At 45.9% G+C, this 122,889-nt stretch overlaps 5 protein-coding genes across 15 annotated transcripts in view; 1 reads left to right on the forward strand and 4 right to left on the reverse strand.

Moving 5' to 3' along the window:
- COG7 (component of oligomeric golgi complex 7) overlaps positions 1–11,619 on the reverse strand; it is an 83,680-nt gene extending 72,061 nt beyond the window's left edge. Inside the window, exons 1-4 of one of the 2 annotated variants that reach the window (XM_046666398.1) lie at positions 11,259–11,619; positions 6,881–7,029; positions 6,455–6,571; positions 2,578–2,746 (exon numbers count right to left, since the gene is read on the reverse strand). In XM_046666398.1, coding sequence (XP_046522354.1) covers positions 2,578–2,746; positions 6,455–6,571; positions 6,881–7,029; positions 11,259–11,427 — 604 coding nt within the window. In that variant the 5' untranslated portion in view covers positions 11,428–11,619. The remainder of the gene's footprint in view (positions 1–2,577; positions 2,747–6,454; positions 6,572–6,880; positions 7,030–11,258) is intronic. The other variant, XM_046666399.1, reaches the window with a different exon arrangement.
- Positions 11,620–26,993: 15,374 nt separating this feature from the next.
- On the reverse strand, positions 26,994–58,434 carry GGA2 (golgi associated, gamma adaptin ear containing, ARF binding protein 2). Of its 2 annotated transcripts, none has more exons than XM_046666685.1 (17): positions 58,291–58,434; positions 50,420–50,504; positions 49,247–49,322; positions 48,242–48,340; positions 46,182–46,305; positions 44,383–44,486; positions 42,876–42,956; positions 42,220–42,357; positions 38,579–38,660; positions 36,515–36,640; positions 35,641–35,763; positions 35,317–35,345; positions 34,763–34,896; positions 33,181–33,338; positions 30,296–30,465; positions 29,207–29,317; positions 26,994–28,687 (listed from the first exon to the last, which is right to left on the reverse strand). In XM_046666685.1, the coding sequence occupies exons 1-17, from the start codon at positions 58,391–58,393 to the stop codon at positions 28,577–28,579; spliced, it is 1,854 nt and encodes a 617-aa protein (XP_046522641.1). In that variant the 5' UTR covers positions 58,394–58,434; the 3' UTR covers positions 26,994–28,576. The 2 variants fall into 2 exon arrangements, with proteins under 2 accessions (XP_046522641.1, XP_046522642.1); XM_046666686.1 differs by lacking the exon at positions 58,291–58,434 and adding an exon at positions 56,889–56,937.
- Positions 58,435–60,470: 2,036 nt separating this feature from the next.
- On the reverse strand, positions 60,471–87,880 carry EARS2 (glutamyl-tRNA synthetase 2, mitochondrial). Of its 6 annotated transcripts, none has more exons than XR_006889435.1 (10): positions 87,633–87,880; positions 84,828–84,983; positions 81,035–81,224; positions 78,118–78,590; positions 76,819–76,927; positions 74,094–74,247; positions 73,859–73,989; positions 67,903–68,038; positions 66,502–67,442; positions 60,471–61,710 (listed from the first exon to the last, which is right to left on the reverse strand). XR_006889435.1 is itself a non-coding variant. In XM_046667377.1 (9 exons), the coding sequence occupies exons 1-9, from the start codon at positions 87,769–87,771 to the stop codon at positions 67,359–67,361; spliced, it is 1,572 nt and encodes a 523-aa protein (XP_046523333.1). In that variant the 5' UTR covers positions 87,772–87,880; the 3' UTR covers positions 65,815–67,358. The 6 variants fall into 6 exon arrangements, 4 of the variants coding, with proteins under 4 accessions (XP_046523333.1, XP_046523335.1, XP_046523336.1 ...); XR_006889434.1 differs by lacking the exon at positions 60,471–61,710 and adding an exon at positions 65,815–66,409; XM_046667377.1 differs by lacking the exon at positions 60,471–61,710 and having other exon boundaries at positions 65,815–67,442.
- A 164-nt stretch (positions 87,881–88,044) lies between these two features.
- Positions 88,045–99,854, forward strand: UBFD1 (ubiquitin family domain containing 1). 4 transcript variants are annotated; one of them, XR_006889436.1, is made up of 8 exons: positions 88,045–88,211; positions 88,396–88,725; positions 89,650–89,858; positions 92,698–92,763; positions 92,917–93,022; positions 94,304–94,354; positions 96,932–97,014; positions 99,474–99,595. XR_006889436.1 is itself a non-coding variant. In XM_046667382.1 (8 exons), the coding sequence occupies exons 1-7, from the start codon at positions 88,187–88,189 to the stop codon at positions 97,010–97,012; spliced, it is 888 nt and encodes a 295-aa protein (XP_046523338.1). In that variant the 5' UTR covers positions 88,045–88,186; the 3' UTR covers positions 97,013–97,014; positions 99,474–99,854. The 4 variants fall into 4 exon arrangements, 3 of the variants coding, with proteins under 3 accessions (XP_046523338.1, XP_046523337.1, XP_046523339.1); XM_046667382.1 differs by having other exon boundaries at positions 94,304–94,374; positions 99,474–99,854; XM_046667381.1 differs by lacking the exon at positions 94,304–94,354 and having other exon boundaries at positions 99,474–99,854.
- A 10,894-nt stretch (positions 99,855–110,748) lies between these two features.
- NDUFAB1 (NADH:ubiquinone oxidoreductase subunit AB1) lies at positions 110,749–120,717 on the reverse strand. Its single transcript, XM_046668334.1, has 5 exons — positions 120,513–120,717; positions 114,511–114,633; positions 112,785–112,872; positions 111,693–111,792; positions 110,749–110,912 (listed from the first exon to the last, which is right to left on the reverse strand). The coding sequence occupies exons 1-4, from the start codon at positions 120,678–120,680 to the stop codon at positions 111,701–111,703; spliced, it is 471 nt and encodes a 156-aa protein (XP_046524290.1). The 5' UTR covers positions 120,681–120,717; the 3' UTR covers positions 110,749–110,912; positions 111,693–111,700.
- Positions 120,718–122,889: the final 2,172 nt, after the last annotated feature.

A 122,889-nucleotide genomic window follows, 5' to 3' on the forward strand; every position in this document is an offset into this window, starting at 1 on the left:
GTTAATAATTTGATAGTATATCGTGACAAAAATTCTGGACTATGCAATATTCTAGAATGTGGCGTGGGGGGGAAGGGTGGGAGGCAGGAAGAGGAGTGTGAATGCACTAATCAGAGGGAGTCAGATATTGTTTCATCTATGAGGTTGATAAACTGAGAAAGAAGCTTAGTTTATTATTTGAAGTCACAAATCACTAATAAACTACAATCAAGTTACGTCTTTTAAATTATCTGTGAGAAAAAAACACAAAGAAAACATATATAGCAAAATACAAAGATCAAAAGAAACAGAAACATAAAGCAGAAAATATACAAATAGAAAGATACAAAACTGAAAATTTCCGTTAAAAAAAAACCTAAATGGGATAAAGTCACTTATTAAAAAAGAAATACATGGATTAGATCAAAAGCAAAATTCAACTATATGCCATCTCCAGTAGAGAAGTCTACAATAAAACATCTCAGAAAGTTTGAAGGCAGAAAGAAAATGGGCAAAAACACACTAAAGCAAATACAAACAAAAAGGAAGGCAGAGGTTGTAATAGTCACACCCAAGGTGAACTGCAGACAGCAAGCACTCAGCGGGGCCATGGCTGTCTTTGATAAAAATGCTACTTAAATCCTAATAGAGGAGAAAGAAAGAAAGAAAACTGCCCAACCGTTTTTATGAAGCCAAAACAATCGTGACACTAAAACCTGATAAAGATATTCACTTACAGGATCTCAAAGAAAAAATTCTAAATAAAATATCAACAAATATCCAGCAGTACATTAACATACATACACACACACACCCATGAACAAGTAGGATTTGTTCTTGAGTTGCAAGAATAATATTAGGAACGCTATTAATATGATGGGCCATATTAGTAGATCAGAGGAAATAAAAGTAATACATTCAATCTTGATAGACACTAAAGGGCATTTAATAAAATTTGACAATAATATTTGTCTTTTTTAAATTACCTAACATGATAGTATCGAGTGCTGACTGAGATCTGTTCCCGCCTCTGGAGTTACCGAACAGCTCAGAGATTACAGTAGAGACGATGCTGCTGGGAGCAGAGGTCCACGGCTCTCCAGGGCTGAGTTCCAACGGGGCCCCATTTTGGTGTGGCTTCACCATCAGGGCAAGGGAGGCCAAACCTTTGCAGGCCTTGATTATGGAGAGAACTGGAGTGGGGAGAAATCATCTTTGGAGGGAGAATAGTGTTACTGTGTTTGGCATGAGGAAGTTAAGCTGCTCTCACCCACACTGAAAACTCTACTATCCAGAGGGTCATTCTGTGAGGGTTCCGTACTAACGGGTACAGGAGTGACTATCTGTACCAGCTGGCCCAGGACAGTCTTGGTTTACACTCATTCCAGCTTCATTAGTAAAAGCACTCTCTTTTCCTCTCAAAAGTGTCCTAGTTTAATAATAAATGGTACGGTCACACTCAGTATACTGAAAGTTTATAATGTTTATACATGTGGTAAGAGTTTACATGCACACAAGAGTTTACATGTTTATATGTCTGCATAGTCGTATATACAATTATCTAGCTTTGATTTCCAAAAAAAAACTATTAAAGCCTGGCCTCAGCACACTCACCCATCCTAAAACAAATTAAAACATCAAACAGAACTCTTTATATATCAGAACTTCTTATGATTTCATTTCATCGTCAGAAATTTACATCATATAAACAAAAGTGCTGCTACATTTCAGGAGCCAAAGGAAGAAAGCATTCCCAGAAAGGACGGAGTAAAAACATCGTGAACTGTTGTTGACAATGAGAAATAGAACAGTATAAACCGGTATCAGGACTTCAAGTGTGGTGATGACACGCTGTTGGAGCCCTTCAACAGAACAGGTTCAGGAGAATATAAACCCAGAGTAGACGGGCTTGCATAACATACAAGCAGGAGTGGAGGAAGCAGGAGCAGTGGAGACAGACTCTACTCTGTCCAATATAAACAGCTGTGAAGGTAAGAAAACAGGTGCACAGCTGCCTCTTCCTATTTAACCAATGGTTTTGTGATGAAAGGCAAAGGGAGAGTTAGATAAACGTATCTATTGGAAAATCACCGGAAAATAACATAGCACCATCACGTTCTTGATAAGGGTCAAAACGCATCAAATAGTATACTTAAGAGTTTCATATCTCTCTAAACGTAAATTTTACCTCAAAAAAGGAAAAATCATAAATCACTACTGAACTCTAGTTATGGACATGAATACTAAAGTGTTCGGGAGTGAAGTGTACTGATGTCTGCATTAGTTTGAAATGCATCAAAAAAGTAAGATGGATGGACAGAGAGATGAGTAAATGGGCAGATAGGTGATAAAGTAAATGTGGCAAAATGCTAACACCAGGATCTAGATGGTGTGTTCACTGGACAACTATTTCCACTTTTCTGTATTTTGAAGAATATCATATAAACTGTCAATAAAAAGGCAACTACCGTAAAGTTACAGACTTACTTCCAATCTATATACTTTAATCAACATTAAGACATTCTAAAGATTGAAGACTCAGAAAGCCCTATCTTTGTAAAGAGGTTGACGCAGAGATGAGAAATGACCATCACTCACCTACAGACTGGGAGCTGAACACTGCTACAATCTGGGGGCTGGCCAAGGCCTCTAGCCTGTTCTTCAGTGCCTCCAAGTGCACACACTTCTCTGAGTAGTCTGGTGTATCAACAAGCATCATTAAGCTGTTCTGCATACCTGTTAGCTTGGCAGAAATCACAGCTATGTCCTATAAAAAGACCAGAATAGAGGATATTTATTTTAAAAGACCCCACTCCTTCAATTAAGAATGGACAAAATAATTTGGACAAAGAGAACAGATTAGTGGCTACCAGAGGAAAGGTGGGGTCGGGGGTGGGCACAAAGGGTGAAGGGTTGCACCTACAACATGACTGACAGACAATAATGTACAACTGAAATTTCACAAGATTGTAACCTATCATTAACTCAATACAAAAAAAGTGGAGGAAAAAAAAGAATGGACAAAATACATGAAAAAGCAATTCTTAAGAAAATGGCCCATAAACATATTATGTTCAATATTAGTGGTATTCAAATAACGGTAAATTAAAACAAGGAAGTGCCATTTTCCTCCTAACAAATTGGAAAAACTTTTCAAAAACGGTAATAGCGATTCTTGCTGAGGGTGCAAAGAAAAAGTCTATTGGTACCATAAATTTATACTGTCTTTCTGGAAGGCAATTTAGCAATATGCATCAAGATCCTTAAAAATATTCACATTTTTTGACCTGGTATTTCCTCTTCAAGAAATTTGTCCTAAGGAAATAATCAGAGGGACAGAGAGATATTAATGTATTATAATTAATTAACATGACTTTAGTGTTATAATAACAAAAACCTGAAAGCAACCTAAATGTTCCATAATAAAAAATAAAATATGAATTATGGGTCACTCATAATGCCAAGTGGAATATTCTGCACCCACAAAAAATGATGTTTTTAAAAATACTTACAACTTACTATTAAGTGAAATAAACTAGATAAAAAAGCATACAGACGCTAGAATATATATAAATGTATGCATACCAGTAACATATGCATATATCCAAAACACATACATACAAATATATACAAATACATAGAAAAATACCTAACAGACATTAAAAACACATTACTAGGGATTAGGAATGAGGATCATTTTCTTTCCTTCCTTGTATTTTTCTGAATTTTCCAAATCTTCTAAGACATGTAAATTATGTTTATAATTAGAAAAATAAATGCTACTTTTAAAAAAGAATTGAGTGTAATAACTATTTCATTTCAGCATTCAACAGGTGTCTGCGATGTGTCACACACTGTATTAAATGTGTGAGACACAGAGAGGAGGAAGATCACAACGCAGCGCTTGAGTTTACAACGTATCGGGACAGAAAGACCACGTACATTTTAAGAAGTATGGCTCAAGTGTTACAGGAGCACAGGTGAGGGAGCAATTAATTTTGCCTGAGAGGCAAGGAGCCAGCAGGGAGCGCTATGAAAGGAGGTGACACTTTAGCTGGACCTTGAGGGATGAGTGTACTATACTATAAAGGAGAGGAAGGATGGTTCCGGAAGAGAACTAAGACGTGAAAGGGGATGGTGTGTTAACAGTCTGGAGCAGTCACAAAGTGGAAATCACATGGAGGGAGTGGCCAGAGAAAAAGCTGAAAAGGCAGGCCACATACAACCCTGTTGTGAATGACAGGCTATGGCTATGCTTTGTGAGCAGGCTTAGAATTTATCCGGCAGAAAATGGGGAATCAGTCAAGGTTAAAATGGGAGGGCGAGGGGCCAGCCCCGTGGCCACGTGGTTAAGTTCAGGTGCTCTGCTTCAGCGGCCCAGGGTTTCGCCAGTTCAGATCCTCGGTGTGGACTTGCACCGCTCATCAAGCCATGCTGAGATGGTGTCCCACATAACACAACCAGAGGGACCTGAACTAGAATACACAACTGTGTACCAGGGGGCTTTTAGGAGAAGGAGAAGAAGAAGAAGAAAAAGGAGATTGGCAACAGATGTTAGCTCAGGTGCCAATCTTTAAAAAAAAAAAAGTAGGGCGAGGGACAGGGAAATGCCATTTGCCAATCTATGCTTTAGAAGATCCCCCTGGTCTCATGTGCAGGATAAACCAGAGTGTGGGAGGGACTCAGCGGCAAGAAGACCAATGGACAGCTGTTGCAATGGTCTAGCAGTAAAAGGACTGGAAAGCATGACTAGAGTGGTGGCAGAAGGATACAAAGAACAGATAACTGAAGAGATAGATGGCAGAGATGGGGAAGAGCAAGCAGTTAAGGACTGCTGAGATTTCTAGCCTAGATAGAGCGTGGAAAATGACATCACCAACCAAGAGAGGGAGGCCAAAAGAAAGAGCAAATGGGGAGTGGCTTTGGACAGAAATAAGGAGTTCAGTGTCTGAAGTGCCTAGAGGGAGTCCACTGGATGCGTGTGGTCTTGTGGGCAGTTAATTCTGAATATCAGGATAGCTGGGAGGACAAAATCAAGATGAATAACTTCTAGCTAACTAACATTAGTAGCTTACTCCTGTTAACATCAGAGACCATATTTAAATCCAATCTCTCATACACACGTGCCAGGAATTCAATAAAATTTACAGCTTCCGTCTAGGAAGCCTGGATCAATTAAACTTGTCAGGTGCCCTGAGGGGCTCTGAAATGGAATGGGAAGGAGTATGGCTCTATCGTACTTAAGGATAACAATAACTGATATATAATAATAGATGGATTGTTGAGTGAAAAGTCAAAGGTCAAAGCAGTGTTTACAATGTGCCACCATTTGTGGAATAAAAGGGGCAGGGAACATATACCTGATATAGGCGTGTATACATCTGGAAGGACAGGCTTAAAGATGACAAAAGGGTTGGCATGCAGAAGGGAATTTAGGGGATTGGGAGGGTCAGGGTTACAAGAAAGATTTATTTTTCACTACTTATTCTTCTTTCTTAAAATTTTTCCTAGGGGCCGGCCCCGTGGCCTAGTGGTTAAGTTCATACGCTCTGCTTCAGCGGCCCAGGGTTTCACAGGTTCGAATCCTGGGCACGGACATGGCACAGCTCATCCAGCCATACTGAAGCAGCGTCCCACATGCCACAACTAGAAGGACCCACAACTAAAAATACAACTATGTGCCGGGGGCTTTGGGGAGAAAAAGGAAAAATAAAATCTTAACATTTTTCCCATGTGCATTTATAACTTTTGTTTGTCTGTTTCCTTCCTTTTTCTCCCAAAGCCCCCTGGTACATAGCTGTGTATTTTTAGTTGTAGGTCCTTCTAGTTGTGGCATGTGAGATGCCACCTCAGGATGGCTTGATGAGTGGTGCCATGTCCGCACCGAGGATTCCCGCCTACAAAACCCCGGGCCACCAAAGCGGAGCACGAGAACCCAACGACTCAGCCACAGGGCCAGCCGCCATTTATAAATGTTTTAAAAACTTTTAAAAGTTTTTAAAAATAGCAAAAAAGATGATAATTCATTTTGCTTTACAATTGAAAAGGAGTTTTTCATAAGACATCATCTCATTTCCTTCTTATAACTGGTTATCTAAAGGATTACTCCCTTCCCCACTTTGCAGCCCTTGGAGGGGTTAAGTAACTTGCCAAGGTGCCAGTGCGAGTCAGGCCCCTCTGCCCATGTTCCACACTCTCACTGACTGTTTTCTCTGCCTTTTTATCGAGGCTTCTCCTGAACTCACTTTCCGTGGCTAAAAGGCTTCGGTCAAGCAGAAGGTACAAACTGAAGAGGGTGCAAATACTCAGAGCAGCCTCAGCTCTTCCTTATCCCAAGTCTGAATGTTTCCATACGCACCTATTTACTACCCCTTATGATTTTGAGTGGAATAGCTCTCTCAATTGTTTCTCCAAAACTCAAGTTCCTGCTGAAATTCCTGGTTAAGATTTCACGTCCCTTAAACAAGACACCTACTTGAGTCTTAAATGTCTCCTCAATATCAGCACTCAACGTGCTCCACTTGTCTGCTTCTTGAAGTGATTCTGCGGCCAGCTGCATTCTGGACTTGACCTGGTCGATTTCTACCAATACCTAAGAAAAACATGAGAGGTGAAAAATGAAGGAAGTGGCAGTTCCATTTTCTCTACCTTCCACCCGTGACTTGACACCTAAGTATTATGGCATGTTCCTGACTTCAGGGAGCCTCTGTACCCCTTACAACACCAATCACAGAGCCACATTTGTTCAGCGAGTGCTGAAGACAGATGAACAAGCTGAGAGAACTAAGTGAAAGCATCATTTGAGTGCTTGGCCAGATTGTGAGTTAAGGCTGGCCTCCCACTATGTGAGTGAAAATCTTCCAGAAACAGGAATTGACATTTAGGCTGGGGGCCAAAATACCTGCATCGACTGAGACGTGTCTTGTTCAAATTTTTTAATGTCCTCCTTGACAAGAATCATTTGTTCTTTCAGAAAAGACGCCTCCTGTTTAAGGGCTTCCACATCACGGAGCACCTTGGGCATGTTCTGAAGGGCCTGGTGACTTGTTTCTGTAGCAAGAACCCAAGAAGAGCAACATGGACCAAACGTGAAAATCAGACCAGTCACCAGGGGACAGTATGAATAAATCAGACAGGAAGGAAATTCTCCCCAAAGCACTACAACCACACGGTTTTCCAAGCCTGTGAAAAATGGGAGGTGGGAGGGGAGAGGAGTGGGGAGGTGGCCTCTGCCAGGACCATGTCCTCCCCAGAGTGACAGTGATGGTCCTGTGATTTAACAAGGAATGAACCATCAACCTGACCCAACATCAACCATTTTCCACCACTGAGTTAAACTGAACTCCTTTTTCGAGGAAGGAGAATGAAGGAATCTGACAGTGGGTGAATGCCGGCTATGTGCCAGGTGCTTTACGTACATTATATCACTTCATGTCCATGGCAATCGCTAGCAGCCACCTCTTACAGATAAGAAAACTAAGGCTCAGAGAGGTTAAGTAACTTGCCCAAGATTTCACAGAACTGAAATCAAGTCTTACATGTGCCTGGACCCAAAGTCTGCTTTTCATGGTCTTTTTAAAATGTGGTCCATAGACCACCAACACCAGGTGGAGTGCAGTTAAAATGCAGGTTCCTAGGCCACCTGCCAGAGATTCTTATTTAGCAAGTCTGGTGGGAGATCAAGCAAGATCAAGGAATCTGCATTTTTTTTAACAGACTTTCCAAGTGTAGGATAAAATTTGAAAATCTTTGCAGACCAGGATGTGTTATCTGGAATTGGGGGGGTTAACAGCATAACCCTTTAAAGAGCAATTCACTGGGGAATAGACCAAAGAAGCCCAGAGTCTTCTGCGCCACCTGCGTGCTGAATGGAACCTTAACATCTTGAAGATGTGCTTCAGGAACCTGTTCGTCCAGCTCTACATAAAATAACACTGTTTCCAGCACTGACTCCAGGTAAGGTTCTCAGATTAAGAAAACAAAGGCAGAACACACAAAGATTTCTTCAGTGCGCAGACTTCACCGCCTTTACACAGTGCTGCTATGGCCCCAGCCTGGTCTCTCGCCTGCTAAACCACAGAGTCACTCTCTTTTTTTTTTGTCAGGAAGACTGGACCTGAGCTAACACTGTTGCCAATCTTCCTCTTTTTTTTTCTTCTCCCCAAATCCCCAGTACACAGTTGTATATCCTAGCTGTAAGTCCTTCTAGTTCTTCTATGTGGGATGCTGCCACAGCACGGCTTGATAAGCCCTGTGTAGGTCTGCGGTCAGGATCCAAACTGGTAAACCCTGGGTGGCTGAAGCGGAGCATGTGAACCTAACTGTGACACCACCAGGCTGGCCCCCCAGAGTCACTCTTCAGGCCTGGCTGGTTCCCTGTGTACCTCTTTTCCCTTCTCCACAGCCCCCAAAATTTAGTCCACTCCTGCATCCATTTTAAAACTATCACTTGCAGTGGTTGCCTCTGGGAGGGTAAGGGCCAGATTGCACTGCAAAGGGGCATGGAGGCACTTTCTTAGGTGATGGTAGAATTCTATACCTTGACAGAGGTCTGAGTTTATACTAGCTGTATACATTTGTCAAAACTCATCAAACTTATCAGATAAGATCTATGCACTTCACCTCATGCAGATTTTATCTAGTAAAAAAAGAGCTGTAAACAAGTATTGAACTCTATAATGTTCAGGGTTCTAACAAATGTTTAGGGGGGAAGCATACTGATGTCTGCAACTTATTTTGAAATACATCAAAAAATAAGAAGGAGGGATGGACAAATGAATAGATTTGTGATAAAGCCAGAGATTGTTAACTGTAAAATCTAAGTGGTGGGTATATGGATGTTCACTACAAATTTTCTCAACATTACTGTATGTTTGGCAGCTCCATCCACAGTTGCTCAGTTCAAGAATTTGCCATCAGTCTTGACTTTCTCCCCCTCTCATCCTTCATTCCAATTCATCAGCAAGTTCTCCCCTTTCCTCCTCCTAAAATTATCCTTTTTCGTTTTTTTTTTTTTTTTGATGAGGAAGATTGTCCTTGAGGTAACATCTGTGCCGATCTTCCTCTATTTTGTATATGGGATGCTGCCACAGCGTGGCTTGATGAGCGGTAGGGATCTGAACCCATGAACCCCAGGCCGCCAAGGCAGAACATGCGAACACATCCATGACACCACCAGACCGGCCCCTAAAGATATCTTAAGTCTACCCATTTATCACCAACTCCACTGCCATGACCCAGGTTGAAGCTGCTATCATCTCCCTTATGGACTACAGCAACAGCCTGCTGAATGGGGACATACTGAATTATATCACTTCCCTACTTAAAAATCCTCTAGTGCCTGGGGCCGGCCCCATGGCCAAGTGGTTAAAGTTCTGTATTCTGCTTAGGTGGTAGGGGATCACAGGTTCAGATCCCCGGCGGAGAGCTACTCCACTCATCAGCCATGCTGTGGAGGCATCCCACATACAAAACAGAGGAAGACTGGCACAGATGTTGGCTCAGGGCTAATCTTTCTTGAGAAAAGAAAAAAAAGAGGAGGCAGACTGGCAAGGATGTTAGCTCAGAGCAAATCCGCCTCAGCAAAAAAAAATCCTCCAGTGCCTTCCCATTACACTTGTTTTCAATCAAGTCCAAATTCTTTAATGTGACGTTAAAATCCCTGCATGATGTGGCCCCTGCTGACCTGTCTAACCTAAGACTGGGTCTTGTTCAACACTGTCTCTCTGCACGCTGGAGAATAGTTTGTGCCCAATAAATATTTGCTGAGTGACTGACTGAACAAATCAGTCCTCTAATTTGCGGCCCTCAACATCTCTTGCCTGAACCTCTGCAATAACTTCTTTTCACTGCAGACTTGGGCCCTTGTCTCATCTTCCATAAAAATAAAGCTTTAAACCTCCAAAGGCTTCTCACTGCCTGTGGGATGGAATCCAGACTCCTCAGGATGGCCAAAAAGGCCTTTCACAGTGTGATCCCAGTCTGCTTTTCTGCCTTATCTCCAGCAGAAGTTTCCCCCCATGAAAGTGTGATCCTCCCATAGTAATAATACCAATGATTAATAGTTATTGATGCTACTGATGAAGGTCTGTTTGAGCTCACCTCCCTCTGGACTGACTAGGCCTTTTTATAACCACATGCCTCTGCGTGTGTTGTTCCCTCTCCCTTTAATACTATGTTAATACTTGAATATAATAAAGTATAACGGATGAGAACCTGGGCTCTGAAACCAATTGTGTGGGTTCAAATCCAGGCTCTCCCTTTCATTAGCAATGTGATGTTGGCAAGTCACTTCCCTCAGCCGCAGTTTCTACAGCTATAACGTGGGAATAATAACTGTACCTACCTCTACGGATGGTCAGGTTTAAATTAGATAATCATGCCAAACAGGAGGCACTATTAACATTTGGGCCAGGACATTTCTTCACTGTGCAGCTGTGCTGAGTATGGCAGGACACTAAGCATCACTGGGTCCTTCCACTAAATGTCCATCACTGTGACATTCCCCACCATTGCAACAACTTAAAAAACTCCCACCAACTTCCAAATATTCGGGAGGAGGAGAGGCAGCATTACCACCCTTGGTTGAGAACTACTTAGCTAATACATATAAAGCACTTAAAACAGGGCCTGACACGTACCAACACCCCACCACCACCACCACCTTTCCTTAAACCCTGGACACCTCTATGAAACAAAGTTCCATTTACTGGACCAGAAGCTTCCAGTATGCAGTCTGTCTGACCCGTCTTTCCCACAGAGCCTAGCAGAGAGACTGGTGTGCAGAACGTACTGAATAAACATACAGTGAATAAAAATCAAGTCGAGGAGTTAATGAAATGGTTGCTGGCGTGCATTATTTTTTATAATTAACTGTCCTTAAAAGACGGTTAAAGTCTCCGTTCAGACCAGCCCACCTTCCTCCCCGACATGAAAATCCACTTAAACAATGTTTCCCAGATTTGTGTCATTCTCATATACCTTCAATATGCTTCTGCCAAATGTAAGGATCAATCGACTATTATTTATTTGTTCTTAAAATTCACTCTTTTAGCTTAGGTTTATAAAAGGAAACTTGATGGCACCGCCAGAGGTGGAAAAGCGAGATCCCGAATCAGCGAGCGTTGCAGACCGCCAAGCAGCAGACTAGCCCTGCTCGGCGCGTCCCCAGGACTGAGGAGACGCGGCCCGCGGCTCCCCTGACCCCCGGAAGCGTGACACTGACCGCCCACTCCGTGCGCCCCCGGCCCCGTCGGGGCGCTCGGCCCCGCTCAGCTCACCCTCCACGGCGTGGTTCACCTCCTGGATGAACAGCTGCAGCTTCATCACCAGGGTGGCCGCGTGGCCGTCCGCCTTCCCGGCCGCCGCCTCCTTGGGGCCAGCCCTGAAGGCCGCGTTGATCCACTCCTTCACGTCGAAGTCTTCGGCCAAGAACTTGGAGAAGTCCATGGCCGCCCCGCTTCAGCCTCGGCGTCCAGGCCTTCAAGGCTGTCTCCGGGCGGCAACGAGACTGCAGATTCCGGAGGCCCTGCAAGAGCACCGGGGCTGGCCTGGGAGGGCGCACACCCGAGTCCACAGCACCAGCAACTGGCCCCTCCGTCAACTCGCTGAAGCATACGGCTGGGAATGACCCTCGCTGCGCGCCGTACTTCTCCCGGAAGTAGGTGGCCGTTACCGAGGCGACCGCCGGCGTTCCGGGCGCCCTGGGGAGCAAGCTTCTAGAGAAACGCCCCGGGCTGGGAGCGGCAGGCCGGTACTAGCGTCCCGCTTCTTATGCTAACCTTGGTGCTTGTTGAGCGCTTAAATATGTGCTTATTCCCAAGGCCTTACGCACATTAGCTCACTTAGTCCTCACAGTCCTCTGAGTACTATTGTTCTCCCCAGCGTAAAGATGAAGAACTGAGGTCAAGAAGAACTGGTTCAAAGTCACATAGCGAGAAAGTGGCTCTGTGGGGATCTGAACGCAGGCAAGCCTGCCGCTGGAACCTGACTCTTTCTGATACTTGCCCTGCTACAGGGGGCAGAGGAATCTACGTGATCTGGCCTCTGCCCCCTGCTCTTCCTGCTCCTGTCTCAAAGCTCTGGCCACACTGGCCTCCTGTCCCTTCCCGAAACGCGCCACGCTGGCAATCTCCAGTCTGCACTTACTGCTTCCCCTAGATTAAGACAGCGTGACACCTCAGAAAAGAGAGGCTACCTGGGAGGGCCTCCTTTGTCATAGGAGCCAAAATTTAGAAAAACGAAAACAGGGGCCGGCTTGTGGCCGAGTGGGTCAAGTTCCCTAGCTCTGCCTGCCAGCCTGGGTCCACAGGTTCAGATCGCGGACGCAGACCTACTCCACTCAGCAGCTGTGCTCTGGAGGCATCCCTCATACAAGTAGAAGGTTGGCATAGATGTTAGCTCAGGGCTGATCTTCCTCAAGCAAGAAAAGAGGAAGATAGGGAACGGATGTTAGCTCAGGGCTAGTCTTCCTCACCAAAACAAAAACAAAAAAATTCTTTGTGTAGAGTCGTGAATAATTCTGTCATTCTTTCTTACCCTAGGCATACTCTGACTCAATGCATATGGTAATTCTTGAAGACAATATATATGTAAGAACTTAAATCCACAAATTAGGAAAGCTAGTATACTAGCCTTGGTAGGAGCAAACTGATTAGGTCCTGTGGCATGCTTCAAAGCCTTAAGTGCCCCTATGACATGCCCTGCCCCTCCCCAACTAGCTGACACTTTTTTTTTTTTAAGATTGGCACCTGAGCTAACTGTTGCCAATCTTTTCTTCTTCTTCTTCTTTTCCCCAAACTCCTCCAGTACATAGTTGTATCTTCTAGTTGTGAGTGCTCTGGTTGTGCTTATGTGGGATGCCGCCTCAGCATGGCCTGACCAGCAGTGCCATGTCCACGCCCAGGATCCGAACCAGCGAAACCCTGGGCCACCAAAGTGGAGCACACGAACTTAACCACTCAGCCATGGGGCCGGCCCCAGCTGACACTTTTTAAAAACAGCTTTATTGATTATTAATTGATAGGACATAAAATTCACCCCTTGTAAGCATACAAGTCAATGTTTTTTAGTAAATTTGGAGAGTTGTGCTATCTCCACAAGCACATTTCCATCAGCCAAAAAAGCTCCTTCCTGTCTATTTGCATTTGATCTCTGCTTCCACCCCCAGCCCTAGGAAACCACTAATCTGCTGTTTCTATAAATTTACCTTTTCTGGACAGTTCAGATACATGGAATCATACACTATGTAGTCTTTTGCATCTGGCTTCTTTCCTTGAGCACAATGTTTTGGAGGCCCATCCATGTTGTACCATGTTATCAGTAGTTTGCTGCTTGAATAGCATTCCCTTGCGAGGATATGACACATTTTGTTTACGCATTCACCAGCTGAGGCACATTTATGCTGTTTCTAGTTTAAGGCTATTCTGAATAATGCTGCTATGTCTTTGTGTGGACCCATGTTTTCATTACTTTTGAATAGACTTCTACAAGTGGAATTGCTAAGTTGTAAGATAAATTTATGTTTAAATTTTTAAGAAACTACCAAACTCCTCTGGAGTGCCTATTACCATTTTACACTACCATCAATAACGTATGAGGGTTCCACTTTCTCTATAGCCTCACCAATATTTGATATGTAGTGATAAGTCATTGTTGCTTTCTCATTTTCTTAATAACCAATGAAATTGAACATCTTTTCATGTGCGTACTAGCCATTCTTACATCTTCTTTGGTGAAATGTCTATTCAAATCTTTTTCCCATTTTCAAATGGGCTTTCCTGTCTTCATATTATTGAGCTGTCAAAATTCTTTACAGATTCTACATATAATTTCTTTATTAGAGATATGGCTTGCAAATATTTTCTCCAAATCTGTAGCTAATATTTTCATTTTCTTAATGGTGTCTTTGAGGTGCGAAAGTTTTTAATTTCAATAAAGTGCATTATCACTTTTTCTCTTTTACGGATCATACTTTTGGTGTTGTATCTAAGAAATCTTTGCCTAATAAAAGATCACGAATTTTTCTTAAATTTTCTTCTAGATGTTTTAAAGTTTTAGCTCTTACATTTAGGTCTGTGATCCAGTTTGAGTTCATTTTTGGTGTATGGTGTGAGGTAAAGATCTATGTTTTTTTGTTTTTTGCATGCAGATATACAATTATCCCAGGACCATTTGTTGAAAAGACTTTCCTTTCTCCACTGAATTGCCTTTAGATCTTTGTCAAAAATCCAATGATATAAATGGAAGGGTTTCTGGCCTCTTAATTCTCTTCCATTACCCATGTGCCTCTTCTTGTACTAATCCCAAACCGCCCTGATCACTGTAGTTGATCGTCAGTTTTGACATCTGGTAGCGTTAATTCCTCTCACTTTGTTCTTTTAAAAAATTGTTGTTACTCCAGACCCTTTGCATTTCCATATACATCTTAAGACCAGCTTAACAATTTCTACAAAAAGAAAACATTGCTGGGATGGGAATTATGTTGAATTTATAGATCAGTTTGAGAATTGGCATCTTGACAATACTGAGTCTTCCAATCTATGAACATGAAATGCCTCTCCATTTATTTAGATCTGGATTTTCAACCTTGGTGCTATTGACATTTGGGGCTGGAAAATTTTTTGCTGTGGGGGCTGTCCTATGTTATGCATCGTACGATGTTTAGCTGCATCCCTGGCCTCTACCCACTAGATGCCAATAACATCTCCTCCCCCAAGTTGTGACAACCAAAAATGTCTCCACACATTGCCAAATGTCCCCTAGTGGGAACAATCACCCCTGGTTGAGAACTTCTAATTTAGATCTTGTCTAATTTCTCTCAGCAATATCTTGGAGTTGTACATGTACATTGTAAATGCCTTGTGCTTCTTTTGTTAAATTCATTCCAAAGTATTGTATTCACTTTAATGCTATTGTGAATGGAATTGTCTTGATTTTCATAGTTTCTTGTTATAGAAATACAATTGATTTTTGTGTATTTATCTTGTGAACATTTAAATTTATTAGTTCTAATATTTATGTGTGCGTTATGTATTCCTTGGGATTTGTACACATACAGGATCATGACATTTGTGAAACAGACCCTTTTCCTTTTTCCTCTCCAATTTGGATGCCTTTCTTTCTCCCCTCTACCAGCTGCACTACTTAGAATCTTCAGTAGGATGTTGAATAGAGGTGGCAAAAGCAGACATCCTTGCCTTCTTCCAGATCATAAGCATCTGTCTTTAGCATTTAGTCTTTAAGTTCAATGCTAGCTGTAGATTTTTCATAAATGCCCTTTTTCAGTTGAGGAAGTTCCCTTCTATTCCTAGTTTGAGTTTGTTAAAATGTTGGGTTTTATAAATGTTCTTTTCTGTGCTTATTGAGATAATCATGTGTTTTTCATCCTTTATTCTATTCATATATATTATATAGTAATGGATCTTTGGATGGTAAGCCAATCTTGCGTTCCTGGGATAAATTCTACTTGGTCATGGTGTATAATGATTTTATACTGGATTTGCTTTACTAATATTTTGTTGAGGATTTTTGGTCTATTCAAAGGGGAAATTGGTTTGTAATATTCTTTATTGGTGATCTTTCTCTAATTTTAAGGGTAATAATACTGGTCTCATAGAATGAGTTGGGAAGTGATCCTTCCTTCTCTATTTTCTGAATTTGTGAAGGATTGGTAATGCCTCTTCTTTAAATGTTAGACAGAATTCGAAGTGAAGCCATCTGGGCCATGAAATTTCTTTGTGGGAACATTTTAAATTACTAAATCAACTTCTTTACTTGTTATAGATCTATGCGGATTTTCTACATCTTCTTAAACCAGTTGGTGATTTAGGCCTTTCTAGAAATGTGTCCATTTCATCTGGGTTGTGAAATTTGTTGGCACAAAATTGTTCACAATATTCCCTTATCATCTCTAATTTCTGTAGAATCAGTAGTGAAATTCCATCTTTCTTTCCTGACTTTGGTAATTTGTCTTTTTGTTGTTGTTGGTCAGTCTAGCTAAAGTTTGTTAATTTTGATTTTTTTTCAAAGAACCAACTTTTGACTTGATTTCTTTTCTATTTTTTTTGTTTGTTTGTTTTCTATCACTGATTCCTCCACTAATCAGTTTCCTTTCTTCTGCTTGCTTGGAATTTACTTTGCTTTTCTGTATTTAGCATATTAAAGTCGAATCTTTGGTTATTCATTTAAAACCATTCTTCTTTTATACTGCAGGCATTTAAAACTATATATTCCCCCTAAGCACTGCTTTACCTGAATCCCATAAATTCTGATGTTTTAATTCAAAATGTTTTCCAATTTCGCTTGTGATTTCTTCTATAACACAGGGGTTATTTAGAAATGTCTTAGAGTATTTCCAAGATTTCCTGTTGTTGATTTCTAACTTAATTCCATGTAGTTGGAAAATGTATTTGGTATGATTTAAATCCTGTTAAATTTATTGAGACTTCTTTTATAGGCTAGCATTGGTCTATCCTGGAGAATGTTCCAGATGCACTTGGGAATAATATGTACCTGCAGTCACTGGGTGGAGAGTTCTGTGTATGTTAGGTTGGTTGACAGTGTTTAAGTCTTCCATATCTTTCATTTCCGTGTAGTTGTTCTACCAATTATTTCAAGTGAGGTACTGAAATCTCCAGCTATCATTGTGGAACTGTCCACTTTTCTGTTCAACTGTGTTAATTGTTGCTTCAGGTATTTGGGGCTCTGATGGTAGGTGCATACATAATTGTTATGTCTTAATATATTTCCCCTTTTATCATTAAACCTTCCTCTTAACCTATTAAAGTCTATTTTGGCTAATGTTAATATATAGCCACCCCAGCTTTCCTATGGTTACTGTTTGCATGGCCTATCATTTTCATTCTCTTTTTTTTTTTTTTTTAAGATTTTATTTTTTCCTTTTTCTCCCCAAAGCCCCCCGGTACATAGTTGTGTATTCTTCGTTGTGGGTTCCTCTAGTTGTGGCATGTGGGACGCTGCCTCAGTTTTCATTCTCTTTTTAACTGAAGAAGATTCACCCTAGTGAGCTAACATCTGTGCCAATCTTCCTCTATTATTTAGTATGTGGGATGCCAGAACAGCACAGCTGCTAACAGAGCAGTGTCAGTCCACACCCAGGAACTGAACCCAGGCCACCAAAGCAGAGCGCATTAAACTCAACCACTAGGCCACCAGGGCTGGCTCCCTTTTTTCATTCTTTTATTGCCCAATGTATTTGTGTCTTTGGATTTAAGGGGGTCTTTTGTGGACAGCATATGTCTGGACGTTGTTGCTTTTAATCCAGTCTGACAATGTCTGCCTTTTGATTGGGGTATTTAGATCACTCAAATTTAATATAATTATTCATACAGTTAGATGTGCATTTTGCTATGTTTTCTATGTGCCCTTTAGTCCATTCTTCCTTTACTGCCTTGAGTTAAATATTTTTAAATGTATGGTTTTTTATTCCTTTATTGATTTCTTGTTTACACTATAGTTTTTATTTTCTTAGTTGCTAATCTAGAGATTACAATATGCATAATAACGTAATTCCAGTAAAATATGAAATTTTTGCTCCAATATAGCTCCATTCTCACTTTTGTGCTTTTATCATATATATAATAAACCCCAAAATACAATGTTATAATTATTGCTTTACACAATCTTATATATTTGAATCTTTTATATTACCGTACATATTTATCATTTCTGATACTCTTCCATTTCTGCTTGTGGATTTGAGTACCACTTGGTATCAACTCCTTGCTTCAGTATATAGCTCTATTCCCTCCCCTGTTATTGTTGTATATATTATTTTTTTGCTATAAACACAAGATTTTAATTGTTTTATGCTATTCTTTTAAATTAAAAAGAAAATTCTATTTATATTATGATTGCCTTCACCAGTACTTATTTCTTCATGTAGACATCATTCAGCTCCTTTCAGCCTGAAGAACTTCCTTTAATATTTCTCATAAGACAGATTAGCTAGCATCGAATTATGTCTTTAGTTGGGAATGTCTTTATTTTGCCTTCATTTTTGAAGGACACTTCTGCTGGATATAGAATTCTTCTCATTTTCAGATCATTGAATATTCCTCCCACTGCCTTCTGGCCTCCAATGTTTCTAATAAGAAATCAGCTATTAATCTTATTATGAGCCTCCTGTACATAATGAGTCACTTTTCTCTGGAAGCTTTCAAGATTTTAAGTTTGGCTTTGGCTTTTAAGTTTGGCTATAACACGTCCAGGTGTGAGTTTCTTTGTATTTATCCTACTTGAAGTTTGTTGAGCTTTATGGATGTGTAGGTTAATGTTTTTGAGCAAATCTGGGAAGTTTTCAGACATTATTTCTTCAGATAATTTCCCTGCCCTTCCTCTCACACGTCCCTCTGGGACTAGCACTGTGTGTATGTTGGTGTACATATTGCCAGCACACACCTGATGGTGTCTCACAGGTCTCTGCAGCTCTGTTTTTCTTCTTCATCACCATTCTTCAAATTGGATAATTTCCATTGATGCATCTTCAAGTTCACTGACTTTTCCTTCTGCCAACCCAAATCTGCCACTGGGTGGCTCTACTGAACTTATTTCAATTTATTGTACTTTTCAACTCCAGTATTTCCTTTTTTTCCCTATACTGTCTTGCTATTGAGAATCACTATTTGTTGCCTACTTTCCTATAATTCTTTAAACATGGTTTACTTTAGTTCTTTGAACATATAATAGCTACTTTGAAGGCTGTGCACTAAATCCATCATCTGGAAATAATCACTTTATATTTACTGCCTTTTCCCCTCAGTATGGATCATTCTTTCCTGTTTCTTTGCATGTCTCATAATTTTTTGTTGAAACCTAGATATTTTAGTTAATACACTGTAGCACCTCTAGATTCTGAACCTCCTCAAGGTTGTTCCTGTTTTTGTAGCTTGCCTGGGCTACATTTATAGAATCTCCCTCCTTTATGGTGTGTAGCTAATGTCTCCGATTTTTATTCATTTTTATTTTAAAACCTGACTTCCTGTGTCTGCATAGCTTAGTGGCAGTTAATGATCAAACTAAAGTTGTGCTACAAATTTTGAGCCAGTAAATCTTGTCAATGGATGTGTGTGTGGGTAAGGGAGCACATTCAAAATTCTGGCCAAGTCTGTCCCAGTTTTTCCTTCCCACTGTGCCCTTTTGTATCTCCTCAGCATGTGAATACAGCCTCAGCATCAGCTAGGATTGTGTGGTTAGCCTCTCCCTGGTCCCCAGTGTACAATGTATACAGCCTCACCCAGGAATGTTTTCTCTAACAATGACCACAACATCAAACTAGTAGAACTGTTGGCCCTTCTCCACTTGGCGACCGCTGCAAATGTCACTTCCACTAACATCATGACAAAGAAGTTGCCACCTACAGAGTTGGGGCAAGGGAGAGGCTGGGATCAGCCCAGGGAAGAACGACAGAGACTGCAAATGTTCTTACCCAAACATCAGTGGCTTTTCAGATTGTCATCTGCCTTTGTTTGACTTCCAGGGCACTGAAATGGTTATTTTTGTCAAATTTGTTGATATTTATAGCTGCTTTTTGGAGAGAGGATTTGCCAATCTCTTTATTGGGCCATAGCCAAAAGTTCTGCCCCGAGCCCACACTTTTTGAGACATGCCAAAAGTGAGTTACCCTTCCTTACACAGGCCTAATGCATGTCCAGATCACCCAGATTGGCTTCATGTGGGACAGTTTTCCTTCTTACCACACCTGTCCATGAGGAACTTTTTTTTTTTTGAGGAAGATTAGCCCTGAGCTAACTGCTGCCAATCCTCCTCTTTTCGCTGAGGAAGACTGGCCCTGAGCTAACATCCATGCCCATCTTCCTCTACTTTATATGTGGGACGCCTATCACAGCATGGCTTGCCAACTGGTGCCATGTCCATACCCGGGATCCGAACTGGCGAACCCTGGGCCACTGAAGTGGAACATGCGCACTTAACCGCTGCGCCACCAGGCTGACTCCCATGAGGAACTCTTATGGACACGTAGGAATGGCTTTTGGGAGTGGAAGGAGAGGACACAAATATCTGGGACTGTCATACCAGCCCTAGTCTCACTATCTCTGGGGTTCTTGAATTCAGTTAATTCATTTCCTTGCTATCCCATGTACGAAGAGGTGTGCCAGCACATCATAACATGGCACAAACCACGAAAGCCACTGCCAGAGGTATAATACTATTGTCTAATAGGTGTTTCTGTCCCATGAGCAGAGCACAGGAACTTGACAGAAGGAAACAGCTGAAAACTGACAAGATCTGATGAAAATGCCCAGTGATCAGACTCAAGTTGCAGCTGCATGTCTCGGTCATGGGCATAAACCAGGTTTGCTAGAAGAGACAGTGGCTTCCTCTTCAGAGCTAAGCTGTGTGGAAGCCCTCTTCATTTCTATTAGACAGATTCACAGGTCAGGGAAGAGTCCAGACTGGCTAGTGCATAGGGCCCAATGACGTGAAGGAATAGAGCACTAGATTCTTCATCTGTTTACAGACTTGTACAGATTAAAACTTGCTTTCTCTTACACCTCCATTTTAATCCTCACAGCCTTTGGAGCTAAGGCAGGTATTATTTCTCTTTTCAAAAAAGGAAACTGAGGTTCAGATGAGACTATACTTTGGAGAACCCTGAATGCTAGGGAAATTGGCTTTACTTAATCAAAAAAGGTAGTAGAAATGATCAAAAAGTTGTGATTAGAGTACTAGGGTCAGAATTGTACTGCAGGGAGATTAGTAGAGTAGGGAAGAAGGTTGAGGACAAAACCTTTACAAATGCCCATATTTGGAATTTTAGAGGAAAAAGAGAACTGGGGAGGAACCAGAAGAGTGTCAAAAAATCATGGAGAAGAAAGCACCAGAAGTGTTGGCAGACACAGCTAGTTATCTCCTGATTTCTGTTCTCCCCAGTGGGTCCACAGCCTCAATTTCCCAGTCTTCTTTAGTTAAGTGTGTCTGTGTGACTTAAGTTCTGGCCATGGGGATGTGAGCAGAACTTTCATGTGGGACTTCAAGGAGGTTTTCTTAAAAGGATGGGGTATACCCTGCCACTCTTCTTCTTTCCTGATGGACGCAAGGTGGACGTGATGGCTGGAATTACAACTGCCATTTTTGACCCATGAAGTGTTCTTAGGAATGGAAGTCACTCATGGCAGAGCAACAAGATCGAAGGTATCTAGGTGCCTGACATCATGGACAGCATACCAGTCCTAATCTCACTACCTCTACTATCTTGGATTGAGTTATGGGATGAATCATGTCCCTCCAAAAAAAGATATGAAGTCCTAACCTCCTGACCCCCAGAATGTGACCTTATTTGGCAATAGCATCATTGCAGATGTAACTAGTTAAGATGAGGTCATACTGAAGTAGGGTGGGCCCTTACTCCAGTATAATCAGTTTCCTTATAAGAAGATGGTCATGTGAAGACACACACAGGGAGCACGCCACGTGACAATGAAGGCAGAGACTGGAGTTCCACAGCTGCGAGTCAGAGAACGCCAAAGACTGCTGCAAATCATCAAGATTCTCCTGCAGGTTTCAGAGTGAGAATGGCCTTGATTTCAGACTTCTAGCCTCCAGAACCGCAAGACAATAAATCTGTTGTTTTAAGGCACCCACCTTGTGGTACTTTGATACAGTAGTCCCAGGAAACTAACACAAAAACATAAATATCTTTGGTTTAAGCCACTGTTACTTTGGGTGTTTTTCCACTTCTTGCAGCTGATCCTAACCTTAACAAACACAGAGGATGGTCTAATTTTACCAAAAGCATTGACCTTTGTGCTGCCTCTGCAAATATTAGGTTATTAGTATCCTTAGTAAAATTTTATTGGTTTCCATAACAACAGGAGAGGTTGTGAAATGAACAAAGTGACGAAAGAGAAGTCACCACAGTTAAGGTGGTAAATAAAAAAGGAGAAATCTCAGATGAGGCGACTTGAGAAATAACAGCACCTATAATTATAGAGTATCAATTGTGTCTGGTATTTTGTTGATCTCATTAAATCCTCACCAAAACCTATGCTGTATATATATATATTTTTTAACACTTTCACCATTTAAGAACATAAAAACAGAGTTAAGTAACTTGCCCAAGATACTACAGGTGGCAAAAAACTAGACACTGAACCTGACTCCAAAGCCCATCCTTGTTTCACTCTACCATGCAGGGCTGCCAGGAACAAGGCAGGAGGCAGGGGAGGGTTGCTAGGGAGGATGCCAACATTCTTGGGCCATGGGAATGGAGCCACGGGAGGCAGAGGCTGGAGATAGACGGAAACTATCAGAAAGTTCATGTGCCAGAGCTTTACTACAGAGCACTTTCAACATAGAAATGATGGACGGATACCATCTGCTATCAGGAGAGGACAGCAGGGGCTATATTTTTTTCTGTGAAGAAATTCAGGGCCGGCCCCATGGCCGAGTGGTTAAGTTTGCACACTCTGCTTCAGTGGCCCAGGGTTTTGCGGGTTGGATCCTGGGCGTGGACATGGCATCACTCGTCAGGCCATGCTGAGGCAGCATCCCACATGCCACAACTAGAAGGACCCACAACTAAAATATACAACTATGTACTGGGGGTATTTCGGGAGAAAAAGCAATAAAAAAAATTCATACCGATAATGGCATTATCTCCAAGCTATCTATATTACTACATGAAAAAAATATCAAAGTACAGAACAGTTCATTTGCTTGAACAAGCCTGGAATATCTCCAAGGACAGATGAGGCACTAGTAACATTGTCTCCTAGAAGGGTAATTGGGTGAGTTGAAAGAATTTCCACCTTTTTGTATTTTAATTTTGAAAAACTAACATTGAGCATAAAAAATGAAGTTTTTTCAGCTTAGAATTTTTAGAAAATGAAGATAAAACTTAAAGAAAACTCATCTGTAATTCTATGACCCAAAGATTACCACTGTTACATATGCATACAAATATCCGGGTTGTTTGGTTTTAAAACTGGACTCATATGAAAATTTAAAAGCATGGTTTTTTCATTTAGCCATAGTTCAAGGGCAGCTTTCTTCCCTAAGAGACTGCCATAGTATCTTATGGTAGACAGCTAATTTACAAGAGCCAGTCTCCCCTTTTTCTTCAGTACCCAAAGCCCAGCTTCCTGTGGTACAGCATTGTATGCAAAAATGACAATTTCTCAGCCTTCTTTGCACCTAGGTGTGGCCATGTTACTAAACAGTCTGTAAGATATGAATGGACTTATCATGTGAAACCTCCAGGAAACCTTAAGAATGTTCAGTTTTCCTTTATTCCTTCCTCCTCTCCCTTCCTGTGGCTTAGGATGTCAGCAGCTAAATCCACTGTCTTGTAACATGACACTGAGGAGCACATCCTCAGTGATTTAAGGCTGATCGGAGCCTGGGTCCCAAATAACTTCGTGATGCTTCTACTAGAAATGGTTCTGGAATATTTCTGGCCTTCTTTTAAATGAGAAAACAAACCTTTGTGTTTAGGCCACTATAGTATTTCCTTATTAAACAGCATGCCAGTTATTTGATTTTACTAGGAATAAACAACGAGGTAAAATGCCTCTTCTACATCTATTAAGATGATCAAATAGTTCATTTGAGTTATTACTGTGGTTAACTGCATTCCTACAAAATGCTCTGTATGGTGTATTTTTTCAATACGCTACTAGGTTTTTTTTTTGTTTTTTTTTTTTGAGGAAAATTAGCCCCGAGCTAACATCTGTGCCCATCTTCCTCTACTTTATATGTGAGACGCCTACCACGGCATAGCTTTGCCAAGCGGTGCCATGTCGCAGCTGGGATCTGAACCGGCAAACCCCAAGCTGCTGAAGTGGAATGTGCGCACCCAACCGCTGTGCCACTGGGCCGGCCCCTGCTACCGGCTTTAAAGCTAATGCTTTGTCTTTGCATTCAAAAACAATAATAAAGGGTGACGTCTCAGATTTTGGTGTCAGGGTTATGCCTTTTAGAATGTATAGCTTTGTTTATAAAATAAACTGAATTTTTTTTTCCTGTTGGTGGTGGTGAGGGTTTGCCAATCTTCCTCCTTTTTTGCTTGAAGAAGATTAGCCCTGAGCTAACACCTGTGCCAGTTTTCCTCTACTTTGTGTGTGGGATGCCGCCATAGCATAGCTGACAAGATTAGGTCCACACCCTGGATCTAAACCTGTGAGCCCAACTGCTGAAGCAGAGTGCACAGAACTTTAACCACTCGGCCACCGGGCTGGCCCCCTAACTGAACGTTTTATAGGAAGTGTGTTCATTCTTAGTTTCTAAGTGTTCTGTTATGGATTTCTGCTTTTGACTAGATTCAGGAATGTAATTTCAAAATGGCTAGAATTTTTTATTAGTGACTAGATTTAGGAGTGTCATTTCTAATTACTCTAATTTTTTGTTATCATTCTATCTTTGATGCTTATTATGTCTCAGTATTAATCCGAACCTCACCAAAATTTTAAATATTTGCTTTTGTTTATGAGGTAAACTTTAAATAGTTATGGACAAGTCAAGACTGTTCATGTCCTAGAAGCCAGGTGGACAGGCTAATAGCAAGCAGTAAGTGAAACTGAGTCTTAGCTAAGTGCCATGCAGTCTTGTAGTCACTTTACATATATTAACTCTCAGAACAATCCTACTCTCCACTGGGGGAGGAGTCTGAAGAGGACAGTGACCTGCCCTAGGCCACATGGCTACTTAGAGGCAGCAGGGAAGCTAAGGAACAGAGTGACAACCAAGGCTGATTTAGTAACTCCAAACTGTTAGGCTTCAGAAGAGCTCAGACTTTAAAGCCTATGGATCTGGGCCTGTAAGACTGTAGTATTTTTCTTCAATTTCAACTTTTACAATCAGAGTACTCCTCTAGAAGTGGGATGAAGTGTTCAAGAACAGCAGTCAAAGGCGCAGAATGTTTGCACATTTTAAAAGGCAAGCTTTCTCAGAATGAACATGGTATAACTGGGAATGCACTGGAGGAGGAAGGCAAAAGCCCAGACGTTTTCCTTCCAGCTCACATGAAACATGAGAACTTGGGGGCCTTAACTGCACAATGAGAGGTCTGGCTGTCTGATCTAAGGACTCTTCCTGCTTTCTCTTACTTGGCTCCACCTCTTTCCAGATGAAAAATGTCAGGTTGTACCTTTAAAAAAACAAAACCAACCATGGCTAGCATTCCAGACCACTCTGCTACGATTTTCTTAGTTAAAAAAAAAGCACTAGTTGATAGAATTTTATATTTTGGGGCTGAATAAGCACTTTCTATACTGGATATATTTAAAGAATTTATTACTTGTAAACATTGTAGTCGTCAAGCACTACTGTATTTCAGAACATCGCCTTTGCTTTCTATCTTTAATATTTGATCTCTCAATTTACATTATTTCACTTTTAATGGGTAACATTCATGTTCGTTTGGCCATTAAGTCATTTATCCTGTCTTCAACATTTACCATCTCTATAGCCCATTTACACTCAAAGAATGGCTCACAGATAAAGCAGCATTTTAGCCCAGTCTTAAATTCATTGAAGAGATGAAGGGCGAGGGGCTAACTGCAGGTATAATCAAACGGATATGAAAAATCATGGTATTATCAAAAGGTGAAAGGACTTTCTTATGGCTCTGGCAAAGTGTGTTCTATTCTTGGCAGATGATGCCAGAAGGGTAGGGAGCATACAAAGTTACAGAAGGGCATTGAATGCCAGTGTAAGCAACTTGAATTTGACTCCATAGGCTTTTAGGGGCATTAGGAAGCCATTCTGAACTTCAGCAGGGGATCAAGTCCTGCTTGATCACATCGAGGGGAAAGATGTGGTAGTATTTAGAAATAAGTTAGACGAGACAAAAGTAGAGTGGATATAGGTGGAGCAGGAATCAAGAATCCATCAAGGCTCAGAAAGATTCTTTCAAATATAAAGAATGTAGGGGGAAAGAGCGGGAGGAGGCTGAGTTCCATTCTAAGCGTCTGGAGTTTGAGCCACAGTGGAACCTCTTGAAACAGCTTGAAAATACGGATCTAACATCAGCAAAGAGATGGAAGCCTCAGACAGAGATCTAGGACCCATCTAGTGGTTAATTGCACAGATGTGCTTAGAAAAATCCAAAAGGCTAATGCCTGGGAAGACACATTTAAGGGACAGAGGAAAAACAGTCACAGAGGTAAGTCAAAAAATAGAGGTGAGCAGGGTCCAGGAAGAGGAGTTCAGGATAGGGGAAAATACTGATCATCAGTGCCAAATCTCCACCAGACATATGATGGATTTCTCTCTCCCAACCAGGACAGGAGATCCATGAGGGCAGGGACTTTTCGTCACTGCTATCCACAGTGCCCACAGTGGTGCCTGGCTCACAGGAGCTGGTCAACTACTATTGTGGAGTGAATAAAAGGATAAGGGTTGGGCCTTAAGTGGTCACTGAATGTGATAATTAGAAGGCACTGATAACAAACGAGGGCCACTCTCGGGACAGCCGCCCTGCTCTCCCCTTATCCTGTCCAGCTCCACATAAGCAGAGCGCTGCTGGGAGTCTGTCTCCCAGACAGGAGAATGTCCAGACACACGAGTTCACCTTTGAACTAGGGGTAAAAGTCTTTCCATGTGTTAAGTCACGTTCACCCATTTTTTTGTTTGTTTGTTTGAGGAAGATTAGCCCTGAGCTAACTGCTGCCAATCCTCCTTTTTTTGCTGAGGAAGACTGGCCCTGAGCTAACGTCCGTGCCCATCTTCCTCTACTTTATATGCGGGACGCCTGCCACAGCATGGCGTGCCAAGCAGTGCCATGTCCACACCCAGGATCTGAACCTGAGAACCCCAGGCCGCCGAAGCAGAATGTGCACACTTAACCGCTGCGCCACCGGGCCGGCCCCTCACATTCACCCATTTTGATAGAAGTTCTTCACAGGCAGACATTGTCAGTATGAAGGGTACCTCTTAAAGACTGTGAAATAGGTGGAACCTATAAAAGCTATACAGAACATTTGAACATAAGAGTAATTTTAGATTAAAATGAATCTTATGTGAGTTATGCCAAATGAAGAAATCACCTCATTTATCTGTTTTATGATTTTTCACATTTGCTCAAAAATTAGCATAACTTGATGATCTTTTACAGCTCCCATCCCCACAAATTAGCATTGGTGGATTTCCAACTTTATGTAGAAAGCGAAGGATCAGACTGTAAAGTACCACATTTTGTGACAAAGAGCCCCAAACAGAGCCTTGCAGCTTCTGAGGCAGAATTCTGCCCAGACAGGTGGGCTGCTCGGATTTCACAGTCCTTCATCAGGCCATCTCAGCCAGGCTCAGCTTCCTTCTCCAACCAATCAGGCCACGCACAACTTGCAAAACCTGTACAAAGTATCTGGCACACAGTAGGTGCTAAGTATTAATTGATTATAAACCTGAATTTTCCCTTCAAACCACAAATGTAACAGAAATCCAGCTCTCTTCCGGCTTCGCTCAGATCCTCAGGGCTTCTCTCTTCACTGAGGCTCCTGTCTTCCACAGCCTTCATGAAGTCTTCCCTACTTCCTCAATCGACAACAGTTCCCTTTAGGCCGTCATCTCTAATGCAAGGGGCTTTGCATCTCCTACTTACTCAAAACTCCACAAAGAATATTTGCTACATGGGTATTTATTCAATGACTTTCTATATTTAATCACCACTGAAATCACTGCTAAGCTCTTTTCATATCTCTTTACATCACAGTTCTTCATCTGGGATTGTGAAGTCAACAGGCAAGGGAGAACCTGTTCATTATGATTTACAATGACTGGCACGGTGTCACAATCAAAGAACTCCGAGTAAACAATTGTGGAAAAAGAGGATGAGGATGGAGATGAGGGTCCTGAGTAAGGCCCAGACAGGCTGCCCAACCCATGAAACCTGAGGCCTGAATAAGGCCTGGGATCTGCCTTCCCTCTGCCCTGGAGGGTCCATATATGGGTGATTCTAAGGCACAGTGGTGAAGGACATGATTGGCCCACCAGTTGTGGTCCTCTGGTCTAGCGGCAGCCCGTCGCCTGGAAAACAGTGCAACAAGCATTCCATTTAGAAGATCTTCCTGAACACACGCAAGCAGCATTCTCTAATGGAAATGGAGACAAGGTCTTTCTTGGAAGAGAGTGCCCCAGAAGACACTCTCTGCCCCAAGACCAACCAGGTCCCTTTTAAGGTCCCTGAGAACAGCAGCCTGGGAGCAACCAAGACTTTCAAAGGCTGACAAGGCACAGAGTGGATGAATGAAAAGATAACAAGAGATGAAAAAAAACAACAACAACTTTGGCTTATAAAACCAACCTGAGGCAGGGACATCAGCGTCCACCAACATGCAGAAACAGATACGATTGTAGCAGATGGTTATCAGAAATGCTTTAGCATTTCCCACACTGCCCACATCCCAAGCCCTGCTCTACCCTCCCTTCAACACCCCCCGCCCCCACAACACACACACACACAAACAGTATCTGCAGAATAAGTCAGAGGTTGGCATCCAGAGCCTGATGTCAGGATAAACTCTTGGCACTCTGCACTAAGTTACCGTGATTAGACCTATCTAGACAGCAAAAGTAACGTTGGCCTAAGCTTGAATGGCAGGGTCTGTCTTATGAAAAGTTAGGCTGCACCCAAGACTGCTAGGTCTGGAAAGTCTTTCACTTCTCCTACTTCGCTGAAAGGCTGTCCGCCCTGGTTGAATGTCAGCTTATACCGTAACCGGATGGGCTCCTGGGCAAAGATATAAGACGTTAAATTAGTGGGGAGCAACACAGAGACCAGCCCAGAGTAAAAGCCTTTACCCACCCAGGAGTCACCCAGTAACAGTGTATTAACTCCGCCCAAGTGAGGGCTTCAAACAACTGTATGACAGGACAGACAACTGTGTGCCTAGACCCTTTGGCACACACAAGGGTAGCCAGACCTACAGCAGTGGAGTCCTCCCACACTTTCAGTCCTGAGGTGGACGGAACACAGACCAGCGAAGGTAGAGAGACAGGCCTCGCCCTTTCAGAGGACTCTATGGTATTAGGGAGCATTTACGTCACTCCCTTGGTTCCCAGCTATGACAATCCAGTCAGAGATCTTTCAACAAGCCCCGAAGGAAAACAGACTCCAGACAGGGTTAGTCCACCACCCCCTCAACCAACCGGAGAGATGAGAGCAAGACCTATACCTCTCCACCTACCAAGCTGCCTCCCTCGAGTTCAGGGGCCCCATTTCCCTGCTGCCGAAGATACCAGAACATACTTTGTGTGGATTGTCAAGCAGGAGCATCTGAGAGATCACGGCTGGAGGCATCAAAGGACTGAAGGCAGGAAGCTTGGAGCTGGATGCCGGCTGCAGCTTCACTCTCATTGACTAGTGGGGGAGAAGGAGTCAACGTGTAACTCATTCCTCACAAACGACAGCTTCAATGAGGGAGGTCAGGTGAACAAGAGAGCTTGACCTCCACCCCACCAACTGATGAAAGCATCCAAAAGACCCTGCCTTCCACACACGGAATGTACCTGAAGCTGTGTGGCCAATGGCTGGCTTCTGAGAGGCAGCATGAAGAGCGAGGGCACAGCCGGACTTGAATTCTAACTCTGCCCCGTACCAGGTCTCTGATCTTGGGCAAAATATTTAACCATCCTGAGCCTTGGACTGATTCATAAAATAGAAGGAATAGTACGTGCCCCCCAAGATTACCATGAGGATTAGAGAATTTATATCTTTATTTTTGTCTGCCTTGAATCTTCCCTTTCAGGAAGCGTGCCCCTTCCCCATTTCTTGTGATTCTGGTATGGCTGTAATCAATGGCCCCCCTACTTCCCTTGAAAAGGGGTGAACACAATACCCAAATTGGCCAGAGTTCCTCATATCCCTGAACTCAAGTTACTGGTCTAAGGTATGCAAGTAACACCAACAAGACCAATCCTAGCCCTTTCCTGGGTAATCGCTGTGCATGCCTCATGCCAGGAAAGAGCTCCTTTATGAGATAAAAAGGGCGAAGGACCGTGTAACTCTGGAGCTGTGGGCAGTCCCTTTCCTGCGGTGTGGAGAGAGTCTGTTAGAGAATATGCTCCAAAGAGGGAAAAGCAAAGTCAAGAGAGGGAAAGAGACAGATTCTTAAGGAATAATTTAAGAACCTACCTGGATCCAGCCATATCTGAAGTCAGACATTCAGGAATCCCAGTTAAATGAGCCAATAAAACTCTCATTTTATCTTAAAATACTTTGAGTGAAGATTCTGTCCCTTGCACCTAATTAACAGATAACGTCCAGCAAAGGACCTGGTGCTAAAAAATGATAGCCTTTTTTGAAAGATTCAAAGGATCTGGCCAGCAGGTGACTCACCTTTGGCACAGCCACCTGAAACATGATGTCCCATACAGGCTGGGTGGCAGTGCTCATCATGGTCAACAGCAACACCTGCACCTCTGGGTGGCCAGGGGCCGCAGTCTTGGAAAAGTGGAGCAGAATTCTAAATCCATTCCGGTCATACACGATGATAGGAGGCAGGCTGCCTGGTAGAGAAGGACCCAGCCAAAAGGGTTAGCACTAGTAGAAACAACACTGACAGTCAGGCCTGAAAGAAATGCGCACATGACCACCGAATGCTGCTGTTTCTTCAGGGCGAACAGCTCGAGGACTTAAACCTTCACACCACCCTTAGTCCAAGTGCAGTTCCTCATGGCTTCAGCCGGACTCCTCTGACCTCCAAAGTGATCTTTCCCCAGCAGCCAACCATTCTAAGCATATTACCAGTTTTTTAAAAAAATAACATTCTTTGGGGCCAGCCCCGTGGCCAAGTAGTTAAGTTCACGCGCTCTGCTTCGGCAGCCCAGGGTTTCGCCGGTTCAGATCCTGGGCGTGGACATGGCACCGCTCATCAGGCCACAGTGAGGCAGCACCCCACATGCCACAACTAGAAGGACCTGCAACTAAGATATACAACTATTTATGGGGGGGGCCGTTTGGGGAGATAAAGCAGAAAAGGAGCAAATTGGCAACAGTTGTTAGCTCAGGTGCCAATCTTTAAAAATAAATAAATAAATAAATAACATTCTTTTGAGGCAGATATAACTACGATTAAAATAATGTATGAACATTATAGAAAATACCGGATATCATAAAGAATGGAATAAAAATACCCTTAGTTCTACCCAGAAATAAGCACTGCTAACATTTGAGCTTCTTTCTTTTTTTTTTTTTTTTCCTTTTTCTCCCCAAAGCCCCCCAGTACATAGTTGTGTATTTTTAGCTGTGGGTCCTTCTAGTTGTGGCATGTGGGATGCCGCCTCAGCATGGCTTGATGAGCAGTGCCATGTCCATGCCCAGGATTCAAACTGGCAAAACCCTGGACCGCTAAAGCAGAGCGCGCAAACTAACCACTCGGCCACGGGGCCAGCCCCGTGAGGTTGTTTTTTCTGGTCTCTTTTGTATGACCACAGACACACAACACCTCTTATATTTAGTTTTGCAAAACTGTAAAGACAGTAGATCTCTTCAAATTAATAGGTTTAATGACGTTCCGATGGAAATCTTAAAGGGATTGTTTTAATTTAGCTACAAGATGATTCTAAGGTTAATTTAGGGAAAAAAAATACAAGAGACTGACCACTAAAAAAGAGGGAGGTAGCACTATTTGCATTAAGAAATACTCGAACACGTACAAAATTGCAATTCAAGCAAAGTGATATAAAACAGAGCATACAAAACACACCCAAATATAAGAATTTAACACATTAGGAACATATATTTCAAAATCAGTGGCTGATTCAATAAATGGCAGACAACTGACTAACCAACTGGAAAAAAATTTAATGAAGATCTTTATCTCATGCCAAACATCACTTATCAAAATGCACATGAAAAAAATATAGTTTAACAATGAAACTGTCAAAGCTTTAGAAGACTGAAAACACCCATGAGGTAGGTGGTGAGGATACGGGAGAAGACGCGACCTTTCTGGAAGGGAACTTGGTAACGCAGATCAAAATTTTAAATGTCTATGCTCAACAGTTCCACTTTTAAGAATATATCCTAATGAAATACTCAGGAAAGTTTTAAAAAAATGGGTTTCCAAAGATGTTCACTGTAGCATTGTTTTTAACAAGCAAAAAACTAGAAACAAATTATCCTCCAGAAAGAAACTGAATAAATGACAGTACATCTACTTAGTGGTAAAATGTACAGATTCATCAAAAATAAAATCAAGGTATTGAAGAAAAATTAAGAGCATAAAAATGCTATGGCTTATAGTAAATAAAGCAGAATATAAAACAGTCTATATATACAACAGTGCCAATTTATTAAAAAACGTATGTACAGACGTATACGACAAGAAAATCCATTAAGACTAACAGAACTTCCATCTGTGGGTGTTAAGGGTAAAGACGATTTTAATTTTCTGGTCGATCTTTTCTAAAACTTCTACATTGAACATGTATTTATTTGCTTTTAATTTTCTTTACTTTGTTTTGTAATAATTTCAGTTTTGTAACTTTTTATAAATCTATCAGGAAGAATTCCCACAGACCCTTCACCCAGCTTCCTCAAATGTTAACATTTTGTATAACCACTGTATAATTATTGAAACCAGGAAATTAACATTGAACATATATTAAGTCAAAATTAATAAAGTGTGCCAAGGGTTCCCACTCTTACTGATTGTTTAAATTCCTCTGCCTGGTTCCGGGGCCCTCTGCAATCTGACCTCAGCACACCAGGCCCTAGATCTGAAGACCCTGCTGCTTCCTGCTCACACACTAGTGTGCTGACCGCAGGCAGTCACCTTACTGAGCTGGGCCTTCAGTTTCCTTTCCCTTGTAAGGGAATGATATCTACTCTCCTGCTTTAACGAGGATCCCTAGAGGAAGAGGATCACCAGCCTGATTCTTCTTTTCCTTCTAATTCCATCACTTCTGAGTTATCTGAGGCCACACTGAACATTCCCTTCTTGAATTCCAAATGAATGAACATCATGTCCCTAAGTAGACTCAATACACCTAATTAAATTCTGCTTGTCAATGGCGTTCAGTGTCAACCTCAAGAGAAAACTTTAAGAAAAATATTAGTTAAGAGACCATGAAGCCACCTGTTTATCCTCTGCCCCCAGGCAAAATCTCCACCACTCATTTTCCCCAGTTTAAGAGCCACTCCTACCAATCCTGAGTGGATAAAACTGAGCATCTAATAGAGAGAAAGAAAGAAAAAAAAAAAGGTGAAACTCTACTTACTGGGCTTAACAGACTCCAAAGGGACAAAGACTTGAGCCAGAGGTGTATTCTGGGAAGACGGGGAAGGAGCCAGTGGGCCAGCCTCCCAGGACCAACCTGGAGAGGACTTAGTACCTGGTGGCACTTCCTTGGGGATACTTTTCTGTGGAATATAATTCCTGCAAAGAAATAAAAATATCAAAACTAATAAAAATTGTAGAGAATTCCAGGAATCTGATTAGGCTTTCTGAAGAACAAGGAAGAGGAAAAAAAAGAAAGATATATGTGCATGTGTATGAGTGTGTATTTTAGAGGAATATATGACTTTAAACAAGTAATCTAATCTACGCCTCAGTTTTCTCACCTGTAAAATGGGAATAATCTAGTATGTACCTCATAGGGTTGTTATAAGAATTACATGGGAAAATGTATGAGAAGCACTTAGCAGAGTGTGTACACATAGTTAGGACCCAATAAACTAGAGCTATTATTATTAAGGTAACATCATGGTTGTCAGGCAGTCTCTGACAAGTAGCTCAGTCAGGCTGTTTCCCATACATGATCACCAGAGTAAGGTAAGCTAGGAAGATAACAAAAATTACACCAACCCCTTCAATCACACTTCCTTATGATTTTGTCCATCTGAAATACAAATTGAAAACATTTTTGGAAAACTAAAGTCCATCAGAACTAACCCACCAAAATTACATTACTGGCCCCTGTCAAGTGGTTACAAAAAGTGCCCCCTATGGGTGCAAACAGGAATGACCTCCCAACACATGTCCATTTCTGCCAGAGCCCTGTGGTCTCCACTAGGGACATGGACCCTCTCAGGCTAGTGGGGGAAGGCAAACTGCTCCAACCTTTCCAGAAGTAAAGACACAGGATTGATGAAAATGTATTTACACTCATACTTGAAAGCACTTCTACCATTAGGAATCTGTGCTATATAAACACTCCCCCAGGTGCCTCCAAACTGGAAGCCATGTAAATATCTACAAGAGGGAAATGATTAAATCTATGTATATTATATGTATATGAAGTGTACAACTAATAGAAAGAATGAGGCAAATTTATATAAACTAATAGGAAAATGTGTCAAAGATATGTGACATGAAGAAAACCACATTGGAGTAGAGTTTATAAATTATGATCCTGTTTGTGCAAAAACAAGCCAGAGTAACACATTACTACACGTACAGAAAAAACAGCAAAGAAGGAACATTTAACATTGTCTTTAGGGAGTGATATTTGGGATTTTCTATACTACATATTTCTCTAGTGATCAAATTTTGCTTAACTTCAAATTACACTGTAATCAGGGAAAAAAAACAACCTATAAACACCAAAAACATCCTCTTCCTCTCTGCTGCTGCTCCTTAAACAAACCCCTTTTCAGAGGTCCTGACTGAGGATGGGGAGGAAAAGGAGAAGAGGGGAAGCACACACTGAACTTCTGGTAGGGAGGAAGAAGGTCAGTGGGGAGGGAGGCGTCTGGCCGTCTTAGAGAGGCATCGCTGGGCCCTTCCGCCTGGCCCTCATGCACCGGGCATTGACGGCACACAGGAGTCACCCTTCTACTCCCCTTGCCCACGAGACTCACAGAGGACCTGGAGATGGCTGTGGGGAGAGGAGATCCAACAAGTTCCTCTCTGCGGAAGGGCTCTGAGCACCACCACCTGGCAGCGTGCTGGCGGCAGGGTTCTTCTTTTCCTCGCAGCAGTTCTGACCGGCAACCTGTTAAACCAGATGTGGCTAAAATAAGGCCAGGGTATGAATGCCATGAGCCATGGTGACACCATGGCACAGCTCTCCTGAGCCCGCTAAAGCCACTGCTCCCAGGCTTACTACATTTCCTGGGGCAGGAGGAGAAAGAAAGGGCAGGAGAACCCATGACCCCTGAACAGACCTTTAATGGAGCCTGGATGTCCCTGAAGACAGTAAGGATATGAGGAGAGGAAAAAGATGTCTCCCTCTGAGGGTTCTCGACAGTGGAGGTGAGGAACAGGCTTTAGACCTTCCACTCCACAAGTGCCACCAGGCTGTGCTGTAGTCCCACCCTCCTTGCGCCTCCCCTCTCAAGCAGCGCTGCCCTCATGAAGGTATGTTTGAGGGACCTCCCCTCCCCTCTCTGGCCCCTAGGAAGAGCTTCCTTACCTTGGTGGTAACTGGAACATCACTGAGTCCTGTAAGGAAGGAACAGAGTGAGAAGCACACCAGTAACTCTACTTGATATGAGCTGGAGATCAAAACCATGCCCACCCTTTCTAGAACATTTAGAGAGCCTACACAAAGTAAATTACCCAGAGTCATTCAACTCATCCATGCAACTCTGAGACTAAGCACAAAGAGGACCTCTGAACTTCCCGGTATACCTAGTTCCCTCTGAAAACAGGCATATTCTCCCCGAAGGAAACCAGCTTACTCACTCTCCCTGGGAGTCAGGATCATTCTGTGCTCCCCCCAAACACCCACCCTTACCTAAGGATGCCAGGTCCTGATGAAGTAAAGATGGTGCCACAGTCCCAGCTTGCTCAGATCCATTGTCCAACTCCAAGTCAATTAGGGGACAGTTCTTCATGCAGCCTGTTGGATTCTGAAAGACTAGGAAACAGGAAAATCAGTCAGTCAGAATGAGAGGAAAGCCTCCTTAAAGCCTGTCAGCTCCCTAGGGCCTCCTCCCAAAAGACATCACATGGCCCCACCCTCAACACACCCCCACAAGAACCCCGATGCACAGCCTGAGCTGGCATCTGGAGTATGGGAGACCAGAGGACTGTCTTCCCACCCCAGCAATCACAGAGTCCTCCTCTAAAGGTCCATTTGACCTGGAAAGTGGCGAGCTGACTTCTCTAGCTCAGAGGCCTTTTGAGGTTTCTGACCACAGTTAATCAGAATCACCTAGAGTGCTTGATAAAAATGCAGATCCCCAGGCCTAGCTCCAAGCACTCTTGATTCAGAAAGTCCAAGTCAGGGACCTAAGAATCTGCATTTTAACCAGTATTCCAGATGATTGTGCCATAGCTAGCCTGGCACTAGGAATCACTGAAGAAACCAGTTTTTTTTTGGTCTCCAGCTTCCTTAGGCACTCATGAGAGGAGGAACCCAAACCTGGGCACAAAATAGCTGTCTGCTTCTGTTTATAGCCAAAGCTAGGGTCCAGCCTGGCAGTCAATTCATAACAACATATATGGCAGAGGCCGCGTATATAAAACCAGTTTTCACAGGAAAGGGAAAACAGGACAAATTCTCTCATTTCTATACCATAACCCAGAATATTCTGAGGATCCATTTCTTTTCTGGGATTTGCAGGTGGCCCCAAGGCAGAGGACATGGAGAGTTTCTTGGCACATACCTCTGGAGACAGGTATGTCTCCCAGTGAGCTGGTCATGGTGTTCCCAAAGATGACACGGCCCTCCATCACCTGTTTGTACAGCAGAACTCCCTGGGTAAGGAGGTCATTTGCCTGGAGAATCTCCGCTGAAGAATGAGAGAAAAACCAGAAGCCCCTGGTTTAGCTACCAACAATCTCAGTCTTGAAGCCACTGCACAAAGCAGCTGTCAGCTGACTCTACCAGGTTCAGTACATCCACGCCTCCTGCCCCAGATCATGTGATCAGGCCCCTCTCGGACCTGGGCACTCAATCCTTGAACTTCAGCACTTCCAGTTCTCAGAGTGTAGGAGGAACCAAATTCTCCCACCTTCTATGTACTGTCCAACATGATAGCCAACACTTGAAATACGGCTCTTTCAACTCAAGTAAAACTTTAATTTAAAATTAAAACTGAAAGCTGTTTTGTCAATGTGGATGTGGATATTAAAAGAATTTTTTGGTACTTAATTCAGTTATCAGAAAGCTTTTAACTGCGTAGGGAAGAAGTTGGTAGACGAACCTACTTTTTTCACCCATAAATTTTATAAAATCTAAATACAGATCACTAAGTATTCCTGATGAAAATCTGGCATCCAAATCGAAATGTCCCATAAATATAAAATATGCACTGGATTTCAAAAACTTCATGAGCATCTCACGGTCTGGTGAGCCTGCAAAAAAATCTCTCCCAAGAGAGAAAAAGAACAGCAATAGGACCAGGGGCCACGCAGAACAGCGCAGGCCAAGGTGCCGGGCAACTTCAAGGGTGACCAACTCTTTATCTCCTGCCCGTATTTTAACTGTGGATGGAGGTTGCAAACTGATAATATGGGGGTGAAATCACCAGGCAGTGTTTTACTTGGCATGTGCACATTGCTTAAAAATTTAAATTTGATTACCTTTGACCTCATTGCAACCAGAGAAAATAATGCGTTCAGACAAAAATAACATCACAAAACAAGCAGATACTCTGGGACTCCTGAATGCCACCTATGAAGTATTCTTGCTCCCTTGCCTCCATCCCAATTGAACCTGAATCTGATCAAGACCCCTGATACAATTTATAAGAAAATCAGGAATTTATAAGAAATACTAGGAACAGAGAAACACGTGAAATACCATACGGGATGCCACCAGAAAATTTAGACCAAGGGAAACTCTGCAAGTCAAAGGACATATTTTCCATGTAAGAAATAAAAAAGAAAGATGAAGAATGGGGGATTCTTAAGAAATATCAACCAATTACAAAGTATGGCTTTTGTTTTTGAGTCTGATTTAGAAGACACTGTTTAAAAAAAAGGGAGGGATGGTTAGCAGGAGATGGTTAGAGAGAGAAATATCCAGGGAAATCTGAATACTGAATGACTATTTGATTACTCTGAAATGTTTACAGTTTGCTTCAAAATAGAATGAGATGAGCAGCACAGATAAATAAGATCAAAAGATTGGCAACAAGTTGGTAATTCTTAACAACAGGTGAAGAGTACATGGGATTTATTCTACTACTGCTCTTTATGTGTTTTGATATAAACACATAAAATATATGTGTTTCTATAATAAAAAGTTTAAAATACTGTAATATCTGTATACAAGTATTAAAATTCTCCACTGTTCCTGCCATTGTCCCTTCCACCCCTCAGCCTGCCTCATTTAGTCACCCACCCAGCCCCTGAAGGCATCTAAGTTGGTGAAACCTTGGAAATGCACCACTGACAGCTGTTTTTTGGAATTCTGTGGATGTTTAGCCTTTCTTCAAGCCTTCAGTGGTATCTTCTCTTTCTTCTGTCTCCCTCACATCCAATTTACATGGTAAATTTCCACTCCTTTCTATGCTTTCAGATCTGCTGCTGATTTCTTGCTCAAGCCTAGATTCTTCTGGAAATCAGCTCTAAGTCAACACAGGCCATGCCTTTCCCAAGCCCCAGTCATCATAAAACCTAAAGTAGATTCTGTCTTGTTCTGGCACCACAGTAACCCAACAGGAAGTACCAGGTCCGTTTTGCACTCAGGGGTGCTTCTATGCCTAGGGAAATGAAACTGTTACCAAGAGCATCGTCGTCGTCAGTGGTGTCACTCGCCAGCCGGAAGAGGGTGGGCCGAAGCTTTTCACACCTTTCATACACAACCTGGGAAAACAGAGCTTGGTTTCACGACACACACCCAGGACCCACAGCAAGGCACCAGGTGCCTCCAAAAAGCACGCAGACCCAGGACCCACAGCAAGGCACCAGGTGCCTCCAAAAAGCACGCAGCAGAGTCTGGGGCTTCAGTTCTCAGTCTGCCCCAAATTCAAGACTGCAGGTTCTCTGAAGTAAGACAGCAGGTATAGTTTCAGAAAAAGTCTAGGCAACAATTATGTCTTTTTAAAATAGTTAAAAAGGTGACAAAAGACCTTAGCTCAGAGAAGAACCTACCAGCTCAGTGCGCTCAGCATTCTCTCTTCTTCAAGCTCCTTTCCCCTGATGCTCTAGAACAGCTTTAACAATGGGATGACCCCCATGGAGGCCTGCAGGGACTACCCTGCTTTAAAACTAACACCCAGGGGCTGGCCTGGTGGCACAGGGGTTAAGTGCACACGTTTCGCTTCTCGGCGGCCTGGGGTTCACTGGTTCAGATCCCGGATGCGGACATGGCACCGCTTGGCATGCCATGCTGTGGTAGGCGTCCCACATATAAAGTAGAGGAAGATGGGCAAGGATGTTAGCTCAGGGCCAGTCTTCCTCAGCAAAAAGAGGAGGATTGGCAGTACATGTCAGCTCAGGGCTAATCTTCCTCAAAAAAAAAACAAAACTAACACCCAAACTTCCCATCCAACTGTTGTCTGATGCCAGTATTCCTTTTTCAACACTCCCACGATTCCGCCACAGCTTCTCCCAGAACTAAACCTCAGGCCCCGCAACATCATCTGGGACATCTCATTTTCCTCGTCCCAGGGAGAGTGCTCTAGACAATTTTACTCTCCATATGCTGTTAAGGAAGATGGACAGCTCCTGTACACCTTAGGCTTCCTTCCTTGCAAAGCCGCTCAATTAACTAATTTAATACTCCAGGCCTCCCTCTGACAGTATAGCCTCTCCTTTCTCCCCAGACCGTAGGCTGGGGAAATGACATATCTTGATTGTCATTGGTGAGTCTGCGAGAGGAAGCAGGAAGGAGCCCCTTCCTCCCGCCTTGCTTTGAGAGTCCCTGCCTATGGGGAAGCTTGCATTCAGCTGTGCTCCCACCTGCTGTAAGTTTTAAAGAAGGAAGCCCCCAGTGGGGAACCAGTGGTGTGCCAGAACCGTCTGAGGTGGAAGGTAAACCTGCCGATTCTAGGGTTCAGTATTAGGAAACCACTTGCCAGGACTTAACTGCCACATTTTCCCAAGTCAGCTTTATTCATTATAAAGATGAAGTTTCGTTTCCTGCAGCATGTCTCTTGTCCCGTGGCTGGCTTTCATCTTGAGTGGGGAAGCTCTGGCGCAACCTCAGCACGCGGTATCAGCTTTGGAGTGCTGCCTGGCCCGAGCCCACCAATGCTTCTGAGTACTGTCCCATCCGGCCACAGAAGCAGCTCGGGATGATCTTCTCTACAACTCTACCCAACCGCAGTCATAGCTGACCAACCTGGGGTGATACATGAGCCAAGCTGCCCAAACGGATTTCTCTCTCAGGAATCTGGAATTGGGAAAGGCACCAGTTCGTTTCTACCACCCTTGTGAAATGGAAGGACAGGTAAACCAAGGAGCTATGCGAAGGCCGTCTCTCCTATGCAGACAAGCATAAAAAGCTGGAATGCAGAGAGAGAAGATGGATGTAGCCTACAGAAGGAGGCAGAGAGTAGAGCGCCAAAGAGAGACTAAGAATGTCTGCCTCAGACAGCATTTCAGTACCACTACCATCTGTCTGCACTAGGTCATGGTATCTTAGACATAACACCAAAAGCACCAGCAACGAAAGAAAAAAATAGATCAAGAGAACTTCAAAATTAAAAACTCACTTCAAAAGATATTGTCAAGACAGTGAAAAAACAACCCGCAGAATGGGAGAAAACTGTCTGATAAGGGACCTGTATCCAGGATATATGAAGAACTCTTACAACTCAAAAATAGAAAGACAACCCAATTAAAAATGGGCAATGGATTTGAACAGACATTTCTCCAAAGATGATATATAAGTGGCCAATAGAAACATGAAAGAAAGCTCAACGTAAGCCACCAGGGGAATACATATCAAAACCACAATCAGATACGACTTCACACTGACGAGGATGGCTATTATCAAAAAGACAGACAATAACAAGTGTTGGCAAGATGTGGAAAACTGGAACCCTCATACATTGCTGGTGAGATTGTAAAATGGTGCAACAATTTGGCAAACAGTTTGGAAGTTGCTCAGAAAGTTAAACAGTTACCAAATGACCCAACAATTCTACTCTAGGCATATACCCAAGAGAATTAAAAGCTAACATTCACACAAAAACTTGTACATAAATGTTCATAGCATTATTCATAATAGTCCAAAAGTAGAAACAACCCAAACGCCCAACTGGTGAATGGATAAACACGACGTGATGCAGCATGATGCAGTTTGCACAGAAGCCAAAACATAATAATGTATACCTGAGATTTATACAACGTTATAAAGCAACATGACCTCAGTAAAAAAATAAATAAAACTACCCAAAAAACCACAAAAGTGATGTCACCACACAATGGAATGTTATTCAGCCATAAAAAGGAAGGAAGTATTGATACATGCTACTAGATGGATGAACTTTGCAAACATTATGCTAAGTGAAAGAAGCCAGACTCAAAAGATCACATATTGTATAACTCTATGCAACGTCCAAAGAGGCAAATCCACAGACACAGAAAGGAGATTAGTGGTTACCAGGAGCTGGGGGAGGAGGGTGAGGGTGGAGGGGGCTGCTAATGGGCATAGGATTTCTTTCAGGGATGATTAACGTGTTCTAGTTAGATAGTGACGGTTGCTTTTATGTTGTGTGAATTCTCAAAAAAGGTGTTATTAAAAAAATCAAGGTGTGGAGGAACTAGAATTCTCATACACTGCTGTTAGGAACATAAAATAACACAACTACTTTGGAAAACAACTTGGCAATTTCTTTAGAAGTTAACTACACACAGCATATGACCTAGCAACCCCACAACTAGGCATTTACCCGAGAGAAAGGACGATGGTCACACAAAGTCCTGTATATAATCACCCAAAGCTGGAAAAACTCACATAGCCATCAACAGATGAATGGATATACATATTGTGGTCCATGCATACAACAGAACACCACTCAGCAATAAAGAGGAATAAACTCCTGATACACACAACATGAAAGGATCTCAATTATGCCGAGGGGGAGAAGCCAGACACTCCACCCCCTAAAAATGAGAGGGCACATACTGCATCATTCCATTTATACAAAAGTCCAGGAAACAGAAACTAATCAGAGCCAGACAGCAAATCCATGGCTGCCCAGGGATAGGGAGGAGGGAGGGATGACCGAGGGGCACGAGGAAATTTTGCGGGGTGAGGGACATGTTTACTATCTTGATTGAGGGGATGATGGCTTCATGCGCGTAAACATGTCAAAACATCATACATGCTTTAAATATGTGCAATTTCTAGCACGTGAGTTATACTCAGTATATTATACTTGAATTTGTTTATTTTATTTTTTAAAAAGAGTACCTGCAAGGCCTCCTGGTCGGGTGGGGCCTGCCCCGGCCGGCGGTACATGCTCAGCATATCCTGCAGCACCTTCACATGGCTCCGTACTTCCTCCACAGCGCTGACTCTCTTGGACACCTTGTCTGATTTTTCTTGTTCCTTTTGAAAGAAATCAGAGGATGGAAGTGAGGGAGCAGAAGCCCTAGATACAGCCTGAACAAGGGACGGGAAAGGGGCACTGCACTGTGGAGAGCTCAGGGAAGGCACCAGAACACTGAATGAATGGGAGTGCACACCCAGTGAGAGAAGGAAGTGCTCAAAGCCCAGAACTCCCAGCAAACCCAGTGCAGTCTGGGGACCTAGTGATCTACTCCTTTGTACCACCAGCCTGAATCCCTCTGAAAAACAGACTCCCAAACACGGCGACACTAATACCCGTCACTGGGACAGAAATGAGTGCCTCTGAAATGCTTCGAGCTCCTAGACAAGAGTACTTGGGAAGTTCACAGCATGGTTTCTACTTTTAGTCACCGTCTTGCTGCCCTTCAGGGGCCCACGGCTGTTACCCAGTTCAGGGCTAGGAGGCCATCCCTTCTCCCAGCCAACTGTGCACATACACATATATATCCAGCCCTGTCAAATGCTGCTTCTGCAGAACCCATTGGGAAAACGCCCACCTCCTTGACCAAATTCTTGATCAGCCGGTTTGCAGCCTGAAGATCCTCAGGGTGGTTGCTCTTCAGAAGCCTTGTCAGAAGCTGAAGAATGAACAAGAGTAGGTACAACTAATTCCCTCTGTGTGAGATGACCCAGAGTAGTAGCATCAGCAAGAGAAGAATTAACATGAATAGGAAGAGCTTGCACATTTGATATGCATTATCTTATCAAATCCTTGGAGTGACTCAAAGATGTAGACATGATGACTATCCCCACAGGTCACCAGTTTTCAATGGGGGAGGGAGGTGGATATAATCCCCCCAGGGGACATCTGGCTAAGTCTGGAGACATTTTTGGTTGTCATAACTGGGGATGTTACTGGCATCTAGTGAGCAAAGGTGAGGGATATTGTAAATATCCTACAGTGCACAGGACAGCCCCAAACAAGAAAATTACCTGCCCCAAAATATCAATAGTGCTGAGGTTGTTCTGGACCATGTACTCTGATATGACAGACTTGGCCATCTTGTTCACTTCATTCCCAATGCCTGTCAGAACGCCTGGCACATAGGAGTCAATCTTTGTTGGATGGATGGCAGGAAAGTTGGGGATACTGAGCCCCAGAGAGTATTAGTAGCTTGCCCAAGGTTGACAGAGGATTCTATCTTTCTCCAAAGTCTATGCCATACCTCCTCCCTAGCTCCTCCACCCTCTGCAATTGTAGGCACCAGTAGGAGAGGAGCCAGAGAGAAAGGAAGCCCAGAACCTAGTACAGCCCTGCTCATTCTGCCCACAGTGAGCCACTGAGCATCAAGATCCAAGGGAAGGGTACAGCTGAGAAGCGCAGTTGGAAGGCAGAAGGTATCAAAGAGTGATGTATACAAGGCCTGGAGCTTTCCCAGTACTACACTTACCAGACCCTGTGAGTGACCAAGAACAGTAAAGACCCAAAGCACTGCCACCACTAGTGCTCAAGGACCCTTCCCCCATTCAGAGGCACTCGAAAGTCACCCCTGGGTGTTGGCCTAGGTTTTTACCACCTTCCTTTTCCCTTCCCTCTCCTTTCTGATGTCTGAGGAGCAACAATTCTGGGAGGCAGTAGTGGAAGGGAAATAGTGGGATCAGGTTTATTGGCACTAAAAAAGATCTCAGCCAACATGCAACCAATTCTTTCCTCTCCAGCATCCCCCATCACACATACACTGGATATGACGGACCATCCGCACGACTCACTTCGGTTATCCTTCTGAACCTTCTTTCCCTCAGAAACACTTGTATAGATAAGGTGGCAGGTACAGAGACCACAGCATTTATTATTTGGCCCGTTCACAAACAAAACATCCAGACCTTATGTTACCTCACTTGTAAGAAGCTGCTCCAGAGGGAATTCACTAAGCTGCCTCCCCACATTGTCCCATACTTTGGTTCAGGGATCAGAGGACATTCCAGGGGACATTTCCAGAGAGTCCTTAAAAGAAGGGGTCTGGTCAGACTCCAGGGAGGCCAAGGTCAGAAGGAGTTCCTTACCTTTGACTTTTCTTCATCAGCATCAAAGATGGAGCTCTTGGGCCAGGGAGAAGGCGGGGGCAAGATTTTATCCACTGGTAGTTTAGGGTCTTGCTTTATTATTCCTAAAACATGCAATTTGTGAAGTTAAGATACTGATAAGGGTACCCATTGACTTGAGCAGGATCCAGTATAAAGTCCAGAAACCCATGGGTCCTGATGTCCCACTAGGAAAACACTGTCAGCAACCTTAAAGGGATACACCCAGGGTATGATCAAGGTTCCACATCCTCTCTTAGGAGAATCCAAGGAACCACTACAAAGACAGGGACATCACAGCCAACTAAGAGCAGAACCACACCCTAAGGCTAGCGGTCTAGGGGCCTTCTGCTGTAAAAATATTGATGACGTTATGTAGGTACGTAACCTCCCAGGGCTCAGAAATTACTGCAGGATCCCTGACACTCCTAAGAACAGTAAATGAGTGCACATGACAGGAAAAAATAGTCCATTCTGAACACTAGTTCCTTCCACAGAGCCCAAGAGAAAAGGAACATGGAATCCCAGCTTCCACACAGGACATAGTAAGGCACGGACTCTATCACTCCAACCCTGACAACAACACAACACTGGACAACCCACAAATTCACAGCTTTGCCTGAATCCACCAGAGAGCTGAGATCGCAGGGCAATAACAACTCACCTGAAATCTAAGGAAAAACTGCTTCCAAGGAGAGATGGGAGGCAACAATAACACAAATAATTCAGCTAAAAGCTTTTAAAAGTTGCTTACAGGCCGGTGAGCTAGCAAGAGAATACAGAACCTCTGCGGTCTGCAACACAAGAGGAATAGGCTCTTCTCCAGGTGCTCACAAAGAGAGAATGGGAAAGGCCTCAAGTCCCACCTAAATCCTTCCACCTCTCCAGAACAAAAGCCTTAAACCGCTGGGGGACAGACAAGCCCCGTGATCCTTACAGCAGAGGTAAAAACCTGCTGTAGCTGGAGAAAAAGAACAGAAAACCTTGTGCACTCGGGAAGGGGCGGGAAGGTATCCTGGGCCCAGACCTGCATTGGGGTGGGGCAGGGTCACAAGAGGTCCTCCCAAGACCAGGGACACAGTGCCTGCCTAAGACTGAGGCTTCATCAGAACAGAGAATGACAACGACCACCACCAGGCTAACCAGCATCAGTAGCAAGTGCTAACAGTCTACTGTTAGGAACGAAAATGGAATAAGACTTTCTCTGAGGTGCGGAACAAAAGGAAAACCTAAAGCTGAGAGTGAAGCAGATATTGCTAAAGACTCCAGCAAATCAGCGCGCACTCTAAACATAGGCAAATCCTAGAGAAATCTGAAATCTGGCACAGTGAGGGTACCTATAGCAACACTCTCAAACCCAGCTCAGTTCCAGCCCACCAGAAGGAAAGGCCTGCCCATTTCCAGAGATTAACAATTTCCTCAGTCTCTACCATCCTAAACAAGAAGCCCAGCTTTCACCAAAAAATTACAAAGCATGCAAAAAAGCAAAAAGGAACAGGGGCTGGCCCCGTGGCCGAGTGGTTAAGTTCGCGCGCTCCGCTGCAGGCGGCCCAGTGTTTCGTTAGTTCGAATCCTGGGCGCGGACATGGCACTGCTCATCAGACCACGCTGAGGCAGCGTCCCACATGCCACAACTAGAAGGACCCACAACGAAATATACAACTATGTACCGGGGGGCTTTGGGGAGAAAAATAAAATCTTTAAAAAAAAAAAAAAAAAAAAAAGCAAAAAGGAACAACTGCTGTGAAAAGGGAAGGCAATGTAAGTAATGGAAGTCAGACCTTGTTTCTTCAGCATCTGATAGGCATCTCGGATCTTGATGTCTTCTGGAAACCAAACTGTCCAACTAAAGAGTATTTCAATGACTCTTCCTTTAACTTTTTCTGTAGTCCAGGACCCTAGGTACTGAAAATTAAAAGGAAAGAGAATTATCGAGCTGGAAGGGACTTAGTGGCCCACACGACCCTAACGCGATGGCTGCTGAGGCCCAGAGCAGTGCGCTGCCCAAGGCTGGCTGAGAGCTGAGCACAGCTGGAGGCCGATTACCTGGCACCCAGCCCCAGGGCTCCTTCTGGGTTTCAAGGGGTCGACCTTCAAAACTGCTAAAATTAAAGCCCATCACATACTGGCCTAGGATAGAGCCACCGGGGATAATGGTTTTTTGACTGAGGCAAGCGTGGAATAATAAAAGAATATATTTGGTCTTTGTCCCCATTTCTTTTTTTTTTTTTAAAGATTTTATTTTATTTTATTTGTTTCCTTTTTCTCCCCAAAGCCCCCCGGTACATAGCTGTATATTCTTCGTTGTGGGTCCTTCTAGTTGTGGCATGTGGGAGGCTGCCTCAGCGTGGTTTGATGAGCAGTGCCATGTCCACGCCCAGGATTCGAACTGACGAAACACTGGGCCACCTGCAGCGGAGCGCGCGAACTTAACCACTCGGCCACGGGGCCAACCCCTGTCCCCATTTCTTGACACAGTTTCAAAAGCCCTTGGAATTTCCTGAGCGAAAGGAGTATCTTTTGTTATTCACAATGAGCCCCCCTGGACTACACCTGAGTTTACGATAACCACTCAGAGTGGGCACTTACTGTCAAGGGAGGAGCTGACCACTCCAGAAAGACCAACTCCATGATTAGAGGGTTGGAACTTTCAAGCCTATGCCAACCCCCCAGGAGGGGACAGGGGCTAGAGACTGAGTTCAATCATATGGCCAATGATTTAATCAATCATGCCTACACAACTTCAGATAAAAACTCTGAGACAAGGAGGTTCAGAGAGTTTCCTGGTGGAACACATGGATGTACTGGGAGGGTGGTATGGTCAGGTTCCACAAGAAGAGGGCATGGAAGCTCTGCTCCCTGTTGCCCCTCAAGACCTTGGCCTATATATCTCCTCCATCTATATCCTCTAATAATAAAAGGACAAAAGTATAGTGCTTTCCTGTGTTCTGTGAGTCTCCCTACTGAATTATGGAAACTGAGGGGGTGGGGATCATGGGAACCTCTGAAGTTGTATCAGTCGGGCAGAAGTGCAAGTAGCTTGGGGATACCCCAGACTCATGGCTGGTGTCTAAAGTGGGCACAGTCCAGGTAGGACTGAGCCCTCAATGTGTAGGGTCTGTACTAACTCTGGGTAGTGTCAGAACTGAGTTGAATTAAATTGTAAGACACACAGCTGGTATGAGAGAATTACTAGGAAGCAGCAAAGGAAGGCTCCATCAATGTTAGTTATCTGAGAATGGTGTTGCTAAGATAGGTACCAGGAGGAAAGGTACAGAGGACAAGGCAAGAATGATATGAAACTTAAAGACACACCTGCTATCTCTACCAGGAAACCCGTGCCTATAAGCTCGAGTTCCTCACCTCCTCTAGGCCACCCATCTACAAGACCTTTTTATTTTTCTGGTGAGGAGTGGCCCTGAGCTAACATCTGTGCCAATTCTCCTCTTTTTGTACGTGGGACGCTGCCACAGCACAGCTGATGAGCAGTGCTAGGTCCATGCCCAGGATCCAAACCTGCGAACCTCAGGCCACCGAAGTGGAGCACACAAACTTAACCACCACACCACAGGGCTGGCCCATACAAGGCCATTTTTAAAGGGAGACATTGAAAATGCTAACAAAGGGCAGGGATCAGCTGATGAACGTGACCGTCATCCTAGACGTTGGAGAGGAAAGCTCTCACACGCAAGACCTTCTCTCTCAGCTCTCTCACAAACCTGAGACAGGCTGGCAGGTTCTGTCTACGAGTAGGCCTGCCCCGGGACTAAGAAAGGTGACAGGAATTTGAAGGTGGGGGGTGGGTGCAGCACAGTGAGCAAGGCAAGCCCAGGGTTCTCACCTTTGGAGACAACACTTTAATCAGCTCATTCAAGAAGCGGAACTTGGCCACCTCGCTGTGGAACTTCTCTCCACAGTGGTTCACACACGTCTCCAGCACCTGCACAGGCAGAGGATCCCCATGAAAAGAGGAAAACCACTGGCTCCAGGGCTCATCTCAAGTCTGATGAGCATTTGCTAGAACCATGGCTAGTGTTGCCTCAAGACTAGGAAGACATTAACGTTTTGAAAAAAATCTAACATTTTCAGATTAAGAAAAAATGCCACCTGTTTGATTTTGCTGCAGCTGCCAGGTCTGTGCCCAGGACACAGCTCAGTGGGGTGTGTTACTGCTAAGTAACCTACATCCCACCTTTGAAGGAGACCCTTTGGGCAGGTGAAACTAGTCAGAGAATCACTTCCTCCTCAGCGGTAGAAAGCTGATACGTAATGCCCAAGAACAGCTGAACCAGAGGTTACCTGCCGACTTTCAAGTGGCAAGTTGGGCCTACACACGGTTTCTTTCGTCCACACTATTGTTTAACATTTCAAATTAGTCACCAACATTGAAAAATTCAGAGAATTCATACAAAAACGTGGATTTCTGATTTCTCTTGAAAAACAGGACATTCTGGTAACACTGGGCCCAAACTCCTGCCTGGAACAGCCCACTGGTCCTGTGCTGCAGCTGCGCTCTTTAGACGGGGTTTTTGGTTGTCAGCCTGTGGCTTACTCACGTATGTTACCAGTCTGGCTGGCCCTGTGGGCACTTGAACTTGACAGCCCTGGTCTAGGGCAGAGAAAAGGAAATAAAACCTTTTCCTTCTCCCAAAGCAGGCTCAATGCTGCTCTCTAGCAACAGATCTAGGAGGGGGCACTCTGAGCCCAGAACTCTCTACAGCCTGCTTTCTCACGGCTGGAGAAGATGAACCTCTTGGATGCTCTCCACCACACTGAAATGGGACTGGGGCCCAGCTCTCTAGCACCAGGACAGGAAAGCTTAGGCTAAGGGGCAAGCCAAACTCACCGTCAAGGCATAAAGAGCTTCTTTCTCTTGTGGAGACTGGATCTTGTGGGCAAGTAGCCAGGGCGCATGGGTTGGGCTAAGGGAAAACAAACAGACCTGGACTCTGGGTGGAGAGGAAAACACTCACCAATTTGGCTGATGTGCTTGGTAAAGTCATCTCTGTTCCAGGAGCTCAGGCCCCAAAGCAGAGGTGGAATGTGACTGGCACACAGCCCATGCACAAGCCCAGGAGACCACCTCCCACCCACCCTTCTTAAAGCTACAGCACCCAAGGCCCTCTTTCCCTCCAGGGCACAGGATCTTCCCCGGAGCCAACCCACCCCTAAAACTCCAAGCTGAGCAGTCAGGGCCCAGACCTATGTGTAACCAGGTCATGAACGGCACAGACTCTGCCTGTCATATGATAAATGCTCAGTAAACACTAGAGTAGAAAGCATGATCAAACTTGTCACTCATTTCAAAATTCTGAATATTCAGCAACATTTAGATTAAACATCTGGATGACTGACTTGATTCTTCGGTTCTTCTCCAGATGCTTTGGAAACACAATTCAACAAAATCTTACCCTTCTTCCTACTTTTTCTGATGAAAGATTACATTTAAGTTATGGAGGACATATTGGTCCCTTTGACACTGCTAAGTAACCTACATTCTATCCGTACTATTCTGAGGTCTCCTCAGCATTAGTGTTTCATAACACTATTTAAAACTTTTTTTAATAATTGCCAGTTACAAACTGACTATTGTACTTAAAAAAAACCACATGTGGGGCTGGCCCAGTGGCACAGCAGTTAAGTGTACACGTTCCGCTTCAGCGGCCCGGGGTTCACCCGTTCGGATCCCGGGTGCAGACATGGCACCGCTTGACAAGCCATGCTGTGGTAGGTGTCCCACATACAAAAAAATGTGGAGGAAGATGGGCACAGATGTTAGCTCAGGGCCAGCCTTCCTCAGCAAAAAGAGGAGGACTGGCGGCAGATGCTAGCTCAGGGCTAATCTTCCTCAAAAAAAAACAGCACATGAATTTGCTATTTCTAGAAAAATAATGTCCTCAGTAGATTGTGGAGGAATAAAAAAGAAGGAAAGCCTAGCTGCCACTTTGTCCTGAGAGACAAAGGTGTGGACTTAGTCTGAGCTGCCTCCAGGGTCAAGCGTGTGTGAAGGTCACCTTACCCATTGGGATCCGTGTTCACCTGGTCGCAGAAATTCTGGATAGCTGGCCAATCCTGTTCTGACATGCTTGGGTCTGTGGCTTTATCTGTGAAGAAAATAAAAAATGAAATTAAAGCATAACACAAAGAAACAAGATACGACAGCCAAGGGCTGGGGCATCACACCCATGGGCAGACAGCTGAAAGGGACAGGACCATGCCTGTGCTGTTCACCACTGTCGGGCACAAGTGTCTAGCACATGATATGGCTCAACCAATATCTGCTTACGGAATGAACAAGCAAATTCGTTAACAAGCTATTGTCCTGAAAAGGGTTGCATTTCCAGGGCAGGCGTTGGGCTACGTGTACCTTCTTCGTGCCCCTTGTCAGGACTCCCCACTTTGGCCCTGCAATGAGGATGGACATGGGCCAGCATCTGGGAGGCTACTTGTAAATTTCTTAGCTATGTGACAGGAAGACCAGAACATATCATGAGGCCCTAGGCAGCTCTACCTGGTCATCCCACCACATCCTCAAAAGTACCACCCCTTAGTTTAAGCCTCAGCGTGATAAAATCCTCTCTGACCATCCTACGTAAGAAGCTTCTCCACATGTCGGCAGCTTGTCCTGTCTGACAAGAGGACCTCCTCGCCTTAATCCCTCCAAATGCTGCTCCCCTCTGCAACCATGCACATTCCCAGGGAACCCAGATAAAATCATGTGAGGGTCTCGCCCTCTGGAACAGTCATACTTGGATGAAATCTGAGGACAATGAACATCAAAAGACATCAGGGCACAGCCTAGGGGAGGAGATACCTGGCGAAAGGGGGATTCTAAGAAGCCTAGCATGAGACCATGATCCACTGAGGGGAGGGGCAATCCTCAACTCCTGGAATACGAGGTTGTATGTATCTTTCCTGGTGCTAGATGGTAGCAGCTCCTTCCTCTCCTCCCACTGCTGCCGCGTAGAATCCCTGTCCAGCAATCCAACAAGGATGCCCATTCTACACGCCCCCACCTCCACACTGAACCAGGCCACATTCTCTCACAAAGGAGCTGCTGAGATTGTCTTCACCCTGTGCTTTCATAACACCTCCCCTTCTCCCCGCTGTCCAGCCTGTCCTGGCCTACTTGCCTCTCCAATAAAATATCTTACTGGTCCTGACAGAGAAGCTCTTTCAAGCTCTGCAAACAGGCTAATCCTCAGGGTCATATTTCTGATGCTATTATTCCTCTTGCCTGAATGTTCACTCCTCTCTTCTCAAAATCCTATTCGTTCTTCAAGGACCATCTGAACTTCCATCTCCTCCCCAAACCCTATTCCCCCACTGTTCCAGCCCCTACTAATTCTCCGCTCTTCTGATTACTTAAGACTCCACAGTCAACTAGAGTTTAACCTTTCCTGACTGCATCACATTCATGTCACGTGGAAGTCATGTGTCTCCCAGGTCAACAGTGAGACTCAAAAGATCCATCTTCCCACCCACTGACTCCATTCTAAGTGAAAAAAAGGTGACAAAGGAGAGCGAAGGAATCAGATGATCAATTCCCATATATCCCTCACCCTTTTCCTCCTCAAAGCTCTTTCCCTATGTTCCATCTCTCAAAATCCTATCCACCCTTCTAGCCCCAAGTCAAACGCCCATTCTTCATAAAGCCTTCTTTGATCTCATCATCTCCCATCCCCACAAAACAGAAGCCATCCCCTCCTCCTCAGATCACCCACACTCTACCTGCCCCTTCTTACCATGGAGAGCTCCAGCTCCACCCCTTATTAGTTACATGTCCTTGGGCTCTCTGAACCTCAGTGTCCTCAACTATAAAACAAGAGAAATGGTACCTTCCTCATGGGATAGTCATGAGATTTAAAAGACATAGTGTCTAAAGTGCTCAGTACAGCAACAAATATTAAGTAATCAATAAAAGATAGCTAATCTTATTTTTATAATACACGGTATTGCACATATTATAATACAGAGCCTTTTACTTTAAAAATATGTATACATGCCTTATGACACCTAAAGGGAATAAAATTCTTGAAGGCAGAAGCCATATATTCCCAACAGTGCTTAGTACAATGCCTTCCCCATAGGTACAAAATAACGACTCAAGAAATAACTTAGTCATGCGCCACATAATTACGTCTTGGTCAGCGGCAGACCACATCTACGATGGTGCTCCCATAAGCCTAGGTCCCATATAGCCTAGGTGTGTAGCAGGCTACCCCATACAGGCATGTGTAGGTGCACTCTATGATGTTCACACAACAAGGACATCACCTAACGACACATTTCTCAGAATGTACCTCTGTTGTTAAGCGACTCAGAAGTGTGTTTAAAGCAGTGATTCTCAGGGATTCTGAGGAAGGGGGTCTGACTCATCTGAAATAATTCTACGCCATTTAAGGTTCACAAAGTTTCAGTTCACAAGGTAAAGGCTGATACCTCGAAGGCATTCAGAACTCAATAGGTGACTGGACCTAGAGGCAGAGAGCAGGCAGGGCCCCAGTTCCCCACAAAAAATCCAGCTCGCCCCCTCATCCCCTGCCACCAAGTAAAGAGCACCACCAGGCACCAGCTTTTCCAAAGAAAGGAAGGAAAAACCTCTATGAGGTTAAGTCATGTTCCAAACCCTTAACCAATGCAAAGTAGCAAGATCTATACAGTGTAAGAGTTTTTTTTATTTGTATCATGAAGATGTGCTCAAGGTTTATTATAGCCCCAAAATAATAGCAATAGTAGTAATGGCTGCCTTTTTTTTTTTTTTTTTTTTGAGGAAGATGAGCCCTGAGCTAACATCTGCTGCCAATCCTCTTTTTTGCTGAGGAAGGCTGGCCCTGACCTAACATCCATGCCCATCTTTCTCTACTTTATACGTGGGACACTTACCACAGCATGGCTTTTGCCAAGCGGTGCCATGTCCGCACCCAGGATCCGAACCGGCAAACCCTGGGCAGCCGAGAAGTGGAACATGACACTTAACTGCTATGCCACCGGGCCGGCCCCTGTCTGCCTTTTTAAAGAACTTACTGTGGGCTAGTCACCATGCTGAATGTTTTCCAAGCATCCCTTCCCTTTAATCCTCAGATCAACTGAGGTTGGTACTATTATCTCACCATTTTGCAAGTGAAGAAACCTGCCCAGCCACAAAGCTAGAAAATGACAGAAACACAAACTCAGCCCCACGTCTGCCTCACTCCAGGGCCCAAACGTTTCTCACGGTTAAGTCTTCAGTTCCTTGACAAAGACAGGGCCTCCTTTGGGAACTAGTTTCTCTGCCTTTCTTGCCACTAAAGTTATTAGCTCCCTGAGGCAGGAGGGTCTGTCTCATTCACCTTCACATGCTCCAGCACCTAGAACAGTTGTTGGCACAGATATTTACTAAACGAATGAATGAATGATTCATCTTTTGCTACACAAAATTTGGCCAGCTGGCTGGACATATTGCTGACTCCAGGAGATAGCTATTCCAGTTCTGAAATAACTGAGTCTCCGAACACACAGTCCCAGCCTGCCAAACTATTTCAGAAGCCTTGAATAGCTGCAGAGAAAACCACCCCCGAGGACAAGCAGCTGGGTCCGACCAAGCCATTGCAACGCCCAGCTCTGCTTGACACCAATCTGCCCCAAGGAGTAGCTAGAGGTCAGACAGGGCATGGCCAGGGAGAAACTCAAAAACCCCTTCTCTGCTTCTCATGACCATCTCACCCCATCAGGGCGCTGAGAATGGCTATCCTTGGCACTTGGACAGGACAAATAACACCACTGCCATATATTTGCTTAATAAAAGCAATGCTTGTATGTGTTTCAAGTCGGCTACAGGGGGAGAGACATTAAGGAAACAGCTGAGACCTCCAGCTGTGAGTGAAATGGCTACTTCAGAAGCAAAATCATTTCACACCAGCTGCCAACTGACCACCAGGGTCACGACTCAAGATAGGAGCAGCATGTGCTACTAAGGGGAGCCCTGAGGCTGAGGGAAGCAGTCACCTCGCAGTTTTGAGGAACATTCAGAATTCAATCCTTCAGCAGTATTCACTGCATGGGGGAATCCTACTGGAGGTACACACTGACCCCTACAGTCCAGCAGTCATTCGATTAAGCCAGACCCACCACAGGAATGTTCTATGCTGGGCTCCAAGATAAAGAATGAGCTCAGCCCTTGAGAAGCTCAGAATATAAACAGATTGTAATTAAGGGCGCTCTCATCACCAAGGGAAGCATAAAAGTAGGGCTGGAAGGCAGACAGGACACATCACCTGGGAGCAGGTCCAGGTGGAAGAAGAAAGGGATTTACTAAGCACCTGACTTGAAGCTACTGCCTCCCGGCAGCACCGCCAGAGCTGGAATGCCAAAGACCAAGAGGACCCAGAGCTGCTTTTAACAACAAAAGACTAGAAACCACCTAAGATGTCCACTAACAGGGAACTGGTTAAATAAATTACAGCACACCCAGACAACGGGAAATATGAGGCTTTTCATTAACAAGAATGAGGCAGTTTTACAAGCAGTCATGTGGAACAACCACCAAAACAAAGTGTGGGGAAAAAAGCTCTAGAATGCACAGAAGCTGCTATTTGTATTTTTAAAGCATGAGCTTCTGGTAACAGCTTCCTCATGTTCCTTTGGGGAACTACTCCTCCCCAATTCTGGGTTCAATGTTTTTCCTTTTTTTCCCCTTGGTAAGCCAATATGAGTTAGTTTTCTGCCACTCACAACTAAAAAGACTAGTGATAATAATAGCTAACATTTATACGTGCCAGGCGCTAGTCTAAATGCTTCACATGTGTTAACTTCTTTGATCCTCGAGACCCCAGAGGGACTTATTTTTACTATTCCCATCTTAGAGACACAGCTGCCTTGCTTGCTGAGGCAAGATCCGTCAGTGACCCGAGCTCAACGGTCCTCAGACCCCACCCTAAAGTGACTTCCCTCTCCGTCCAGCCTAGACTCATGGTGCATTCCTTCAATACTCCTGTCCCGGCCATACCAATCCCCCAACCCCTAACCCCCTGTCCTTCCCCTGTAGCACCTGCACTGTGCCCCACCCCCACCTCCCAGCAGATCGGTTTAAACCACAGTTCCCTTTTCTGCTCCTACTAGAGGGGAAGGGGCTGGGGGAATCACACAACCATGAAGACTACAAGACACGTTTCTGACCTGCATCAACACTCGGAAGTCCAAATTCAGAGGATGTCAGCTGTAGGGGGCGGGGGGGGGGGGGGGGGGGGGGGGGGGGTGATCCTGCCCCCTCCCCCAGGGGATGTTTCGAGAGGTTTTTGGTTGTCATGACTGGGAAGAGGGTGTGTGCTATTGGTATCTCGTGGGCTGAGGCCAGGGATTCCACTAAACATCCTATAACGCACAGGACGGGCCCCCACAACAGAGTCAGGCCCAAAATGTCAACAGTGCCAAGGTTGAGAAACCCTGTTCTCAAGTGTCCAGGTGGGCTCCCTTTTGTTTCTCTTACCAGCCATTCCCAAACTTCCCCACCTTCCTCAAGCCCCCTCTTCCCCACAACAGTTCAGGCCCCAACAGTCAGCCCGGTGGTGGTGGTGGCGGTGGTGATACCGACAAACTTATTTGCACGTGCAATCATGTTCATCTCCTCCCCCAGAAAGTCAGAAAAACAAAAGGTGCCCTTTAGGCCAAGTCACCCCTTTCTGCTCTGGCTCTCACCTCCTTTATGCCCTTCTCCAAGGGCTTGAACACTGGAGCTAGAATTGAGGACGGACAGTTCCCCAGGGGAAGACTGGCACAGAGGGGCTCACAGGCGCCTCTCACCATTGAAGACCTCCTTTACATCTGAATTCCCTCTGGCTGCTCTCGCTCCTTTATTTTACATTCAAGCACCATTTAAAAAAAAAAAAGACTAATGGCCAGGGGCTACACCCTCCCTACAGATTGTCTAGCCTGCACCAGACAAACTTTATATTTCAAAGTAGTTGCCAAGTTTTAAAAACTCAAGAGATTTCACATAAAAATACAGGTTCTAGCCTTACCTGAAAAACTGGAAGATCTAGCAACTTTGGGACTGCGTGGACCTAAAACAGCTAGAGCTGAAGGATCCACCTCCTTGGGTCAGCTGCTAGCTGTCCTCTAACCTAACCCACTCAATTTTTTTTTCAACTCTCGTCTAAGCCTACTGTTCTCTATTGCCTTCTGTCCGCACCATTTAACCCAAAGATATCTCATTAATAACCTTTTAGTTGCCAAATTCAAAGTTCCCCCTTCTCCTCCCTCACCCCACTCTATCTTTCAGCAGCAAAATTACTTAGCAACTACATCCCTCCTTTGAGTCGGTGGCCCCCTACTCTCCCAGCTTTCCCGCTGCCTGTGTCCGCTCTGACTTCCGCCTTTAGACTGCTTTCCCCATCTGCTTCTTAAATGTTAAGGTTCTCCATGCCCCATCTGCAAAACTCCGGTCTTCTTAATGTACCTCCTCCCTGGACAAGGTCACTGTCAGTGAACTAAGACTCCCAAGCACTTACCCTCCTTGGAGCCAACTGACTGCGCAGAGAGCATCTCTGGGACTGTGCCATAAGCACCTCAAAGTCCACAACCTGACTCTCTCCTCCTTCCTAAACCAGCTCCTCCTCCCAGGTGAGGCATCTGTAACCAACCAGTTACCGAAGCCTAACCTGGATGCATCCCACACTCCTCTTGCTCTCTTGCGTCCTTTCTAATGCATCAAGGCGCTGACTGTGCCTGCTAATTATTTCTACTCTCCGTCCCAATGCCTCTGTCCTGCTTCAGCCCCTAAACACTACCAAGAGAGCTTTTTATCTACTTCCTGCCTGAAGTCTCACCCTCCCTAACCAATTCAGCTCCCCGGGGCTGCAGGTGATGTTTTTAACAGCTGTACCTGATCACAGATTCTCTGGCTAAAAACTCCAACACCCCCGCCCCCATCACGGGATAAAATATAAACTCCTTTCTGCAGCATACGGGCCCCTTGAAGATCCTGCCCCGCTTAGTGGTGCAGCCTCTTTTCCAGATTCTTGGGGCTTTGCTCCCCCACAGTACCGACCTACTTGTTCCCAGAATGCTCCACACTCTCCTGTCCCCCAGCTTTTGCACAAGCACTTTCCTGTGTTGTCGCCTCCATTGTCCACTCAGATGCTATGTCTGCTGAGACAATCCCCAGGGGAACAAACCAACTCCCACCACCAAACATTAAACAAACGCACCCCTCCAATAACAAGGTGGTTATGGGCGCCTCAGGCCTCCGAGGGCCGTGTGTTACGCATAGCAGCATCCCCAGCACCCAGCAGAGCCCAATACAAGAGAATAAAGGTTTGTCCTCTGAATCTCAATTCCTCATCGGTAACACGGACAATAACCCCTACCCCCAGGACTGTCGTGGAGCTTACAGGAAACACACGTAAGTCCAGCCAGAATAAACATACACAAAGGAAAAAGGGCTCGTCTTGACATTAAAGACGGCAGCCAGATAGAGAACTTTCTCAGCCCCAAAGAGACGGTAAGAGGCTGCGCATCTCGAACGACTGAATCTCCTTAGGTCTACCCGTTCCTATGTCTAACCGGGGTGAACGGCAGCTCTCTCTTGGGGTCGGAAGGAGGATTAACAATGGCTGAAATGCTTTTACCGTGCTTGGCAGGAAAGAAAAGCGTAACAAACGTTAGCCATTACATCGTTAATGATGTTCCTGTACTAGGACCAGGGAGGAGGGGGGCAGTGGGCGGAGCAGGCGCCCCGGCTCGGGGCCGCAGCGCCGGCGGATTCCCGGGCCCCTCTCAGGCGACCCTCCCCCGCCGCCGGCCTCCCCGCGGCCATCTGCCCGCCGCCGGCCGCAGAAGAAAGGCCCAGGGAGGGGAGGCGAGGCCTCACGTGCGGCGCGGAGCCCGCCGAGCGGCGGCCCGGCTACTCACTGAGCCACAGCTCCAGCGCCGCCGCCGGCGCCCGGGGCCCCTCGGCCGACTCGGCCCCCGCCGCGGGCCCGCCGCCCGCCGCCACCGCCGTCGCCGCCGCCATGGGCCCAACCCCGCTGCTGAGCCCGCGGCCGCCGCTGCCCTCTAGCCGCCGCCGCCCGGCGCGCTCCGGGGATGCCGACGCGGCAGGCGCGGGTCGGCACGTGACGGGGCGGGGCCCGGCGAGGCCACGCCCACGAGGCCCGCCTCCGCGCTGCCCCGCCGAGAGCCAAGCGCCCGGCTGGAGGGTCCCGACCTCGCCTGGTTTTCTTCCTTCCACATTCAGGCAAAGCCCGTGAAGCCAACCTCACAAGGCCTGCGCCCTCTCATCCCTCAGAAGAAGATTAGCCAGATAAAATACAGGGTGCCCGGTGAAATTGGAATTTCAGATAACGAAAACTTCTTTTAGCTTTTTATCCATGAGGGTCTTCCCCGACCACTTCCTCTAAAATGACATGCCCCGCTTCCCTCCATACTCTGTTTTCTCTCTAACACGCTACACCATTGACGTACCAGATATTTACTTATTTTGTTAAAGGGCAAAATCCCCGCGAAAAAAGACATGATTCACATACATTATGAAATGAACAACGTGTTAAATATTTTTTTAATTCGTTAAATGAGGAAACCATGCAGGCGTTATAATTCGTTCGAAAGAAGTCCAAAAAAGGGCAAATTTATACAGAATAAAGGAATGTCGGAACAGATGGTGCAGATGGACTCAAAACTAGCTTGCTACCAGCGGGAGGGTGTTCCATCCTGCAGAGAGCATTAACCTGCATGTCTAGAGGCACGAATTCTTTGTATTGCTATCAGTTATCTACAACTAACAGAGTTGTAAGACATCTCTGAGAATGAAAGCTAGGAAGTGGAAAGGTGTGCCCCTGTCTAGACAATGCGTAATTTTCTTTTGAAGCACAAATTCTTCTCTATGCTCCATTACTGTTTTACCCCACTAATATAAGCAGGGACTTCGCTTTGTACACTTCTCTACCCCCAGTACCTAGAATAGTGCCTGGCACACCAGTGCCAATCAATATTTGTTGAATGGCCCAATCAACAGTGCAAGCAACAAGAGGTAGCTACGGGACTTAAGGTCCCATCCCTACGGCAAATACACAAAGTTAAAAAGTACTTTTACAGTACTAGCTCAGCTCCAAAATAGGTCCACACACATTTCCATCTGACAAATTGCTGCCACAGCTCCCTTCTACATGGAAATGATGATGAAACTGCCCTAGCTCCCCTCAGCTTTCCATTTCCTTCCTTATGTCATGCGGATGGCCCATGGTCTGTTTCCCCTTTCTGGACAATGAGCTTTCCTAGGCAGGGGCCATGTTTAATTCAACCTTCTGACACTTAATAGGCACAAAATGATCATTGGTGGAACTGGAGTTCTCTGGCACCTCCTACCAAGCTTTAAGCACCAGACGGGAGCTGGAATGCCTTCTTTCCCCATTGCTTACCTTTGCATGTTCTGTTCCCTCAGCCAGGAATGTCCTCCCTCTGTTGTCTGTCAAACTACCTCAGAGTTGGGCTGCCAAGTTTGGTCAATAAAAATACAGAAAGCCCAGTTAAATCTGAACTTCAGACAAACAATAATTTTTTAGCACAAGTATGTCGCAAATATTGCCTGGGACATACTTATACTCAAAAATTACTTGCTGTTTATCTGAAATTAAAATTAAAAAGAAACAACCCAAATCCTCCTCAAGAAAGTGTTCCCCAACTGGCTTCCCCCTACCCCAGGATAGCCACCTCCCTGTATCATTTCGCCTGCCCCTCCACCCCCCTCCACACTTGCATAATTATACTTGTTAGTCTCCCATGAGACTGTGATCCCTTTGAGGCAGGAGCCTTATCTTTTGTTCACTTGTTGTTTGTTTTTTGGTTTTTTTCAGGAAGGTTAGCCCTGAGCTAACATCTGCTCCCAATCCTCCTCTTTTTGCTGAGGAAGACTGGCCCTGAGCTAACATCCATGCCCATCTTTCTCTACTTTATATGTGGGACGCCTACCACAGCATGGCTTGCCAAGTGGTGCCATGTCCGCACCCAGGATCCGAACTGGCGAACCCCAGGCCGCCGAAGCGGAATGTGAGAACTTAACTGCTGCGCCACCAGGCCAGCCCCTTGTTTGTTTATTTTTAAAAGCTTAACAAATACAGTAAGTAAATAGGGGTGACAAACATTTGTGGACTGAGCACTCACACTTAATGAGGCTTTGTCTTATTCCTCTCTGCACCCCCAGGCCTAACAGGGCCTGGCACACAGTAGGTGTTTGTCAAATGAATGAATGAAGACAGGATTGAATGGACTCCTGCAAGATGGGTTTTCAAGATAGAGAAGGCCTTCCTTCAGCAGCTGGGCTGTGCTGCTGCAGTTAGGATGGGGGTGACCGGGTAGGCAGCAGAGCCGAGGGGACTCTGGCCTGGAGGGAAAGGCTGTGACCCTAACATTTTGCCAAGCTCTGAAGGATAAGGTGGACATGCCCGGGGCATCATGAGCATGAGTGCCAAGCCACATTTATACTGCCTTCTAAATTAAAAAACATTCCTATCCTGTGATCCACTAATGAAAATAGTAACAACAAATGATGTGAAGGTCCTGAACGCTGCAAAGCAGTATCTTAACTAAACACAGGGACTTTGGCAAAGCCAGCACCTGTGCACTTGACTGCTCACCCTGACCATCCAATTCAATCAGTTGTGCGTCTGGTCTTTCATGCAACAATATTTATTGAGCACCTACTATGTGAACAGGCACCGTTCCGAGTACTGGTGGTACAGCAGTGAACCAGACAGATGAGGTCCGTGTTCTCATGGACTTTACAATCTGACAGTAACAAATAGCTGCAGAACTAATTACCCACACCGTTATTTACACAATCAACTCCAGTTGGGTGCTATGGAAAAGAATAGGATGCTGATGATTAATCACAGAGGAAGGAGATCTTCTGGGAGGAAGCTACAGACTCCCCTGAGCTGAGAGTGGAGCTGAGATCTGAAGGCTAAGAAAAAAGTGACTACGCAAAGGGGGAGAAAAGCGGGTGCACGAGAGTATTCCAGATAGAGAAAGCAATGCAAAGGCAGGAAGGAACCCAATGTGCCCAGAGACCTAAGGAAGGCTTATGTGGCTGGAGACCAGAGAAGGCATGTATATGGCAGGAATGGGTGAAGCTCAGCTGGAAAGGTAGACTAGAGTCAGGCCATGGTGAGGAAACAAGGCTTATCATGACAACAGCCCTCCTTCATGCCTCATTTTTCAATCATCTCTTCCCAGGGCTCCTTGCTTCTGAGCTGGCCCTGTTCAAATCTCTCTTCAGCATAATGTTGGAGACGATGAAATTCCCCTCTTCACCACTCTTGAGTTCTTATGGCTGGGCTAATAATAAAATTGACACAAGACCAGGTTAACAAGATAAAAACCAATTTAATACATGTGCATGAGAGATCATAGAAAGATGATGCTCAGAGAGTGAAAAATGCAGGCAGTTTACATACCTTTGTGTACAAAGAAACAATAAATTTGGGAGGAATTGATAGGACAAAGAAACTTAGGTTTGGGGTACGTAATTAGCGAGGAATTTACACAGAGTTTAGGCTTGAGTAGCAAATTAGTAAAAGTAACAAGATTTGTTTATAAAGGCTTCTAGGCCCTGAATTCCCCAGCTCTGGTGATAAGAATGCGGGGAGAGGAGCCAGCCCGGTGGCTTAGTAGTTAAGTTTGCATGCTCCACTTCAGCAGCCCAGGGTTTACAGGTTCAAATCCTGGGCATGGACCTACACACTGCTCATTAAGCCAAGCCATGGCAGTGTCCCACATACAAAATAGAGGAAGATGGCACAGATGTTAGCCCAGGGCCAATCTTCCTCACAAAAAGAAAAGAAAACAAAGAATGCAGGGAGAGCATCTTTCACATGGGAAATTTATTTCCTGCATTCAGAGAGACAAAGGAGGGTCAAAGTGCCCTTCTTGTACTGGCTGCTTCTCAAGTGACTTTAATTCAAAATAATCAATATGCCATTGTGGAATATTTTAGGGCAGCCTGTCATGAGCCCCAATAATAGCTGCCAGGATGATCTTTAATAAAAACACAAATCTGATGTCACTTCCCTGCTTAAAACTTTCCACTTTGTGAAGACCCAACTCACGTCTTCACTAACCGAACCCCCATTTTTCTCAGGTACCCACCACTCCCCAGTCCAGCCATGCACCTCAGGGAAGAGCTGGTCCTGCCCCCAGCTCTGAGTCTGACTGATCTATGGGGACTCCCCTCCCACTTCCCAGTAGTGATGGGTTCAAGAATGCGGAAGTCAAGTGGAGGAGGGTGCTGGAGAAAAGTGTCCTTGCTTTTAGGGAAAGAGCCACAGAAAGCCACCCTCTTTCAAACCAGACATGAAGGAGGAAGTGCAGAGAGCCCAATTGCTTTAGGCAGCCAGTTGTGAGCAGAGGGAACCAACCCAAGGCTGTTGCAGACGCTGGGGCCGGTGGAGCAGAGCAATGGAAAGACCCTGAGTCCTCGCGGCTGTCACTGAATGCTCAACTAACCAACCCTAGAGCCTGCCCTTCCCCTGAACTTCCTGTTATGCAGGAGACTGAATCTTCTTGTTTAAGCTGGATTGAATCTGGAGTTTTCGTTATTTTCCATCAGACAGCAGCCTGATACCCTTAACCTGGCAAAGAAGGGCCAGTGGGATCTCCCCTCTGCTGGTTTCTCAGCCACTTCTCTCACTCCCTCAACTCCCATCCTTGGTTCCAATCATGCCAAACTTTGTGAAGTTCCCTTTTCTTCTCTCTGCTTGAAATATTCTTCCAAACGCCCCCCAGACCTGGGAAACTCCTATTCATCCCTCAGAGTCCAGTTCAAAGTCATTTCATCTGTAAAGCCCTCTGAAACTAATGAACAGATTAAAAGCTTCCCTCTCTGGTCCCTGCTACCACCCGGAGGATCCTCATTTTCTAAGTATTCATTATCATGGTCCCAGGAAGGTAGGAATTCTGTCATAAGACAAAAATATTAACTGATGAATAGGTAACTTCTAACTTTAGTCCCCACTAAACATCCCTGTATAATGTACTATTCCATCTGTCCCCATCCTTCATTCCAAAGTCTTTGTCAAATGTCAGTCTCTCAGATAGCTGGATTCAATGCAAATTACAGGCAAAGGACCAGCCTGCAAACTACAATTGCAAATCTTGCAAGAGAGACAAGATTTCCCAGAGACAATGAAAGTGAAACTGGGAAACTGCTGGAATCTGGCAGAGTTAGACCAGCGGATGATCGCCACTTCTGAAAAAAGTGATCCGACTGATGAGGCCCTCAAACATTTTTTTCATCGCGAGATCTTTACTTGATTCCCCACTATGTGTCAGGCAATATCCCAGCTGCTGTAGTTATAACCAAGAATAAGAAAAACTTCCTGCCTGTCTTAATCTGATCTTCTTTAGAGTAAGATGGACCATAAACATGCACAAAGACACTATATAATTTCAGAGAGTAATAAATACTATGAAAAAAAACCCAAGTAGGATAAAGGTAATAGGAATGAGATTCCAAATTTGGCTATAGAAAAATGGTAATTTTCTGGAACGGATACTCTCTAAATAAAATTGAAAGAGAACCTGCTCAGAAGGAACTGCTCTCCCCACTCACTAGAGTGGGTCCCCTGCAGCCACGATCCTATTACATGACTTTGTCCCACTGGCCACAGTTGATTGGAACGGGGGTCGACAGCTGACCCAACCTAGGTCAATGAGATTCTCCCTTGGGAATTTGGACACGGACTACTAGTTACTTAACTGGTAGCGTAGAAGAAAGATGATTCAGTTGTTGGCTAAGTGAGGAGATAAAACAGAAAGCCAGCCTGCAGAGGGAAGATGACGTGAGCGGACACACAGAAGGACAAATGTTAGAACTGTGTGGTCTGGCAGGAACAACAGTAGCTGCCTTGGGTCCTAATGGGTTTCCAGGTACAGATTCTAGTCTCTTATGAGGTTCCAGCTGCAAGTCCTGCTCTTCGGATCTGTGAGAGTCCTAATTCCTCCAATAAATTCCTTTCATGGTTTAAATCAATCTGAGTATGTTTCTATGCTTTGCAACCAAGATCACCATCTCTAAGAATAAAAATAATGGTAATGATCATGACGGTAATAGCTAACATTTGTTAAGTGCCAGGCACTGTTTCAAGAGCTTTACATATGTCATCTATTTCAATCCTTACAACTCTGTGAGACAGGTACAATTGTTATCCCCATTTTACAGAAGAGGAAACTGAGGTACAGAAGTCACACAGTAAATGGCAGAAACGGGTTTGAGTCCAGACAATCTGCCTCCATGGCCTTTACCACTTCACTATACTCTCAAAAACACTGGGGGATGGACTTGAGGTTATTTTACGTGGGCATCCCTTCATACTCTCCCACTGGTCCTGAGCAAAAACCCCCAATCCAAAAGATACGGGCTGCTTCTTAGCTCACTCCAACTGAGGAAGCGGCAGCGACTTTATCAACTCAGCATTTCGATTACTCATTTGCTTAAAACATTCACATTCCCTGATGAGCCAGTTTCTTGTAACCAGCCTTAATGTCCTAGAAGCAGATGCCACTCAGTAGTTGAGAGTTGAGCCTGGACTCTAGATTGCCGTAAGGCTGAGTCTGAATCCTCCCTTTGCCTCATACTATAACCGCAGAAGAGTTCATTAACTTTTTTGAGCCTCGGTTTCCCTATCTATAACACAGAAACAATAATAATACCACCTCTCGTGGGGTTGTAAAGATTTAATGAGATGATGGGCTGAAGTGTGTACCAACGTAATCTGAGACCCAGGAGTGGTTGAGGCTCATGTAACTGTGCAATAGATTGCAAGTATTGTTATTCTGTGTCCTTTTCTGTGGTCAACACCTCGTTTCTGCCATTACCCCTTCTTCTAGAAAAAGCTCCCTAATTTTCCGTGGGAACACTCCATTGGAATATAATCCCTGAGGGACTACCTATTCCTGGCCAAGGAAGGGCAACATGACCTCAGTTGGCCCAACCAGACACTCTCTTCTTAGAATCTGAATCTTCAGCTGAGTCATCCAAAACTGAAGGGGAAACACAAACAGAGAACCAAACAACAAAAGCAGTTGGAGCCCACGTCCCTACTGAAGAATGCAGGCAAGACTGGCCATTAGCTCCTGCTGCCTGCATAACCAGAGCTTCCCCAGTTCTGTCTTTTCCGAGACCTGGTTCTTTGGCTTTCTCATAGATTCACCGACTCTGCCATGAACTTAAACTCGCCATAAACTTATAGTCTCCAATAAACTTAAGCTGGGCAGAGTTGGTTCCTATTGCTTGCAATCAAAGAACTTTATCTGATGTCCCATTCAAGCAAGGACTAGGACTCTATGAGGCTCAACAAACTCTTAATCCACTTTCCCTTCTCCCCTTGGCAAGGAAAGTGTGTTAGCTATCTATTGCTGGGTAACAAATTATCCCCAAAGTGGTTTTAAACAATAAACATTTATTATCTCATAATCTGTGTGTATCTGAAATTCAGGAGCAGCTTTGCTGAGTGGTTCTGGCTCAGGATCTTTCATGAAGGTCGTAGTCAAGATGTCAGCCAAAGTTGCAGTCATCTGAATACTTGACTGGGGCTGGAAGATCAGCTTCCAAAATGGCTTGCTTGTCTCACGTGGTAGGAGGCCTCAGTTCCTTGTCACATGGACCTCTCCATAGAGCTGCTTGAGCATCCTCATAATGTGGTAGCTGGCTTCCCACAAAGTAAGGGATTCAAGAGAACAAGATGGAAGCCATGATGCATCACTAGTCAGCCCTATTCAATGTGAATACCAGGAGATAGGGATGACTGGGGGCCGTCCTAGAGGCCGGCTGCCGCACGGGGCCTAGGAGCCTTGCAAAGGGTTTCTGTAGCCAGCTACCTTTTGCTTTAGTTATTCCTACTCACCCCAAGAACATCATCTCATTCAGAAACCTGCAGACAATGACTTACAAATAATGGGCAGAAGGACATGAATAAGAAGAAAAAGATGCAGAATAGGCAGGGTGAAGGTCTCCAGCCCAAGCACCAGCTGTGGAAAACTGAAAAAGAGGAAGAGACAACCTTTAGAGAAGGGAGACACAGGCTGCCCCAAGTCGAAGGACAAAGTGTACTACAAAACATAAGCGCTCACCAGCGGCAGATGAGTAACTTCTCCCCTCACAATCCCAAAGAAAGTCTGACGTCCAGTTCAGCCTTGCCTGTGTCAACCATCCTTTATTGCTCCAAATCCACCCTGGGCCTGAGAACTGGCATCCATGAGCCCAGGTTGCTGCCAAGCTCTTACAGGCTGAATTGTGTCCCCTCAAAACTCCCATGTTGAAGCCATAACCCCTGGACCTCAGAATGTGACTGCATTTGTAGACAGGGCCTTTAAAGAGGTGGTCGAGTTAAAACGAGGCTGTCATGGTGGGCCCTAATCCAATCTGACTGGAGTCCTTTTAAGAAGAGGACATTTGGACACCTAGAGATACCAAGGGCACGCATAGAGGAAAGACCATGTGAGGACACAGCAAGAGGGCCACCATCTGTAAGCCAAGGAGAGAGACCTCAGGAGAAATGAAAACTGCCAACACCTCATCTTGAACTTCCAGCTTCCAGGACTGTTAAGAGAACAATTTTCTGTTGTTGAAGCCACCAGTCTGTGGTCTCTTGTTATGGCAGCACAAGCTGACTAAAACACAAGGCCTCTGGACTATTCTGTGACCCAGCTCCCAACCTCTGCTGTGTCATGTGGTGTCAGAACCAGACATGCGGCCTTCCCTTCCAGAGTCAAGGAGGTGAGACGGAGCTGGGCTTCCCTGGCCAACTGACGAGGACGGGCCTGTTGTGGAGCCATAAATGCACTTGTACACCCAGAGACTCTGGCTCCACTCTGGGATCCTTCCACAAGCTTCCTGATGGTCCCAGGCCTCCTTCTCCTCCCCTCTGAAGGCAGTTTCCGAGTTACAGGTTCCAAGGGCCACCTCCACTGTCCTGCACATATTCTCTCTAGCTGGAAAGCATCTTCTGTATTCGTTCCCGCACTTCCTTTGGTCCCAAGGACACCATCATTTCAGCTACAGGGGGTCCTTGCTAAGAACAAAGAGAAAAGATCACCTTATTTCCTTCAACTGCCTAAGGAACTAATGCCCAGCCTCAGTCTGCAGAAGTTATGCCCCAGGCCAGCCCCAACACTGCTGCCTACATCCCAAGGAGCAGAGATAACATTTCATTTCCTTTAATTACTGCAGGTGAGCATGGGTCCCCGAAGCCTGTCTTTCCTGTGTGGATATGTCTGTTATCCCCAACCCATTGCCAGCTCCACGCAGGGAGGGGGCGTGAGCGTTTCAGTCACTACTGTATCCACTGCGCCTCGCAGGGTACTTTCATACAGCAGATACTCAATAAATACTCTGTTGAATGATGAATGAGGGGAGTGATCATGTTTCATTCTTTGAAACCCCAAAACTGAGCTTAGTGCTTGCGTTTAATGTTATTTGAATGGCTAAATGAGGGGTTCCGGGGAACAGTCCAGCCCATCTGCCCGCCTCACCAGCTGTCCACTGAGAGCCACTCGGAGGAGCTTCATCACGTTACTGTGTTTGGTACCTTCCAGACCTTCTGACAGCTTCTTCAGTTCTCCATTCAGCACGTCCTGAGTTAAGCTCGTACCAGGTCCTTCTAAAAGTCTAGAAGAGGGCCAGTGCATAAGGCCTGCACAGGCCAATGGCAAGTGGGTAGGAGGGAGGTTATCAGTCAACTACAACAAAAGCGGCACAACCAGCGTTCAAGCCTGCGGGGAAGGGGAGGGAGGGGATATCTACTCCCCTCATCCCCATCTGAGATGGGGAAGAAAAAAACCCGCCAAGGGACCTTATACACATAATCCGAGCAAGTGGGTGTAACACAGGGAAACTGAGAGGGTACTGTAATAAGAGGATTTATTAATTGCTACTTCTGTGTCATGTAATCTCTATGCTTCAGTTTTCTCACCTGTAAAGTGGGGATGATAATAGTGTCTGTACCTCACAGGGCTATCATGGGGCTTGGTTAAAACTTGCAAAGCACTAAGTACACTGCCTGGACAGTAAGTACTCAAAAGTATTAGATTTAACATTTCTATAAAAAGTTAAATATTAGCTAATATTTATTATATCCAAGAGCTCGGAGAGATTGCTCCAAACTCTAAAAGAAACTTAGGAATATATTAGACATAGGATGGAAGAATGAAGCCCTCTAGGAAATTATCTGAAACACAGCTTCAAGATTGGTGCGAGAGGGACTTCTGGAGACGTGGCACAGAAGAGCAGAAAGAAGTCAGGACACCCCAGCTCCAGCTCCACTAATGGTCCTGCTACCAACTTGCTCCAATCATTATTTGCCCACAAATTGAAGCATTTAAGCATCTAAAACTCAATGGGCCAGCAACCGTTCCCCACTTTCCCGGCAGTCCGGCTGAGATCCTCTCCCCAAAGCATGTTTGAGTTTCAAGAGAAAGTCTCCATTCAGTTAGAGCTGGACTTGCAAACATTTTGTCCCAGCCCTGACTCTGAGTTAGACCAAGAGGTTGGGGGCGGGGGAGTCTATTCCACAGCCCCTTCCCAGTTCCCCTAAGTTATAGTGGAGACTCCATATCGGACACTGAAGAGGGATTGAGGCTGGAGAGCTTCACTGGTGCAGATGATCCATGATGCCAACTCTGACAACACCTGCTCACACGGGGTCCAGACATCTCCATTCCAAAGGTCAGCTTAGTGTGGAGCCCTACCAGCTCAGGGAATTGAGCTCAGAAATAATTTGAAGAAACAGACGTTTAGTGCAGATTTCCTTACTAACAGCCAGTATTTGAGCAACTGAGTTTCAACCTGAGATAAAAGTTAACTTCTCATTGCATCATTAACTAGGCCCGTGATCACTGTTATTCACAAAATGGAGATGAAATACTGAAAATACAAAATGTAAGGTGGGAAAAAAGAGACACTCTCCTCAATGTCACTGTGGGGAAACAGGCTGCCAAGGAGCTGGGGAAAGAATGACAGGCCCCAGGCGGCCAACAATGGCAGCTCAGGACACGTCAGAGTTGGCCCAGAGCTCGGCACGGGCACAGGAGGGAATTCTAGAGATCTGGCAGCTTTGGAACATTTGGGCATCAGTTTTCCTGCCTTCAGTGGGAGCCCCAGAGTGTCTCTGAAACCTAAGCCCATGGCAGGGATGGGGAGGCAAGACATGAGTCTCAGGGAATTAGAACTAATAGCCCCTATTGTGGAATGTCCTAAATTAAGGAAGTATTATTATTAGTCACAGTAGCTCTTAGGAATTTATCCTGATGACATACTTGCAAACATGCTTAAAGATGTCTATTCAAGGTTATTCATTGCAGCACTGTTTATAACAGCAAAATTTGGAAGCAATCCAAATGTCTATTAATAGGAGACAAGTTAAATTATGGTAAGGTGGTATAATAATGGAATAGGTGTAGTGGCAGAAAAGAACGAGGCTGCTCTCTAGGCACTGGACAGATGCAAAGATATATTGTTAAGGGAAAAAAATAACCCAAAAGGACACACAACAGTGTTACTGTCTTGTACGTTTTGTTTAAAAAGGGAGAAAACAAGAAGGATCATTTCGATATAATTAGAAATAGTAACATACAGAGGGTACTGGAACTGGGCAGATGGGAGACAAGGATTAAAAACAGGACTCCCCCATATATACTTTTTAAAATAATTTCTAGGTTTTAAACCCAAGTTTAAGAGGTTTAATAATCAAGATATTAAATTTAAAATTTGAAAAATTATAAAAATGGCGTTATACGTACATATCCTTGAATACGCAGACATTTCATAAAACTGCTAAGTGTGGCTGCCTTTTTGTTCGGGGCTGGCACAGGAGGGAAGACTGACTTGTTGCTACAAAGCCTCTCGTACCATTTGTATTTTTCGCCACATGCATGTATTCTTACCTCTTCAAAATGTGTATTCTAATAAAATGCTGAAGGTCGCTAGGTATCAGCCCTGTCCAAGCACTTCACATGAAGGAGAAGCAACAGAGAACATGACCAGACAGATGGGCTCCAGACCCAGCCTGCCCGAGTCTGAATCCTCGCTCCTTCAACTTACTAGCGGTATCATTTTAGACAAGTTACTTAGCCTCTCTGTGCCTCAGTTTTCTGATCTGTAGAATGGGGATAGCCAGCCCTGATGGTCTAGTGGTTAAGATTCGGTGCTCTCACCACTGCAGTAGGTTCATTTCCCAGTCAGAGAACTATACCACCTGTCCCCCTTTTGTCATACTGTGGCGGCTGTTGTCACTGTGATGCTGAAAGCTATGCCATCACTATTTCAAATATCAGCAGGGTCACCCATGGTGGACAGGTTTCAGCAGAGCTTCCAGACTAAGACACAGGAGGGAGAAGGACCTGGCCACCCACTTCTGAAAAAATTGGCTATGAAAGAAGCCCTATGAACAGCAGTGGAGCATTGTTTGACACAGTGCTGGAAGGTGAGAGGACGGTGCAAAAAAGACTGATCAGGGTTCTCCTCTGCTGTACACAGCATCGCCAGGAGTCAGAAGCAACCTGACAGTGCTAAGAACAAAAAAAATGGGGATAAACCGACCAAAGGGGAGAAAATATTTGCACATCATGTATCTGACAAGGGGTTAATCTCTATAATGTATAAAGAACTTGTACAACAGAACTACAAAAAAAAAACCCAACCCAATCAAAAAGTGGGCAGAGGATACAATCACTTTTCCAAAGAAGATATACACATGGCCAATAGGTACATGAAAAGATGTTCAACATCACTAATCATCAGGGAAATGCAAATCAAACTATACTAAGATACTACTTTACACCCGTTAGAAGAGCTGTAATAGCTGAGACAAAAAAAATGTTGGAAAGGTTGTGGAGAAAAGGGAACCCTCACACACTGCTGGTGGGAATGCAAACTGGTGCAGCTACTATGGAAAACCACATAGAGATTTCTCAAAAAATTTAAAACAGAAATACCATACGACCCAGCTATCTCACTACTGGGCATTTATCCAAAGAACTTGAAATCAACAATTCAAAGAAACTTATGCACCCCTATGTTCACTGCAGCATTATTCACAGTAGCCAAGACGTGGAAGCAACCTAAATGCCCATCAACTGATGAATGGATAAAGAAGATGTGGTGCATATATACATCGGACTACTACTCAGCCATAAAAAAGGACAAAATCGTCCCATTTGCAACAACATGGATGGATCCTGAGGGTATTATGTTAAGCGAAATACGCCAGACAAAGACAAATACCATATGATTTCACTCATTTGTGGAAGATAAACTTACAGACAAAGAGAACAGTTTAGTGGTTACCAGGGGGAACGGGGATGGGGGGACACACGGGGTGGAGGGGCACACCTCATATAGTGTCTGACAAATAATGATGTACAACAGAACTTTCACAATGTTATAAACTATTATGACCTCAATTAAAAAACAACTAAAAAAGAAAATGAGGATGGTAACAATACCCACTGTAGGGTCTCACTTGCTCAGCCATCGCCTGCATGCCCTAATGTAACCACGTGTCTTCCCGGCCTCCTTCAGGGTGCGATGCCAACCATCTGGTACTATAAGGATCCAGGGCCTGGCCAACCCAGATCGGCTGTCTCAAAGAACAGCACATCCTGAAGGAACACAGGGCCCTTCCATGTGAGCTACTGGTCCTTGGAATGCTGGCCATGTGATGACAGTCCCTCCCAGCAAGCATGTGGCCTTTGTTCCCCTGCCTATGTAAGCAACCCTGTCTCTGTTAGTGGTAGCAGTGAGCAATTCAGTCCAGCCGGCTGCTCCTGGACTCCCTGTATGTAAGTTCCCAAAACGCTTATGTCTTGTTCGGCGCCTCTGGGTCTTCCTTCCGTCTCTCTGCTACCTACCCTTCGCTGCTCACACAGTTGGGTGTGCAGCCAGACACCTACTTTATTAGGCTGCTGTGAATTTAAGTGTATATACATGCCCCCCCCCCCACATATATGTATACATATATAATGTATATAACAGCATATTGCAAGCATGTATGTAAGCAAACACACACATAAGTATTTGCTATTATCTAATTTAATCTTCGCAACAAAGCTGGGAGGTGAGTAAATGGACATTTGTAGGTTTTGCTGTTCAGCATCCATCCCCCTTTCTCCTGACACCAGTGCCCTAAATCTCCCTTGGGAATTACCCACTGCCCATTCTCAGTCCAGAGGTTGGGGGTCCATGCAGGGCCCCCATATGACCTAACCTAAGCTGATCAGCACATCCCATTCCCCAGACATTAGTGACTGGTTCAGGGACAAGAAAACCAGGTCAATCAGGCCCCAGCAGAGTTAAACTCAAGACACGGCTGGAGCTGTAGGCTGAGGTTTGAGGTCGGGGTGGGGGTGGGGGGGCGCTGCTGAGCTGTCTTACAACCACAGTGAAGACTGGGAGAGAGGCTGCTAATGACCCCCAGTATCCTTTCTCCCTTTTGTATGTAGTAATGAAATTTTTAGCCAGTCACACAGCTGCCAAGTTAAAAAGCTATGTTTTCCAGACTCCCTTGTAGCTTGGCATGGCAATAAGACAGGCACTCTAGCCAGAGGGATCCACGCAATAAGGCAGCTGCTCTAGCCAGAGGGATCCAGGTGGAAATGAATGTCTAACTTTTAAGTCTGGTTCTTGAAGGGAAGGAGAGTGCTGTCCCCCTCCCTTTTTCCTCCTCCCTCCTCTGGCTGAATTGAGGACGGTCCATGAACCACCATGGACCATGTGGACAAGAGCAAAACCTAAGGATGGCAGGATCCTGGAGACATGGAGAAAAGCTGGTCAGCCCTTCACTCTCTGCTCGGACTGCTAGGAAAGGGGGAAGACTTCTGTCTGGAAGAGGATTCCACTCCCCATCCATGTGATACAGAGCCTCTGCAGAAACAGCAGCCAGCATGAAGGAGCGTGGGGCAGAAAGTCAAGAGGACAGAGAGAGAAATTAGGTCTTGGTGACATATTTTTGTCCCTTGCATTAAGATGGGCCTCAAGTCAGCCCTTCTTCCAGCCTCTGGAATTACACAGACCAATCATCCCCATCTTGCTTAAGCCAGCTTTGGTTATGTTTCCTGCCCTGTTACTGTTATAGTAAGGACTAGTATCATCTCCACCTTATCGATGAGGAAATGGAAGCTCAGAGATGCAGTAACTTAGCCAAAATGAAGCCCCCTGGGGAGGAGAAATAGCTGGCTAAGTGGTGGAGCTGGGATGGAACCCAGCTGGGTCCAACAGCACAGCCTGAAGGTACTGCTGCTTCCGGGAGAGCCTGGGCTCCTCTGGGTAAGCCCTCCTACCACGAGAGCCAGAGCATATCGTCTCGCCAAGAACCTCTTCACCAGCCACAGGGTTGTGCTGCAGGCCCGACAGCCAGGCCCTGGAGTAAAGGGCGCCCTGGGAGGGAGAAGGGAGGAGGGTGCATAGCCTTGAGCTCGGCCTGTGGGAACTCACCCCAGCACGCGCTTGGCAATCACATCCACCTGCTCCGAGATGGCGCCCAGCTGTGCTCGATCCACAGCTGGGCGAGTCCACAGGTAGGAGTGTGCTGGGGAGACCAAATCCTGCAGGCGGCAAATGTGACCCTGGGGGAAGAGGCAGTTACCGACAGCACTAGGGACCAGGCTCTGACACACCAGAAGGGGGAGCCACCCACTCCCTCAGTCTCCCAGAGCACCAGACCCCACACCTGTCTCAGCAGGATGATTCTCTCTACATAGGCTTGGTCCAGCACGTCCCTGTCTTGCAGCTGGTTCCCAAACGCCTCCTGCACGAGAGTCTGTAGCTTCCCCACCAGCTGGCGCCGCTGGGTCTCACTGCTCACCAGCCGACGGAGATGCAGCCTGGAGCAGAAGCTCAGGGACTCAGGGATTGTCCTGCTGCTGGCATCTCCAGCCTACTCAAACCCTCTCCCTCCAGGGAAGCGGGCAGAATTTGAAGAGTGACACATTTTGTGGGCTGTCCCTCCCACAGCCTTGAAGCAGGATTCCCTTCACACTTATAGAAGGAAAGGGAGCTGGCCGAGGTCTGAAACATGCAGCCTGAGAGCCCCAAGCAGTCCAGAGCCACGCTGTCTTCACTGCTCTTTAAAACAGTCACTCACCTTTAAATCAGCAGGAGATCACATAAAAACAGAGATTTCTGGCTTCTGTGGGGAAATCAGAAGATCCGCCTGCAAAGGGCCCTCATTCCCCACACTTCAACTGGCTGGAGCAGAGGGAGGCTGCCCAGCTTAGGCTGCCACAGTGCTCCAGTCTGCCAGTCCTTCCACTCCCCGGGGTCTCTCACCCGGCCGGCCTCTACAGGCACTTGTGTTTACAAAGCAGAATCTCGGAGTGTCTGCCTCCTCACATGTCTTAAAAGCGTGGGGCTCTGACACAAAGGGGCAGAGGTCAAGAATATGGATTTCTAGGATTTAGAGCCATGGGACAGTCTAGAGGGCAGAGTTGTCTGAATTCAGGGCTTACAGTTAAAAACTTCAGGTTTTCTTGTCAGCTCAAATTTTCACCTTTACAGAATTCTTCTAACTGCCTTGTTCCTTCCTTCAGAAGCAGCAAAGCCTTTAAGATTTCAACCCTCCAAACAGCCCTGTCAGTCCTTGGTCCCCAGCAGGGGTAGAAGAACTTGAGAGCGAGAGCATGAGAGAGAATGTGAGTGGCACAGGGCTGAGGCCCATTTAGTAGGCATGTGGCCCCTTGTCCCTGGCATAGAAGAAAGACAGGCAGCAAGGGGTGGGTGCACATCTCATGGGCTCTGCAGTTGGACAGGCCCACGAGTGAAGTCAGCCCTGCCAGGTGTTTGCAGCAAGTTACATAACCATTCGGAGCCTCAGGATGCTCATCTGTAAGGCAGGGACAAGAGGGCTTCCCTCAAAGGGAGCTGTGCAGATTAGATGAGGGACCATCTGTAAAGTCCTGAGCAAAGGCCGGAATTGCCCCCATACCTGGGAGCTGGCGACGGGCAGGGGTCTGAAGAGAGGCTTCAGCATGTCACAGAATGGAAGGATGAGACCCTCCAGGAAGCCATCTGGAGCACAGACTGCCCAAAAAAATAATGATTTTTCTTAACTCCTTTAAGAAAAATCATGTGAAATTGGTACTGAAACTGTTCCTAGGACTCTTTAGTAGCTAGATGAGATAGCAGGAAAAAAGAAATCAAGAGACCCAGTGGCCATGCTGGAGATGTAAGGAAGGTCCAGGGCCTGGGACACAGTAAGTGCTAAATAAATGTCAATTACTATTACAACGTCCACCACACCACTAGTACCACTGCTGCCATGATACTACCGTCACTATCTTTACCACTGTAACCGAAATCATCACAAGAGGGGCTTGACGACAGAAACATCTAACTAAGGACAAGAGCTTTAGCTGCTTGAAAGCTGTGGGCATCAGTCCTAGCACTGCTCCTCTCTCTGATCCACACTAAGCAAAAGCCCACGCCCATCTTCCTCTGGCCACCCCACGTGCTTCAGGGAGCACTGGAAAGGGCCACGAAGTATCTCCCCTGTCCTGACCCCCTTCCCCGAGAAATCGCTTTCCATATAATAAGAAAGGCAGAGTACAAGTCGATCTGCGGTGCATGTTGCATTCGCTCTCGAATGCCCCATTCAAGAGATGCCTGCCGTCTGCTCTGTGACTGGGGCTATTAACTTCTCTACATCTTGGTTTCCTCTCATGTAAAATAGGGCAAAATTATACAACTGACCTCACAGGTCTGATGGGGGAAGTAAATGAAGTAACATCCTTAAAACACCCGCAGTCGATGTGAATTCCCAGGACCCACGCAAGTAAAGGACGGAAAAGAGCCTGTCCCCAAACCAGCATTCAGGAGAAGGCATCAACCAGTCCCTTGCCCCCCAAGCACAAACCTGTCCACAGCCTTTACCACCAATGCCCTCTGACCGAGACATGTCGACAGTGATGAGAACTGTAACTGCATTTGGGGGTTTGAGTGAAGAACTACTTGAAATACAAACTAGACGCCATGAGACAGTGCTCACTCACTGTGGTGGCTGGGTAGGGGGAGCAGCCGATTCTGAAATGAAGTGGCTCCTCCCCAGGCTTTGGCTGTTAACAGAATCCATGCAAGTCACAGTAGTGATAAAAACAATAGCTACCATTTACCGAGCACTTTCCATGTGCCAGGGACTGTGGCAAATACTTTGAGGCAACATTTAATTTAACTCTTAACAAGTGCACAAGGTGGGTACTGTATTAGCCCCATTTTAGAGAAGAGAAAACAGGCTTGAAGAGGTTAGGCGACTTTCCTGTGGTCACACAGCATTAGAAACTTGAGCACACAGTCAAAATCAGGTGTGTGTGACTCCAGGGCCCACAAGACTCTCTGCCACAGGGACCCAGTACCAGCAAGCAAGCCCTTTTCTACCCAGCACTCTCCGGTCCCCCACTCACCTGTTGAATTCTGGGAGCTTCTCCAGGTCTAGCAAGGCTGAGTGGCAGGTGATCCGGGTCAGGTCAAACTGTGTTATCAGCTCTGACAAGGTCCTGCCCATCTGGTTCTCTGCAAGTGAGGGAAGCTCAAGCTCTCAGCTCCCTTCCTCAGGCCCTCCTTCCATTCTGAATCCCAAGGGCAGCCGAGCGAGCACACACGGGCTCCCCATTCCACTTTAACCACAGGCATTCAACTTCTAGCTATTTTATATACCAAAGGCCCAAATAAGCTTTCATTGGCAGAAAGGGTTCTGGCACTAAGGAAAAAGAAGTCTGAAAACAATCAGGCTGAGCCCGACTCCACTGCCCTCAAACACGTGAGCTGCAAGAGCAGCACGTGCCTGCCTGGCTGTACCCCGGAGATTCTGATTCGACTGGTCTGGGATGGGGTCTGAGCATAAGTGCGGTTTTCAAGCTTCCTGGGTGATTCCAAAGTGCAGCCAGAGCTGAGAACCACAGTGCTGGGCGCCATTTCTCATGAGGAGCAGCTCTGTCCCACACAGTCAGCAGGCATCATGGGCAGGCAGAGGCCTAAAGTGAGCCTCCGCCATGTCCCATACTAGCTGTGTGACTCTAGCAAGTTACTTGACTTCTCTGAGCCTCGCAATCCTCTTACAGACAGTGGGGAGAATAAATCCTTACCTTTCAAGCATATTTGAAGGATTACATGAGGTAAGGGCAGAATAAACAGTAAGCAGACTATTATTGCCACATTTTCAGAAACCCCTTTCAGAAAGAAGTCATTCTTTTTAGTGCTTCTTTAAGATCTGGCCTCTAAGTCTTGGGCCAAGGGTAATGGCTCAGCCTGGACTAAACGAGGTCATAGCAATCCTGGTGATCCTGCCAGAGCACACACTTGCAGGAGCAGGCCTGTAACTGTACCATCAGAAGATCTGTAAGTTTTCTACTTATTGTGAGGCAGATACTGTGCTGGGTGCCTCATACTCATGAGCTCAGTGGATCCTAACTTAACCCTGAGGTAGACGCTTATCCCCATTTTAAAGATGAGGCAACTGAGGCTCAGAAACCATAAGCTCCCTGAAGTCAGGGGTTACAGTATCTTATTCACTGTTGTAGCCCCAGCCCCACTGTAATATAGTGTCTGCCTCAATAAACATTTGTTGAATAAAAGAATGAACTCGTGCAAGTTTATGTAGCTGGCAGGTAGCACAGCCGGGACTGAAGCCCCGGTGGGCCTGAACCAATGCCCTGACTCCTCGCTGCAATGGCCCCACCAGGAGCTCTCAGGTGAGTAGGTACCTGCAAACCCGGAGCCACAGTTGGTGATGATGTCGAGCAATGCATCCGGCAGGAAGCCAGCAGCAGCAAAATGCTCCAAGAAAATGTCCCCTTGCCTCTTGGAGAGCTTGCTGCCATCCTTGTTGAGGAGCAGGGGCAGGTGGGCGAAGTGAGGGGGTGACCAGCCCAGGGCTCGGTAGAGGAGCAGGTGCTTGGAGGTGGAGACCAGCCACTCCGAGCCCCGCAGCACGTGGCTGACACCCATGTGGTGGTCGTCCACCACGCAGGCCAGGTGGTACGTAGGGAAGCCATCACTCTTCAGGATGACTGGGTCCCCCTCCACAGTGGCCACATCATGCCGATTCCAGCCATATACCAGGTCCTGAAAGGCTGGGGCCTCCTCCTCCAGACGGAAGCGGATAGCAGGCTTGGGGTCCTTGGCCAGCTTCTGGGCCACCTGCCCTGGGCTCAGGTTCCGGCACCGATTGTCATATCTGTTGGGAAGCAGAGCAGCATAGCAGGCAAGAGTACTGGTGATGGGCATAATCCTACCTACATATGACCTGGAACAAGTCACTTACCTGTCTATTTCTTCACTCTTGAATGGGGATAACGAAAAGGCTGTTGTGCGGGAGAACTAAGTGAGATAACACAGTGTGGCAGGCACTTATGTCTGCCCACCTACCAGCCTCTCCCCCTTCCTGCTAACGAGGAAATGACAAAATGCCTAGTCCAAGAGGTTGAACCAGGATTGGCGCAGCCAATCATGCAATTCTCTTCCCCTATGCTGGTGACCGGTCCAGGCAGGACCAATCATATAGATAAGACTCAAAGAAAAGTACGCTCGGTGGGTAGGAGAGGGTTAAGGTTCTGGGAAAGATTTCTTCTCCAAGCAAGAGAGTGAGCCACAAGAGGAAAATCCTTTTAATTCCCCACCTTCCCCCTTCTGTGCTCCTAGATGTCGTTCTGCGACTAGAGAATGCTTGGAGCTGCTGCAGCCACTTACAACTGATGGCGGTGGAGTAGGGGGGCTAGGGAGGCCAAAATAGAGCCCGGACATCTGAAAACTGCTGCTTTTACCCTGGAGACTTCTGCAGAATGAGAAGATACATGTGTGGTTTATGCTCTGGCTACTCAAAGTGTGGTCTGTGGAGCCCCAGCATCAGCCTCACCTGGGATTTGTCTGAAATGCAGCATCTCAGGCTCCACCCCAGACCTGCTGAATCAGAATCTGCATGTTAATTAGATCCCCAGGTGATCAGTCTGCACGTTAAAGGATGAGAAGCTCTGGTTTGTCCCTTTTAAACAGAGTATTCCGTTACTTGCTCCCAAAAGCGTCTTAACTGATAAACAGAAGTAACACTTGTAAGCACAGTACTTGACACGCAGCTCAGTGTCCAATCGACAAATGGGTGCATGGATTCCAGCATAGGGCATGAGTGTAACTTTCAAAAATAATCTTCTGTCAATAGACAAGTAGACTGTTTATAGTAAAAAAGCAAGCAGCCGTGAATGTCATGACCTTGTACAAACATCCAAGCCCTTGTCCAAATAGTTCACTGAAACTGGAACTTAAATGTTATGATGCCACTGCCGATGGGAGTGTAAGCTAGCAAAGGGCCATGGACAGTATCCATCAAAGCCATAAACTGACCCCCCATCTAGGAAGGTCTCCAACAAACACACTGCACATGTGCAAAATGACGTGTGTCCACATTACTCACCATAGCTCTTTTATAATGAGAAAAAAATGAGAAATTGCATAAAGGGTCATCAGTAAGGAATTGATTAAGTAAACGATGGTTTATCCATATAATGGAATCCTCTGCAAGCATAAGAAAAAATCATGGATTTCTATATGATATAGACTGATCCTCAAGACAGTAAGTGGGAATGTAAGTTGCATAATAAATATAGCGTGTGCTACTATTTGAACGAGGAAGAAAAGAAACAACACGCGTTTATCAGAGCGTGCACTGAATGTCTCTGGAGGAGACACAGAAAATTCTAACACCCGTTTGTCTCTGCAGAGGGTCAGCACTGGGAGAGATCTTTGCATATCTCTCTCTGGCCACGAGAAAATTTTACTTACTCAAAATAACAAATAACTAAAATTACTTTACATGTTCCTGCCTGAGATCCAATGTGGGAGGCAGCTCCCACATGGCCCCAACGATCCTCACCTCCTGGGATTTCTGCCCTTGTGTCATCCCCTCCCCTGGAGTGCCGGCTGGACCTGGTGACTTCCTTCTAACGAAGAGAGTACGTACAACAAAAGTGATGATGAGATGTCACCTCCTCCACTAGGTTACCACAGACTCTAGCTCTCATCCTAAAGTCTCACTCACTCTCATGCTTTCTCCCCAGCTCGCTCTGAGGAAAGCCAGCTGCCAAGTTGTGAACTGCCCCATGGAGAGGCCCATGTGGCCCTGAGGTCTGCCAACAGTCTCGTGAGAGAAGATGGAAGCAGATCCTCCCGGAGTCAAGGCTTGAGATAAGTGCAAGCCTGACCAAGGCCTTGACTGCAGCTCTGAGAAACCCTGAGCCAAGGGACCCAGCCAAGCCGTGCCCAGACTCCTGACCCAGAGAAACTGTAAGATCAGAAAAGTCTGGGAGTAATTTGTCATGGAGCAAAAGCTAATGAACAGGGGCCAGCCCCATGGCCGCGTGGTTAATTTCACGGGATCTGCTGCAGCGGCCCAGGGTTTCCCTGGTTCGGTTCCTGGGCACAGACACGGCACTGCTGGTCAGGCCACGCTGAGGCAGCGTCCCACATGCCACAACTAGAAGGACCCACAACTGAAAATACAAAACTATGTACCGGGGGACTTTGGGGAGAAAAAGGAAAAATAAAATCTTTAAAAAAATTAAAAAATTTTAAAAAGCTAATGAACACACTCAACTTTGGGGAGGCACAGTGACGGGCTGGGGCTCTCACCGGGGCGTCTGGTGGTTCCTCAGGGCCTCTCTCTTCAGCAGTTCCAGCCGCTGTGGTGAGCAGAAACAGGGGTAAGCAGCGCCGGTCTTCAGCAGAGCTTCTGCAGCCTGGGCGTACAGCTCAAGTCGCTGAGATTGCAGGTAGGGCCCGGCAGGACCGCCCCGGCGGGGGCTCTCATCAGGGGGAATGCCTGGAGAGAATAAGCACCAAAAAAATAGTAACTAAGAGGCATACAGCACTCATTGCCAGGCACTGTTCTAAGCAGTTTACACATATAGTAAAACTCTTAGGCCTCCCGCAAAATCCACGAGGTCAGTACTATTAGGATTTGCCTTTTACAGATGCAAAGCTAAAGGAGAGAGAGATGACGTGCTTGAGGTCAGGCCGCCTGGTGGATAAGGAGTTGGACGGAGGTGCACTGGTTCCACAGTCCACGCTCTTAACTGCACATCCTCTCCAACCATCCTGTCCCTGGGGAGGCAGAAACCAGCCCAAGCCTGCAACAGCTGACTCAGGAGAAAAGGTGTGGTCCAGGGCACAGCCTGTCAGGCCCTGGCTGGACTCCTGGCTGCCCCTGATGAGCTGTGACAACGGTTCCTGAAGATGTGTGAGTGCTAGAGTGCCAAGCACCTGCCAGGCTGCTTTTACATTTTGTCATCTCTGTGAAGCCTAGGACCACCCTACCCAGAAGGTGCCATTATCATCCCATTCAGTAAGGAGGACACATGCACGGAGGGTCTTTGCTATGTCACCTGACCAGGATAAGGAGCACAACCAGATTCAAACCCAGGTTAGCTGGCCCCAGAGTCCATGCTCTTAACCATTCATTGTGCTGCCCCTTTTGTTCCTTAGACTTTCTAAGCCTCAGTTTCCTTCTCTGAAAAGTGGAACTGATAGTCTACCGTGCAGTGAGTGTGAGAACTAAGTCCACCAGTGCTTACAAAGAGCTCAGCCTGATGGCTTACACGTACAGCAGCCGCAATAGACGCTGTGGATTACACGTGATCTGCTAAAAGCCAACCCCCAATCCAGGGTCCAGTCTCCTCAGGTCATAAAGGACAGACTTAACTGTAAACACTTCCAGGAGAGGGCAGAGGGGACACAGGAGAGCTGGATTATGGCATTTCTGTCCTCAAATAGCTTTCAAATGAATTAGAAAGATAAGCACATGGGTAACCCTGCTACCCCCCACATGGGCAACACAAACTGGAGGTGGCCAGGCCTGGGGTCAGATGCACTGGTCAGCTCTGAGGCCCTGGGCGAGTCACCTTTCTGAGCCTCCATTTCCTCACTGATAAAAGGAGGATACGAACAGTCATTTTCTCCTGAGGGTCATCACAAGGCTAGAATGCGAGGACCTAGGGAAAGTGCTTCATGTATTGCCTGGCATGTGCTAAGACTCACAAAGCTCTGCTTGTGATTATTAGAGTGTTACTGGGCTCCCTCTCCCACTGGGCCTCTGTTTCTTCAATTGTCAGAAAAGGGGGCCGGGTTAGGTAAATTTGGGGGTCCCTTCCTGATCCAACTTAACATGTTCAGTGTGTGGAATGCCCCAGGGTTTAAGAGTGACTTCACTAGGAGAACTTAAAACATATGTTCACATAAAAACTACTATGTAGGGGCCAGCCCCGTGGCCGAGTGGTTAAGTTCGCCTGCTCTACTTCTGCGGCCCGCGGTTTTGCCGGTTCGGATCCTGGGCGCGGACGTGGCACCGCTGGTTGGGTCATGCTGAGGTGGCATCCCACTTGCCACAACTAGAAGGACCCACAACTAAAAATATACAACTATGTACCAGGGGTATTTGGGGAGAAAAAGGAAAAATAAAATCTTTAAAAAAAAACACACAACCAAAAAACTACTATGTAAATATTCTTAGCAGTTTTATTCTAATAGCCAAAAAAGCAGAAACAATCCAAATGCCCATCCACTGATGAATGGAAAAACAAAACGGGTATTTCCACACACTGGATATGACCTGGTCACAAAAAGGAACGAAGTACTGACTCACGCTACAACACAGATGAACCTCTGCTAAGGAGAAGCCAGTCACGGACAACCACCTCTTGTTTGCTTCCAGTTAGATGAAACGTCCGGAATGGGTAAACCACAGAGACAGAAAGTAGCTTAGTGGTTGCCAATGGCTGGAGGAAAGGAGGAATAGGGACTGACTGCTATTAAGCATGGGTTTCATTTTGGGGTGATGAAAACATTCTGGAATTAGATATTGGTGATGGCTGCACAACATAGTGAATATACTAAAAAACACAGAATTGTATAGTTTGAATGGCGAATTTCACATTATGTGAATTATATGTCAATTGAAAGAAAAGGACTCCCGAAGCAAGAAGCTCCAGAGGTCAGCCACCCTGGGGAGCCTGGACACCTGCCCTCTCCCTCACCAAAAGGCTGGGGTAGGGGAGGTCTGCTGAGGGGCCGCAGGCCGCACTCACACCATCACGCGGCACTGGGAGCTCCACAAGGGTGGTACTTGTTCATCAGCAGACCCCTCGTGCCCAGTACGGTGCCTGACAGGAAGCAGGCGCTCCGTGAAATCCAAGTTTTTGCTGTGGCCTGCGTGGCATTTCACGATTTTGCTCCCGCCAACCCCTCTGTCCTCACGTCTCCAGTTATTCTGCTTTGTTCACTGTGCTTGGGCCACAATGGCCTCCCTGCTGCTTCTCTAATATGCCCAGCACTTCGCTTCTGCAGGGCCTTTGCATCTGCTATTCCCTCTGCTTTGAAAATTCTTCCCCAAGGTAACCATGGGGCTGGCCCCTCACTTCATGTAGGTGTCTGCTCTAACGTCACCTCCTCAGAGAAGACCACCCTATCAAAAAGAGCACCCCGTAATCTGTTACCCATTCTTCCACAGCACTTATCAACACTCAATAGCACAGCAAGAATGAATGAATCTGTTTACCTGTCTCCCCTCCATACTGAGCACAGGATCTCTGCTCAGTGCTGGAACACTACCTGGATCACAGTAAGTGATCTCGGTGAATGAATTCCTGTATTTAACTAATCTTGACTAAGTTTCTGCTACAGCTTTCCACAACAGAAGACAGAAATGAAATCTGTTTCTGCCATTAAGAATCCAGAGTCTAGTTAATAAGTCACCTGAGGTTAGAATACACATCTCAAAACGGTCATGGTATTTTCAGTATGTTTCCTTGGGAAGCTTAACTAGTCCTACCTGTCCCGACAGGAGGCAACTATTGACCCAGAGAACACAAGCACACCCCTCCTTGTCCTCCCTGAGCTTAGCTCTCCTCCAGATTAAACCTCCCATGAAAGATCGATTTCAGGGGCTGCACAAGTTTTGTTTCGCTCATACAGTGTGGTTAAAAAAAAGACAAACAAACTGGAGCTCAGATTTAACAATGTGAAGCGTTCATTAAAAAACAATAACAAAGCACCTGGAGTTCTGGCTCCTCTTGGCAATCAGAAGATTTAACAAGCTGGGCCACCATTCCCACGTGGGAACATGGGGAGCGTTCTCCTGCTCACCATAAACCTAGCACTCCAGTTCCATCTTACACCTGGCCTGTGCCTCCTGCCTGCTCCCAGGGGCACTTGAGATTCTGAGATAAGAACAGGAATCTCAAAACAGCCTTAGAGCTTTTCTTCAGAAAGCTTCAGCATCTTTTTGGGTGGTATGTGTCACCCCAGGCAGTATAAATGTACCCATTTCTCCAGGAACTCCTCATTCTCCATCCCAGGCCCAGTGGGAAGACCTACAGGCTCCTTTCCCTGCTCCCTCCTTGAAGAAGGATCCTTTCTCTGCCAGCCTCACCTGCCCACTCCAGCATGTCCTCAATATTCTCCGCTGCCCCAGGCACAAGGCGGGTCTGATCCGTGTCCTCCAGCCTCAGGATGAAGCTTCCCTGGTGCTTCTTGGCAAAGATGTAGTTGTACAAGGCAGTGCGGAGGCCGCCCAGGTGCAAGAAGCCTGGTAAAAGTAGAGGACAGCTCAGACAGGACAGGGACAAGCAGCTGATGGGCCTCAGCCAAAGGGCAAGTTAGCCCTGCTTGTGACAGATTGTCCCAACAAACTTCAAAGCCCAGGAAACGACTACCCCCGCCCCAGTTCTCCAGGCAGCACCCCTTCAGTCAGACTACCATAGAAGAGGGCTGAGGTCATCGACTCCTTTAGCCCCACATCCTGCAAGTACACCGCTCAAGTTGTGGAGCGTGTCATTTTATAAAAAAACTCCAACTGCACCTGTTATCCTACTTTGAGATTTGCCTCAAGGCCAAGTTTCACCCAAACGAGAAGCAGAGGTTTATTCATTGAAGCCACATCACACGTGCGTTTAACTTATGCAAATTAACAAAGTGCAGGGGCCAAAAAAAAAAAATTCATCACAAATTAAAAACGAGTGGTTAAGTTCGCGCGCTCCACTTCGGCGGCCCAGGGTTTTGCTGGTTCAGATCCTGGGCGCAGACACGGCACCACTTGTCAGGCCATGCTGAGGCAGCATCCCAAATGCCACAACCAGAAGGACCCATAACTAAAAATACACAACTATGTACCGGGCAGCTTTGGGAGAAAAAAAGAGAAATAAAATCTTAAAAAAAAAAAAACTGTGAAATTACATTTTGCATATACCCTCTACACACTGTCATGACACTCCACATCACACATTTTCAGTTTTGTCTACTTGAGATTTTCACTTTAACTGCTGGCTTTAAGTACTAACCAAAAGTAATATTCGACTCCACTTCATCCAAGTTTAAACTCATAAGATTCTACTTCATCATCACTCAATGACCAGTTTTCCCAGGGCTGTCATTTCTCCCTTACCCAACCCTCTTTGGCCCAGCCCATGGCCCCATCTCCACAATGAGCTCATCTGCATCTCCAGGTCCAGGAGGCAGCACCGGATAGGAGAAGCTCCTCTGGGATCAGGCAGACTTCAGTTCAACACTGATTATGTGTGTGACCTTCAACTAGTTATCGCAAGGCCACCATAAACCAGTGGTCCCCAAGATAGAAGACAGGGGTTCAGTTGTTGAAAGCAAGACCTTTTACATCAAGTAGACCTGGACTCAAATTCTGCACCCATCATTTACTGGTTCCTACCCCTTGGGCACTCTACTTAACTTTTATGAGCTTCAATTTCCTCATCTATTAGGATTAAAAACAAAAAACAGAAACGTTTCTTATAGGATTACTATGAGGGCCAAATGCTGACGGAAGTACACCCTTCAATTAGGTTTAGCTATTGTAACGACCTGTGTTGCTTGATAATTCTTTTATCTGTTGTAGTCAACAGCCTTTCCCACATGGGCTTTTCCTGCAAATCAGCAAGGAAACAACAATTATAATCATCGTAACTGAGGCTACTGTTTATTAAATGCTTTCTATGAGTATCAGACCTTGCTAAGTGCCTCAGCTGCATTAGCTCAAACCCAAGAGGCAGGTACTATTACTAGCCCTGTTTGACAGATGGTAAAACTCAGAGGCTCAGAGAGGGTAAGTCATTTGCCCAAGTCACACAGCTAGGAAGTGGCAAAGTCAGAAATCTGGACCTGGACAATCCCAGGCCTTGGCACCCAAACTGGTGGTGGTCTGCAAATTGTTGCCAGTTCACCATCAAGTAAGGAGACAAACTGAGTAATGTTTAAAAACTTGTAGAAATTTGACAGAATAATTTTATATCTATTGACTCTAATTAAAAAAAGCAGGCTCATATTTTGTATGCTTTTAAGATTTCCATTTTCCTAGTAATTCATTTATTTTGATTTTATAAAAGTATTGATCCATAATTGATTAGAAATTGGAAACCAACCCTTTCATCATGGATGTTTTGAGAGGCTTGCTCTACACTATACTGCCTGCCAAGAAAGATCCTGTCACTCCATGCAGCTGGGATCTTGCCACAAAGGCAGCCTTACATGCTGACCCCGGAGTTCAGAATGAGCAGGCCGAGTGGGGAGAGGGCAGAAGGTAGCCTCAGTGAGAACTGGCGGCGAGGCCCCTACAAGATCTGCACTAGGGTATACAATGGGCTCCTTTCTGTCTTGCTAAGCTTCAACGTTCACCATAAGGCTTTTGTACCTGCAATTACCTCTGCCTGGAAGGTTTCTCCCACAGGCTTCACATATCTAGCTCCTCCTTGCCATTTGGTTCTCAACTGAAATGTCACCTCCTCGGCAAGGCCTTCTTGGGCATCCTAACCAAACCCCAGTCCCCTACTCTGATTCATTTGCCGCATGGCACATGTGACTGCCTAAAATTACAGTTATTTTTATGTTTGTCGCGGCCACTACAGTGTAAGCTCCTTGACAGCAGGGGCCCTACTGTCTCCATGACCACTGTATCCCAGCGCCTACTACAGTACCTGGCAGTTTGTACTCAATATACATTTATTGAATACATTAAAAAAACACCGAAAGAGATGCTACAGTACAATAAATACAAAGAAACTCCGGGCAACGCGAATAATTTCCACTCGTAGACCTGTCTCTCTAAAACCGGGTCGCGCTCCCCGCCCACTCTGACTCCACCGGAAGGGATTCATTCGGGAACTTTCGGGGGGAGGGCGGGCAAGGGACGGTGGGCCTTGGCCTGCAGCGTCACGTCCGCCATGGTTACCTGTGGGGCTAGGGGCGAAGCGCACTCGCACCGCAGCCCCGGAATCAGTGCCCAGGCTGGCCTCGCGCCGTCCTAGGGGGCGGCCTAAGGCCGCCGGGGGCCTCCCCGGCTGCAGCAGCCTCTTCAGGAGCACCGCCATAGGGAGTGGAGTCGCACACGTGGGCTTCCCCGGGCATCACTTCCGGGGACTCTTCTCAGCCAATCCGCTTCCTCTACAGCGGGCGTAACTCCGCCCCTTAAAGGCGCAGGCCTCCTAGTCTGCAAGCCCACGCCCCCCTGCACGACTGCGGCCCCACTCGGCCTCTAGGGGGCAGAGCCCACCGAGCAGGCGATTTCCCGGGCCCGCCCCCACTCCCCCCCCCGCGACGGGTCCCGAAAGCTAAAGCGTGGCAGGGGCCGGGTCGGGGAAGCGGAGGAGGCGGGTCTCCATAGAAACCTCCACCTGTTTCCGGCCAGGCTGTGTGAGATTAGGGGCTGCTGCGGGGGCCAATCTCAGCTAGCTCGCCTTTTCCCGGCGGCCTCTGCGGGAGCGGTGGGTGTTGTACACAATCATCATGGCGGCGGCCGGAGCCCCGGATGGTAAGTGTGGAGGGGGTGGCGGGCGCCGGGGTTTGGGCCGAGGGGAAGCGGGCGCGCCACGGGGGGTGCGGCCTGGCGCGGGGAGGAGTAGCCTGCCTCGGGAACGGTGGTCCGGCCTCGCCCGCGCAGAGTCCGAGCCCAGGCCCAGCCCGCGGCGAGCGCCCACCCCCTGACCCCCCTGCAGGCATGGAGGAACCTGGCATGGACACGGAGGCCGAGACGGTGGCGGCCGAGGCGCCCGCGCGGCCCCTCAACTGCGTGGAGGCCGAAACCGCGGCGGGGGCGGCAGCCGAAGACTCCTGCGCCGCGCGAGGCGTTCTGCAGCCGGCCCCGGCCCAGCCCCCTGGGGACCCCGCGGCCCAGGCCTCGGTCAGCAACGGCGAGGACGCGGGCGGCGGCGCGGGCAGGGAGCTGGTGGACCTGAAGATCATCTGGAACAAGACTAAGCACGACGTGAAGTTCCCTCTGGACAGCACAGGCTCCGAGCTAAAGCAGAAGATTCACTCGATTACAGGTATTCCCCGTGCGCTGACGGCCACAGCCGGCCTTCCCCACCCCGCCTGCCCATCGCTGGCGCTTACACCGTGCCGCGCACTGCGCTGGCCTTGCCTCGGCTCCCTCAGTGCTCATAACACTCCTCCGAAGTAAGTACTAGTATGCCCATTATTCAGATGGGGAAAATGAGATCCAAGATCCTAGAGTTAGTAAGTGGCTGAGTTGAGATTCAGGCCCAGGTCTGACTCTTAGGCCCAAGCTTCTAACTGGCGTTGCCCAAACATCTCTAGTAAAAGTCACTTAAGGCCCTTGGTAAATTTACAGCTCTTAGGCCCTCCCCCGTGGAGATTTTGATTCAGTGGGTTTGGAATGTGACCAGGACTTTATTTTTAGCAAATAGGTAATTCTCATAAGGGAAGTTTAGGAGACACTGCTGTTGGCTATCCTGCTGGCCTGGTCTCAGATGCTCATGTTACTTAGTTTTATCTCGTTTACAGATTCTGCTGGCTGAAGTGATTTCTTTTTTAAGCTTTCTTTCTGTAGTCAGTAAGCTCATAAAAACAGCAACTTTGTCCTTACTGGGTTTTGTATCCCTGAGGCCTGTGGACTCTCATTTAATATTTGGCTGATTGGATGATTGAGGAACAACTAGGAATGAATGATAGCTAGTTTTTATTGAAAAATTGCTGAACAGCAGGTGCTGCATTAAATGTTCTATGTTTTACCTATCTTTTAAGCCTTAAAACAAGTCCATACAGAAGTAACCGCTGTTATCAGTGTTAGAAAGTTCTGGAAAGTGTGGGTCAGAGAGGTTGTGAATTCTCCAAGCTCCCGAAAGTAGTATGTGGTAGAGCAGTATTCACGTCCAGGTCTCTTGCCCGAGGACTCTGGTCCATGTCTGTTTTCCATTCTTTGCTTTCACTGTCCTCTACTTTTTACCAAGGTCTCCCGCCTGCCATGCAGAAAGTCATGTATAAGGGACTTGTCCCTGAGGATAAGACGTTAAGAGAAATAAAAGTGACCAGCGGGGCCAAGATCATGGTGGTTGGCTCCACGATAAATGATGTTTTAGCAGTCAACACGCCCAAAGATGCTGCGCAGCAGGATGCAAAGGCCGAGGAGAACAAGAAGGAGCCTCTCTGCAGGCAGAAAGTGAGTCTGTCGTGTGATCGTTCGTCCTGGGGAGTGTGAGGCTTTGTCCTCTCGAGCCTAGGCTGGTCATATCCTCCCTAGAATAAGCTCCTTTTCGGACAGGGCCCATGATGGAAATTTATGGCAGCAGTTGGGTGCGGCTGGCTGTTGAGTGGAGGTGACAACTACCTGAGATTTGCAACTTTGTCTCATCTGGCGGGTCAGTGTGTCTCAAGTCTACCTACTTTAGGATAAGGCCTTTGTAAAGGCAGCCTTCAGTTAGGTATGGAAAGGAATCTGCTGTGGGTTGCTCTCCTCTCAGTCCAAAGAAAAATGGCACTACTAGCATTATTCCCCCATTTTGTACAAGTCCTTCATTTGTTTTTTGGTTCGTGGCTTCCCCCAAGTCAACAAGCCCGTTTCTGGATAGGCATGGGAATCAAGAGCTTCCAAAGGTTCTTCTAAAACTGTTTCTGGAAGCCAAGTGAAGCTGACTAGGAAGATAACTACACTGATTTTTTTTTTTCCCTCCTGGTCGATGAAATGGGGGCCTGATTTTTCACATTCTCTGTTGCTCATTTTGGATGGAAGAGATCTAGCCTTGTCTTATGTTCATTGCAGCCATAAAAATTATTTTACTGTAGAAGGAACTGGTTGGAAGAACCATCACTTGCCATTTTGTCACCCAGCAAATCCTGCTCGTTGTTATGAACCCTGCTGGCCACTCTTAGTAGTGTTCTAGGAAAATAGGTATTCTCAGCCTAACCAGTGTCCTGAGCAGAGTGGACCCACATGAACCACCGTCAGTGTTAGTTAACATAGGCACCAAAGCATGTGGCCGACAGTGTAAGAAGGACACAAGTGTGTTACAGATCCATAATCCCTTATGTGTGCTTCCAAAACCTAAAAAGAGTTTGACAGCCAAGTGTTTTTGTAGATTTGGCAGCAAATCCTGACCAGATTTACTGTGAATATTCATGTTTTGCTGTAGATATACTAATGTGTTTGGTGACAAGGTGCTGCCCCAGACCCCACAAAGGATATTATGTAATATATTTTATTTATTTATTTACTTATTTTGAGGAAGATTAGCCCTGAGCTAACATTTGCTGCCAATCCTCCTCTCTTTGCTGAGGAAGACTGGCCCTGAGCTAACACCTGTGCCCATCTTCCTCTACTTTATACGTGGGACGCCTGCCACAGCATGGCTTTTGCCAAGTGATGCCATGTCTGCACCCGGGATCCGAACCGGCGAACCCCGGGCTGTCGAAGCGGAACGTGTGAACTTAACTGCTGCGCCACCAGGCCGGCCCCATATGTAATATATTTTAAAACTATATTAGATTTGTAAAATCCCTGAAAGTTTTTGACTTTATAAAAAGTCTAGAACTTCTGTCCCATGGGGTATCAGATAAGGGGTTGTAACCCTGTATTAACATTTAAAAGGTGGTTATTTGCACACTTTCAACCCAAAATATGTGGTTATAATGTCTTGTAACCAGTTGAGTTCATTTTCCTTCTCCTCTGCCGCATGTATGCAATCGTCAGATATGAGCGTGTCAGACGTGAGTGATTGTTCCCACTGGTTACACCCTTGGAGCGCAACGTGCCCCTTAAATACAGGTTACTAATGGTAGCTTAGCAGCCTTAGAAGTCTTCTCCACGTTGCAGGGAAAATTCTTTAAAAGGTACTTGTGAGGTGTGAGTCTAGATATCCTCCTAGTGCATGCTGCTTCTGTTCGCTGATGCCATCGAGGAGGCGTAACATGGCCTAATGAGAGGGACACGTTTTGCTGGCTTTTCATCAGCTCGTGCAGGAATCTGGGCCTGGTACATAGGGTAACCCTTTGCTCACAGTCTGGCCGTATTGAGTTTGTTCCTACCAGAGGATTTCTGCCATGCTAGTAAGGATTTGAGCTGGCTCACGGCCACCTGGTGCTTAATTCAATTAAATTTTTACCCTCTGTGACTCATTGCCCCATAGTTCTGGCTTTACCCAACAGGACCTATAAAGCCATAGATGGAGAGGAAACAAGACCCAGGCATTTGGGCCAGACTGAGCTGTTTTAGGGGCTGTGAGCTTAATTAGAACCTTTCATAAGCCGCCTCAAACTCCTGGGGCAGGCGTGGGGTTAGAGACTTCTTAATGTCAGGCTCTCGAGTCATCAGCATTTGTCTTTGGCAATGTGGTTCTTCAAGCTTTCTGTTTAGCTGAGGCTGAGGGTGAGGCGGTGGGGAAGACTTCAGCAATAGACCGAATCTCCATTTGCTGAAGAAGGGCCCTTCTGGGCAGGCTCATTTACCAGCATCGTTACGGGTTTCTTTGGGAATTTAAGTGGACAGAAATGGCTGTCATTTTGTACCTGCCAGTAGAGCAGCACGCTTTGTGGCTCTCTTTAGCTTGAAGTTTAATCCTTTCATTGGTGATTTTGCAGGAAGGTCTCTGGGGTGGGAGGTGGGTGGGGTGGGAGGGGAGTAGTGTTCATTTGTCTTAACATTCTAGAAATCCTTTTTGCCCCAGAACTTTGATTTCTAGTATGGTAACCACATGTGGCTGATTAAAATTCAATAAAACTAACAATTCACTTCCTCAGTCAGAGTAGCCAATTTCAAGTGCTTAATAGCCACAAGGGGCTCATGGCTACTGTTTGGGACAGCATATGTATAGAACATTTCCATCATCATGGAAATTTTTGCTGGATAACACTACTCGTGTCAAAGGACCCATAATCTGTAGACAGGGAAAGCTTTTGAACCAAAACATTAAGGCTTTCTTCATCCTCTTTTTCAGCGAGCTAGTGACATGACTTAAATGCAGTCAGCTGTTTCATTTAATTATCTCTTTTGACTTACCTTATAGCAACACAGGAAAGTGTTGGATAAAGGAAAACCTGAAGATGTGATGCCATCTGTTAAGGGTGCCCAGGTAAGTCAGAGTCCTTTGTGAGCATTCTGCAAACGAGCCAGGGCCACCCTCTGAGGTTCCTGTGGTCATGTCCTTGCATCCTGTCCCTTCTCCTCTTTCTGTCTTACTTTGTTTCTGGTCCCGCCTTCTCTTACCGTGCCCTTGTGTCTCCAGGAGCGCCTGCCAACGGTACCCTTATCTGGGATGTACAATAAGTCTGGGGGAAAAGTGAGACTCACCTTTAAGCTAGAACAAGACCAGCTGTGGATCGGCACAAAAGGTACGTCGCTGCCCTCATCTCTGCCCAGCTTCTGCCTCTGGCACCCAGCAGCCATCTGTCTTTGGAGCGGTTCTGCTCCTTCCTCGGAAAGCTCTCTCTCCACTCTGCTTTGCTTGCTCCTGGCTTTTGATTTTGGTTTTCTGTGTTCGCCTTTTGTTTGAACCCTTTTCCCTCCTTCTTTTCAGTCTCATTTCAGGGCCATCAAACATTGGCTCTTCAGTTGCGCCCAAAACCAGAGGCCCTAAACCTGTGACCTGAGGGCCAGGTCTGTTCCATAGACAAGGGTTTTATGGGTTTACCCACAATCTGTAAAAATCAGGCGATTTCACCTGATCTGACTTTTTTTTTGGCTTCTCTTGAAAAAAAGTCAAAAGATCTAGCCATTTTGGACCTGCATTCTCACCTGGCAAAGATCAGCTGGAGCCAAGTCGTAGTTCCAGATGGGCCATGCTACAGTCCTCACTGTCCCTTTTATCTTAGAGGTGGCTGTCTTCCTTCACGTATGTCACCCACCTGGCCCCTGTAGGTCAGAGTTCGCCCCTGTACTGGGTGCAGGTTTCCTAGTACTAGGGACCTACCCCTCCCTCCCTGCCTGATTGCCCTCTGTCTGTCCCCACCCACCCCTGCCTGCGCACGGAGGGTCAGGCTTGCTGTTTGCTGGAAAGTGCCTCTGCCTGTCTTCCCTCTCCCTCTCCCACATGGTTCAGAGTCTTGTCAGTTACACTCCAGAATTATCTGTGTCCTTTTCTTTGCCACTCTGTTGTGCCAATTAGCATCTTTAAACTTGGTCTGTTAAAGCAAGTTAACCTATTTCTCTGCCCCATCTATGATCTCTTCTGTCCTACTCATTTTCTGTACTGTTTTTTCCTCCCTGGTTACCATGCTCAAAAACCTTTGGCTCTTTAAGGCCAAGTTCAAATGCCTGAACACTGTCCAGCGTTCTCAACACTGGGGCCCCAGTTTAAACTTCTGAACGACCTTCCTGTCCCTCGCCCTGTTGTCCCCTGTGTGTTTCAGCTGCATCACTCCCTGAACTTCCCAACACGCTTTGCACAGCCCCACATCTTTGCTCATGCTGTGCCCTTACCTGGAATGCCTTCTTCCCATTCCTTGTTATTAATAACATCTTCCAAGGCCCTACTTAAATGTGCTCTCCTAACGAAGCCTTCCGTGGTATCTCCCCTGCCCTCCAAGTGAATTGCTGCTGCTTCTGTTCATCGAGCCCTCCGTCTAGATCCCCAGAGCACTCATTACTCTCTGACTTGTCTGTCCCCCTGTTAGATTCCCGGAGGGAACCGAACATGCCTAATTCACCTGTTTCTGGCCAGCACTGTAGGTATTCAGTGTTTGAGGTAAATGCTAAAGAGAAGTATAGGGGTCCCATCATCTGAGGTTAATTGGTTTCAGGGATAGGCCATTTAGTATGACTCAATTTAAAATGGGAGCAGAGTTTTATGGAAAATAATTGGGCCAGGGGTGATGGGGGTGAGATTTTTGTCATCTAAACTATGAAAATAAGTTTCTTATTTTCAACCCTCTCTTGGTTCTGAAAATGAACAAAGACTGAAATGCCAATAATGCTTGAGTTTTCTAATAATCTTATGATAACTTGCTATGTTTTTCATTTCACATTCCACTCTAACTGCATGGTCAAAGCAAGTTTTGCAAAATATTTAAGGGCTTCCCCAGTTTTTCCAAGAGCCTTTGAACCCGTGAATAGGTCATTCTCTTCTGCAGAGCCTGTCACGTCATCAATTTTCTTTTAATTGTGAGCTGCCCTGCCTCTGTCAGATCCTCACTTACTCATGACTTTGGAGGTGATCTTGCTTAGTTCTCCATCATTGCATTAACTTGCCGAAACCCTGCCTCTTCCTAGGCTTCTCCGTTCACTTAGGCGGCCTAATTGAAGGCAGTGGTTAGGACTGATCCAGGAGAACACTGAAGGCCGGGAGGATAGGTACAGGCAGTGGAGTCTGGATGAGGACTAAGTCTGTAAGTGCTCGTTGGTTCTCGGGGAATATTTTTGTGTTATGAAGTTGTGTAGGAAACATGTCATGACTGCAGGGACTAATGAGAACCTCCTGTCCCTGTGTTTTGAGGTTTTATTTCAGCTTGTAAGAGCAACTGCCTTCCTGCTTTGGCGTGAAGCTTGAGAAGAATCTTGACATGCTGGGGCTTCAGAGCTGTTGAAAGCCTCCTTATTCATCAGCCTTATTAAAGAGTGTGGCTGTGAACTACTCATGTCTTAAAGGGTTGCCCAAGGCTGAGGCTTTCATTCCCACCCAAACCACTGTACCAGTGTGCCTCAGGCACTCTTTTCCCTGACCCAGGAGTCCTGTCACCCAAGTGTCATAAGCATTTCCTAGGAGGACAGCTTGTTCTGCGAGTTGCCTGCTAGCCGCTGGCTTCATCTTTCTGCTGGCAGGAAGCTGCTGTGGAGTGACCATCCCAGCAGCCAGTTGGCCTCCTGCTCGATGGGGTGCTTTACCCGGTGACACTCAGGGCTCCTATTTGCGGCTTAAACTCTCCCTGTGATAGCCTGTGTAGGAGGCAGTACTGACAGCCTCAGGCCCAACAGAGTGAGAAGAACAGGTTCCAGGCAGGAAGCGTGAACAGGTGACACGTGAAGCTGCCACGGGGCGTGGGTGCCGTGTTTGTAGGGGAGTCGGGGCTTGAATCTAGCTTGTTGCTGCCACTCAGGAATGTGGGCCCAGGATTGTTACATCTTCTGCATCTTCAAGAGAAGCCAGAAATCTATATTTTTGTGTGAAGTCTCTGGACATTTCAATTTCAAGATGGCTGGTGTTTTAAAAAGTTTCCATCTTAAAAACAGCTGCCGGTCAGGTCCTGCCTGTGGGTCACTGTGTTAGAGCCACTGGAAGTCAAAACCTGAATGAACATCTTCAGGTCCATTCTCTCCACCCACAGTCTTCAGAGACTGAGCCCCACAGGACGGAAGTAAAATGTCTCAAATCATCAGCCAGACCAGAACCCAGGTCTCTGAATTCTTGGTCTATTTTGTTAACATCTGTTTTCAGATTCTGCCTTTTCCAGATTTCTCTTTCTGCAAAGACTGTAATGAGTTTTTTTTCCAACTTGGTTTAACTTTGCTGAGAGCTTCTCCCCATCCCTGAGGTGTCTGCTACTTCTGGGTGGTGGCTTCCTGTTGCGCAGGCGCTCCCCGCCTCCTGCCGTCATCCCCGATCCCACTGTACTTGGCTCACTTCCAGCATTCTCATCTCCCTCCAGGCATTCCTCGCTGCCGCCTCTTTCTTACCTGCCATTCTTAAACTTCCTGCAAAGTGTCTTCTGACCCCCTGTGATAGTGGTATCTCGAGCATTAATCATAAGAGGTTATCAGTGTTTTAGGAGAAATCCTTTGTGTGTGTATATTTGGAGGGGTGGGGGACCAGGGGAGGGACTGAGGGTGGGAGGGCATGTGAGCAAGATCCTGGGATAGAAACTGTTCATAAAGCCCTGGCGTTCCCCCTTCCTGTGAGAGCCCCAGGGGTGTGCTCTTGCCTCTGTGTCCTTGTCCTCTTGCCTCCTATGTACCAAAGGCCTTAGCCAGTCCTGGGCTTGGGCAGTAAAGGTGCAGTGGAATTGTTTGGGTATTTATTAATCATCAGACTTTAAAAAATAACGCCGGGAAAGATACATCTCTCCTCTCAGAGGCCTTTAAGATCCCATTGCCAAGTCCTGTTCCCCGTTTGCTCCTGAGAAGTCCAGCTCCCAGGCAGGGCTCTGGGGGAACTGATCAGAAAATCCTACCCCATCGTCCCCAGAGGGCATAGGTGACTTGTGTTTACAGTTGATCCCCAAAGCCACCAACCCTGACGAGAGACTACTTAGTCACAGGAGGAGAACAGGAGGGCCTTTGAATAATCGTTGTAATCCCTTTCAACTTAGAGCGGACTGAGAAATTGCCCATGGGCTCCATTAAAAATGTGGTCAGTGAACCTATCGAAGGACACGAGGACTACCACATGATGGTAAGTAGGCGTGTGGTGCAGCCTCTCACTAGACTCCTGCTTCTGCTCCTCAGGCAGGGAATGGATTTTTAACTGAGGAGAAAACTCAGTATATGGAAGACGCACGGTTTTAAGACCTTCATGTTTTCTTCATCTACTTAGAACTTAATTCATGACCTATTTATTCCTCGTTCTGTTTATTTTGCAGCCCCCCGCCTTGCAGTTTAAAGGGGATGTGTTTTATCCCTTTTGCCTCCCTCTTATTTGTAATATTTTGTTTTTAGACCAGGAAAATAAATATAAAGAGGAGGAATGGCTTGTGGGTTTTCATTTTAACTTTTGTCTTGCTTTGTATAAAACAAAACCTCCCACTGGCCTTGGCATTTGTGTGGACACCAGCAGTCCCCTTCTGTGATGGGCAGCCGTCGAGTAGCCAAGGACCCTGTGGGAAGGACAGAGCCTGCTCTAATGAGGGTGGGCTGCCGTTTCCTGAGACGGACTGTTTGGGGGCATTCCCTACAGCTGTGTAGAACAAGGCCAAGAATCCAGTGATCTGACGAGCTGAGCAGCTTAGGCAAACCCCTTCAATTTTCCCAGCACTATTTGGAGGGAGCACTTTAAGAATGAAGTTTAGCTACGTAAACTCCCAGGTTGCTATGACAGGGACCTGACCTGAGCAGTAATAGGGTGAGGGCAGGGCTGCCTGCCATTCTTCATCGGAGGAGGCAGATTTTTCAGTGTCCAGCTGATGGTGATGCAGCCATGTCGGCCCCATCCCAGGGAGAAGGAACAGCTAGTGGTTTGACCTGGGGGTCACTGTTACAGAGTCCACGGCAGAGGGAGGTATTGGAAGATTCCAGGAAAAGGAGATCTAGCATCATGGCCGTTCTCTCTGGACAGATAGCAGATCCCCTGGCTCTAGGAAAAGTCACTCAGTCAGTCCTGTCCCCTCTCCTGCCTCATTGGTGTCTGTCAGCTCAGAGGTGCTGCAGCAAGGCATGGGTGGGATTGTAGTCCTTGGGCTGCGAGCTCCTGGGGTGTCGTCCTGGGAGCGGTGACATTGCCACAGGGGCGGCTTTCAGGCCTCTGGCAGCCCTGCCGCCCCTGGTCTCTGTAGTCTTTAAAGGATTGCACATGGATTTGTTTTGCCTACTCAAGTATTTTTTACGTTTTAAAAGTTGGATTTTAATATTTTCAAGCTGGGCCCTTTCACTTCCTTTCGAAACATTCGTTTTTCCAGTTTGGCGGTGTAGGGTTTGCAAACCCCAGTTCTCAAAGCATGCTGGTGAGAGGAATTTCAGACAAGTCGAGTGGACATCTTTTAAGGAATTGGTGTGGCTGGGTAATGCTTTAGTGTTTAGTTTAGATCCTCGTTTCTCTCTCGAGTCGTTGCTGGCAGAGGGTGGTTCTCAGAGCCCCTTCTCTTTTCTAAACACCATGAAGCAGCACGTCTACCTCTCTCCTAATGAAAGTGTTTATTTCCCTCTTTCTGCAGATGCCATTTCACTAGCTAGATTCATGTATCACGGTTCACATTAGAAAGGGGTGGCTGTGCTTTTTCCTTTTTAGAGAAACTTTTAAAAATAGAGGAAAGAACAGAGAATACTCTAACAAACCCATATATCCATCACCAAGAAACGACAATTGTAAAAATCTTGTAACTTGCTTTAAATCTTTCTTTAAGTAAAAGCAATCAAATTTACCAGCAGTGAATACCTCCCCCTTGTCTTCCCCTCCCCCAGTACCATTATCAGTATTTGTCATGCGGATCCTTCCCATCTCTATGCTTTATTTCCATATATATCCATGAACAAGATACAGTATTGTTTTGTGTTTTTTCAGTTTTCATAAATGGTCTCATGGTATGTATCGTTCTGTAGCTTGCCTTTTTTGTTTCAACATTATGATCTGTTTATATTCACTATAGATCCACTTCATACCTGTTGAAAGTGATCCAGTGTTCGTATGAATGGGCCATGTCACCCTTCATTTTGTGTTCCCTTACTGATGGATATGTAGGTTGTTTCCAGGGTTTTATCGTTTCTGACCGTACTGCTTTGAACATTCGTATCTGTTTCCTTGTGCATGTGTGACAGTTTTTCTAGGGCAGTGGTTCTCAAACTGGTCTCTGGATCAGCAGTAGTCTATCACCTGGGAACTTGTTAGAAATGCAGATTCTCAGGCCCCACCCCAGACCTCAAATCAGAAAGTCTGAGGGGTGGAGCCCATCTGTCTGTTCTAACAAGCCCTCCAGATGGTTCCGCTGTGCTCTTGAGTTTGGGAACCGCTGCTTTAGGGTCGGCTATGCTTCTCTCTCCCACCTTCTTTTTTTTTGGCAGGAGAATGCTCCCCGTGTGCACAGTTTTGTTCCCTTTCCTTTTAAAATACTTCACCTGTCTGCCCTCCCCCATGTTTGTTGTGCTGCCTGCATAGTCTCCTGACCTCTGAAGTACCGCTTGGTTTTCCTTTTTCCCTTCCAGGCGTTTCAGTTGGGCCCCACGGAAGCCTCTTACTACTGGGTGTACTGGGTTCCAACTCAATATGTGGATGCAATCAAAGACACTGTGCTGGGGAAATGGCAGTATTTTTGAAAGCACTTTCACCTCTGGCCCAGGAGACTGACCCAAAGTGAAGGACATTGCTGGGAGAGGCCTGCAGCATCCCTGGATTTCAGAGTTCTGGAACTTTGTTCAAAAAAAACCTATTTCCAATCTAAGGCGATGTGGTGACTGAAGCCAGAGGTGATGTACTTTCACCATTAGCTTAATTTTAACTTAAAATCACCGGTTCCCTTTCTTGCAGTCAGCTTCATACCATTTTTAAAGTCAATACAGTGGAAATCAATAAATCTGAATTCCGAACATGTTGTGTGGAATACTCAAGTGTGTTTGAGAGTAGATCTGCCAATTTTGTTTAGAAAGGATTGATCAAAAGCTTTCTGGTTTCTTTTTTTTTTTTTTAAGTGATTTCACCTGAAATATTTTCACAAATCTGGTTGCAAACGTTTGGACTGCTTTGTGATGAGTTGGGGTGTTTTTCTTTTTCATATAAAATTGTATGCAAAATGGGGGGGTTAGTAAGCCATATTTTTCTGTCTATTGATTCAGATGGAATTCTTTCCCTTTTTTATTTTCTCACTTCCTAGATTTGAGTTTGTGTTTTAAAAACCCAAAGATGGCAGTTCCTCTTTTTGTACCTCATCGATGCTTCCTTTCCTGGCTCTCTCCCACCGTGCTGCTGCTCGTGAACGCATGGTGGGAGAGGAAGAGCTGTTTGGTGTAGGTCAGGGAGCGCTCACACTTGCTGTGGTGTTTGTTGAGCAGCAGAGTCTCTCACAGTGACTCCCCTCTAAACGTCTTGCCCTTACTTTGGGCCTTGATCTCTGGGGAGTTCCACTGCTGGCTTGATGGTACCTGCAGCCCTCACTGATTTGGCTTTGAGGCCCAGCCTGGCATGGGTGTGCCTGGGCTGTGCTGCTCAAAAGCCACAGCTCCCAGGCCGATAAAGCCTTCTTTGAGAAGGAGCCAGGTGGAAGACAGTTTATACAGCCATATAGCCACAGACCCAAATCCGTTTTCTTTAGAAGTTTCAAGAAATTCTTAAGCAGTCCACTGATGAATTCAATTATGCTTCTCCATGTGGTCCTTCTGCTCATGCATTATGTTCAAGTGTCCTTCATCCCAGGTTCAGAGATGCTGCCTTTCTCGATAAGAAGACATCTGACCTAGTGGGTTGGCCGATGTATTTAAACAACGCAAATGGGTAAATTGCTCTCGTGATTAGCTCACCCTCTTCTGGTTTTAGCCCTTACGTATTTGTACACATGAACTTCTCTTGTCTCCTCATGACTTGATTGACTCTGAAATGGGGGAAAGTCTCTTGGTGAATGGTATCCTTTGTGCTCTTTGCTGTTTCTCTGCTGCTGTCTTTGCAATTCTCCTCTCACTGGTTGCAGGCTCTCATAGTAAGGTTTGGCGAGAGATTTTCCAAACTTCACATTTTGGATTCTTGGCTGTTTACCCTTCATTCTGTGAAATGTATTAGCATGTGTTCACCTAAGATGACTACTCCTTGTGAGCCAGTGAATGATGATATTCTATACCCTTCCCTTGTAAGCTGTAGTTCAGGAATCCAGCCCATATAGACAGACTCATGCTTTTTATGATGTAGTCAATGCCAAGTTATGCATCTGGGCAGGAAAATCTACTCTTTGCTCTTTTTGGGGGTGTAAGTACGTATGTGAAGTGTAGCACTCCAGTTGTTTTCACCCCTTGAAGAAGGAGCGGTAACTGGCGTCTCTGTCCTTGTTGGCCTGCAGTCGTTTCTTTGCTCCTTGTCAGAGCCTCCCTCTGCAGCTGACGAGTCTACAGAGGAAACTGTCACGTAGCAAGCAGAGCATCGTCTCCATTGGAATACTGCCCTTTTTGTTGGCCAGCATCCCTGTCCTGGAGACTTGTCCTGACAGTGCCACACACCCACTTTTGTTCTCGAAGCAGGCGTCTCTGTCCCCAGACTGGCCTCACAGTGCTGCTCTCTGAGGTCCCTCCCGCCAGGTCTCCTCATCTGCCCCGTCCCTGTGGCTACTGGCGCTAGTGACACCCCGCCCTCCCCGTGAGGACACGTGTTCTGTAGTCTCCCCGCTCCCCAGGGGCCAAGCCGCTTCTCGCTCAGGCTGGCGTCATTTCAGGATAGGACCAAAGCCTGTGTGAGCCTTGTTAATTTTAAGTAAAATGGTGCTTTTTTCCTTACTTGGAGATATTATATATAAATAATAATGTAAATGACATCTTTTCGTACAGAGCTGTTTGAGTATTGCTTTACAGAGCTCACTAAATCTACCACAACAATCTCGAGCTCTGGCTCCTGACCCTGTCTGCATGGAGACCTTGCTGGAAGCCCTCAGGAGAGCAGAGGTGGATAGCACTGGGAGAAGTATTTGAGTTGGATCTGTGTCTGGGTCACAGCGGTATTCACTCTTTCGTCCCTAGGTCCCGTGAACGGTCTCTTCTATTTTTCTTACGGTCCAGAATGTACTGACTCAATCTCTGTTAGCAAATTGAAGTACTCTTCCCCTTAGGTAGCTTCACAGTGTTAAGTTTTCATCGGGATCCTTTCTGTACAGTCTCGTCACTGTCCGAGGGGACTGGTTCTTTCCCTGGGGTGGGGACCCTAAAGGGAAAGCTGGTTGCGAGAGGGGCTCCAGCGCGCAGGAAGTAGGCTAGGGGCTTGCCATCTCTTCCAGGTGGAATGCCTCTCTGAGCCTCCTGATGGGCTGCTTTCTCTCCTAGAATTTGTGCTGGTGGTCCTCCTGCAGGTCTTTGCGCACAGACATCATGCCTTCCTTTCCCTCCCTGAGGCGACTTGGTAGAATAGTGACAGGAGAATCCCTGATGAGGCCCGGTCCCTCTCAGCTCTGTTTCGGTCAGCCTAGTCAGAGAACTCAGACTCCTGAGTTGCTGGAACTCTCTAGTATGAAGTATTTTAATTGATGATGGGCCTTTTGCAGGTAGCATTAGCTCTTTTTCAGTGAAGTCAGACTGAGCTAAGGACGCACTTTCCTGTCATCTTGTGGATGCAGTAGGGCCATGAGGCCTCAGGAGGCTCCTTAGTTGCTGCTTTACCCTATGAGGGCCAAAGAGACTAACTTTGCCACATTGCCACGTCTCTGAAAAGTTGCCATATTTCAGCCAGAGGGGCTTGCTTTCCCCTTCCTCTCACTTCAACCATGTGCCTGGAGGAGCCTTCCTGGGCTCTCGCACTTGGCCTACCCTTTCTGTCAGGGGCAGAGAAGGGAAAGAGATAGACTCTGTGTGCCAAGGGCCGTGCAAGGGCAGGCTTGCTTTCCACCCCTTCTTCGGAAGGAGACCTCTTTCTCTTGCTTCATGCCTCATGCCTGTTGTCTTGGAAAAGAGCTTTGAGATTGTCATCTCCAGTTAAGATTGGCACCTGTTTCCTTCTTAATGGGGCCTGGTGGCCTTTCTGAAGTCAGGGGTGGTCAGGAGCCCTCTGGTGTGCAGAACATCTGGTACATCAACCTGCCAGGCTGGGTGGTTCTACTGCTTTCTCAATTTCTAAGAACCTCTCTCTTTTTCTTAAAGAGTTCTGCAGAATTATTTGACAATACATGTAAGTACCATGTTTCCTTGTGGTGTACGCTCTGTTCTGGTTTTTGTTTTTAAATCAAATGCCTGTTTGGGAGGAGATGAACGTACTTAGTCTATTAGATTTACGCTGCTGGATTTTTTTTAAAGTGTAACCTTGACTAGCTGTCTTATTGTTTATCCTGTAAGATTAGTCTGTCAATTAAAATTTGATAATTAATTGCGTCTCTTTTTCCTTCCAATTCTTCATGCGCCTGATCTGTCCTGGGGAATTGACCAATAATTGGAACTGCGCCAAGACATTTTTTTTTTTTGCCGGCCATGGTCTACCCTGTTACTGTCTTATTTATTTGGTTTTAAGTACATCCAGATTTGTTCCTGCTGAACACAGTTGATAAAGGGAGTTGATTTTCTTTACTCTGTATTAGTCAAAGTGGCCAGCTTGGCAGTCAGCCACACTCCTGCTGGGGCAGCCCTCCCTCGCCTGCCTGGCCTTCCGCCTCCCAACTAGTGCCTCATGTGCCCTCACCTGACCATTTGGCCTTTGAGGACAAGTTTGATAGAACATTGGGTTGGGGCTGCAGCTCTAGCTTTGAGCTACAAAGACCCAGGAGGATCAAGGGAGAAGATCTATTACCAACAATGAGACAGAAACAGAATCCTTGGCACAGGGAGTAATTTGTCAGAACTGGTTTTGACCCAGCACCACTCCCTTTGGACCCTCTCTCCTCCCCCTGCTTTGTAAATGTTCTGAAGGTCTGGTCTCCCTGCCCGTTCCTGGCTCCTTTCTGTTTTTCCAATACCTCATAGGCCTGGAGCAGCTTCCTAGGGGTCTGAGTGTTTGTGGGGGAGAGGGCTGGATGGGACTGTGCCACATGCTGTAGCGTAGCCGAGAGCCGCCTAGGGAATCTTCCTTCTGCACAGAGGATCCTTCTGGACTTTATCCCAAGTCTGAACTGTTATTTCAATCACCTTAAAATGAATAGGGTGCTTGACTCTCCTCAGATGGAGAATGAGATAACGCCAATCGTACCCTACCTTTGGGGGAGATAGGGCATTTTCTCGATTACAGGTAACAGAACCCTTCTACAACAGGGACCCCACAAACAGCACAGTCATTAGGGCAACAGGCAACAGCTTCTCCTCCTCCTTCCCCGGAGGCTGCTGTTGAGCCCCTCCATGCTGTGGGGAGTGGCACGCTTCCCACCCAGCGGCCTTCTGCCAGCACTCCTTAGCGGCTGTCAGCCGGGATTAACCTCTGGCCTTTCCTAGTTGATTAAGGCTATTTTTGTTCTGAAGCCTTGTTAGCCTATCTTACTCTCCTCACAGAACTTTTCCTTACTATTCACCCCATTTTTTAGCTCCTTATTTTCAAGTTTCTTGCTTCTGTTTTACCCCTTTCCCCTCATCTGCTTTTAATCCCTCGCTGTTTTCCCTTTTTTGTTTTGGAAATTTTCAAACCTACAGAAACCTGAAATATGCTATGGTGACCACCTTATACTTTTCACCTAGCTGCACAAGTCATGAAAATATCGACTCCGCTTGCTTTCTCTAGAGACACACTATTTTGCTGAAAATTTGACAGATGCAGACATCATGACACTTCACCTGTGAATATTGGAGAACACCTCTGCTAAGAATAAGGACATGGTTACACCTTTGCACAGCACCATTGTCTCCCCTGAGAAAATTAATATCAATTCAGTAATATCTAATATACAGACCAAAATACCTTCTAGAGCTATTTTTTCCAATTAGTAATCCTTATGTTTTTAACTCTCTATTCTAGCCTTGTAATTTTTCTTTCTTTTTTCTTTTTTCTTTCTGCTTTTTTCCCCCAAATCCCCCCAGTACATAGTTGTATATTTTAGTTGTGGGTCCTTCTAGTTGTGGCACGTGAGATGACACCTCAGCATGGCCTGATGAGTGGTGCCATGTCCGCACCAAGGATCCAAACCAGCGAAACCCTGGGCCGCCGCAATGGAGCGCGCGAACTTAACCACTCGGCCAGGGGGCCGGCCCCTAGCCTTGTAACTTTTTTTATACCCTTTTAACTTCTCTGTTGTTGCTGGTCTTGGCTTTTTTCTCTCACCTTAAAGAAAACTCATTTCCCCCCATGTCTTTTTTATCTTAATTTTCATTATGACCCCTACTCTCTTCTCCTTCCCTTCCCATCCTGAGTCTTGTTAGTTTGTGTTCTGGGTTTATCATGGCCGCTGGAGCTGTGGTTCGGGAGGAGCTGTCAGGGAACTCGCACCCCAGAGGGCACGGTCCTCTTGTCCACTGATCCCTCGGGCTCCGCTCCCATATCTAAGGCTAAGACTTATAGCTCCATGGGTCCACGACTCAGGCCTCTTGGCTCTTGGTGACAAATCCGATTCCCATGACTTCAGCAAGGGATTTGGCTCATGTAACTAGAAAATCCAGAGGGTCAGACCTAGGCTTGATACAGGTGCTCAAGTTGGGTCGTCAGACACCTGACCCTCTAACTCTTGGCTCTGCTTTGTTCTCTGTTGACTTAGATTCTACCAGACTAGCAACCCCAAGGGAAAGAGGATTTCTTTCTTCCCCAAGAGTTCTAGTAAAAGTACCAGCTAGAGCTCGTATTGGCTTGTTACCCCTGCCCTCTGCAAACACACAAACATGATAACCACTAGCATCTAAGACGTGCACTAGCTGACTTCCATTCATTGTGAGTCTGGGGCTTTCAGGCCAACACTCCAGCCTATAGATAACAGCAGCTTTGGCAGACCACCTAGCAGTGTTTTGACCTCTTGCTATGTGCGAGGTACATGCTACTTGGAAAGGACCCACTCTAGAGCTCCAGCTTTTTGTGGAGAATGGTTACCTTCTCTGGATGTTCTTTCCATGAGGTACTTGCTCCACCACTGCCTTCAGGTCCTATAAGATTAGCTCCTTTTTTGTTTTTTAATTTTTTTTTTCTGAGGAAGATTAGCCCGGAGCTAATCTCTGCTGCCAATCCTCCTCTTTTTGCTTGGGAAGACTGGCCCTGAGCTAACATCCGTGCCCATCATCCTCTACTTTATATGTGGGACGCCTACCACAGCATGGCTTGCCACGCGGTGCCATGTCTGCACCTGGGATCTGAACCAGCGAACTCCGGGCCATGGAAGCAGAACCTGTGCACTTAATCACTATGCCACTGGGCCGGCCCAATATTAGCTCCTTCGCTGAGTCTTACCATGTGCCAGGCCCTGGGTCAGATTATGTTATGTGCATTATATTGTCAATACTCCACCACATCCCTCTTGTCACCCCCACTTTACCCATTAGATGGAATTTAGGCTTAGAGAAGTCAAGTGACTTAGTCAAGGTCATACGCCTAACAGTCACTGAGCCTCCAATTCAGAATTCAGATTTGCTTGATGTTAAAGTCTGTGCTCTTAGATACTCATCTTGTTGAGAACTTAGGAAAGAACTCAGCTACTTTTTTTTTTTTTGCTTTCATATTTTTTCTTCTCTCTCTGGTTTAGCTATATGTCTTAGGGTCACTAGCTTGTGTTTGTGAGTTGTTTTCTTAAATGTTGAACCATGACATTTGCTTACTTGGCTACCATGTAAAAACTTAAGACAGTAATACATGCACTTGATAAAGAAATTTCAAGTGATAGGTAAGTTGCTCAGTTCTCCTAGCTTCTCAGCCCCAGCTCTGATCCACTCCTTAGGGAAGTAGAATTCACTTTAGGCTTAAGCACTAAGGGTCCATCCCAGGAGGAGCGGGTCAGTCATTCCCACATATCCCTTGTAGGGTGGGGATGGGGGGCGGGGCATGGGCAGTGGGATTCTTCAGTGGGAACTTGGCAGCGGAAGGGAGCCAGCACAGGTGAAGCACCTTGCATACTCAGACTCCAGCTTCATGGCTCCAGGTGGGCATTTTTCTTGAGTTCTTGCTCATATCTGTCATCTGCTTGGTATCCCAAAACAAATCCAACATACTCCAAACTGAAATTATATCCCCCTTCAGTCTGATCCTCCTCTCGCCCCTATTTCAGATGGCAACTCACCACACAGTAGCCCAAGTCATCAACTTGAGAGGGATCCTAGACTCATTTCCTTCATCTGACCAAGTACTGCCATTTTTCTTTCCAGAATATCTTTCCAATCCTTCTCTCTTTATTCCAACCTCCAATTCTACATGTTTCTCTTGGCCCTTCCAGTAACCACGAGGTTCATTGCCTCCAATCCACCCTTTGCTTAGTCACCAGCAACTGATCCTCAAGTACATCCGACTTGGCTCTCCCCTGCAGAAAGTCCTGCTGCCCCCACTGCCGGCAAGTTCCTTAACCAGATGTAAGGCCCTCCTTCGTGACCTGCTCCCAGCTGCTCTCTAACCACAGGCCACCCCTCCTCCTTTTGCATACGCTTATCTTCCTGGAATCCGTGTCTCCTGCCCTTTCCACGTAGCTGACCCCTGCAGAGCCTTAGAAACTGCGCAGGCTCCACTGCCCCTTCCCGCCTTCACAGGCAGCAGCTCCTCAGCTTCTGCTGGACTGTGCCCAGTTTTCACATACTTTTAATGTTACTTTTATTTTTCTATTATTACACAGTACATGGTATTTATAATTTAGAAAATACTGATTAACAGAATAAGCTGATGTATTTCTACCATATCATGGTAATCATTAACTTTTCGGTATGTATTTTATAGAAATGGGATCATGCTGCTTATAATCTGTTTTCACTTAAAACACCACTCTTTCCGTGTCATTGTGTAAAACTCTCTAACCAACCTCAGATTGTTGAATATCCAGTTGTGTGCCATCAATATACTTTTGGTTACATGTATCATGTTGAATTTTCTCCCTTTCTGTTTTGACAAATTTCAAACAGAATATCTGGAAGAATAGTCCAATGAACACACATATACCTGTCACCTAGTTGCAAGTTGTTGACCTTTTGTTACTATTTTTTCCTGAACTTTCGATGGTCAACTGCAGACATCTCGATGCTTCACTCCTATGTATCTCCTTAGAACAAGGCTAGTCAAACCACTGCGTAATACTGTTATCGTACCTAAGAAGTTTGACATTGTGTTATCACCTGTATAAAGTCCAATTGTCCCCAAAATGTCTTTTATATTTTTTTCCCCAAAGCTTTCATGCTTCACATGTCCCATGAAATTGACATGTCTCTGGTCTCCTTTAATTTATAAGTTATCCTGTCCTTTTTTCCCATGACATTGGTTTTTTAAAGTTCCACCTTCTTGATTTGTTTCCTCATGATCAGATTCAGGTTAAACGATTCCAGCAAGAATTACCTTAGTTAGAGGTGACATGTTCTCACTTCATCACATCAGGAGCAGCACGATGCTTGTGGCATTATTGGTGATGCTGAGTGTGACACATCTCTTGGCTTTTAACTGTCTTTCTAACTGGATGGTGAGCTCCTTCAGAGCTGTACACTCAGGCCCCTCCCCAGGGGAGTGCGCTCCACACACGGTGGGCACTTTATAATTGTTTTGTTGAGTGAAGGAGTGTACTTGCTGTTTGGGGGACACAATGAGAAGAGTGTTGTGTCTCAACTGGAGATTGGGCTGAGGCTTCACAACCACCCTCCCACGAAGGGAACTGCCTAACAAACACGTACAGATCCTAGAAGGCATTTGTGGAAGGCCATTAAAACTGCAGTAGTCCCCGCTTAGCTGTGATTTCACTTTCTGCAGTTTCGGTTACCCATGGTCAACTATGGTCTGAAAATATTAAATGGAAAATTCCAGAAATAAACAATTCAGAAGTCTTAAATTGCCGCCTTTCTGAGTAGCGTGATGAAATACGCCATCCTCCTCTGTCCCACCCAAGCCATGAATCATCCCTTTGTCTAGCGTGTCTACACTGCCTGCCCATTAGTAACTTACTAGCCATCTTGGTTATCAGATCCACTGTTTGGTATCACAGTGCTTGTGTTCAAGTAACCCTTATTTTACTTAATAATGGCCCCAAAGTGCAAGAGTGGTGATGCTGGCAATTCAGATATGCCAGAGAAGCCATAAAGTGCTTCCCTTAAGTGATAAGGTGAAAGTTCTCAATAAGAAAAAAAAGTCATATGCTGAGGTTGCTAAGATCTATGGTAACTTTTATTACAGTATATTATAATTATTGTTAATCTCTTACTGTGCCTAATTTATAAAGTAAACTTTATCAGAGGTATGTATGTATAGGAAAAAACAGAGTAGCTAGAGGGTTCAGTACTATCCGTGGTTTCAGGCATCCACTGGGGGTCTTGGCACATATCCCGAGAAGCAGGGACATACGCAATCCCATTTATTCTGTTCTAATTCACACACTTTGGAATGCTACATTTGGCCAGTGCGCTGCCTATTTATAGTGGCACACAGGTCTCAAAGAACATTGCAGCAATTTCTTAGAGCAGAAAGGCCTCTGCTGTTGTTTGAACACCCAGATCCTAAATAGTATTACCAGAGAATTATCTGTGTGTGATCATTCAGTGAATTTTTCTCCTTCTTGCTCCTTCGGGACTTACCAGCTATAGAATGATGTGAGTGAGCCATTTCACAGCAGGTGCATGGTGAAGATGTGAGCAAAGCAATCCCTTTAGTGGCAGTACTGCTAGATTTCATGATCTTAGGCAGAAACAACCACAGATGCAGTTTTTGGGAAAACGTGCAGCTGCCTTGGGGATTAAAACAGCCAGAAGAACAAATTACCCCAGATGTTAAATTAAAGGTACATTCCAATCAAAGGAGTCACATGTAGCCTGTTTTGTTCCCTATTGGATCTGCAGTGCCTAATAAGCACTCAAGCTATTTGTTGAATAAATGCAGTTGTAAAAAACAACGAAGCTCCTTATGCTCCAATGTTGCAGTTTTCCAAGAATACCTTAAGTATTAAAAAAGAAGGTGCAGCATAATAACGAATGCTTCCTATTACTGAGAAAGGAGGCAAGTACGTCTGCCTAATATGCCTCCAGTAATTCTAGAGTGACACAGAAGGAACTGGCAACATGAGGTATTCCCCGGCAGGGAAGCAGGTGTGCGTGTGGACCCAATCCCAGACCAGACTCCACAGTCCTTCTGCAACCTCATCCCTCAGCCATTAGATTCTCTGCCGTCCCTCCACCTCTGACACTACTTCTATTAGCCCTTGGTCCCCTCCCTCCTACAAACTAGAAGTTTCGGTAAAAGAGCAATTACTTTATGATAGATCTCTCAAACTAAATCTCGTCAAGAGCTAAGCAACTGCCTCCATCAACCCCAAGGACCTAACAGTGCCAAGAATAAAAGGACAGAGTTTATAGTGATGCATGACAAAGGGATACAATGTCAAACTGACCTTCCAGGAGGAAAGAGAACCTTCTGTCCTCCAACATTATTATATTCTATTAATTTGGAAAGGATCCTTAGGACAGGATGAAAATTTAGTCCCGCGTCCTGGTGTCAGCTGATAAGCTGATGATAATCTAATGAAGAAACAAAAATTTTTTTTGAGGCAAAAGGTCCTTTTATCACTATCATTCATTCCTTATGCTGAAGGCGATGGGAGAGAAACGTAAGTACATGCTGGAAAAGTCAGATATTTCTGATATGCATGAATACCAATGACAAGATAAATCTTTAAAAATATTAAGCAGTGTCAATATAAAAACTATAGACAAAAACTGAAGATTGAGAAAAATGTTGGTTTTATAGATTTATTTTCAAAGGGAAAAAACACTTAGACAATTTAAATACAAGTCTAAACAGAATTACTCTGTCAAAGTCAGCAGTCGTGCCAAAATGTGCTCTCACTTTCCGACACTCGCCAGTATCTTCTGAGTGTTCTCTCAGGGAAGAAAAGGGGTCTGGCAAAGACAAAATAAGTTCAGCGATTCTTTTTGGTGTATTGTTATTGACTTTAAATGACGATCTTCAAGGTGCTAAATCCAAGGTAACTAGAGTTACAGACACTAATACAATGTTTTATATAAAAAGTCTTATCACTTGATTATTCTAGAGCCTAAACAACAATAGCTAATATTTACTGAGAGCCTCTTTACCACCGTGCATTGTTCTAAGTGATTTACATACACTATTCACTTTTACCTTCACAAATGCCCAATAGGTCCTGTCATTATCCCCATTTTACACATGAGGAAACTGAGGCTTACAGAGGCTAGGCAACCTCCCCAAGATCACCAGGCTTACAGAAGGTGGCAGAGCTGAGAATAAACTCAGGTGTCTGACTCGAGTCCATCCTTTTACCCATGAGGCCTCTCCTATATAATTTAGAGCCAGGCCATCTCTGCTCCCTAGATAGGCCTTGGGTGGGTAACTGAGGGTGAGGGAGGGAGAGGTCTCTGCTTCTGGGTTACCTAGCTCAGTTTTTTTGTACAAGACTGTTTTTATGAGGAGGGCTGATAATCAAGGGAGCCTTGTCCAGCAGTGAACTGCTCTCAACACCTCTGGAGGATAAAGTTGATCACAAGGGCTGACTGGTGGCAGAAGGGGCTTGCATTTTATAACCAGTGAAAATCTGTCAAGTATTCCCATTTTTCCATTTCTTCCTGAGTCCTGCTTTATTGAAGAACCACAGATAGATTAATTCTATGGGAGAACATCATTCTTTAAGTCAAATTATTTACCTGATATTTTATTCATATACATCCTTCTTATCTGCAATGTAATCTACAATTTCTTGTGGACACATTAACTTTTCCGCATCTACATCAGGAATTTCAAACCCTAAAAGTAAAATTTACAACAATGTATGAGTATAGAAAGAGCAACTCCTTTAGAAGTGTATCAGTATACCACGCACATGTATATCAAAAATTTCCAGCAACTTTAAATCCCATTTAAGTTGTGAGACGGTAATGTTCTAGACAATACGTATATCATATTGGGCATAATGGCTGGGGTTTTTTTAAAGATATTAACATAATAGAAAATTCACCCATTTAAAGTGTAAGATTCAGTGGTTTTTAGTATATTCACAAGGTGATGCAACCGTTACCATTATCTAATTCTAGAATATTTTTATTACCCCAACAGGAAACCCCAAATCCACCCTGCCCTGAACTAATACCATCCTCCTAGTTACCACAACCTGTGAGAAATTTTAACAAAATTCTGCTCTGTAAAATGGCACAGAAGTCCCTTGGCTTCCTATGCAGGCAATCACCCCCAAAAAATGTGCCCTGGAGCCTTTTAGAGGTCTCATTTGCCTCTAAAACTACTGTCCTGAACAAGGATAACCTCAGAGTGCACGGGAGGCACTGCAGGAAACCAAGGTGTGCACGAATGGTGCAAGGTGTGCACGCATGTGTGCCTGTGTGTGTCCTGAGCACCCCTAGTTACTTCTCTGGGCATTTAGGCCTAGCTCACGAGGGATGCTAAGGTGTCGTCAGCTTCTGCATGCATGAGGCTTTGCCCTTTGTCCTGGAGCCCCACCTCAAGAATCTAAGTCCCAGATTCCCCCAGGCCTTTTCTGGCCACTCAGCCCTCGGTACCACACTGGGCACTCTGGGGACTCTAAGTGCTTTCTAAGTAAGTGCACTGTCCCTACTGTTTACTTCACCTGATGGTAAGCAGGCATGTACATGTTGGGGGGAGCTACTGTTTCTATTATTAGTTGATTTAAATCCCAATTCAGACTCCCAGCATTTCTTTCATTTTAATCCACCTAAATCAAGAATCACAATATGCAGATCCAAGACGAAGGCTGTGTATGTTACCAAATTCATCCTCCATGGCCATGATAATCTCCACTTGGTCCAAACTGTCTAAGCCCAGGTCTTTCATAAAATGGGAATTTACCGAGAGCTGCAAGAAAGGAACACCAAACACAAAATTTAGTTATGTGAGCACTTGCTTCTCAAGGTAACAATGGTACAATGTCACTTAATCATTACATACATTTCTTTAAAATATAAAGAGGCCATATTTTACATGTAAAGAGCTATAACTAACATTATATATTTAACTTGGGCCAGTATATACTTGGTGTATATGTTAGAACATACGTTATAACATATATGTATGTTGCTTTATATCTTATTTAGCCTTGTTTTGAATTAGTTAATGTATGCAAAGCTGATGACTGATTTCACTTTACATATTTTACTGAGATCTTTGATCACCGCTCTGAAGTGACACTGAGTTTGGTTTTTCTTGCTGCCTTACTGACAACAAAGACACTACACCTTAGAAGTGACATACCTCTCCCTCCCTCAAGAACAGAGTGGTTATTATCACCCTCCCTTTAATTTAGACCTCAAGATCACCAGGAAGAATTCTTCAAAAACTCATATCAAAACACTGTCCTACCCACACAACAGATTCAATTATTGAAGAAAGGATTCTTTTTTTTTCTTTTTTCTGAGGAAGGTTGTCCCTGAGCTAACATTTGTTGCTAATCCTCCTCTTTTTGCTTGAGGAAGATTGTCCCCGAGCTAACATCTGTGCCAGTCTTCCTCTGTTTTGTATGTTGGACGCTGCCACAGCCTGGCTTCATGTGGTGTGTAGGTCCGCACCTAGGATCTGAACCCGTAAACCCTGGGCCACCAAAGTGGAGTGTGCGATTGTGTGTGTGTGTGTGTAAGACTGACCTTGAGCTAACATCTATTGCCAATCTTACTCTATTTTATGTGGGAGGCTGCCACAGTGTGGCTTGATGAGCAGTGCTAGGCCCGTGCCCAGGATCCAAACCTGTGAGTTCTGGGCCGCCTACGTGGAGCACACAAACTTAACCACTATGTCACCTGGCCAGCCCCAGTGTGCGAACTTAACCACTCCACCACTGGGCCGGCCCCTGAAGTAGGGATTCTTTTATGTACCACTATAAGAAAAATTCCAGGGGCCGGCCCCATGGCCGAGTGGTTAAGTTCATGCACTCCGCTGCAGCGGCCCAGGGTTGCACTGGTTTGGATCCTGGGCACGGACGTGGCACTGCTCATCAGGCCACATTGAGGCGGCATCCCACATGCCACAACTAGGAGGACCTGCAACTAAAATATACAACTATGTATGGGAGGTTTGGGGAGATAAAGCAGGAAAAAAAAAAAAGATTGGCAACAGTTGTTAGCTGAGGTGCCAATCTTTAAAAAAAATGAAATAATAATAATAAAAAAAGAAAAATTCCAAGAGTAAAGTTTAAAAAGGTGCAGAGCAGTGTTTACAGTATACTACCACTTGTGTTTTTTAAAAAGGGTGGGAGACAGCGGTTACATAGTACACAGAACACACATATACATTCATGTGTCTATACTTCCTTACATAATTATCGAGTATCTTTGGAAAGGTAGACAAGAAGCTGGGGACACTCGCTGTCTTCCAGAAGGGGAACTGGGTGGCTGGAAGCCAGGGAGACTTTTTACTGAGTATCTTTTTGGACCCTTTGAATTTTGTACCATGTGATTAAATATTTATTTAAAGAAAAGCCATTTAAACCACATCAATTACCTTTTCTGGGTCAATCTTGTCATAGAGTTTCAAGACGTAAAGAACACGGTCCTTGATTCCCTCTAACGTCAAAGGGGGCAGGTCACTATACTGGCGGCACAGCCGTGTGACTCCATCTGGAACCTAGAGCAAGGGCAGGAAGGAAGGATTGTGGAAGCTAACATGCCTCTAAATAGACACCAGCCTATGGATGTCTGTCCCGAAGCTTTCAGGGCTTCAGAGATCCCACCACATTTGGTTCTAGTTGCGGCCCTTCGGGCCCACTGAATACTGGTACTGGGGAGTCTCAGAAGCCCAGCAGTTCAGCAGCAGAAACCGGGGCTCCTGTCCCCTCAGAGGCAGGACTGGCCTCTGACTCCTCTGTTCAGCCCTCAGGCTTTGGACATTCATCCTGCTCAGTGAGACTGACTGCCACTAAATGGGCTGGGGTCTGCAGAAGAGCTCAAGACGTCCCATGGCACCTCTCTAAGGCACTGCCGCCTTTAATACCCAAGTCAAAATAACCCACACAGAAAGAGCAGTCACGGTAAACTAAGAGGCAAATCATTGAGGACCATACACCGGAAGGGTCTGATTTGGCCCCAGGGGTAATTATGCTGACCAACCCAAAGGAGAAGATGAGGGACTCTGACAGTTGCTACAGTAATGTCCGATCTGTTCCCTTCCAGGCACGCTTGCGTTACTGCCACCAGCCAAACCATGAGCCTTTTTGATCTTTGCCATGACAGAGTTGTATCTCAAATCTCTGACATTAGTGTGCTTGATATTCAACCAGGTATTAGGGTTGTGACTGGATTCCTTCACCAAATGTGGAAGGAGCTCCAACTCACAGGCCAGCGGGCTCTATGCCATGGAAGGTACAATCCAGAACAAGAGAAAACAAAACAGCTGACAGTTCTCACTATGGAAGTCCCTAGTCTGAACTGGTCTGTGTATCTTCTAAGGTTGATTTTAAGTCTGCAGTTTGGAGTTCTTAGGGCATTTCCCCATAGAAAATAGATTTGCTTGCTAGGGCCCAGGTCCCTGAGAGTCAAAGGTCTCTGAAAAATCATAAAAAACTGCCAGATGAAGCAAACCAATATACACCTCTGTGTGAGAAACGGTTATCTTGCAAATAAATCAGGTTTAACCAGCAAGCTAAAGAGATTAGATGAAGAGTTTCATGGATGTTCTAGGAGTATTTCTTGCTACTTACAGAGTTTTAGAGCACTTGTTCTTTTCTGTCTAAATTTGTGGTCTCCTTTCTGTTCTGATTACAGCATGGGTTAAGGAGACCTCTGCTATGGGAACATTACCAGGCCTACTTAACAACAATGACTAGAAGAGGTTTCCAAGCCACTAATAAAATGAAGCAGCAGAAAGGACTAAAGAGAAAGAGGGAGGAGAAATGAGTTAATAGTGTTAATGACAGGAAAGAAATTTGAGGTGGATGGATGTAACAGAGGCCTTGTCTATGTGCTTATCAAGAAGTGCTATGAAGTAGAATTACCGCTGAGGAGCGGGGGAGAGAATAGGGGAGGCTGATGTGTGCACAGCACCCAAGGGGAAAGGACGAGGCTGGTGAGGGTATGTCCATACACAGCTACCCACGTGGCCCAGTAGGTGTCAGCATCACCCCCAGCAGCACTGGCAAATGCCTACCTGGGCCAGGTAGGCACAGTGTGATTAAATGAAATTAAAGGGGTCTCCAACTGGAGGCCACATGCCAATCTACAGTGGGTGTCTGCAGTGGGCTCGGCACAAGGCAGGAAGGTGCAGTGAGCGAGAGCGTAGACTCTGGAAGGAGACTGCCTACGTCTGTCCCCTAGCTCCAGCTCCTTCTTACAGTTCAGGCTTGACAAGTTACTTAACCTTTCTATGCCTCAGTCTCCTATATGTAAAATGGGGGTAAACACCAGTACCAAGCTCATAGGACTGCTGTTGTAAAGAGATGACGTAAGGGGCTTAGAACACTGCCTGGCTCATAGAGTCAGTGCTATTTAGGCTGTCTAGTAGGATGAGGGTGATAATGAGCTGCTAGTGTGAGACCCTGGCAGCAGTGAAGCCCCAAAGTACCTGATCCTACTCCTTCCCTCTCATGCTGCCCCTTCATGCAGTCAGGCTGCAGTACTGCCCTGAGCACTTTACATACATCACCTCCTTTAGTTCTAACAAGCCCACTTTACAGAGGAGGAAACTGTGGCAGAGAGAGGTTAGGTGTCTCGCCCCAGGCTCCCAGCATGGCCTCTTGGAGGGCCTTACTGCCTCCTTCCTGCTGGATCGCAGCTGTTTAAAAAAAAAAAAAAGGATATATTCAGGGACCTCTGAAAATGTCCCCAACAGCCAACATTGTTTCTGATGTTAATAGGTCTTCCCCAAGATCTACCCTTAACAATTATATGCGACATGAATCATCTCCCACTGACATCAGAGAAGGCACTGTTTGCAAGAAAATGACTACCCTCTGGATTAGTAGAAACGAATAAACCTGATTAGTTTCCCTCAAACTCCATCTTACCTCCACATGGGTCCATCTCTAAGGGAAACTCAGAGGAATCTAAGGAGATGGCTTTCAAAGCCGTCTCTGCAAACTCCCCCCTGGACAGCTCTACGCAGGGAGCACAGACATCTCAGCCTCAGGTTGGAAATCAATTCCTGACCTGTCCCCAAAATGCCTGAACGCAGACCTATTCTTCTCTGCCACCTGGGGCTCTAGCCAGAAACCTCAGAGCAAACCCACACTCTTCCCGTCTCCACCATCATGTTTACCGGTCACCCGGCCTGGCTGATGGAGAGGAAAGGTCTCCTCATTTCTTCGACAGCCTTGTTGACGTTTGCTCCCTGTCACCCAGATAGGTGATTCCTCAGTGGGGATCCGGTGCCCTTCACAATATGCCTACTGTCTCCCCACCTCAACTCGGGCCTCTCCCGTCTACAGGCATCCTGAGGGTCAACCCTAAGTAAAAGCCAGGCTCTTCCTGGCCTCCACACGTGCCATTCCATCCTGCCCTGACCATGCTCAGTGGGGGTCAGTTAAGTCCCTCTTCCTGAGTCTGCGCTGTACACACACCTGTCTTCACACAAGGCAATGCCTTGCCTTTGTCTATTTACATCACTGTCCCAGCAGCCTGTGAGCTTTACCTTATGTGCCAAGCACTGTGCTATGGGGCTGGAACTACAAAAATAAAAAAGACATGACCTCTACCTTAGAGAAGCTTATGGTCTAATGGAAAAGACCAATCCAGACAGATCATTTTACTTGTAACAAAAATGTGGCAAAAGCCATGACAGAGGTATTTGTAGGCTGTTTCAGTAACAAAAAGTTGTCATTCCGTACCTGAGAGGCAGAGATGGAAGAGATACCAGACTTGGAGTTAGCCAAGAAAAGGAAAGGAGGCACGAAAGTGCAGTGTGTCTGTGTGGGAAGAAATTAGTTGACGCTGCTGGAGATTGAAGGGGAAGGTGGTTAACCGATGTGGGCCCTGAGGCCGAAGAGGCAGGACTTGGCTGCAGAGCCCTGAGCAAGACAAAACAAGTCTGTCTCACTGGGGATGAAGGATGTAGCCCCGAATCCAGCAGTGTCACGCACGTCAGTCTGGTTCCAGTACCAGGAATAGCCGCGCCCTCCCTGCACAAGTGCCGTGTCTGCATCTGGGCACCGCACACACACACCTCTACGGAAATTCTCTTTGTGCTCTGGCTGCCAGGCAGGTGAGATTCAGGGCCTGCCTGAGTCAAGTCTAAAATTTCCAGGCTCCATTTTAGGCCACTACCCTTGGTTTTCTTACCTTATATTTTATATTGTCTTGTATTTTTATACCCAGGAAAGCTGTGTTAGCTCCTTTTTTGGGGGGGAAAAGTTAGGATGTAAAAAAATGAACAAGTAGTTGCTGTGGGGTTAGCAGAGTGGATAGATCTGAGGGAAAACGTGATAGACCAGAATGGGTAAACGAGCAATAGTGCAGGTGAGATGAACAGAGCGGCAGGTGGAGGCTTGGGGTGACTGACATACAGGCAGTAACAGAAACCAGGAGAGTGAAGAGGCAGTTCACAGAGAGTGTTTACCGCCATTTAAGGACTAGGGAAAGAAAGTGCCCAACAGGGTAGAAGGAGAGAGAGGAGAGACAAACCAAGAGAAAATAGTGTCAGAACAGCCTAGGGCAGACAGAGCAGCAGAGAATGAGCTGGCAAGTTTAACATAAAGGCTGCAAAGTGTCCAATGAAGATGTGAACTAATGTCTTTCTTCTGTATCCACCTCTCTGTCCCTCATCAGCTAGCGTAAGGCCTGGCACACAGCTGTCGCTTGGTTTCTTTGACCAATTTTTTTCTTTTGAGGAAGATCAGCCCTGAGCTAACATCCGTGTCCATCTTCCTCTACTTTATATGTGGGACGCCTGCCACAGCATGGCTTGATGAGCAGTGCCATGTCCGCACATGGGATCTGAACCACCGGACCCCAGGCTGCCAAAGCGCAACATGCGCAGTGAACTGCTGCGCCACGGGCCGATCTCTGAACAAGTATTTACTCTCTGCTTCAATCCACAAAGGATATAAGGTGGTTAAATGGGAGTACTTAGTCAAAACCATTTTGTAAATATAAATGTAATGGTTCCTCTGCTGCATATGTAAACCAAGCAGAGGCAGTGGACCATCTCTGAGCACCCTGCTATTCAAGGCATGGTCCAAGGACCAGCAGCAGCAGGATCTGCTGGAGGCCCACCGGAAATGATTCTCTGGCCCCTTCCTAGAATCTATATTTTAACCCAGGTGATGCATATGCACGATCCAGGCTTGAATATCAATGCTCTAAGAATAAGGACAACCACCTTGTCTCTTAGCCTAACGCTGTAATCAGTCTTAGGAACAAAACTCAGCAACACTACATACTTCCCTTTTAACTAACCTTTTGATTCTGACAATAAGACAATGCCCTATGAATGAATCCACTGCCCTACCTACATCCACTACGAATGAATCAGGAAATCTCAACACTGGCTGCACAAAAGAATCACGTGACAGCTTTTAAAAACAAATGCCCAGCCCCTAAATCAGGAGATTCTGATTGATTTGGCCTGGGCATCCTTATTTTTTATTCTAATATCTTACTCAAGGGTGAAACCAGTATTACTTGGGTTTGTGGGTTTGAAAAGGCGTTTCTCAACTTGACCTTGGGAGTCTATCCTACCTTAAGACAGTTCTCTTTCATTCTGGTGCACTTCAGAGTCACCTGGGGAACTTAAAAAAATAAAACCCATGCCACAGCCTCATCCCAGAGCAGTAAATCAGAATTGGGGGCCGGGGCACAAGGGATTTCTTTTCCTTTCTCTTTTAAGCTACCCAGGTAATTTGTACAGCCAGGGTTGAAAATCACTGCCCTAAGGAGAGTTTGAGGCTCACAAAGGTTTCCTCAGATTAAAAACAGCTAGATAGTACTTGTTCCCTACCCTTATTTGCAGGAGGCCCAGAAACAGGCAAAAGGTGCCACAGGGAGACAGAAATCCAGGCAGAGAACAGCCCTGGAGAAGCCTGTAGGTCAGCATGGCTTCCTTTTTGCACCGTGTCGTTAGAGCTCCCCTCGAAAACTATCACGGTATTTATCATTAGCGCTACGACTAACGGCGACCAACAGTCTGAGAGCTTACCAAGCACCGCACGAGGTACTCTGCCTGTATCATCCCCTCTAAACCTCGCTGCAGCTCAAGGTGGAGACTAGTACTTTTCCCACCTTACGGTGCAGACTGAGGCGCAGCGCGGTTACGAGACTCGTCCAAACTTTCGGTAAGTGGCAGCCAGCGTTCCAACCCAGGGCTGTCTGACGGGAGGGTCTGCGCTCTCGCTCCTAAGCACTAGGTCAGCCGGGCTCCCGGCAGGGGTTAACCAAGCACCGTCATGCAGTGGGATGGGGAGGGAGTCGGATATCCCCCGTCACCCCCGCCAGCAGCTGGCGCGGCCCCGCTGACTGTCCGCCCCCCGACCCGAGTCCTGACCCCTGCGAAGCGCCAGCAAAGTCACCGCGAGTCACCTGAGCGAGCACCGAGACCGGCTGCGGAGCCCCACGCCTCATGCGGGCCCCCGCGGGCCACAGGGCGGTGCTGAGCGGCCGGGCGGCGGCCAGGGTGGGGGCCCGGGGCAGCAGCGCGAAGGCCGCGGGCAGTCGGCGGACACCGGCGGAAAGGACACGAGCCGCCATCGCTACGCCGACCCAGGATGCACTGCGCCGCGCCCTCCGCGCCGTCCCCTTTCCCGCTCGGCGCGGGCGACGCACAGAGCGGCGCTGCGGGCGCGGCCGGCGGTGGAGACCCCGCGCGGCTCCCGGCGGCACTGCGCCCTCGCGGGCCAGAGGTGAGAGCCCGCCAGAGCCAGAGCTGAGACTGCGCATTGTCTTCACCTCAGCGCTGATCACGCCACGAGAAAGAAACGTGCTTTTCTTTATTCTCTGAGAGTTCTGAGATACATGTATTTAAAAGTTTTGATGCCGCGATCTTCCATAGGTATTAAAATTATCTAATAGGTCAAAACTATATAAAACATGAAAATTTAAGAGTCAATTTAAATATATAATTAAGACTAATGTGGGAATTACGATAAAAACAATATCCATGTTTTAAAACTTGACAATGCATAAGTAATACAGCTCACAAAAATGGGTAAGGAGGGGGAAGTTCAGTGTGCTAATTCACCCCTATTGAACAGGGAGCCCAAGGATATTGGCTGAAAGTGAAACATGGACAAGGGCTCCAAACTCCGCAGGCTGCCTGGACAAACAATCCAACAACGCCTTCAGTTTCACTTCAGTTTCTTTTTATTTTTGTTCAAGTAAAATAAAATGTAATGTCTTTAATTTGAAATAGAATGCGTAGTATGATCCCACTGTTGTAACAGTATTTCTACACGTTCGTTAAAAATTTGAGAATCTGTTATGTGCTAGTTGTTGAGGCTACAGCAGTGAGCAAGCCAGAGAGGCAGGCTGTTCTCAGAGTTTACATTCTAGCGGGAAGACACACAATAAACAAATAGAAAGGTACACCCCCCCCCCCCCAAATCCACCAATAAGTAGTGGAAGTACAAGAACAATAAAACAGGGAAGGGGACAGTGAGGGCGGACAGGGGGTGTGTTTAATTTTAGAGAGGGGGTCCCCCTCTTAGGGGGTGATATTTGAGCCAAGACTTTCATCAATCAGGGGGAGGGGAAAACAGACCCTCAGGAGTCACCGCTGCTGGTGATGCCAGCCAGCCCCTATGGCAGTGCCAGCAGTCGATGCCAGGCTTCTGCATCCTGTTGTCATCACCACCACTTTACTGCTTATTAAATAGCAACTGGGAGACAAACTGTATCACCTCTTTGGAATGGTCAGTGAATAAAAGGCCAAGGCCCATTTTGAGTGGCAGCCTTCCATTTCTGCAGAAAACTGACCGGCACCAAAAATCTGATTGTAGTCCTAGGATCAGGACCCGTAAGATCTGCTTAAGCCACCAGTGACACACCAGCCTCTGATGACACCTTCCTGGCCATACCCTGGGGCAGAGCCATGATGGTGACCACACAGCATTAGCAGAAGAGGGAGCACTCAGGAAGAGCCTGAGGGCCTACTAAGCGCACACTTGGAAAACTCTCTTCCCATTACCTATCTGTATTTCTGTGTTACATGTAATTCTTTTGGTCAAACATAATAAATCACCTCCTATTTAAATGACATATGTTGGGAGAGCTATCTTTCTCTTCAGCAAACACATCAAGAGAAAGTGTCAGCCTACGTGGTCTGTAGGGTAAAAGGTTCAATATTAAGATTGAGGTCAAGTCCTTAGCAGCTGGGGAAGATTTAAGAGAGGACACTGGTGCTTTTCAGCAGCAGTCCCATCAAAGGATGTAAAGTATAAACTATGTCGACTTCCTGCACACGTCACCCCACCAGCCATCCCTCCTACCTTCTGCCATTTGCACTATTGTTCCATCCCCTCCTTGCAACACCAATCTCTCTTCTCCCCTACATCTTCAAACTCTTTTTCTTTTAGCTTTTTCCCTTGAACCCATAAATATGCCAAAGTTTCTCCTAGCCTAAAAACAAGGCCAGAGGCCTCCTCCACTGCCCTTTTATATATCTCTAATATCACCAACTCCTCTTTCCTTTCCTATGAAACTTCGTGAAGGAATAATCTGCACTTTGTCTTTAATTCCTCACTTCCTATTCAGTCTTTAATCCACTCAAATCTAGACTCTACTGGACCTGCCTCCACCCCGGCTACCGAAGCTTTTCATAGAGCTCACCGCTACCTCTCACATTGTCAAATCCTACAGAAGCAACCTCTCTGGACCTGCCTCCACCCCGGCTACCGAAGCTTTTCATAAAGCTCACCACTACATCTCACATTGTCAAATCCTACAGAAGCAACCTCTCTGG

The sequence above is a fragment of the Equus quagga genome, chromosome 7, assembly GCF_021613505.1.
Source record: "Equus quagga isolate Etosha38 chromosome 7, UCLA_HA_Equagga_1.0, whole genome shotgun sequence".
Taxonomy (NCBI): Eukaryota; Metazoa; Chordata; class Mammalia; order Perissodactyla; family Equidae; genus Equus; species Equus quagga.

What these genes read in the sequence shown, in the direction of transcription:
- NDUFAB1 (XM_046668334.1), bottom strand. Translation starts at nt 120,680, where the DNA reads ATGGCGGCTCGTGTCCTTTCCGCCGGTGTCCGCCGACTGCCCGCGGCC. An exon ending in CGGTCTCGGTGCTCGCTCAG is followed by an intron (nt 114,634 to 120,512) that starts GTGACTCGCGGT and finishes CCCTTGCTCTAG; the next exon opens with GTTCCAGATGGAGTCACACG. An exon ending in GGCCATGGAGGATGAATTTG is followed by an intron (nt 111,793 to 112,784) that starts GTAACATACACA and finishes TTTTACTTTTAG; the next exon opens with GGTTTGAAATTCCTGATGTA.
- EARS2 (XM_046667377.1), bottom strand. Translation starts at nt 87,771, where the DNA reads ATGGCGGTGCTCCTGAAGAGGCTGCTGCAGCCGGGGAGGCCCCCGGCG. An exon ending in GAATCATCCTGCTGAGACAG is followed by an intron (nt 73,990 to 74,093) that starts GTGTGGGGTCTG and finishes CTCTTCCCCCAG; the next exon opens with GGTCACATTTGCCGCCTGCA. An exon ending in TGGCTCTCAGTGGACAGCTG is followed by an intron (nt 67,443 to 67,902) that starts GTGAGGCGGGCA and finishes CTTTGTTCTTAG; the next exon opens with CAAGGACCCCCTGTAGCTGA.
- GGA2 (XM_046666685.1), bottom strand. Translation starts at nt 58,393, where the DNA reads ATGGCGGCGGCGACGGCGGTGGCGGCGGGCGGCGGGCCCGCGGCGGGG. An exon ending in GGCGCTGGAGCTGTGGCTCA is followed by an intron (nt 50,505 to 58,290) that starts GTGAGTAGCCGG and finishes TTTTCTTCACAG; the next exon opens with ATAAAGCCACAGACCCAAGC. An exon ending in TCAAGAATTTGGTCAAGGAG is followed by an intron (nt 42,358 to 42,875) that starts GTGGGCGTTTTC and finishes TTCTTTCAAAAG; the next exon opens with GAACAAGAAAAATCAGACAA.
- UBFD1 (XM_046667381.1), top strand. Translation starts at nt 88,187, where the DNA reads ATGGCGGCGGCCGGAGCCCCGGATG. An exon ending in GAAGATTCACTCGATTACAG is followed by an intron (nt 88,726 to 89,649) that starts GTATTCCCCGTG and finishes CTTTTTACCAAG; the next exon opens with GTCTCCCGCCTGCCATGCAG. An exon ending in GCTGTGGATCGGCACAAAAG is followed by an intron (nt 93,023 to 96,931) that starts GTACGTCGCTGC and finishes CTTTCAACTTAG; the next exon opens with AGCGGACTGAGAAATTGCCC.